Here is a 144179-nt window from a genome sequence, read left to right on the forward strand (position 1 = left end):
GCGGGGCAGATGAACAGACGGACGGCAGGCAGAGGCGTAGTCGTGGACGAAGCGGGAGTCGAAACCATGAAACAATCAGCGAAGCAAAAGTACAAAAACGGTAGGCAAGGACGAAGTCAAAAAACAAACGATGGTCACAAAACAGAAATCAATAAACAATGGTCGGTAAACAGGCGTGGATCGTAACGTGTAATCAAACAGTAAATAATGCTCAAGAGTTGCGTGGTAAACAGAGGCAGACAATTTCGCAGTGAACAGTTGCGCGACTGGGCTATAAATGCAGGTGTAGACAGGTGTAGACAATTAGTTAGAGCGTAGCAAGGAAATGGAAAACAGGTGCGATGGATGACAAGTTTAACAAGGAGATTAGTAATCGTTAGTAATAAACCTATCCTGCCCTAGCATTAGTAAATTAGTAAATCACATGCACGAGAAACGTAAGGTAACATGAACACATGATTAGTCTTGTTAGTTTCTACCCAATCCTGATCTAGCGTTAGTAGTTTTAGTAAATGGACAAATAGAAACATTAGGGGAGTGAAGGACAGAACGAGAGAGAGAGAGAGAGAGAGAGAGAGAGAAAAGGCGGAACGCAAGGTTTGCGGAAAAACATGTAAAAGTGTATGCATAACAACGACCAGTTAACGTAACAATAAACATAAATCGAAACATAACACAAAGCGAAACTAAGACGATAATCACTCAACATAACCAGGTAATATAATCGTAACGAAACATAACTAGACATGACGAGAAAATAAATCGTAACAAGAAATAAACTAAACAACATGACGAACCTAGACTAACATAATACATAAAACACTACGTAAATGGTAAATGGCAGGCATTTATATAGCGCCTTTATCCAAAGCGCTGTACAATTGATGCTTCTCCATCCACCCATTCACACACTGACGGCGATTGGCTGCCATGCAAGGCCCCGACCAGCTCATCAGGAGCATTTGGGGGTTAGGTGTCTTGCTCAGGGACACTTCGACACAGCCCGGGCGGGGGATCGAACCGACAACCCTCCGACTGCCAGACGACTGCTCTTACTGCCTGAGCCATGTCGCCCCCTACGTGACTAAGACAACATGAATAGACCTGAAACGTGACAAGAAAACTCTGATGTCCTTATTTCCTGAATGTGTATCTTGGCATATGAATCAGCCCTTCAGGCACCTGCATGTTTTTGGGCTCCATACTGGGCCTTTTGAGTTTCTCAATGTGTTAACTTCCTATGACGTCCTCCTGTCACGCATTTTTTAAACAACATTATAACTTGCTTAAAATCTATGGCCTGGTTTCTATCATTTGACTTCGTGTTATTTCTGTATTTGAAAAGTTTTTCATGTTCAGTTATTTGTAACTCAAAATTAAAGTCTCAAATCTGGGCCTTTTATATATATTTTTTTAATTTTTTTTTATTTTTATTTTTTATTTGACCTTTATTTATACAGGGAAGTCCCTTGAGAGCAAGCTCTCATTTTCAAGGGTGCCCTGTTTACAAAAAACGTATATAAAAGATACAGGTTGCAACAGACAAGATAAGAGCAGACAAAAAATAAGTTATAAACAAACAGATAATAAGTGATAAGACACTAAAAATCAGGTAAAACACGAGCAGTTCTCAATCATGGTACCCACGAGGAGCACTCTAAAAGAGTCTAGAGAAACAAAACGATCCAATTTTAGAGTGTCCTGGAGCCTATTCCACTTATCCGGAGCATAGTGAGAAAAAGCAGACTTTCCATATTCTGTCCTCACGCGCGGAATGCGCAATCTGATGTGTGACTGCGAGCGTGTTCGGCAACTCATAGAGTTGTGAATGAGGAGCGAGGATAAATATGATGGGAGTTTACCAATTAGAGCTTTATAGATGAATAGAAGCGAATGTAGCTCTCTTCGTGCAGTTAGGGACGACCAACCCAATTTTTCGTACAAAACACATCGGTGAGTAAGAAAACCATCACCCGTTACAAAGCGCAGAGCACTATGATACACAGCATCAAGCAGCTTCAAAATGGCTGGAGAAGCATGCATATACACAATATCACCATAATCAAAAACAGACATAATTTGGGACTGAACAATGGATTTCCTGGTTTGAAGAGAAAAACAGGATTTATTCCTGTAAAGAAAGCCTATTTTAACCCTCAGCTTCTTTATAAGATGTTCAATATGTGTGCGAAAAGAGAGCTTGGTATCCAGCGAAATACCCAGATATTTAAATGAGTCGACACAATCAATTAGTTCTCCCTGCAGAGAGTGGAGAGAAAGGCTATTGTTAACAATTGACGATCGAGAGAAAAACATCCATTTAGTTTTGTTTGAGTTTAAGACTAATTTGAGATCATGCAGAGATCGTTGGAATGTGTCGAAGGCTGACTGCAGGCTTGCAGCTGCCTGAGCTGGGGTGGGACCAAAGCAATAAATTATTGTATCGTCCGCATAATAATGGACATTAGTGTGTACAGAAGGGAAAAGAATATTATTTATATAAAGAGTGAATAAAATTGGACCAGTAATGGACCCTTGTGGGACACCCTTAACAACAGATAAAGAGCTGGATCTAAGATTGCCAGCAACAACTGACTGCTTTCTCCCAGACAAGTAGTTAGAGAACCAACTAAGAGAAAGGTCATCCAGGCCAATGGAAGCTAACATACTTAACAAAATACCATGATCAACAGTGTCGAAGGCCTTAGACAGGTCGACAAAGAGGGCAGCACAATGTTGGCGATTATCAAGACCATTCACAATATCATTAATGACGAGGGAAGTGGCAGTAACAGTGCTATGACCGGGTCTGAACCCTGATTGGTGTGAGTGTAGGATATTGTATGCGTCTAAAAAAGCCCGCAGCTGTTCAATTGCCAGGGTTTCTAAAACCTTAGCTAGGCAGCACAGTCTAGAGATGGGACGATAATTGTTTAGGTCACTGGTGTCACCCCCTTTAAGCAGGGGCACGACCTGCGCGGACTTCCAGACCGTTGGGATTTCACCGGAGATAAAAGTTAGATTAAAAATGTGAGCAAGCGGGGAGGCGACCAGGTGAGCACTGAGACGCAAAAGATAAGGGGCTATGTCATCCTCACCCTTAGACTTTTTAATATTCAGATGGGAGAGTGCCATGAAAACTTCATAGTCACTAACCGGTCTAAAAGAGAATCTATTAGCAGGAGGGGGGGGGGGACCGAGAGGTTTTCGGCCAATGACGGGTCATGGACGTGTCCCGGCGAGACCGTATTGGCTGATAGCCTATCGAATAGAAGGCCAGAAGCTACAAAATGTTGGTTAAATGCGTCGCACATGATTAATTTGTCTGAAATTACATCATTCTCATAGCTAATTTGAGGTGGGAGAGTAGAGGTGGATCCAGATTTAAGTGATTTTACAGTTTTCCTGACTATACTAGTACTTTTATTCCGCATTTTCCTGAAATGTAACCAGTCTGTCGGATTACCAGTAGATCTGGCAGTAGTCCAGGCGGAGTCTCTGAGTTGAAGGGTTTCGATGACTTCCTCAGAGATCCAGGGACTAGAGCGATTTTTTACTCTGAGATTTTTATAAGGAGCATGCTTATTAGTGATGGAATTAAAAATATGGGAGAAGTGGTCAGAAGCTAACTCGGGATCAGGGATTAAGCATAATTTATCTAAATCAGAGTGGGATAAATCATGTAGGAAGCCTTGTTCTATAAAATCTTTAAAATTACGCTTTGTGATGAGGTGACCATTGGATTTATTAGCTTTGACTAATCTAACACAAGCTATAGGGCAGTGGTCGCTAATGCCTGGTGCAAACACCCCGCACTGAGGATATTTAAATGGCCTATTAGTTAATATAATATCAATTAGATGGATCTAGATGGAGATTTGGCATTTGGTCTTGTGGGGTGTAAAGTAAGTTGAGATAGATCTAAATCTAAGCAGAGCTGTTTAAGACTAGTAGAGCTACCAGAGAGCCAGTCCATATTTAAATCGCCCAGCACCACCAATTCGGAAGAGGCATACATAGATAACACCTTCCCCAACTCATCTAATGCTGATGTTGGCGCAGAGGCTGGGCGATAAACACCAGCAACCACAATATGGACGTCACCACCCAAACAAACATCTAAAGCTAAACACTCAAAACATTTCGGAACGGTGGAGGACACAAGGACCCGTACGGCTAGGTGTTCCCTGACAAATATAGCCACTCCGCCTCCTTTAGCTCTCCTATCAGATCTAAACAAATTAAAACCGGCAATAGAAACATCCGAGTTGGAAATTTTCCCAGACAACCAAGATTCGGTAATAACAAGTATGTCGGGGGCGGCATCGACAATCATACAGTTAATGAAATCCAACTTGGGCAGCAAACTCCTCGAATTGATATGCAGAAGCTTCAAACCATTTATGGCCCGCAAATCCTGCAGTGACCCCAAATCATTAGATCCCAAAGTAGCAGAAGGAGCAGAGCCGGGCAATGCAATACCAGTAGAAACAACCACCAGGTTTCCCTGCACAGCCCTGCTTGGCCTGGAAGCACGACGAGGAAGACGAACTGGGAGGGGGCTGATAGTGGGGATGACACAAAGCCGTGGTATCCTTACCGGACCATTCAGGAAGCCAGCTGATGCTCCGCAACTCAGTTGCTGTACTCGAGGCAAACGTTGTTGACAAAAGTCCGCTGCCGCTCCGAAGCCCAACTGGGCCGTAGGGAAGCGCAGGCCGCCCTGCTACGGATCCGGGCTGAAGACGAGCCACCACCGCAGCAGGAGCGAAATCCTCCCGGGATGAACCAACGCCAGGATAGGCCGACAGTCCGGCGATCACCTCAACAGTCCCGCCGCAGCATACCGGAAGATACTGCAAATCAGCCAGCAGACCTCCACCGAAGCAGACCAGAGGAGCCAGCAACCCAGACACCAGGCCAATCGCCGCCAGTGCGGGACCGCCACGGCCCGCCGAAGAAAGCAGCGCAGGTGGAGGGAAGTCCAAGCTAGCTGCTGGGCTAGCTGGGCTAGCTGGGCCAGGGTTTAGCTCAACGTCACCGGCCAAGAGGAGTAGCAGCGTCAGCCAGATGAATCCAACAGAAGAGCTCGACGTAGGGACCCCATCCTTACTAGCTGATGATGGGGCTCTGGCACGGCCAATATCCAAGAACCCGGAGAACAGCAGATATTGGCTACCTGCAGTCGGGAAGTAGATTCCCTCCCCATCGTCAGGCAAGAAGTGACAGCGTGACGAGCAAGCGATCAGGCAAAAGATTAAAACAATGACAATCACGCATCTTTGTGGAAAAGTTAAAATAGGAGGCAATCCGCAGTTGAAACGCTGAAAAGTAGGGCGATTAAGACGTTTAAAACGTTTAAAAGTTTGACTCGCTTGAGCAGTGGACGCTGCGGTCGCCATCTTGATTACCCACAACGACGTGATTACCCACAACGAACCTGAACAGAAGGTCGCAGTGTATGAGAACACTTCCCTCAATCCCCTTATATGCAGCTGTGGGTGCACTGGGATGTTAATTGCTTAATTAACTCAGGAACCACACCTGTGTAGAAGCACCTGCTTTCAATATATCTTTTCGGTATCCCTCATTTACTCCCTAACTGACAGTTATCTGGGTCACATTCAGCCCCAACAAAGTGTAGCAAAACCTATATTTACACAAACGGTGGTGTGTTGAACATCCTGTTGCACACTGTGAGACTGGCATAGCTGCGGTTTGCTACTACAGCTTCTGCGAAGTACCTTCTCCAGGCATTGAAGCATAGGCCAACATAGAGATATTTTCATCACTAACTGCTATTGAGCGATATCAAGCTCATTCAGTTATCCTAATGCATGGCAGACTTTAGCATTCTAGCTGTGTGGTTCTATTCTCAGCTTCATAGGGATACTGGATGAAATAGAGAACATTTATTCATTAACATTTCCTTGAATAAACCCTCAGGCCTTCTCTGTTCGGTCCTGTAAGAAAACACTCAGAGACAGAGACAGTAAATAAAATCCAATCTTTACTATGCGCATAGGGTCCAAGTTACATGCAAAAACAAGGACAAAGGTTCCAGGATCTTTGTCTGGATATATGTAGGCACAGAGCGCAACAAATGTACACCCCTTCATTAGTATTCATTAATATTTCTGATAATCAATAATCAAAGACAATCCACCGCTCTTCTCCTTACTATAGATTGTTTATTCATATCTCCCCCTTCAATGTACGTCATGCAGATGCATGTTCTCAAAAACATTGAAGCATGACGTGTACGCAGGGGCCTGTGCAATTAACTGCGCGTCTGAGAATAATCTATTTTATCTTGTTTTAACTCCCTACTTCTAGGAAGATAATCTCCATAGTAGCTTCCGTCATGAGGTATTATGTTTTTGGTTCTGCAGGCTCTCAGGCACCAAGACAAGATAATTCAGTACACACAGTTAATGGCCGTGGCCTTGGAGGCCCCTGGTACAGACAGGGAGAGACATCTCCACTCACACAGTTACAGAAAATAATATTGAGTAGCACAAAGCAAGTTATGATACTTTAATAAGTGTGTATACTCTGGATCATTCCAGCATAAGCAACCAATAATAGTATAAGAAATTAGTAAAGGATAAGCAATTAATAATATGATAAGTAATTAATAATGAAATAATCACATGAATAAATAATTTCAACAACAAAAGCAAACAAATAAATGCAAACAAACTGATTGTATGACATTTTAGTTACCCACTGCAACAATAAAAAACAAGTGCTTATCAAGCTTTTTTCCAATGCTTTTTTTTTTTTTACTGGAAAAATGTTAAAAATTATCATTTAGATTTGAGTGCTTGTCACTGTTCGTGTCTTGATTTGCAAAGTTGTGGGAGGGCTGAGGGCATTTGGCATAAGTTTGTGGAGTGGGTATGTATGTCTGTGTGCTTGTGCGTGTGAGTGTGTGTGTGTGTGTGCGTGTGTGTGTGTGTGTGTGTGTGTATGTATTAAGACCATGGATGGGGGAGAACTTATAGAACCTTAACTTTACTGTTAACTTAAACTGAAGTATTAATTTGTAAAATGTTTAAAAACTTTAACGGAATCTAGGACATAGTATCTGTGCAATCATTGTCAGACACATAATATGCACACTGTACATAATTTTCACACTTTAATTGCAAAAAACAATGCAGACAGATTTTCAGGAACACATGGATAAACAATATAGGTGTGCTTGGTGTTCAGGAACACCCATAGGCATGTTTGATGCCAAGAACAGACCATTTCATCCATCTTGGCCCTGAGCCCTTAAATTATTCAATCTTTACAAAACCGTGTTTGACAGGTCAAACTTGTGTATATCGCTGATTCTAAAACATCAGCAGGGATCAGTGCCCCTGGTGGAGATTAATGGAATTACATCTCACAGAAGGCCAGAGTCAGACCAAAGTCCTCCTGGTAGATGTCCCAGGTTTTAGGTTTGTGCGGATTGTCCAACTCATCTCTAGGCAGGTGCAGTCTAAAGAGACATTAAAAAAAAGAAGCCCAAATCAGCATAATGGATAATAATGATGTACCAAATGCAGTTCACAATATTAAATCACAGGCTTGCCAGTGCCACCAGGAATGAGGACCTGGCATTCCTTGCAGTGGTTCTGGAGAGCCGCAGGATGTGCTGGTTTATGTTTTCACCTTAATATCAGCAACCAGTTCAGACCCAAGAAACCAGGTTGACTGCCTAAATAACTGCTTTATTTGATCAATTAAGTGCTGAGTAACAACAAAAACAACTCCAGGACCAAGAGTGAGGACCAATGCATTCTTGTGAATGTGTTAACTTGAACTTTGTAAAGCCAGTAGAGATGGATTTTCAAATTCTGCTTCATGAACGATGTGTGAAATAGGGCGTGTATTTAGTGACCTTCCTATAGTCATTCCTCACACAGGGACTTTGGAGAAGAGAAACTCTGTAGCAGAGAGGATAGAGGGGGAGAAGATCTACCTGTTGTTCTCCACGAATGAAGTGTTGAACCAGAAATAAAAGGGGCAGTTCTCGTATCCCTTTGGAAGACCCTGGGAAAAAGACAACAGTACAGGGGGTTCCTGCAGATACAACTGATTAAACAGTGAGAGATTTATTTGGACAGTAGTCAGTAGTATTTCTTTTCTCAGGACATCTGAGAAATTAAGACAGATTGGCAGATTCTGGTTCGTCAGTGGTGGAATGACTTGCCCACCACTGTCAGGACAGCAGAATCCCTCCCCCTATTTCGACGCAGACTCAAAACACACCTTTTCAAACTCTACCTTAGTCCTCCCTCCTGATTTCCCCCGCCCCCCCTTTCTGATATCCCTATCCTTGTCGAACCCAAAAAAAAAAATAGCATTTATGATGACGACTATATATTTAGAACAGCATTCAATGTGTATTTTCCTAGTTATGGATGTGATGCTTTGACTTGTGGTAGAACCTATGCACTTGTAAGTCGCTTTGGATTAAAAGTGTCTGCCAAATGACAAAAATGTAAAATGTAAAAACAAAAGACATCAGCAAACAAATGCAAATGTAATGTATAAATTAATACATTTAAAAAGTACAGCACAAGGACTGTACAAATGCAAAGGAATCCTGAAAAGGTACTTTTACTTAAAAGATTTTATGAAATATGCACTCAGTGAGGTACTTATTATCGCCCCGGTCTGTGATTCAGCCAGTACTGCTGTAGATTCTGCACAGTTAACAGCTCTGAGAGTGTGTTAATCATTCTCCTGTTGTTACAATGGCTGTTATAAACCCATTGAATGCATGGACTGTAGGTACTGCATTCAATGTAGGTACACAGTTTCTGCTGAGTGAATGTAATGTAATGTCCCAAAGGGAGCAGGAAACACCGGCATATCTCTGTTTAATAATATTATTCAAGCAATGTACGTGTGTTTACTCACTGCACTGGACGCAAACATGATCTTCACATCTCCACTGACGACGGGGCCCTCCTCAAAACTGATGACCACGGCGTTATTCTCAGTATCTGGAAGAACCTAGACCGGGGAAGAGGGTGGGGGGAAGGGAACGAGTATTCAAGAACTCAATTCAAGATTAGGGTGTGGGATCACAAATGTGTATGTGATTGGAATGTTCTTAACCAAACATTTTAATGTGAATGTAGCAATCACTACTGGTAATTGAAATCAGTGGAGTTCTAAAACACTCACTAACAATAAAAAAAAACCTATTATGCAAAGGGTTTAATTGGAGTGTGTTATTGAAACAGCATGAGAAATAGTGGAGAAATACCGGGTTTAGTGCGGTGCTGAATATAACAACTCAGAGTAAGATCTGTTCCTTACTGTGCAGTTCTCCTGTGTGCTGCACACACACTGAAACACTGTCTCCTTTTTCACCATCACCTTCAGCGACAGGTCTCTGCCATCCCCCTTCCCCACGCCTGGAGAGACACACCTGGAGTTAGCCACAACAAACCACAAACCCACTAACACACCAAATATTCCAATATCTTAAAGACCCATTTTTTTTACCAGTTTATCCATTTTGGTAGACATAACTTAGCCTCTATGGCTTCTGGGGAAAAAATATGATACAAACCATTTGTTCCTGCTTCTTTTAATAATTTGTAATCTAAAATGGTTCATATCTTTCACAAATTTGCAAGGAAAAGTTGAAAAAATTGAACTGAGGCTGAGAAATTGGGAGAGGGCGTAGAAAGATCCAGAGAGTCTCACCTTTGATTGAGTGAATCCGTATGCTTTGTATTTGTAGACTCTTCTCTGGAGGAAGCTGTCTGTCGTAGGTGTTCTTCATAATCTCATAGTATCCTACATACCTGCTCTGCAGGGTGACATAAACAACTATTACCTTGCTTACTCTGAGTGTTTTATAATGAATATTAATAAATATTTACTCTGATCTTCTAATTTCACTTGCAAGTAAAATAAAAAAATGACATGATAAGCCATATAGGCCATGTTGCTTCACAAATTTCAAATGGATAATATCTTCCAAGGGGACCAAGGGGAAACCAATCCAAACATTTCTTTAGTGTCCCCATTTTGGGCTGCTGGGTAGATCATGTTAAGGCACATTTCCAGCATGAGGGTGGGCACAATGATGTCGCATTAAATGCAGAATATACAGTACCAGTTATAACAAGCAGCAGCATTGCCCAGGGAGAAAGTGATTGAGTTGGTGAGAAGGATGACCATGTTTCATTGCTAAACGGCAACCCCTGCTGGTCAGTCAGGCATTCACAGTCTGCCTGCTCAAACTGCACAAACAGGGGTGTCAAACTCCAGGTTTAACTCCAGTCCTGGAGGGCCACAGTGTCTGCAGGTTTAACTCCAGTCGTGGTGGGCCACAGTGTCTGCAGGTTTAACTCCAGTCCTGGAGGGCCGCAGTGTCTGCAGGTTAAACTCCAGCCCTGGAGGACGCAGGTATCTGTGGTCAGCAGCCAATTAAAGCCTTGAGAACAAGGTGTGTGGACACTTAAGCCAATGAAAGACTTAAAAGACTGGCTGAAACACACCAAAAAACAGCAGACACTGCGGCCCTCCAGGAATGGAGTTTGACACCCCTGCTGTAAAGAGTCTTCCTGCAACTCATGTCTGTGAGACAGGAGAAAAAGTGCTCCTATTTTGGAACAGACCAGAGACCCTGGAGTCAGGTGAATTACCTGTGAGGGGGTCTCCACCCCCTGGAACTTTGAGCTCATGCTTTTGTCCGTCCGTCTTTCGCCAAAGTAATCCAAGCTTTCCTGAAAGAGGAATTAAGAATTGAACTGGCCCAAGTCAATCCCGGAAATAGAGCTCAGAGTGGCTTGTTTCTTATTTCAAGTTTTCATTCATTAGCCATGAAGAGAGTCTTAATATCAAACTGTGTGTGTATACACATCCACTCAGGTGAGAGATCTATGTACCTGTGCGCTTTCAAACTGGTCACTGTCGATCAGCCAGACACACACCATGGTTCCTGTGCGGCCTGCAAAACACACCGAAAAGCAACTGTAAGGCCATACATACTGTCACTAAGGCTAACTTTTTATGTCTTATTTCATCTTAATTTCTGGTGACTTTTGCAATTGATCAGGACAATGCTAGAAGATACAATATTATACAACTATTTCTAATGTGTATAATGGGTAGTCTATAGCATGTCAATGTTCAAAAGAGATATGAATTCAAGAATTTCTTCTCGAATTTACTCTGAAATGCCATCAGTCTTTCTGATATGTTGGTAACAAATTTATAACATGTAGTTGCAACTGCAGTTTCAGTCACTCTCCAGCGGGGGCAGTCTTGGGTCATGCTGTTGAAAATTCCTACTCTAAAAAAATCACAGAGCAACCTCTTGGCTAATACCCTTACTCAGGAGAAACTGCCAGACAGCAGGTGAAATGTATGATCACATTCCCCCACACCATGGAGCTGCAATCACTCTGGTTATAATATAATAGCATAATGTACTTTATGAGGGGATCAGGTTATTGTAAATGTAATTTAAAATGAAGGATTAGGGGATGGAAGGGCCTTGTCTGTGCACATTACAGAGGTGGAGATATTCTCATTCTCACCCTTTCCTCCTTTGCAGTGGATGACGATGACATTCTTAGGGTCAGCAGACATCCACTCTCTCACACTGGCTGTGTACTTCAGCATGTCTCTGTGAGTAATAATGATACATTACATGTTATTTAGCTGACGCTTTTATCCAAAGCGACTGACAGTTTAGACTAAGCAGGGGACAATCCCCCCTGGAGCAATGTGGGGTTAAGGGGCCGCTGTGTAGATCTTATTATGGCTACACCGGGGCTGAGTGTGTCAGCATGCAGCAAAAACAAATCAGGACAGGATGAACTGAGCTCCACAGGCCTCAGCAACACCCAGGTCCCTGACACAATTATGAAACTTCAATTATTATTTATCTATTTACCAGGGACAGTGCACATTAATCAACATTTTCAGTTTCCACATCAATGTAAATGTGCCAGAGTTAGCTAATGAGCTCATTTTTATCTGCAGTCCCTAACCTGCATGTCTTTGGACTTTTTAGAGAAAATGATTAAAAATAATTCACAGCTGCAGAGCCAGATGAACATGGAACCCATGCACACTAACAGAAATAAAATGACAGTGGAGGTACATTTTTGTTCATGGATCACAACTCCCAAATGTACCCTGAAAGCACAGAAATGTTCTCTTTGGGTACAAATGAGTATGTTTTCCAAGAAAAAAACAAATAAATTATACATTGCTGGCTAGGGGTGTAATTGTATGTCCCTATAGGGTAGTACTGTCCCAGCAATGAGCATTTGTACCTTTTTAGGCCCTTTCTGTACCTTTATTTCTGAGAGTGCACACACATTAGTGAGGACCACAATGGAAATGAGCCTTATACGCTATCCATCCATCCATTATCTGAACCCGCTTATCCTGATCAGGGTCGCAGGGGGGCTGGAGTCTATCCCAGCATACATTGGGCGAAAGGCAGGAATACACCCTGGACAGGTCGCCAGTCTATCTCAGGGCACACACACCATTCACTCACACACTCATACCTACGGGCAATTTAGACTCTCCAATCAGCCTAACGTGCTTGTCTTTGGACTGTGGGAGGAAACCGGAGTACCCGGAGGAAACCCACGCAGACACGGGGAGAACATGCAAACTCCGCACAGAGAGGCCCCGGCCGACGGGGATTCGAACCCAGGACCTCCTTGCTGTGAGGCGGCAGTGCTACCCACTGCACCATCCGTGCCGCCCCTTATACGCTATACACTACGTTATTGTGTTTAAATCCTTGAATGATTTTAAATGTACTGTATGTGATGGCTGCCCCAGTGCAGCATCATATGTATTTTAATAAATCATCATCATTAAAAATGTTTAAAAGGTTAGAATAAGCCTGTGGTGGCAGCTCTGACAAGGTCACAGTAAGTCACCCACACCAGAGAAGGTACGTTGTGGTCATCAATGAAGACCCGATGCACTCTGTAGTGGAAAAACAGTGGATCGTAGCCTTTCTCGCCTACAAAAGGAACAAAGCCAAGTCACTTATTATATTTTTATACATTTAAAACAACACATGGATTAAATTATACACTGTTTAAAAATAACCTAATGCTTATGTGTAGCTTATACCCATTTCCAATGCTAATCACAAACACAAGTTCTGATAGACAAGGAATGGAGCTTAACAATTCCATCAATCCAATTATTAATTGTATGCCGATAAATATTGTTTGCTTCAGCTTTAAAGGTACAATAGGTAAGATTTTTGTGTTAAAAAATTGTTGTGGGATAAACAGTGTTGTGGTTTGAATGTGTTTGTTTATTACCTTTTAATTACCTTTTGTACCTTTAAGCTTTGTACAGTTACACTCAAATTGAGAGTATAATGGAGATGCATTCAGACAGTTGCTGCATTTGATTTTGTGTTCACCTAGTGTAAGGCCACTGAATTGATCAGTATGACTTGGATCTTCATAAATACTGAAGAAGATCAGCTTTGAGTGTTTGCTATGCTAGTGACATCTAACACCATGTTGATGGTTATGTTTACATGAACCCAGACTTACTGCAGAGGTTGTAGACTTTGTAATGATCTTCATGTTTAGTGTCCAGAAACCTTGCCACTTCCTGTAAGCATAAATAAGCTCAGCAATTTGGAATATAAATCATATAGCAGCAGTACTGTGGGCAGAAGCGCCTTGTTAATGAGAGAGGTCAGAGGAGAAGGGCCAGAATGGTCGAAGCTGAGGTGACAGTAATGCAAATAACCACACATTACAACAGTGGTTTGCAGAAGAGCGTCTCTGAACACACAACGCATCATAACTCTAATAGGAGTTGATAGGAAACAGCAGCAGAAGACCAATACGTATAAAAAATAAGTATAATAAATACCTAATAAAGTGCTCTCTGAGAGTATGTGTTACATGTAAGATGTATGGCTTACTTTAATAGGATTCCTGTAGAACGACTGCTTCCCAGATGAAGGGAATGACATGGCAATGATCTGATCTGCCATAGTGGAGAGAAATATTTCTCAACGGTTTGAGTTTAGCACTTGTACAGTACAGTGGACAGTAGATTTAGAACTGCTCACCAAGAGGACAACAACTGAGCCATTCGATTTGAAACATTTATTTAATGCTCACCCGTAACGTAAGTCAAGTCCAGATCAAAGCCGTCTTTTTGGTAGCGTCTCTTGTTTTCTGACACCTGGCGTCAAAATAAAGAGAATGAAGGTGAAGAAAGTGCCCCAGAAGGTGCAGAGTTGGCTGCAGCAATTATTAAATTATTAAATTATTGAATGTAGAAACATTATTACAAATTATTTAGATAATTTATTAGGCTACATACTGGACTTGGTCATCTTCAAGACATTAGTTATCGTTTGAAATTAATTCCCTATAATAGGTACCATACATATTTGTGGGTTTTGCTGAGTGCAGTTATCTGGCTAACATAATAACCCTGCTTTGAGGAACAGGCCCCAGAATGTTGAGTAATACTGGCACCAGTTCACATACTCCATGCTGTTCCCATGAGAGGAAGAGTACTGTTATTACCTAATCATCCCCTAATGAAATCGGCAATAACACTGTTCTCTCCCCTCTCCACCTCAGCAGGTGTGTGGTGAGCGTTCTGGTGCAAAACGGCTACCATGCATCACCCAGGAGCATGGTTGAGGTGAGTTTCCCCCTCATCACTGTGAAAGTGCTTTGGACACCCATCTGCTAGCTGGAGCGAGATCTCACCATCCTCCTGGTGGCTTTCTCCAGCTCCTTCTTCTGCACGGCCAACCTGATGATCCGCACCAACATCACCACTCTCAGAGCCCGCAGGAAAGTCACCAACCTGGGCCGGCGTCAGGAGAGGGGCCAGGAGGACGAGAGGGAACCACACACACATCAGGCTTCAACCCAACAGTGCTGGTCACCTAACCTTAAAGGTTGTAGGTTCGATTGCCAGGTAGAACACTGCTGTTTTAGCAAGGTTCTTAACTTGAAACACTTTGTTCTCAGAAAAGAATTACAACCTATTTTCAACCAATGAGCTTGAATTATTGTACAGCTGTACAATGTTTTGGTACAGAGTGTTGGTCCATCAACTGTATATTTTGAAACCCAAATTTAAGAACTATAAACACAGGTAGAGGGTAAGTCAACATGTCAGTGATCCTTTTTCAATGAGATTTACAGTGGTACAATGTTTTAACACAGAAATCTTACATATTCTACAACTAGCAGAACTCATGGGATTAATTTAGGATTAAATTAAATACTATCGACTGAATTACATAGTAATCTGCACAGCCAACTGCTAACCCCCACCTCCACCTGCAATGGCTTGAGTGAGTGTGTCAAGAATAAATTGAGTAGCACAATGTTTTTCTGGTTCATACCGTATCCATGTTCTCTACCCATACCATGCCCAAACTCTGGCATTGTTTAGTTCCACTGCGGCTGTGTGCGAGCACTGGGTAAACGTGCTGCTGCTCTAACTCTAACACTCCTTGGACACTGTGAGACTGCCTTCCACACAGCAAAGCTATCCTGGAACCGTTAGTAAACACTAGCCTATTAATATGCTACGGCTAATAAGCAACCAAGTAACCAATTAATATGGTTGATTTAAGAAGTCTTCCCCCAATAATTCTAATATTGCGATTTCTAATAAATTTAATTTGGCTTCATATTTAAATACAACAGTGTGATGTATGAGACAATTTCCAATACTGGGTATTATATATAGCAAATATTTAGCGTTCTAACTATTCATATTATAACAGAAATGCCCTGAAATGTGACTACAATTTTACAGATTACTCCATAAGAATAAAAAGTACACGTAGACAGAAACATATTAAAACAGTAGATATTAAAAGCAGTTAGCATTAGCATGTTAGCATGCCCGTACCTGGGTATTAGACTTGACCCAGACAGCTGGGTGAAAGTGTAGAACATCGTGACGATGAGCGTGACGACCACAATGCAGGCGTCCATGATATTCAGCTTGGAACTGAAGTACACTTTGAACCTGGAACATGGACAAGATGTCAGCGAAATTCACCGTCTCAAATCATTCCCTTGCAGGGAGAACTGAAGACAAAGTACAAAGGATCTGCCTGTGAAAAATATTAAACTTCAGGTCCATTTTTACTTTTTCATCAGTTTAACATGTTACATAAATTTCATTCATTCATTCATTCATTCATTCATTCATTCATTATCCTAACCCGCTTATCCTGAACAGGGTCGCAGGGGGGCTGGAGCCTATCCCAGCATGCATTGGGTGAAAGGCAGGAATACACCCTGGACAGGTCGCCAGTCCATTGCAGGGCACACACACCATTCACTCACACACTCATACCGACGGGCAATTTAGACTCTCCAATCAGCCTAACCTGCATGTCTTTGGACTGTGGGAGGAAACCGGAGTACCCGGAGGAAACCCACGCAAACACGGGGAGAACATGCAAACTCCACACAGAGAGATCAGGATTCGAACCCAGGACCTCCTTGCTGTGAGGTGGCAGTGCTACATTAATTTAATCTTCATGTTAAATGGTAATTTTAAAATAACATGCTTACCAAACCATGTTGAGCATGGAGCTGGTCTGAACTGGTCAACCAGCTACCAGCTGTTTCAAAACATAGCTTGAGCTGTTTCTTATTTCAGCAGGGATGGGAATCAAACCCACAACCTCAGTTAAGGCTGTGACTCCTTAACTTTTATACAACACAGCAGAGTAGGCCGGTCTGGGCCCTGACCCACCCTTCCACGTAGACCCTGAGCAGGACGTCCAGCAGGAACATGACGGAGATGGCGAGGGACACGCCTTCCAGAGCGTTCCCAACCGGCCGGCTCTGCTCGGGGAGAGACAGGTCGGCGATCACCAGAGCGACGTCCACGAAAATGAGCACCACACCGAATATCCTGCGGAAGAAATACAGACCGATTTCTCCACACGAGGAGGAGCCAGCATAGCCAGGCTTTACCATGTTTCATTGAAGTCATGTAATTACCTTTCACCTGCCTAGGAACTACAGAGGGAAACTAGCTCTCAAGCTAACTGCCATTGCACCCATTGGTGGTTTTTGCAGATATGTTCATTAATATGTGCTGTCCCTTTTAAATTAATAAACAAATAAAAGTGTCAATCCTTCAATCCTTCTTTGCCCCAAGTGAAGGAGTTCAAGTATCTCGGGGTCTTGTTCACGAGTGAGGGTAGAAGGGAGCGTGAGATCGACAGGCGGATCGGTGCAGCGTCAGCAGTAATGCGGGCGTTGCACCGGACCGTTGTGGTGAAGAGGGAGCTGAGCCGGAAGGCGAAGCTCTCGATTTACTGGTCGATCTACGTCCCAACCCTCACTTATGGTCACGAGCTTTGGGTAGTGACCGAAAGAACGAGATCGCGTATACAAGCGGCCGAAATGAGCTTCCTCCGTAGGGTGGCCGGGCTCAGCCTTAGAGATAGGGTGAGGAGCTCGGACATCCGGAGGGGGCTCGGAGTAGAGCCGCTGCTCCTTCGCGTCGAAAGGAGCCAATTGAGGTGGTATGGGCATCTGATCAGGATGCCTCCCGGGCGCTTCCCTTTGGAGGTTTTCCGGGCTCGTCCAACTGGGCGGAGACCCCGAGGGAGACCCAGAGCCCGCTGGAGAGATTATATATCTCTCCTGGCCAGGGAACGCCTCGGGATCCCCCAGGAGGAGCTAGAATGCGTTGCTGGGGAGAGGGACGCCTGGAATACCCGGCTTTGCCTACTGCCCCCGCGACCCGACTCCGGATAAGCGGGTGATGATGGATGGATAGATGGATGGATGGATGGATCCTTCATTTTTTTCATAGGCTATTTAAAAAAGCCATATTTTATATCACACAATGGCACTTTTGTAGCAATATTGATTAAATATGTTTATGTGCTGTAATTTCTCCTTCATATGCTATTTTTCATCTTGATTACTGTAGATGCAGCTATGAAGTTGAGCTGAAGAAACGTCAAGTAGAAAACGTCTGCCATGTATTGTTCAAAAACTTACCGAAACGCAAATGACATGACAAATGGGGTGATCTTCTTTCGGATTTGACTATAAGACAAGCAAGAGAAATAGATATCAATTGAAAAAAACTAACATATTCTTTAAATTGTTGGCAGTTATAATGTTAAAACTGTTGTGTTAGTAACACCATGCTTTTCTCACAGCTCTACCCAGATAGCCACACTGGCCAAAACTGTCATGGAGGTAGCATGTGGGTCCAGTTCTAGCACAGATCCAGGAATATATTATCACCTTTGACCCACAATTTAGAATTTTGCACCTGACTCTGACCTGAAATTTCAGACCAACAACATTATTATGTTTGTTTCTCATTTTCCCAACCGAGTCTGCCTGCAACTCGCTCTGCGGATCTACCAGACATAAACTGGATCTCTATCACGGACCTGGATCAAATACATAATTGTTTTGGATTTAAATACTTTTCTGTTCTCGGTTGATCTTGCCTGGTGCAGTTGAGCCTAGCAAGAGGACCAGAAGATGGGGATTGCACTTTCTGAGAGTATTTCAGCTCAGTAAATCCTAAACAATTACGTATTTCACCTAGGTGTGCTCTGTATGGGTCTCTGCTCCCTGGTTAGTGCTATACAATGCAGTCCATAAGTATTTGGGCAGTGACACCTATTTTGTTGCAGCAAACGAACACAATTTTCCAGCCAATTGAGTAGTGAACAGCCAATTGTCCAATTACTTTTGGTCCCTTAAAATCAGGGGCATTATGTACAAAAAGGCCTCTAATTCCCTGACGGCTCACCCATTGTGGATATTAAATTATTTATATGGATATACCCTCAAATTAAAGCTGACAGTCAGCACTTTAGCCACATAATGATTGTTTTATTTAAACCATTAGTCTGCTGGAATACAAAGCGAAAACAAACCAAAAAAATATTGTCACTGTCCAAATATTATGAAATTATGGACTGCACTGTATTCTCTTTATCCATGGCTGTGATGGGCCACACTGCCTCAGTGCTAGACAATGACCGGAGGTAAGAAAATACATGACATTACATTATAACATTATTGTAATTTGGCAGACGCTCTTATCCAGAGTGATGCACAACAAAGTGCATACCCATAACCAGGGACGCTGAAAGACCTAAAAACACCCTAGAGGGAAGTACAGTTTCAAAAGCTAAGAATACAAAAAAGATAAGGACTTGTAGATTAATCTAACAATGGATTATATCTACAAAGCCGTTGTTATACAACACAAGGCGAAAGAAAAATACCAAACACGTACTGGTACAGGGTGTCTGGATCAAGGCTTTCCTCTTTCCCATCATCAACAGTCACATTCACCGACGCCTCTCTGTTCTCCTCACTGGCAGGGCTGGAAGGGGGGTCAGCAAGAGAATACCTTTCAATTCACCTTTTACCCCTGCATTAATCACAGGAGATCATTACTACACAAAGGGCCTTCCTATGTCAGAGTGAGTCCCAATGGAGAAGGAATATGCAGCAATATACTGCAATATATTCCACGTGTGGACTTAAATATAATACACAGGAAAATATAATGATACATATATTTCATAGCAGTGTACAATATTGCATTATTCTCAGTCTGAAATCATTTGGATTTTGCAATACATATACAATATATTTTTTCCTACATATTTTCAAATATATTCCGTTCCTGAAAGGAACAACATCATACAACCACAGGGTGTGTTTCCATCTTTGTTGTGACACACTGGGTTTACTGCTAGGAATGCAGTTCAAAGTGCACATAAAAATGATACATTTAAGAAAAGTTATGAGTCAAAAGTATGTCATGTTCTGTGTTTCTCTGTTTCATGATTTCTGTCTCACTTCCTAGCGTTTTTGCCTCATTTCCCTCTGACCACCATAGTCTGTTTTCAGCTCCATTCACCTTCATCTGTTTGTTTCAGCCATCTTGTGTCTCCACCTCTCCACGCCTTATATGGACTTCCTTCCTGCCATTTCTGCCATTCCTCTCACCTGTGTCTCATTGTCTATCAGTAGCCACTTTAAACCTGTCTGGTTTTTTAACTCAGTTTTTGGTTTTTGTTCTTGTACTTCTACTTTAGCTTTTTTGGACTTCAGTGGTTTTTGAACACTGCCTGTTTTCTGACTTCATTCTGCCTGCCCTTCATGCACTTGTCTGCTTGGATTTTTACCATTGCCTGTTTTTGGACTATGTTTTGGATCTGCCCCTTTGTTATCAAAGCCTGCCTGATTATGTTATCCCTGAGTCTGCGTTTGGTTCCTCTGTCCCAAATCCTGACAAAGTAGAAGTTCTTCTTTATTCAAGTGCAACTGGCAGCTCTCAATGTTTGTAACTTACCCATTAACCTCCTTGGATTCTGGGCTAAATGTCACAGAAGCCATTTTCCACCCAAGGATCAATCCACTCTTGTAATTTACTGTGTTTAGGAAAAAAATACAGTCATTTAACCTACAAAACCGAATCCACCAGCTGGGAATTCCACAGAATGCATAACAGGATAACAGTAATTGTCTCACACCAAGTACCCTACACTCTACAAAGGGCGAGAGGACATGCAGTTAGGATAGGTGTGTGTAAAGACTGCCTTTCTTGTGAAAATCGTACAAAACTAAAATCGCATGATTATTCAATAATCTTCATGCTGACAACAATTTTCTGCACAGTATAAAATGGTGTTTAAACCAACAATATACAGAGAGGATGCCATGCAGGACATGCCCCTTGGACACAGCTTTTGCAATGGTTCGTTCCCCCAATAGTATGCATGCATTAATATAGACAGTGCACGGTACTCAATACGCACCCCTGAAAAGAAGAAGCTGACCAAAACCTTTTCCTTAATTACTTCGAAACAAAGTAGCCCACTGGAAAAGGTTTTGGAAGTTCCAAAGCAATTTAGTTGATTAGACTATGCAGGGACAATCCCTCCTGGGTCAAGGGCCCAACAGCTCTTTGCAGATCCTGTTGTGGCTACACTGGGGCTTGAAACACCAACCTTCTGGGTCCCAGTCATGTAATGTGTATGACTAGGCTACAGACTGTAGGCAAAATCAACATCTGAGTGACACTTTCAGAGTTAATTATTGCTTCTGTTAAGCAAATGATTGGGAGGTCTGAGAATGAATGAAACAAGGCACATTATGCAGAACTAAAATTAAGTGAAACATTGTAAATATGACCTACATTTGAAAAGGTTTTTGGATCTGTCCATAAGTGTACTTACCAATTCAAGAAATGAGGAAATTCTTGTTCAAAAAATGTTAAATAAAGATGTCTCTTCAACGTCCAAGCTGCAGCATTTTATAAAAGATCCTCTGGTAAGTAGCCCTAAATTAACATTAACCCAGTCTCGTGACAGTCTTTCAAACCAAGGAGTTACATGGATCAAAGGTTGTGTGGGTGTCTTCCCCAAAGATAATTCTCAGCAGTTCTCAAACACTGTGTAACGTCAGCGGTGCTGAACCGCTTACAATATTATATTTAAAGATTTGAATCATATCAACTACGTTTGAACATACAATAGCCGAGCCTATTCGACCAGTAGTGTTATCAGACTGGGCTTAATATTAGCCACATTCATTCCATCGTTATAACATATTAGTTAATTGCACATGTATTTAGTGTAAAGAAACGCGTAGCGGTTTTGTGTAGCCTAGAGTCAAAGCAACTTTAGTGTTTAATTAAACGTTCGTAAAACAACACGTTCGTTTATTGATCAGTGCAGTGGTTGTAAAGACTTGCATTGCAACTATCCACTTTTCAATTACATGAGTTAGAGAGGTTTGTTGGCAGCAGCGAGACAATTCGGAAACGAAATGACTCCGAATTTTGTCATTAGGTTATTTGGCTGTTCATCAATGAATCTCGGATTTCTCACCGCTGGTGGTGACATTACATGAGACTCAACGCAGGACACATGATTTCAATGCTGTACTGTTAATACTCTATACTTGCATATTATTACGTTCCATATAAAATTCGTCATGCTGCGCACCTGGCTCCTGATTATGGGGTGGCCCAGTCAGAAGAATTACAAATAGGCTACCGGTATTCCAGGAATTTAAAGTTGTGAAGCAATTATTCTCTGGTCGTAATGTATCACATGTGGAACGAGCAGGTGCGATCAATCAAACGTTCTCGAAAACACCTTTGTTCAGGGCTGGTGTTGTGCCTCCGGGTATTATTATTATTTTTTATCTACTTTGTAATTCTATGTTGTATTTCTCACGAAATTACGATATGTTGATTTACTTATCAACGCTACTTAAGAATATTTACATGATTAATAATCCACGTATTTCTCTCGATTAATCAATGGACTGAAATGTCTGTCAGTTGGCGAAATAAAAAATGTGCTTGCGTAATGTGCAAGAATGGAATGCCATTAGATTTACCGTAGCCTATCCTGCGTATTTGTAACTAATGTGGCATAATTTTGGGGAACTTTTAAATATAGCGTATAGATTGTCTCCTTGTCTTTTCCCCCTTTCTCAAAGGCATGTAAAGTGTTGGTCATGCCACTGATACTTCTGCTTTTGGCGTGCTATACATCAGCGTCGTCAATATTATCAGTACGTACCGTCCTAAGGTATAGTATGGGCATAGTAGTTTGGAGACTTATGTGGTCGCATCGGCCGGAATTTGACTAGTTTTTATGAGTACGTTTTTATGACCAACCAACTAGTGAAATATCTAGCTAACTAATGGACCAATTCTATTCTAGCCAGAGCAGGAGTGCTTGCTGGAGGTGGCGGAGCTAAAGCACAGCATCCGCGGACTGGAGAACAAGCTACTGATCGGTGCTTGGAAGCTGAACAAATTGCGAGAACACAGCTACTTCCACCTGTCGCACAGACGGCCGCCCCCGAGACGCAATGACACCGCCGTGGAACCAACGCTGCTCCCCACCACGTCTGGGAATCTCATCGTACATGATCGCGGTGAGAAGAGAGAAACGAACAATTTTATGATAAGGTCTCTAAGTTGTCGACGTGGGCACTCGATATATTATGGAGACTCTTTGCCTAAAGGCTGATTATTGAGAAACCTGAAGTGACGTAAAGACATTTCCTAAATAAGCATTGGCTACTGAATGCTGGTGATTTACGTTTTCCAAAATGCCAATTATGTGGATTGAAAATGTGTATCTTTATCTGAGCGCCTTTCATCTCCAGACTGTTCGATGCTGTATGACAGACTGAAGCCAGCCAGTGGGTTCTCCCGAATTAAACTCAAATCGACACTGGAACCGTTTCTGGTCTTCTGCGACATGTCTGACGGGGGTGGCTGGACTGTCATGCAGCAGAGACGAAACGGAAAAGTGGATTTTAACCGGTGCGCTTAAAGTTGGTGCGACCGTGCTGCGCAGTTGTAACTGCGGAGATGGCTTTATTATTAATGATCGTATGCTATATGTGGGCTACTAATGTCTATCGGATGAATGGACAACGTTTTTATTCTTATTCTTAGAGACTGCAGTGCGTATAAAGATGGAGTTGGGAATTTTAAAAGAAACAATGACGAATTCTGGCTGGGGAATGAACTACTCCGAGAAGGTATTTGCAATACACTCATACCGTTGCAAGTTTAGATTTCACATTAAAGCACATTTTGTTTCAGGTGAAAACCTGATGAAGATTGATTTGATGGACTGGAAAGGAGAGAGGAACTATGCCATGTATGAACTTCAGAATTGCTGATGAGGAGGTCAGCGTTCACTGCCGATCTTAGCCTACTGAATGTTTAATTCTTTTGACATACTAAAAGGGTTGTGGATGACACAAACATTGTGCAGTGAAAATACTTCCAAATATATATTCTATTTAATTTTTATTCAATGTCCCTGTGAGAAATACAGTACTGTATAGAGCTGTGAAGCCACAATTGTCCTCAAAAGGAGGTTAGTGTTACAAAATATATGCAGACAGACAATGGGGATAATCTATGACATTTCCATGCAGTGTTTTCATGTGTGAATGAGTGAGTGAGTGTGGGAGTGACTGAGTGTGAGTGTGAGTGTGAGAGTGAGTGTGTGAACCTCTGAGTGAATGAATGAATGAGCGTGTGAGTGAGTGAATGCTAGGAGTGCGAGTGAGTGTGGGAGTGTGTGAGCCTCTGAGTGAATGAATGAATGAGTGAGTCAGTCAGTCAGTCAGACTCCCTGTTCTCACCCTGTCTTCCCCCTCCCTGTTGGGAGCGAGCAGGATAAGTATCGGCTGCAGTTCGGGATGTACAGCGGTCGAGCGGGAGATTCTCTCTCCGGGGGCACAAACATGGCCGAACAGTGGTCCTCCTGCCACAACAGCATGCAGTTCAGCACCAGGGACCAGGACCAGGACCGGTACCTGCAGGGCAGCTGTGCGCAGGAGAACCAAGGGGGCTGGTGGTATAACAGGTGTGCTGCTCTGCACCGCGCCCAAAATGGAGGGGCAGTGTGGACTCCCTCGTACACTACACGCTATAAAGTGTCATACCTGCACATCTGCTGTGAGAGGCGAATTAACATTGAGTACCTTGAAGGGGAAAGTCGTTAAGTAGGCGAAAAACGTTCTATGAAATGTGGTATTGATGATATAAGTAAATATTTCCAGCGTTTGCCCAAAACTACCATGTCCTCAAAATATGTAATGTCTGCTAAACATGCTGTAGACTGCACGACATGTCACCCATGCTATTTTCCAATGATACGGTGAAAGTGTCGTAAGATGTCCGCCCTCTTCCGCTATGATCTATTGGACTATGATTGGACCCAAATATTGGCCCCACCTCTTCCTCTGTCAGACCTCCTACACTCAGTGAAACCCTGGAAATATGCGTATTTATGTGTAAATGACATTGATAGAAAATTTCACCTAGTTAACTGTTCTTTCATCCAGTATACTCACGGTCTGTGAGGGTAATACTGCAGTGTGGCAAAGACCCACAGACGAAAGCAGAAAAGACCTACAGCAGGCATCTCCTGTCCTGTAGGGCACCAGTGTCTGGTGGTACCGTTCATTCAGAAAATAAATCTGTGCAGTGGAACAAAGGTGTATGGATGGCATTTCTTGACTTCAGTTAAACTCAGATATATCCATTCACACGGCAAACAAATATGACAAGCATTAACAAGCATTTTTCGTCTTGTAATTATAAATAGATGGGTTTTTTTGTCTCAAGTAGAAAATATTAGTTTTAAGTTGCTGAAATTAGTCAAACTTGCTCATCTCATTGGCAGTTTTTTGTCTCCTAAAAAAAAAGTAATAGAAATCTAAATATAAGACCAAGATATTTGTTAAGATGTACTTATTTTTTGTTTTGTTTTGCAGTGTATTGCAACATATATAGCTTATTTTCAGTGTCTCAATTTATTCAAGGGTCCACAGCAGTGCCCCACCAGGGCATCAAACCTGTAGCCACTCGCTCACTGCCTGCAGGTTTACAGTAGCAGGGGCTACATTTTGTATCATTTATTTTTTAATTATTATTATTATTTATTTTTCCACTGTTAGTGTTTTGATTTGCAAAGTTGTGGGAGGGCTGAGGGCATTTGGCATAAGTTTGTGGTGGGTATGTATGTCTGTGTGCGTGTGCGTGTGCGTGTGCGTGTGCGTGTGTGTGTGTGTGTGTGTGTGTGTGTGTGAGTGAATTTCTCCAACATTTCCCTGAGCACATCGTTGACAAGTGCTTGAAAAACTGCGGGGGCGTTGGTGAGGCCGAATGGCATGACCAAATATTCATAATGGCCTGTGTGTGTGTTAAAAGCAGTTTTCCACTCATCGCCCTTCCGTATGCGTACGAGGTTGTACGCGTTGCGGAGGTCCAGTTTGGTAAACACTGATGCCGTCTGCAGGCACTCAAATGCGGAGTTCATCAGCGGCAGGGGGTATCTATTTTTAATTGTAATAGTGTTCAGCCCCCTGTAATCGATACATGGCCTTAAACTCCCGTCCTTTTTCTTTACAAAAAAGAATCCCGCCCCCGCCGGTGACATAGACGGTCTGATGAACCCATTAGCCAATGCGTCATGAATGTATTCCTTCATGGCCCTGCCCTCTGGCGCGGACAACGAATAGAGCGCACCCCTGGGCGGAACTGTACCCGGATGAAGGTCGATAGCACAGTCATATGACCGGTGGGGAGGTAACGTGGTCGCCCGTTGCTTGCTGAATACCTCAGCTACCTCGCTATACACCCTCGGCACATTAGGTGGCAGCGGGAACGCAACAGCCCCCACCATCCTGTCCTCACCCCCACTGACTGAGTTCGGGAATAGGCTTTCTGTGTCCCAGTCTGTGACGTCACTACCCTCTCCCTCGTCAACAGGACGATTCCAGTCACAGACTGAATCCCACTCCAGACTCTCCTCCTGCTCCTCGTCTGGTAACCTAACCCTAGGACTGGAGAGCTCCCCAGCCTCCTCCTCGTCCAACTCGGACCGTATGTCAGTTTTTACGGGAGGGGTCGAAGGAGTGTGCATCTCATTAGAGTGACCAGCGCATTGCGGACCCCCCCGGGAGACCGGATTGCTCCGGTTCCCCCAATTTATTTGGGGCTGATGTCTAGCTAACCAGACATGGCCTAATATTATTGGGTAGGCCGGGGACAAAAAAAAAGAAATGCGCTCCTGGTGCCCCCGCATTATAACTCGCTCAGTTAGATGACGCACAACGCCGGACCTCAACGGGCGTTCGTCAAGCACCGTGATGGATTGAGGCTGTGGCATGGACCGGACCGGCAGTTTTGTGCGCTTGGCCCACTGGCGGTCAATAAAGTTATCCACCACCCCAGAGTCGATAAAAGCGTCAGCCCTCACAACCACCCCCTTCCACGGCAGTTTGACGGGGATAACAGTACGAAAGCTAGTAACTTTAATAGGTCCCACTTGTGACTTTCGCTCCACTAGTGGGACTGCTCTTTTGCTTTAAGGTCGGGACAGTTCTTAATCTGATGCCCCGGCCGCTTGCAAAAGAAACACAACCTCTCTCTCCAGGATTGTTTCTTAGGGCGCCCCATCATCGTACTGTCCAGCTGCATTGGCTCCTCTCCTTTATGTGCCCCATGTCTCCCCTCGGCACCTACAACCCTGCCTAGAGGGGATGGAGCCGACCAGTTGAATCCGCCCCTTCTGCCTGTTTTCTCTCTCTCCCGTTCCCGAACCCTGTTGTCAATGCGGATCACCGCAGAAATTAGCGACCCCAAACTCCCCGGTGGTTCCATAGTGGCCAGAGCGTCCCTGACAGGGTCTGATAACGCACTGGTAAACAGGGTCATCAGCGGATCGTCCGCCCACCCCGTCTCCCCTGCCAGAGCCTGAAATTCCACGAGAACTCGGAGACACTCCGAGTTCCCTGTTTCACCCAGGTTAACCTAGCCGCTGCCTCTTTGCCGGTGACGTCGTGGTCAAACACCCTTGCCATTTCTTGCATGAGACGCTGGGAATTACTCATTAGGGGAACCTGTGCCCGGATCAGCGGATACGCCCAGGTCAGAGCCGTCCTGGTTAACAATGATAAAATAAAGGCGACACGGGAATCCTCAGTGGAGAAACGTGAGGGTTGTGATTTTAAAAAAATGAGACACTGGGAAAGGAATCCCCTACATTTTCCCGACTCTCCCCCATACCGCAGCGGAAGCTGCAACTTAGGTTCCCTGACTGCAGATGTAATGGTTTGGTAAGGGGGTAAAACCGATGGGGAAAAAGTGGATGGTTGGGGGGTGTCAGTGGCTGGTGCCTGTGTCTGTGGTGAACGGAACTCGCTCGCTAATTGCCGAAAGCTCTCGGCGAGCCCCAGCATCACATCCTGCTGCTGACCTAACCTGGCCAGAATTTCCTCCTGGTGCTGAAATACCAGAGTCTGCTGCTCGGCAGTGGCAGTCTGCTGTGCATGTAACGCCTGCAGCCCCTGCTCCTGCCTAACCAGAACAGCCTGCTGAGTGGCTACTACCGCCTCAAGCGGAAAAATCCCCCACCGCGATCACCGCACTAGTCGCTGGTCTCTCCATGTTGGCTTTGGTGTCCTAGAAGGGTTGAGGAATGGCGGAGAGCCAGGAGCGACTAAGGGAAATCCCTTGTAAGCGGGCACGCGAACGTGTCCGCCACTAAACCCCGGAAGGTAGATGAAACCAAATAAAGGAAATAGCCCCAAAAAACAGCTAAGGAAAACAGCCCCAGACCGGGGACAAAATAAAATAACAACCTAGTAAAAAACACTAGGCACGAAAACAAAGAACCTTGAGGCACAGCTCAGGAAAAAACACAAACCAAAATATATGTACCTGGGACAACGTCCCTCACCCGCAAGCTCACACGAGCTGAAAATGAAATTAAAGAAAACCAAAGACCCTTACGGAAGGCGTCAGCTGTGCACATAGCACCAACAGGCTGAGCGTCTTCCTTACCTTTTCTATTGTTTTGTTTAGTTTAGTTTTTTAACTGACAGAAACCCGAACCTGCACGATACCTGACTCAATAAGGCTCAGAGTCTTACCGCGTGCATACCGGCTTGGTATTAGAGCGAACAGTAACACCAAAGCGTCGAGCGATTGTCTGCGAGTGCTTCATATACAGCCTCAGGAGGTAAGGTACCATTGGCACTAATGAGGGCCAGGTGAAAATAATAAAGACCCTAGTGGCCACGACCGGTACTACCTCCCAACCCTGACACGAGGAGGACGAGAGGGAACCACACACACATCAGGACTGTCCCCACTGCACTGCACATAGCTTGGGCTTCAACCCAACAGTGCTGGTAACCTAACCTTAAAGGTTGTAGGTTCGATTCCCAGGTAGAACACTGCTGTTTTAGCAAGGTTCTTAACTTGAAAGACTTTGCTCTCAGAAAACTGTATATTTTGAAACCCAAATTTAAGGACTACATTACATTACATTACATTACATGGCATTTAGCAGATGCTCTTATCCAGAGCGACGTACAACAAAGTGCAATTTAAACACAAGAACGAGTGCAAAGAGGACCTGAGAGGACAGTATAGTTCCGAGTCCTAGTGTAAACATGCAGAAAAAAAGAACCCTTTAAGAGTACAATCAACTTTCAAACTAGCAGACCACAATTGCAGCTAGAATACAAAAAATAACAATACCTAAACAAGTAATAATATCTATACAATCTATACATAAGTGCCATGTCAGTCTAACTGACTATAAACACAGATAGAGGGTAAGTCAACATGTCAGTGAGCCTTTTTCAATGGGATTTACAGTGGTACAATGTTTTAACACAGAAATCTTACGTATAACTAGCAGAACTCATGGGATTAATTTAGGATGAAATTAAATACTATCGACTGAATTACATAGTAATCTGCACAGCCAACTGCTAACCCCCACCTCCACCTGCAATGGCTTGAGTGAGTGTGTCAAGAATAATTTGAGTAGCACAATGTTTTTCTGGTTCATACCGTATCCATGTTCTCTACCCATACCATGACCAAACTCTGGCATTGTTTAGTTCCACTGCGGCTGTGTGCGAGCACTGGGTAAACGTGCTGCTGCTCTAACTCACACTCCTTGGACACTGTGAGACTGCCTTCCACACAGCAAAGCTATCCTGGAACCGTTAGTAAACACTAGCCTATTAATATGCTATGGCTAATAAGCAACCAAGTAACCAAGTAATATGGTTGATTTAAGAAGTCTTCCCCCAATAATTCTAATATTGCGATTTCTAATAAATTTAATTTGGCTTTATATTTAAATACAACAGTGTATGAGACAAAGACTTTTTCAATACTGGGTATTATATATAGCAGATATTTAGCGTTCTAACTATTCATATTATAACAGAAATGCCCTTAAATGTGACTACAATTTTACAGATTACTCCATAAGAATAAAAAGTACACGTAGACAGAAACATATTAAAACAGTAGATATTAAAAGCAGTTAGCATTAGCATGTTAGCATGCCCGTACCTGGGTATTAGACTTGACCCAGACAGCTGGGTGAAAGTGTAGAACATCGTGACGATGAGCGTGACGACCACAATGCAGGCGTCCATGATATTCAGCTTGGAACTGAAGTACACTTTGAACCTGGAACATGGACAAGATGTCAGCGAAATTCACCGTCTCAAATCATTCCCTTGCAGGGAGAACTGAAGACAAAGTACAAAGGATCTGCCTGTGAAAAATATTAAACTTCAGGTCCATTTTTACTTTTTCATAAGTTTAACATGTTACATAAATTTCATTCATTCATTCATTCATTCATTCATTCATTATCCTAACCCGCTTATCCTGAACAGGGTCGCAGGGGGGCTGGAGCCTATCCGAGCATACATTGGGCGAAAGGCAGGAATACACCCTGGACAGGTCGCCAGTCCATTGCAGGGCACACACACCATTCACTCACACACTCATACCTACGGGCAATTTAGACTCTCCAATCAGCCTAACCTACATGTCTTTGGACTGTGGGAGGAAACCGGAGTACCCGGAGGAAACCCACGCAGACACGGGGAGAACATGCAAACTCCACACAGAGAGGCCCCGGCCGATCGGCATTCGAACCCAGGACCTCCTTGCTGTGAGGTGGCAGTGCTACATGAATTTAATCTTCATGTTAAATGGTCATTTTAAAATAACATGCTTAAGCTGGTCAAACCATGTTGAGCATGGAGCTGGTCTGAACTGGTCAACCAGCTACCAGCTGTTTCAAAACATAGCTTGAGCTGTTTCTTATTTCAGCAGGGATGGGATCAAACCCGCAACCTCAGTTACGGCTGTGACTCCTTAACTTTTATATGACACTGCAGAGTAGGCCGGTCTGGGCCCTGACCCACCCTTCCACGTAAACCCTGAGCAGGACGTCCAGCAGGAACATGACGGAGATGGCGAGGGACACGCCTTCCAGAGCGTTCCCAACCGGCCGGCTCTGCTCCGGGAGAGACAGGTCGGCGATCACCAGGGCGACATCCACGAAAATGAGCACCACACCGAATATCCTGCGGAAGAAATACAGACCGATTTCTCCACACGAGGAGGAGCCAGCATAGCCAGGCTTTACCATGTTTCATTGAAGTCGTGTAATTACCTTTCACCTGCCTAGGGACTACAGAGGGAAACTAGCTCTCAAGCTAACTGCCATTGCACCCATTGGTGGTTTTTGCAGATATGTTCATTAATATGTGCTGTCCCTTTTAAATTAATAAACAAATAAAAGTGTCAATCCTTCATTTTATTCATAGGCTATTAAAAAAAGCCATATTTTATACCACACTGCCAATTTTGTAGCAATATTGATTAAATATGTTTGTGTGCTGTAATTTCTCCTTCATATGCTATTTTTCATCTTGATTACTGTAGATGCAGCTATGAAGTTGATCTGAAGAAACGTCAAGTAGAAAACGTCTGCCATGTATTGTTCAAAAACTTACCGAAACGCAAATGACATGACAAATGGGATGATCTTCTTTCGAATTTGACTACAAGACAAGCAAGATAAATAGATATCAATTGAAAAAAACAAACACATTCTTTAAATTGTTGGCAGTTATAATGTTAAAACTGTTGTGTTAGTAACACCATGCTTTTCTCACAGCTCTACTCAGATAGCCACACCAGCCAAAACTGTCATGGAGCTAGCATGTGGGTCCAGTTCTAGCACAGATCCAGGAATATATTATCACCTTTGACCCACAATTTAGAATTTTGCACCTGACTCTGACCTGAAATTTCAGACCAACAACATTATAATGTTTGTTTCTCATTTTTCTGACTGAGTCTGTCTGCAACTTGCTCTGCGGATCTACCGGACAGAAACTGGATCTCCATCACGGACCTGGATCAAATACATAATTGTTTTGGATTTGAATACTTTTCTGTTCTCGGTTGATCTTGCCTGGTGCAGTTGAGCCTAGCAAGAGGACCAGAAGATGGGGATTGCACTTTCTGAGAGTATTTCAGCCCAGTAAATCCTAAACAATTATGTATTTCACCTAGGTGTGCTCTGTATGGGTCTCTGCTCCCTGGTTATTGCTATACAATGCAGTCCATAAGTATTTGGGCAGTGACACCTATTTTGTTGCAGCAAACGAACACAATTTTCCAGCCAATTGAGTAGTGAGCAGCCAATTGTCCAATTACTTTTGGTCCCTTAAAATCGGGGGCATTATGTACAAAAAGGCCTCTAATTCCCTGACGGCTCACCCTTTGTGGATATTAAATTATTTATATGGATATACCCTCAAATTAAAGCTGACAGTCAGCACTTTAGCCACATAATGATTGTTTTATTTAAACCATTAGTCTACTGGAGTATAAAGCGAAAACAAACCAAAGAAATATTGTCACTGTCCAAATATTATGAAATTATGGACTGCACTGTATTTTCTTTATCCATGGCTGTGATGGGCCACACTGCCTCAGTGCTAGACAATGACCGGAGGTAAGAAAATACATGACATTACATTATTACATTATTGCAATTTGGCAGACGCTCTTATCCAGAGTGATGCACAACAAAGTGCATACCCATAACCAGGGACGCTGAAAGACCTAAAAACACCCTAGAGGGAAGTACAGTTTCAAGAGCTAAGAATACAACAAAGATAAGGACTTGTAGATTAATCTAACAATGGATTATATCTACAAAGCCGTTGTTATACAACACAAGGCGAAAGAAAAATACCAAACACGTACTGGTACAGGGTGTCTGGATCAAGGCTTTCCTCTTTCCCATCATCAATAGTCACATTCACAAACGCCTCTCTGTTCTCCTCACTGGCAGGGCTGTAGGGGGGGTCAGTAATTCACCTATACGGCGGACTTTTACTCCTGCAATAATCACAGGAGATCATTACTACACAAAGGGCCTTCCCATGTCAGAGTGAGTCCCAATGGAGAAGGAATATGCAGCAATATACTGCAATATATTCCACATGTGTGGACTTAAATATAATACACAAGAAAATATAATGATACATACAGTGGTGTGAAAAAGTGTTTGCCCCCTTCCCCTTTTGCATGTTTGTCACAAATGTTTCAGATCATCAAACAAATTTAAATATTAGTCAAAGACAACCAAGTAAACACAAAATGCAGTTTTTAAATGAAGGTTTTTATTATTAAGGGAGAAAAAAAATCCAAACCTACATGGCCCTGTGTGAAAAAGTGATTGCCCCCGCTGTTAAAACAACTGTGGTTTATCAAACCTGAGTTCAATTTCTCTAGCCACACCCAGGCCTGATTACTGCCACACCTGTTCTCAATCAAGAAATCACTTAAATAGGACCTGCTTGACAAAGTGAAGTAGACCAAATGATCCTCAAAAGCTAGACATCATGCCGAGATCTAAAGAAATTCAGGAACAAATGAGAAAGAAAGTAATTGAGATCTATCAGTCTGGAAAAGGTTATAAAGCCATTTCTAAAGCTTTGGGACTCCAGCGAACCACAGTGAGAGCCATTATCCACAAATGGCGAAAACATGGAACAGTGGTGAACCTTCCCAGGAGTGGCCGGCCGACCAAAATTACCCCAAGAGCGCAGCGACGACTCATCCAAGAGGTTACAAAAGACCCCACAACAACATCCAAAGAACTGCAGGCCTCACTTGCCTCAGTTAAGGTCAGTGTTCATGACTCCACCATAAGAAAAAGACTGGGCAAAAATGGCCTGCATGGCAGAGTTCCAAGACGAAAACCACTGCTGAGCAAAAAGAACATTAAGGCTTGGTTCAATTTTGCCAGAAAACATCTTGATGTTCCCCAAGACTTTTGCGAAAATACTCTGTGGTCTGACGAGACAAAAGTTGAACTTTTTGGAAGGTGTGTGTCCCATTACATCTGGCGGAAAAGTAACACCGCATTTCAGAAAAAGAACATCATACCAACCGAAAAATATGGTGGTGGTAGTGTGATGGTCTGGGGCTGTTTTGCTGCTTCAGGACCTGGAAGACTTGCTGTGATAAATGGAACCATGAATTCTGCTGTCTACCAAAAAATCCTGAGAATGTCCGGCCATCTGTTCGTGACCTCAAGCTGAAACGAACTTGGGTTCTGCAGCAGGACAATGATCCAAAACACACCAGCAACACCACCTCTGAATGGCTGAAGAAAAACAAAATGAAGACTTTGGAGTGTCCTAGTCAAAGTCCTGACCTGAATCCTATTGAGATGCTGTGGCATGACCTTAAAAAGGCGGTTCATGCTCGAAAACCCTCCAAATAAGAAATCAGGAAGGGGGCAAACACTTTTTCACACTACTGTACATTTCATGGCAGTGTACAATATTGCATTATTCTCAGTCTGAAATCATTTGGATTTCGCAATACATATACAATATATTTTTTCCTACGTATTTTCAAATATATTCCGTTCCAGAAAAGAACATAATAAAACCACAGGGTGTGTTTCCATCATTGCTGTGACACACTGGGTTTACTGCTAGGAATGCAGTTCAAAGTGCACATAAAAATTAAACATTCAAGAAAAGTTATGAGTCAAAAGTATGTCAGGTTCTGTGTTTCTCTGTTTCGCTCCATTCACCTTCATCCATTTGTTTCAGCTGTCCCATTTTGTGTCTCCGCCTCCCCACTCCTTATATGGACTTCCTTCCTGCCATTTCTGCCATTCCTCTCACCTGTGTCTCATTGTGTATCAGTCGTCGCTTTAAACCTGTCTGGTTTTTGAACTCAGTTTTGGGTTTTTGTTCTTGTACTTTCGCTTTTTTGGACTTCCTGGTTTTTGAACACTGCCTGTTTTCTGACTTCGTTCTGCCTGCCCTTCATGCACTTGTCTGCTTGGATTTTAACCATTGCCTGTTTTTGGACTATGTTTTGGATCTGCCCCTTTGTTATTAAAGCCTGCCTGATTGTTATCCCTGAGTCTGTGTTTGGTTCCTCTGTCCCAAATCCTGACAAAGTAGAAGTTCTTCTTTATTCAAGTGCAACTGGCAGCTCTCAATGTTTGTAACTTACCCATTAACCTCCTTGGATTCTGGGCTAAATGTCACAGAAGCCATTTTCCACCCAAGGATCAATCCACTCTTGTAATTTACTGTGTTTAGGAAAAAAATACAGTCATTTAACCTACAAAACCGAATCCACCAGCTGGGAATTCCACAGAATGCATAACAGGATAATAGTAATTGTCTCACACCAAGTACCCTACACTCTACAAAGGGCGAGAGGACATGCAGTTAGGATAGGTGTGTGTAAAGACTGCCTTTCTTGTGAAAATCGTACAAAACTAAAATCGCATGATTATTCAATCTTCATGCTGACAACAATTTTCTGCACAGTATAAAATGGTGTTTTAACCAACAATTTACAGAGAGGATGCCATGCAGGACATGCCCCTTGGACACAGCTTTTGCAATGGTTCGTTCCCCGATAGAATGCATGCATTAATATAGACAGTGCATGGTACTCAATACGCACCCCTGAAAAGAAGAAGCTGACCAAAACCTTTTCCTTAATTACTTCGAAACAAAGTAGCCCACTGGAAAAGGTTTTGGAAGTTCCAAAGCAATTTACAGTTGATTAGACTATGCAGGGGACAATCCCTCCTGGGTCAAGGGCCCAACAGCTCTTTGCAGATCCTGTTGTGGCTACACTGGGGCTTGAACCACCAACCTTCTGGGTCCCAGTCATGTAATGTGTATGACTCGGCTACAGACTGTAGGCAAAATCAACATCTGAGTGACACTTTCAGAGTTAATTATTGCAAATGAGTGGGAGGTCTGAGAATGAATGAAACAAGGCACATTATGCAGAACTAAAATGAAGTGAAACATTGTAAATATGGCCTACATTTGAAAAGGTTTTTGGATCTGTCCATAAGTGTACTTACCAATTCAAGAAATGAGGAAATTCTTGTTCTAAAAATGTTAAATAAAGATGTCTCTTCAACGTCCAAGCTGCAGCGTTTTATAAAATATCCTATGGTAAGTAGCCCTAAATTAACATTAACCCAGTCTCGTGACAGTCTTTCAAACCAAGGAGTTACATGGATCAAAGGTTGTGTGGGTGTCTTCCCCAAGAATCATTCTCAGCAGTTCTCAAACACTGTGTAACGTTAGCGGTGTTGAACTGCTTACAATATTACATTTAACCTCCTAAGACCCGCACTCTTTTTTGGTATGCATTTTTAATTTCTCTTTGCTATTTGGGCTTATTGGGACCTGATAAGTATAAAAACTAAGCATCATCTTTTGACATGATGTAGTTTTTGAGAAAAATGATGTCCACATATGTGGACTCTCGGTCTTAAGAATTAAGTATTATGGTTGTACAGCCCAAAATGTGGAGTCCACGCACGTGTACGCCAGGTCTTAGGAGGTTAAATATTTGAATCATATCAACTACGTTTGAACATACAATAGCCGAGGCCTATTCGACCAGTAGTGTTATCAGACTGGTCTTAATATTAATATGCAATGTTAGCCACATTCATTCCATCGTTATAACATATTAGTTAATTGCACATGCATTTAGTGTAAAGAAACGCGTAGCGGTTCTTGTAGCCTAGAGTCAAAGCAACTTTAGTGTTTCATTAAACGTTCGTGAAACAACACGTTCGTTTATTGATCGGTGCAGTGGTTGTAAAGACTTGCATTGCAACTATCCACTTTTCAATAACATGAGTTAGAGAGGTTTGTTGGCAGCAGCGAGACAATTCGGAAACGAAATGACTCCGAATTTTGTCATTAGGTTATTTGGCTGTTCATCAATGAATCTCGGATTTCTCACCGCTGGTGGTGATATTACATGAGACTCAACGCAGAACACATGATTTCAATGCTGTACTGTTAATACTCTATACTTGCATATTATTACGTTCCATATAAAATTCGTCATGCTGCGCACCTGGCTCCTGATTGTGGGGTGGCCCAGTCAGAAGAATTACAAATAGGCTACCGGTATTCCAGGAATTTAAAGTTGTGAAGCAATTCTTCTCTGGCCGTAATGTATCACATGTGGAACGGGTAGGTGCGATCAATCAAACGTTCTCGAAAACACCTTTGTTCGGGGCTGGTGGTGTTGTGCCTCCGGGTATTATTATTTTTTTTTATCTACTTTGTAATTCTATGTTGTATTTCTCGCGAAATTACCATATGTTGATTTACTTATCAACGCTACTTAAGAATATTTACATGATTAATAATCCACGTATTTCTCTCGATTAATCTCTGGACTGAAATGTCTGTCAGTTGGCGAAATAAAAAATGTGTTTGCGTAATGTGCAAGAATGGAATGCCATTAGATTTACCGTAGCCTATACTGCGTATTTGTAACTAATGTGGCATAATTTTGGGGAACTTTTAAATATAGCGTATAGATTGTCTCCTTGTCTTTTCCCCCTTTCTCAAAGGCATGTAAAGTGTTGGTCATGCCACTGATACTTCTGCTTTTGGCGTGTTATACATCAGCGTCGTCAATATTATCAGTACGTACCGTCCTAAGGTATAGTATGGGCATAGTAGTTTGGAGACTTATGTGGTCGCATCGGCCGGAGTTTGAATTTGACTAGTTTTTATGAGTAAGTTTTTATGACCAACCAACTAGTGAAATATCTAGCTAACTAATGGACCAATTCTACTGTCTAGCCAGAGCAGGAGTGCTTGCTGGAGGTGGCGGAGCTAAAGCACAGCATCCGCGGACTGGAGAACAAGCTACTGATCGGTGCTTGGAAGCTGAACAAATTGCGAGAACACAGCTACTTCCACCTGTCGCACAGACGGCCGCCCCCGAGACGCAATGACACCGCCGTGGAACCAACGCTGCTCCCCACCACGTCTGGGAATCTCATCGTACATGATCGCGGTGAGAAGAGAGAAACGAACAATTTTATGATAAGGTCTCTAAGTTGTCGACGTGGGCACTCGATATATTATGGAGACTCTTTGCCTAAAGGCGGATTATTGAGAAACCTGAAGTGACGTAAAGCAATAGACATTTTCTAAATAAGCATTGGCTACTAAATGCTAGTGATTTACTTTTTCCAAAATGCCAATTATGTGGATTGAAAATGTGTATCTTTATCTGAGCGCCTTTCATCTCCAGACTGTTCGATGCTGTATGACAGACTGAAGCCAGCCAGTGGGTTCTACCGAATTAAACCCAAAACGACACTGGAACCGTTTCTGGTCTTCTGCGACATGTCTGACGGGGGTGGCTGGACTGTCATGCAGCAGAGACGAAACGGAAAAGTGGATTTTAACCGGTGCGCTTAAAGTTGGTGCGACCGTGCTGCGCTGTTGTAACTGCGGAGGTGGCTTTATCATTAATGATCGTATGCTATATGTGAGCTACTAATGTCTATCGGATGAATGGACAACGTTTTTTTCTTATTCTTAGAGACTGGAGTGCGTATAAAGATGGATTTGGGAATTTTAAAAGAAACAATGACGAATTCTGGCTGGGGAATGAACACATTTATGAACTACTCCGAGAAGGTATTTGCAATACACTCATACCGTTGCAAGTTTAGATTTCACATTAAAGCAAGACACTAAATTGTCTTCTGTTGTGCTTTATTTTGTTTCAGGTGAAAACCTGATGAAGATTGATTTGATGGACTGGAAAGGAGAGAGGAACTATGCCATGTATGAAAACTTCAGAATTGCAGATGAGGAGGTCAGCGTTCACTGCCGATCTTAGCCTACTGAGTGTTTAATTTTTTTTGACATACTAAAAGGGTTGTGGATGACACAAACATTGTGCAGTGAAAATACTTCCAAATACATATTCTATTTCATTTTTATTCAATGTCCCTTATGTTGTGAGAAATACAGTACTGTATAGAGCTGTGAAGCCACAATTTACTGTCCTCAAAAGGAGGTTAGTGTTACAAAATATATGCAGACAGACAATGGGGATAATCTATGACATTTCCATGCAGTGTTTTCGTGTGTGTGTGAGTGAGTGAGTGACTGACTGACTGAGTGTGTGAGAGAGAGTGAGTGTGGGAGTGTGAGTGTGAGTGTGAGTGAGTGAGAGAGAGAGTGAGTGAGTGAGTGAGTGAACCTCTGAGTGAATGAATGAATGAGCGTGTGAGTGAGTGAATGCTAAGAGTGTGAGTGAGTGTGGGAGTGTGTGAGCCTCTGAGTGAATGAACGAATGAGCGAGCGAGTGAGTGAGTGTGGGAGTGTGTGAGCCTTTGAGTCAATGAATGAGTGAGTGAGTGAGTCAGACTCCCTGTTCTCACCCTGTCTCCCCCCTCCCTGTTGGGAGCGAGCAGGATAAGTATCGGCTGCAGTTCGGGATGTACAGCGGTCGAGCGGGAGATTCTCTCTCCGGGGGCACAAACATGGCCGAACAGTGGTCCTCCTGCCACAACAGCATGCAGTTCAGCACCAGGGACCAGGACCAGGACCGGTACCTGCAGGGCAGCTGTGCGCAGGAGAACCAAGGGGGCTGGTGGTATAACAGGTGTGCTGCTCTGCACCGCGCCCAAAATGGAGGGGCAGTGTGGACTCCCTCATACACTACACGCTATAAAGTGTCATACATACACATCTGCTGTGAGAGGCGAATTAACATTGAGTACCTTGAAGGGGAAACTCGTTAAGTAGGCGAAAAACGTTCTATGAAATGTGGTATTGATTATATAAGTAAATATTTCCAGCGTTTGCCCAAAACTATCATGTCCTCAAAATATGAAATGTCTGCTAAATATGCTGTAGACTGCACGACATGTCACCCATGCTATTTTCCAATGGTACGGTGAAAGTGTCATAAGACGTCCGCCCTCTTCCGCTATGATCTATTGGACTATGATTGGACCCAAATATTGGCCCTACCTCTTCCTCTGTCAGACCTCCTACACTCAGAGAAACCCTGGAAATATGCGTATTTATGTGTAAATTACAGCGATAGAAAATTTCACCTCGTTAAGTGTTCTCTTATCCAGTATACTCACAGTCTGTGAGGGTAATACTGCAGTGTGGCAAAGACCCACAGACGAAAGCAGAAAAGACCTACAGCAGGCATCTCCTGTCCTGTAGGGCACCAGTGTCTAGTGGTACCGTTCATTCAGAAAATAAATCTGTGCAGTGGAACAAAGGTGTATGGATGGCATAGTGGATGGCATGGATTGACTTCAGTTAAACTCAGATATATCCATTCACACGGCAAACAAATATGACAAGCATTAACAAGCATTTTTCGTCTTGTAATTATAAATAGATGGGTTTTTTTGTCTCAAGTAGAAAATATTAGTTTTAAGTTGCTGAAATTAGTCAAACTTCCTCATCTCATTGGCAGTTTTCTGTCTCCTAAAAAAAAAGTAATAGAAATCTAAATATAAGACCTAGATATTTGTTAAGATGTACTTATTTTTTGTTTTGTTTTGCAGTGTATTGCAACATATATAGCTTATTTTCAGTGTCTCAATTTATTCAAGGGTCCACAGCAGTGCATCAGGGCATCAAACCTGTAGCCGCTCGCTCACTGCCTGCAGGTTTACAGTAGCAGGGGCTACATTTTTTATAATTTATTTTTTTACAGACCAGCGTGTGCTTCTCTCTACCAGGTGTCACGCGGCCAATCTGAACGGGCGGTTCCACAGGGGAGGGGAGTACAAGGCCACGCACGATGACGGCATCGTGTGGCTGACGTGGCGGGGCCTCTGGTACTCTCTGAGACACACCACCATGAAGGTGCGTCCACTCCGCTTCATGGACAGCCTGGGCAGCGGGGCGGGGCCTGATGAGTAGCCTTCTGACATCACCATGAGTGACAGCGGGTCTCACGGGCCTGGCTACAGGGCTGAGTTTCGAGTCGAGTACAGATCCTCAGTGTACCACTCTAGGGGGATCCCCGGAAGAATTATTAAAAAAACATTAAAAAAAACAAAACAGTTAAACGGTAGTTACTGGAGAATTCTAATGGGAACATACTTCAGACTACTCATCAGTATATCCCAGTTGTAACATGAAATCCCCATTTTTATTATTTGAAATAGTTTTTGTCATCATTTGTTAATTGTTGTTCATTTTTGAGGGAGTTGTAACCAACCTATCCCTTCCATAAATTATGCCCTTGGCATGTCTGTCACCATGGCGATGATCCATGGCTGGGTTTTGTAACCTGCGTCACATTCCACATAATGGTGAGTCAAATTATGTGGTAAAAAATAAATACATTTGTCCTAGATTAATTTGATATACTGACACATAAGTTGCAACATGTCTCTGTGAAAGGGTTTGTGTGCAGATTTTTTTTTTTTTTTTTTTTGCCCACATGGCACAATCTGATGAAGAAATGCAACCCTTATTGTCCAGCTAAAATCAATGTTTTTCTGACAGTTTCATTTATGTTTCATTTATTTTACCGAATATACCCTTGGCATTTGAGTTGACTTGTATGACTGCTCTGTATATTTTTAACAGCTTAGCATTTTTTGGGACAGTTAATATATGGATTTTGTATCGTTTGCGTAGCGTCGTATATGAGCGAAAGGCTAACAGCCAGACTGTTACCTTTATACCCTACCCTTATTCACTGTTGTATACTCTGTACTGCCAATAAACAGCATACTAACAGACTTGAGACCTCTTGGTACATAATCAAAACATTGTGAATTTGAATGATGGTAAAACACAGGTAACTGCCAAACTAATTTAAACATGAACCATTGCATCTATCTCAGTGAAGACTGGCAATCTTGTTCTGATTAAGATGGCTGCTCGTGGCCTAGCTGCTCATTGACTGATTCAGAGTTGCTTATCAGCTTTGCCTTGCATCTATAACCAATGCAGGCATCACAGTATGTGCTGTCTGCATTGAAGTATGTGCATCTGACCATAGTTGTCCCAAGATGATGTTTGATTCCCTGACAAAATCACTTTAGCCACTTTAGCCAACATCTAGTGTAGATGTTGTGAAACATCAGCAAGTTCAGCAGTCTTAGTTATCGAAGCGCCTACCAAACATTCCCCAACAACAGATCTGTTCTTCTAGCCACAGTAGTGCAAATAATGTTCAGTGGGCCTATTAAAAAATTCATACAAAGCTGTGAACATGCTACACCTGCTTAAAATATGTGGCCTGGCTTCAATCCTATTACTGTCTCCACATTTCAGAATGTTTTGCATGTTCAGTCACATGTCAAAGTCAAAGACTCAAAACCGGGCCTGACCAGCACTTTATACACAGCTGTGAGGGCACTGGGATGTTAATTGCTTAATTAACACAGGACCCACACATTACATTACATACATTACATTATTGGCATTTGGCAGACGCTCTTATCCAGAGCGATGTACATTTGATTAGACCAGTGGTTCTTAACCTGGGTTCGATCGAACCCCAGGGGTTCGTTGAGACAGTCTCAGGGGTTCGGCAGGGGTCAAGACACACACAGTATAGCCATTGTGCACTCATAAAATATATACCTATGTTTTGAAGAAATAATATTTTATTTTTCCAATTACGAAGGGTTCGGTGAATGCACTGATGAAGCTTGCAGGGTTCAGTACCTACAATAAGGTTAAGAACCACTGGATTAGACTAAGCAGGAGACAGTCCTCCCCTGGAGCAATGCAGGGTTAAGGGCCTTGCTCAAGGGCCCAACAGCTGTGCGGAAATTTTTGTGGCTACACCGGGATTAAAACCACCAACCTTGCATGTCCCAGTCATTTACCTTAACCACTACACTACAGGCCACCCTGTGTGGAAGCACTAGTTTTCAATATACCCTTTCAGTATCCATTTACTCAAGTGTTTCTGTTATACTGGCAGTTATATATACTGTACAATATTATGACAAGGTTTGTATTCAAATGTATATCTCATTGAATTAAATTATTTGATTTAAATTAACAGTAGTCTGACCATGTTCAGCCAGGTTATGATGTAGTGAACTGAACTGCACTGAACAACATATGATTAAAAACTTCCCTGGGCCATTTACCTGGGGTTCAGAACGAATACAACAAATACAAAATAAAACAAATACGATTATTATTAGATGGTGCAAAAGAATCCTAAACATGGTGTGCTCACTGAGATTCTGTCGATGAAACCTGCCAGAAAGAATGTTTGATATTTTTAGACCTTCTCTTGCACATTACGATCTTCAATCTGCGTTTGTCAGAGCACATCCAATCAACTGTGTCACCGTGTTCTTTATGCTGGAAGTAAAGTTTTCGAGTGAACACGCTGCTTTTGTGCTGCTAATGTTTGCTAATGAATTTTCGTATTGGAAATTTCTAATCTGGTTTAACTAGACGTATTCTGATTCGAATTAGATGGAAAATCAGAATCAAGACCAGCCTGACCACTCCTTTAAAGAAAGGAACATCAACTAACAGCGATATCAAAGAACATTCTGCTTCCCGAAACACAGCTGGTTATGATATCTTATGAACACACCGTTCAACCGCACTGTCTGTGCCAGAGATACTTCGAGGCTGAGAGAATCCTGGGTTGCGTCCCGAAAGTGGAAAAATATTCCTAATTTCCTCCACAATCACCAGTTTGGGGAAGGAGTATTGGTACACACGCCTCTTCCTGATTGGCTAGTTTTTGAGACGTTAGTCTCATGAAACAACAGCTCTCGAATCGTCCAGCGATACGGTTGTTTTTATAACTCACAGTGCAAATACAGCTACACCACTCTCAACAGATATCAAAAACACATTACATTACATTACATTATTGGCATTTGGCAGACGCTCTTATCCAGAGCGACGTACAACAAAGTGCATACCCATAACCAGGGATAAATTCGCTGAAAGACCCTAGAGGGAAGTACAATTTCAATTGCTACATGTACAACAAAGATAAGGACGAGGGCCCTTTTTTTTTTTTTTTTTTTGAGAACAAAGAAACAAAGAAACAGAGCCAAAGTGACCAAAGTTAACTATCCAAACACTGCTTACCTAGCCAACTAAAATACCGATACACAAAGCAAGTCACAGAGACAACAATTAAGGTTCACAGGGAGGGATGGGGAGAGGTGCTGCTTGAAGAGGTGTGTCTTCAGCTTGCGCTTGAAGGTGGGGAGAGATTCTACATTCTACATCACCGGGAAAAGTATCTCCGCAAATTGTAATTAATGAGGATATCTAGTCACTGTGCAGTACAGTTTTCAGAATTGTGGAGTGTAAGGTTCATAGTGTGATAAAAAAGCACACATTTTCTAATCTGTCAAAAATGTTTTTGAACAATATTTTACAATATTTTAGCAGAAGCAGCAGTGGTAACGACATTAGTGCCACCCTGTGTTCATTCAGAGCATAACATAACATATAATGCTAAATTTACCATTTACCATTTTAACATATCAGTATGAGTACAATGAACAACTCATCTCAACATAGGACAGATGGTAGAAGAAAAAAACAAAAACAAAATAGAAGTGATCTTTGACTACTCCCAACCTCTCTAGATTATAAACAGCCCTGCTGGAAAAAACAGCTCAAGCTAGGTTTTGAAACAGCTGGTAGCTGGTCGACTAGTTAGTCCAGCTCCATACATAACATGATGTGACCAGCTCAAGCTATGTTTTGAAACCGTTGGTAGTTGGTCATTTCAATCCAGTCATAGCTGGATTTCACAGCAGGGAGGTCACCATTAAGACAGTGGCCACTGGAGCCCACCTCTGATTGGCTGTTGGTGCCGTGGCAACAATGCCCCAAGTGGCACTAATGAAGCAGTGACTGCCGCAAACTGGCTCCTGACTGTCTCACAAGGAAATGCCCTCAGGGGGCTGCCCAGGGGGGCACACCTGGCAGGGAGTCAGGTGGCACAGCGTGTGATATGCCCGAGCGTAAATGGTAATGGTAAATATATATATCGCTTTTATCCAAAGCACTTTACAATTGATGCTTCTTCTTCACCCATTCACTCACACACCAGTAGCAAAAGGTTGCCATGAAAGGCACCAACCAGCTCGTTGGAAGAAATTAGGGGTTAGGTGTCTTGCTCAGGGACACTTCAACACACCCAAGGCAGGAGATTGAACCGGCAACCCCCCGACTGCCAGATGACCGCTCTTTCCTCCTGAACTACTGTCACCCCGTAGAGCGACCAGATTCCCTTGATGACCATGTACAGTACACAAAGAAATAAGGACCTAAGATAATGGCAAATAGAATGGCAGAAAACCCCCATTAAAATATGCTATGTCTGAAATACAGGGAAATCCGTACTTTCTCAGAGTAAATCGGATATGTGAAAAGGGGATGAAATATGGGGCTGTCCCAGGAAAAACGGGATGTCTGGTCACTCTCCCCAAGTGCCCTGCTATGTGCTACCCACAGGCCTGCTCCCTGGAGAAATAACACCCACCGTGCAGGTGAACAGACAGCAGGAATATGATAGCAATGCGCTTCCCTGCTGTAAAATCCAGCTATGACCAGCCATTTCCCCAGTGCCCAGTACAGTCATGTGCGCATTCACTGTGTTTCTCACACTGAAGTACCACCCTACTGTAGATTTACCAAGCTCATTGCAGACATAAAAGGCTTCAGGCAGACAAAGACAAAGTCCACCAGTTACAAAACACTGCAAAATACATAACCTAGTTCTTACACACACTTTTTTTTCCATCATTTATTTGTGTGGCAAACGTTCATCCAGGCAGGCGTATCAGACACAAGCTGCAGCACACAGTAGCAGAAAATCCAGTGCTACTGTACCAGCATTATCGCATTCCATAATTTATAAAGAGCACCTGGCTCTGCACACTTCCTGCTCGGTCACAAGGCTCCTGATTGGCTGCGTGGGAGATGATATCAATCTCTTAGACTGCAGCCTGCTCGGAGGGAAGGAGCCTGGCCACGCCCATGGGGGCTCTCTGCTCCTACAGTACCTCCCCTCCCTCAGAGCTGAACCGCTAATCTCGCTCCTCACTGTCCACGACCGCTAGCACAGAGACATGACCAATAACGCCAAGGTCCACGACAGCAGCCGGGAAAACTTAGTGGGTAAGTGGAAACTGACTTGTGTGTGCGTGTGTGTGTGTGTGTGTATGTGTGTATGTGTTTGTTGTGACAAGCCTATAGATTGTCATGGGATCCCCCTCTCCCAGCAAACATCCTCCAAGGAGTTGCAGGCTTTTCTTTGTGTGTGTGTGTGTGTGTGTGTGTGTGAGCGTGTGTCCGTCTATGTGTGTGGAGAACTAACATCTGAGATGTAAAGTAATATCCGACAACAGACCGCACCAGGAAGAGGAGCATCGAATAGCCGGGCTACAGTGTCCATAGCAATCAGGCATACAGGACTTTGTTTTGCTTAAGGCTTTCAGTGCTCAAATGTAGCGTCGGGGGAGGGGGCAGAGCTGAGTTGCTATGGGGACAACAGTTACACAGCAGAATGAGTCGGAGGTGGAGACTCGTGACTGCAATCCGCTGCATCAGCGAGCATCCTGGGAAACAGTGCAGGTTCTGTGATGTCACAGCAGGCTGCTGGTTCCGTCTGACGGGGAATTTGCAACCATCAGCATCGGAAAACCGCCAGGCTAGGCTACACACCGCCCCCACTACCAAGTCCCTTATCTAACAGAGTGCCCTGAGCACATCCTGACACATCAGTGCTGTGTCACAGGCTAATGAATCTGTGTCTGTTAATTAGCTTGGTTAATCACTCTGTGAATAGACTTATTAACTAATTGTCCTAGCTCATCACTAATGACTGCAACGCAAACAAAACATTTATTTCTATCACCTGTATTCTACTGTCATTATATAGTCGTACTGCCTCCAGTCTCACTCTATTAAGATAGTGGTATACTGTTCTTTTTTTGTTCTTTTTTTTCTTACTTTTTCTTCTTTTCATGTTACACCAGGTCTGTTTTCTCAGCAGACTCAGTGACAGTTCCTGTCTGTTCTCTTCCAGATGTCCAGCCGGGAAGCCTTGGAGGGTGGGGTTTGCTTTTGGTCACCCTGTCCTTCTTCGTGACAATCCTGACCTTCCCTGTCTCCATATTCATGTGTATAAAGGTACATTATTTAATCAGCAGGGACTTTATTGCAAGATGAATGATTTGATGTACAGCTCTGAAAAAAAAATGAAGAGACCACCCCACCACATTTTTTTAAGAATTGGAGTCACTCTGCAAAAATATTGACTGTTGAATTTCTTTGAAGAGAATGTATTGCTTTGTATTGAGAATTTATTACTTATCTATGGGTATAAATCTGTTCACTTTGCATTATTCAATGGATGACAAATGCCAAATTTGGCCAGAAGCTAATGAAAGAATCTCAAGCATTAGATATTAGACAGATACATGCCCATAAACTGTGAAACTCAAAATTTGATGAGGTCTCTACAGTTTCTTTTAGAAGTTGGATGTCTTCAGATGGTTTGTGTTCTGATTTTCCATTTTGCTATTTATAGAACACCATATGAACATGTATGTAAATAAGGTGGACTCTTCTGTCTGTAATTGGGAGGTATATTACACTCTGAATATGCTGAATGTTTTTTAATATATAAATGTTTTTTCCATCTTGAGGATCAAAGGTCTGAGAATAGGTCCATGGCAGGCTGCATTTGGCCGCCATTTTGAGTAACCTGCATCCCTGTATCTCCGTCCTTGTCCAGATAGTGCAGCAATATGAACGCGCGGTTGTATTCAGACTGGGACGCCTAACCAGCAATAAGCCCAGAGGACCAGGTCAGATGCTGCCTCTTAGCAACATCCATATCCCATTAGCAACATCCATATTCCATTAGCAACATTCATATCCCATTACCAACATTCATATCCCATTAGCAACATTCATATCCCATTTGCAACATTCATATCCCATTCGCAACATCCATATCCCAGCAGCCTTTTACTAGAGTGACATTTTACCCTCCTGAAAAAAACAGCTTAAGCTAGGTTTTGAAACAGCTGGTAGCTTGTTGACCTGTTCAGACCAGTTCCCAGCTTGACAGCTTTGGGTACTTAACGGTTTGACCAGCTCAAGTTAGGTTTTTAAACAGTTGGCAGACAAGCTACCAGCACTAGCTGGTTGACCAGCTCATACCCAGCTATGACCAGCTTGACCAGCTCAATTTTAAAGATGGCACAGCTGGATTTTACAGCAGGGTAGTTTAATGGTTTGCAAATTGAGCTTTTGTCACTGAAGGGATGCGGGTTAGACTCCCAGCTGGGTGCTGTTGTTATACCCCTTCAGCAAACTGCTTAATCTGAACTGCTTCAGTCAAAATATCCAACTTTATAAATGCATAGTAGATGAATATGTAAGCTGGATAAGAGTGTCTGCAGATCGCTGAGAAGTTATCGTGGCTTGCCGATACGCAGCTCACCTGTGAAACACCTGTAAATCAGACACACCTGAGCTCTGACGCCCGATCTCTCCTGCGCAGGGATCATCTTCGTGCTGCCCTGCACCGACACCTTCGTCAAGGTGGACATGCGAACCGTGTCCTTCGGCATCCCCCACCAAGAGGTGCGCTGTTCATTCTGTACCACGTTCTCTCCACAGTACAGCAGATTTCATACACCGTATCACTCATATACTGCAAAAAAGGCCTGTCTTAACAAAACATTTTTGTCTTGTAATAAGACTTAAGATATTCTTTTTTTCTCAAGTTGTAAATATTAGCTTGTTTCAAGTTACTGTTTGCTTGAAAAGTAAAATTTTCTCACCCCATAGGCAAATCTTGAATTTAGTCAAACTTCCTCACCTCATTGGCGTTTTTTTGTCCCATTTTGCAAAAAAGTAATATAAATAGGTTTTTCAGCCTTTGACTTAAATTAAAGCTTGTTATAATTCCTTATTTCACAATAGTTTGTTTTGAGTGTGGTGATACAATCCAATCCATTAATTACGGTAATTGAACTGCACTGGCACAGTTGCGCAAGGGATATAACAGGTGATATAATCAGTTCTGACCAATGAGCCACTGAAACACTGGGGTATAGATATAGACAAGAGCTTGGAGACAGGTGGAGACAGTGCTCCATAGAATTTATTATAAAATAGATCATATAAAAAGGCCGTAAATATTTTTTGCAATTATTGTTTCACAAACTACAATGCATAATTAAATTTATCGCCAAAAAAAAAAAATGACCAATTAGCTTTTCACACACTTGTAAAAATGCACAGTTTTCACTTACCCACTGTTCTCTCGTTTTTTATCTCTCTCTTTTAACTTTAATCCCTGTGTGTTTTTTTTCTCTGGGGCAGATCCTGACCAAGGACTCGGTGACGGTGTCGGTGGACGGCGTGGTGTACTTCCGGGTCAGCTGCCCCATCTCGTCGGTGGTGAACGTGTCCAGCGCCAGCTACTCCACCCACCTGCTGGCGCAGACCACCCTCCGGAACGTTCTGGGCACCAAGAACCTGTCGGAGCTGCTCTCAGACAGGGAAGGCATGTCACGTAGCATGCAGGTAGGGATCCGGCACGGCACCGCTGAGACCAGTAGTTACTAAATGACATTACTTGACATTTTATGTGGCTGGCGCCTTTATCCAAAGCGATTTGCAGTTGATTAGACTAAGCAGGAGATAATCCCCCCAGGAGCAATGTGGGGTTAAGGGCCTTGCTCAAGGGCCCAACAGCTGTGTAGATCTTATTTCGGCTACACTGGGGCTGAGTGTGTCTGTATGCAGCAAAAACAAAGCAGGATAGGATTAACTGAGCACTATAAGCTACAGCAACACCCAGGTCCCTGACACAATTATGAAAGCCCAACAGCTGTGGAGATGTTATTGCGGCAACCCTGGGGATTAAACCACCAACCTTGCAGGTCCCAGTAACGGCAGTAACGTACCTGCCCAAAATAAATTGTATTGCACTCATACAGGGGAATCAACACTGCACACAAGTCTTGTAATGAGGCGTATGGCCTTATTTCTTTTCTTTCAATTATAAAAATGAGGTTTTTCAAGTTACTGATAATTACTGATAACAGTTCAGTAAAATAGCAGTTAAACCGTAAAGTATGCAAGCTTCTACCAAAATTGCAGTTGTTTAACTTGGATCAGTATGGAACATAAATGAAAAGCTCCAGGATGATATGAAAAGCTCAAAAACACAAAATAAAATATGTGTGTGGGCCAATATGCGTGTATGCATGCTTTAGGGTTTAACTGCTATTACAAAACATAATTGTTTTGGATTCAAATACTTTTCTGAGGTTTGCACTTTTTGAGAGTATTCTGTAGGTTCCCACACACCAGATGGAGAAAAGTATTTGAATCCATAACAATAATGTATTTTTCCGTGTTCAGTGATAAGCTGAGCTTACACCAAACGGGGGTGGGGAGGTAGAGACATTACAAAAAAAATGTTTTGTTTTTTTTCAACAAATGGGTGTGCTTCAATCCTTCCACCACAGTGCTTTTGCTGTTGTTTGGTCCGAGAACAGAAGCCAGCTTATCAGTAACGGGCCCATTAGCCACGCTGACCTCGTTAGCTCGACTGCTCCTCATTCCCTGTCTGTCACAAAGCCTAGTTTCATGTCTTCTGACATTCCTGCATTCACTGCGTACGGGGCGATGTGTGTTTACGGGACCGTGGGTAACCCAGTGGAGTTTGTTTCTCCTCCTGCAGGTGTGTCTGGACGAGGCCACGAACCCCTGGGGCATTAAGGTGGAGAGGGTGGAGATCAAGGACGTGACCCTACCAAAGCAGCTCCAGAGGGCCATGGCCGTGGAGGCGGAGGCTGTGAGGGAGGCCCGGGCTAAGGTACGGACAGACAGACGGTCCGATAGAGGGTCTAATGCACACACAGGGGATTACAAGACTACAAATCCCACCAAAGTCCGTGCATGATCTGTTTCCCTTGAACGATAAACAGAGGCGGTAGCTCTGCAACACAGTGGGTACTGGACTCTTGTTCCCCTGCCTCTCTCTCTCTCTGTCTGTCCTCCTTTCTCTCTCCCCTCTCTCTCACTTTCCCTCTCCCTCTGTGGTATACAGTAAGTTATGATCAACCCGCGGACCCACCTCTCCCGGTCTGTAACTGACTGACGTTCAGAGGAGCAAGGACATTCCATTTGCCGAATTCACATTTTCTTGTGTTCCCCTTCTCATTTCATGTACTTGCCACTTTTCCCAGCCTCGACCGGGTGGGGCTAGGAGTAGAAAAAAGTAAAAGGAAAAAGAAGCGATTGGACTGAGCCCTCCCTCCCTCTCTCTCTCTCTCTCTCTCTCTCTCTAGGTAATCGCGGCTGAAGGGGAGATGAACGCGTCGCGTGCGTTGAAAGAGGCCTCGTCAGTGATCGCGGAGGCTCCCTCGGCCCTGCAGCTGCGCTACCTGCAGACACTGGGCACCATCGCGGGTGAGAACAACTCCACCATCGTCTTCCCCCTGCCCCTCAACCTCCTGCAGCACTTCACCCGCGGGAACTGACACTGCAGGGATCAGCCAATCACATCCCTCCCTTCTGTCACTCGTTTAAAAACGCACGTCGCCATGACAACTAGATACACGCGGTAAAGCCCACACCAGGCCAGATATATATATATATTTCTCTATAGCTAATATACCTACAGGTGATAGGGGAGTATAGGCCTAACAATATGATATGGCAATACATTGTTTTTTCCCTAAGATATCATTTTAGGAAACACTGTACCATATTTCAAGTGTCCTCGATCCCTTGCTATTTATACATTAAAAAAAATATATATACAGTATATATGTAATATGTAAAAATGTAGAGAAATATACGTAAAAGGCAAATTTGGTAAATTCTCTGGAATGAATACATTGAAAACAGAAAAATGAAAATGTGAACTGTTCCTGCTCAATCAACAGCAATATGCTTTGCAATGTAAAACAGAAAATTGCAGATTGCAGATTGCAGATCATGGAATAACCTTCATTGAGAGTTATACATACTGTATGAAGCATATGTATTGTAAATAAAATTATTATTTTTACTTTTTATTTGATTTGTGTATTTTTATTAATCATATTATTGACATAAACATGCTCCTTAAATCCTTTAATATAGTCATATTTTAATACTCTACCCCAGAGCGCAATAAAGGGGTCGACATACTGTATACATACAATGTGTTTTATTCATTCCACATAATTTCTGTTCGATTATCTATGCTATTATTACACCTTTACCAGAATGAAACACTTTAAAAACAACAACAACAACAACAACAACAAAGCAAAACACTGAAACGGCTAAACGGACATGCATTTATACTAATGTTTGTTGAAACGTGGGTTACAGAATAAATATACTACAATCTGTACAATCAAGTCAGGAAAGCAACAACAAAAATGTAGAAACTGGTCTGATGAACCCCCGCCCTCACCCCCCACCCACCCCAAAAATACTTAAATACGACAACCCAGACTTTCTATTCTACAGAAGAGCAAACATTCAGTTGGGCGAATGCTCATGTCCACAGGACACAGACACAGTGCACTTTCAGTACCTGATTCTGAGGTTATTTCATGTACATATGTGTAAATACATACTATTATAGCCTTCATTTAACAACAGTAGACAGACCCTGTGCAAGAACGTACTTATATTTAGGGGACAAAATGGTGGTTTCAGGATGACATTATCAGAGAAAGCAGGACATGACACCATCTAAGGGATTAGCCTATTCATTGTTGCTGTTGCTGTTATGTATTGATGTATACGTATTGGAAATACATTCATTGTTCCCTGCCACCATTGTTGTAGCTTTTAAGAGCTCCTTGACCAGAATTGTATATTCAGTTATATATTTGAAAATATATTGATCGAGCATGGTTGGTGAGCACTTCAAAATAAAGGTCAGTACCAGATGTTGCTATTTTGTGGCAAGGATCAATGTTATGGATGCTTGGGAAACACATACAGTGCATATGATAAATGAATAACCAAATAAAAAGTATAATATAATATAACCGGATGTATGATAGTCCGAAATCAACATGTATCTTCTGAAGGGAGTCAGAACTCCGTTCCAGACCTGAGAACATCCTGTGATTGAGGATATGGTTTACTGAAAAGAAAGTACAAACTTTTTTAAAAATTCATCCATTTGACACAATATGAATATAATTTATTTATAATCACCATCCCACTTTCTTTGTTAAAAACATATTTTTTTTTGTTGTGGTTGTACGTGTCAAATCTCACAGAAACTGTATTTTTGAAGTGACACAAAATCTACAGACTCTCCAGTGAAGGTACAGTAATCTGTGAATACTTTGTATGAACGTTAGGAAACCCTAGAAAACCATCGCATTTTGGTTCCGAGCTGCAAACTGAATAATTTGTTGCATATCTGCAGCAATTTGTGGATTAGCATAAGATTCAAAAACACAGTGATCTTTCTGCCAATGAGTCGTCACAGCGACCACCCACACCTGACCACTGTCAGAAAGAACCTAACCAACTGCAAATATATAAAATATTAAATGTGGAGAGCTGAGTATCTGGATATCTATAACAATGCTTTCCACTAGTATTCCCGCAACAGCTAATTATGGATTCTACACTCTCAGAAATAAATGTATGAAAAGTGCCAAAAAAGGTACAATATATAATTAATTTGTACCTTTTCTGCTCTGAAAACATACTCATTTATACCAAAAGAGAACATTACTGTACTTTCAGGGCACAATTTGATCCTTGAAGAAATGTTTTTTACCTCCACTGTCACTTTATTTTTGAGAGGTTATGAAGGGATTGGTCCTGAATTTAACACAAAACTGAAACACTGCATAATGTTCAAAAATAAACCAGCTGGAATTGCTGTAACATATGGAAATACATTGAAGGTGAAACTTAAATAGTCATTTCAAATAAATAGAAATAAATACATAAATAAATAGATTAAAAATATACAGTACAGCTGCACATTTTGATACATTCAGTTCAGTTGCCTGGTAGAGTTCCTGGATTCCGTATGTACTGCAGTGATGTATATTGCATACACCTGTGTGACTATCATGCACATTTAATCATTTAATTTAATTTAATTGTGTGTTTGTTTGTATGAAACCTAAATATATCTGTTCATGCTGCCCTGTTGGCCAGGTTTCTGGTTAAATAAAGGTTTAATAAATCAAAAAATCTAATAATAAACACTTTTCTCAATTAGGTTCCACAGGAGCGACAGCTAACAAATGAATAATGAGCGACAATTACACTTTGAACAAAAAGGTGTTGTGTCTACTAGAGATTTGATTAACCGATTATATTGGTATTGCATTGATTGTTCTATTTTATTGATTGTAGCAAACAAATACGGTTTTCATCAAAACTGGCCAAAACTACTTTTTATGTTGCAGCAGAATACTGAATAGGTCTGCATCACTGGGGGTCTGTTCATGGCTTGTTAATCTCCACAGCAATGTCCAACACTCAGGCTATGACCAAACAAAATGGACGCCTTAATGTCTTTCCTTTCCCGAGGTTCTTGCACTGTGTGTTGGATGACAGCGCTGTATGGAGGGGTCCTGTTTTTTTCTTCGCTTAATCATGAGTAATGTGTGAGTTTCGAGTGTAACGTATTGCACAGGAGACTCTACATGTTAGCGTAGGGCTAACACAAGGCAACCATCCCTATTCAGGAAACTTCCTTCTTAACTGTCTTACCTAAGCCATTTCACAGACTGACTCAAAATACTTTCAAATCGATAACCTAACCAGCATTCTGCCATAATGATAATGTCCACCTACTTCCCTCAATGGGACAGACTCAGCTTTCCCCCCTCCTCCTAAAACAGGGGTGTGAAACTCCCGTCCTGTAGAGCATCCCAATCAAACAAGAACCTTCTGAAAAAGACAGCTCAAGCTAGGTTTAGCTGGTTCACCAGTTAAGACCAGTTCCCAGCTTGACATAGTTTGACCAGCTCAAGCTATGTCTTGAATCAGCTGCTACCAGCCCAGGCAAGCTACCAGCACTAGCTGATTGACCAGCTCATAGGCAGCGAGACCAGTTTTATGACCAGTTTGGCCACACTGGTTGACCAGCTCCTACCTAGTGAGACCAGCTTATGACCAGCTTGACCAGCTCAATTTTCAAGCTGGTCAAGCTGGTCAAGCTGTGATGCTGGATTTTACAGCAGGAGAGCCAATATAGGCTTTGGAAATTAGGTGTCTGGGCTTTTCAGCCAATCAATAACTCAAATAATTAATGATTAATTACCTAAGTGCTGAGACGCACCAACAGAAAAGCAGATAACACAGCCTTTCAGGACCCCCCTGATGTAGAAAAAAATCTCCCCATTACACGGCAACCTCTTCCTGCGAAAGTACATAAAACTGAGTCCCTCGGGCAAAACTGTGTAAGACAATAAAAGTAAAAAAAAAACTGGAAGACTTACAGTACTGTACATGCTTTAAGAAGCAAGATATTTTACCTAGTAAATGTCATAACAACTGTAGTTGGCAACGTCAAATATTCTTCAATGGTGCCCCCTGTTGATTGGCTGACCTTATTGGTGGCCCCTGTTGATTGGCTGACTGTAATAGTGAGCCCTGTTCATTGGCTAATTCGTCTGAACCACAGAGGCTGGGCGGGAATAGTAAAGGTGTATTTCCATCCAAGAGAAACAGAAGAGCAGGTACGGCAGACAGCTCAAGGCAGAGGTGAACCCGAGATGGTCAAGGGTTTGAGATCTCCGGTTGAGACAGCCTCGATGAATCCCCACATTCAGCGGTCCTGTTACAGAGTAATTGCACGTAATGGTTCTGTAACTGATGTGAGCTTTTCGTCATCCCCATGAGCAAATGAAACAAATGTCTAAAAGATAATGCCCCGTTTAAAAAAAGACTAGAGTAGTTTTTTCCAAAATGGCCACCAATATTTTAAACCCTTCTCTCGCAAGGTAGCGCCAAACAGACCAAGCCCTCAGGGTGACCTACGGATGCAAACTCATTAGCACCAGAGGTCTACGAGTTTTTTATATCACTGTTAATCACAGACAATCCCACACATCCCATTAGTGGCAACAAGACATTCTAACTTCAGAAGTAAAAAAGTAAAACTAGACATCTGGGCATGGTTATCAGGTTTTCAAGTCAGATGTCACTATACAGCAACGTGATACTGGGCTCTTGTACATGAGAGTGAAAGCAGAGCCTAGAGCAGTATTTTTCAGACAATCAGACAATTTGAGCTACTGATAGATCATCCTGAGGAGGTTGATATACTTGTTGGAACAGAACCGGAAGAAATCATTCAATTAATGCCTTGGGTTAATGCTGATACAATATGATCCAGTCATTGTACTGGAAATCTTAAGGCTATGACATTATTGAAAGGTCCACTATTAATTCTAGTATCAAAGTGAAAATTTGTGCCGACACATTCAAAAAGTAAGAGATATCCTCCGAGAACAACTGGCTTTTAAGATGGTCGCCATTAGAGTTATTGCAGAAAAATTTAATAACTCAAAATGGGAAAAGAATAAGGCATAACTAAATATTGCAAAGTATCACTATCTTCTACATAATGCCTCGTATTTTTGTCAGTCACCAATGGGGACATGTAGAAAGAAATTCAAACTTCCAATGTCCTCTGCTGTATGTAAAACAAGCTAAATTAACCAGGTAGTCCAGCATTCTGAGTAAAAAAAAAGAAAAAAGTTAACTAACAATTAGATTAACCTGCTAGTCAACAGCTGGGCTAAACAAGGTAACCAGGTAGCAAAAGTAAAAACACTGATTAAAAAACACTCTCCCTGGTCTGTAATTTTGATAAAAGAACCAGCTAATTAGCAAAATACAGTCAGTCCTGCCAGAGTTAACAACCAGAAAGGCCACTGATTTTCTAGTCTCAAGGGCCATTTTAAAAACAAACAAGTATTTATTTATTTTTGGCATGTCTGTCAAGACACACACTGGGGATGAGGAAAAGTGTGTGTGTATAATGGCTGTAGGCGAACACGTTTGAGTTTAACCGCATGTCTGTGAGACACACACTGGAGATGAGGAAAAGTGTGTGTGTATAATGGCTGTATGCGAACACGTTTGAGTTTAACCGCATGTCTGTGAGACACACACTGGAGATGAGGAAAAGTGTGTGTGTATAATGGCTGTATGCGAACACGTTTGAGTTTAACCGCATGTCTGTGAGACACACACTGGAGATGAGGAAAAGTGTGTGTGTATAATGGCTGTATGCGAACACGTTTGAGTTTAACCGCATGTCTGTGAGACACACACTGGAGATGAGGAAAAGTGTGTGTGTATAATGGCTGTATGCGAACACGTTTGAGTTTAACCGCATGTCTGTGAGAGATCGCTGGTGAGAGGACCTGAACGTTCCTTGATGTGGGAGGCAAGCAGCAAGGCATTTCTCGCCGGTTTTCGTTTTCTGCGTTTGTGAAATAGCTGTGCCGGTTTCAAACATCTGTAATCCTGGTGGGGGGGGGGGGCACACTGAGGCAGGCAGCGTGTGCTTACGGTCCAGCTCCAGGGTAAACCTGTGCCTCTGCAGTCCACCTGTCAATCATTCCTGACATCCTCCACATTCATTTCCTTTGCTATATCCAATAGGTGAGGAGAACATTCCAGATTTGAAAGCTGCCCACGGTTACGTTTCCAAGGCCCGCGACGCCTTCAGACACTGTCAGAAGTTTGGCGGGAAAGCCTCCGGGTTTCATACATTGGAAACACACTGCAAGTCTTTCTGTGTCCAGAGGGAAAACAGATTGATCACTGAAGGAGAGTTGGGGGTAGGGGAGTCTGTATCCATCCGAATACTCTACAGCTCCTGACTCGATTAGACAACAGTAGATCAGAGAGGACAGGTGAAAAAAGAAGGCTTTTAAAGTGTCTTTTTTTGTGTGTACCTTAAACAAAGTTCCATACGTGCGACAAAGACAGTGACATGGGTGACCCCCCACCCCACCACCATCACACATAGAGGGCTTTCCCTAACAGACAGACAAGACACACAGACTGAGACAGACAGAGCACAAAATGGCTGAATCACCCGTTCTCCTTTGTTGTCATTGCGTCCTTCTAACGTTCTTACGAGTGGCGGTATGGCGGGGCGTGGGGAGAGGGCAGGGGCTGGGGCGGGCTGCTCATCTGGGGAAAGGCTGCAGCCGGGATGGGGATGCTGGCCCGGGCGAGGCCCGGTGGATGGGGGAGGCGGAGGGGGACATTCGGGGGCTCAGATCCCCCGTCTGCAGCCTCCACAGCAGCTCCTCGTTGTTGCGGCTCAGGCGCTTCTTCTCGTTGCTCTCCTTCTCCACGTACTCCTGCAGGTTGGCGTTCTCTTCCGAAAGCTGCCTGCAAGGTGGAGACCGGTCGCCATAGCAACCGTGTTTAACTGATACTGGAGCACAGAACATAAACTGTGTGCAACTGACACTGGAGCACGGAACATGAACTGTGTGTAACTGACACTGGAGCACGGAACATAAACTGTGTGTAACTGACAGTGGAGCACGGAACATAAACTGTGTGCAACTGACACTGGAGCACGGAACATAAACTGTGTGTAACTGACACTGGAGCACGGAACATAAACTGTGTGCAACTGACACTGGGGCACAGAGCTACAATCATTCAACATATTTTATCACTATACGCCAAAAAGCTGTTCTTCTGTGGGCAAAATACTACTCAGAAGAGGTGCGTGACAGAGCTAGTGTATGTGTGTTTGCAAGTAGCGTTCTGCTAGGAAAGATCTCACATTTGATATCAATTCCTGTAATTCTGAGACTGTTTACAGTGTTACAGTGTAATTTCCTTTGATTCAATAACAACAAGGAGAGATAAGCAGAACAAGCCCAAAATACCCCAAACACTCAGTTCAGAGGTTGGGACAGTTCCAACTTACTGCTTACTCACTTACTCACTCCAAATTTCATACGTGCTTAAACATATACATCCTTGCTAAACTTTAGCAAGTTGGGCTATAGTAAGTCAATTTAGTAGTGCCATTGCATCAAGTTGTTAATAGTTTACAGAAAGTAATCCACACTTGGAAATGGAAAATCTAAGGAATGAGAATTGGTATATAATAGGTTTTTAAATAGCGGGTAGCTGGTTGACCAGTTCAGACTCCTACTCCTACTCCCTACTCGACATGGTCTGACCAGCTTAAGCTATGTTTTGAAAAAGCTGGTAGCTGGTTATTTCAAGCTTGTCATACGGAGCTGGATTTTACACCAGGGTGAAGAAAAGAAAGACACTTTTTCCCTCACAGACAAACAGACAGACAGACCTGGACATGGCGAGGTTGCGGTCTATCCTGGCTTTGAGGTCCTCGTTCTGCTGCTGTAAGATCTGAACCCGCTCCTCCAGCACCACGTTCTTCTGAGCCTGTAAATCAAATCAATAGATCAGAATATTAACACACCCTGTATTTTGACCCAGCCAGTAAAAACATAAAGTACAGGGCTCGTAGCAATCGCTCATTTTATCCTTCCCTTTCTCCTCCATCCTTGCCTGACTGGGAAATTAATCGAGGTCTGCCATCTTTGAGGAAATTCCATCCTGTTAAATGTTACTTCATAGGGCTCAGAGTCAGGACCTTGGAGGCGCCCAAAAAGTGCTTGAGGAAGGAAACACGAACGCATCGCAGAAGTATTTTTTTCGGAAAGCGTGACGTATAACTGATCGACCTGTGGGCCCACCTCATGCCATCCCCGCATCGAATTCGAACTGATGTTTGAAGGAGTAAGGACATTCCATTTGCCTAATTCATGTTTTATTGATTTCTTGATGCAAGGAAAGGAAGAAGGAAGTGAAGAATAAGGGATCAGAAAGAGCCCACAGTCTATAATAGCAGCTGGCTGTCAGCACAGCTGTCCATCTGAAAAAACTGGCACGACGGTGGCACACTAGAGACAGTTGGGATGAGGCAGTTGAGATGAGGATCAGTTGTTCACAAAATGCTAAGTGGCTGTTGAACGGTTTTGTCAGCAGTGGAGCGCTGCAGTGCTAACAGACTAATGCTGTTTGAGGGTTTTTCTCCGCACTAGGGAGTTTTCACCTCACGTGCTTGCGATTTTGGGGCTCTGACATGGTGTTTCTCCTTTTTGCCCTTCCGTTCCTCTGTAAAGCATCTCTGTGACAGTCTCTGTAAAAAGCGCTATACAAATAAAGCTGAATTGGATTGATGCTGGTAGACTGATGATGGATTGATGCTGGTAGGCTGGTAGTTGTATTTGATAGGCACTTCCTTACTGAGAATCCAGCAGCCTTGTGAAAGAAACTGTACTGGAGATAACAGGGAACTGGTTCCCGGAAACTGGCATGATAGCTGGAAACTTGGAAGTCCATGCAATTCATGAGTCAGACACAACAGCGAGGAAACATCTGAGTATGTAAGTGGATCAGCGGACTTAACCCAGCTAACACAACATTATCACAATGTTGCTGCAATGTAGTGGCAATGTTATAGCATTGACAAACCATTCCAGTAACACTGAGAGAGCATATTGTGTTTATTACCACGTACCATTTTCTCCAGCTCTTCGATCTTGAGCTCCTGCTCGTGGATCTGCTGGTTCTTCATCTCCACAACCTCCTTCAGGCTCTTCAGATCCTCCTCAACGTGCTGATAGGGAGCCAGAGCGTCCTGCATGGAGACGTCACACACACACGCACACACGCACATAGACACAAACACACACAAACATACAAGTGACTCACAGCCCACAAATATGATGCGTTGTTGGGCCAGTTTATAGTCCAGCGATGCAGTGCAACCGATAATGTGCAATTGATGTGGCTGGTCGCAGCAACATTAGGTTTATTCTCTGGGCGACAACAACAGTCAACAGTCTACTGCAGGTAACAGTAGCACTAACAACTTTCATGAACGTTGTACAAGTTCGGTTGAGCGACACCCTGATGCTGGACTATAAACTGGCCTTTTTTCCCTGGATATGATCTCCCAGCCACTCTAGTTATAGCTTTTCTCTGTGTCCTTAGCCGTCCACTTCAGAGACTATAAAAATGACTTACTGTCGGCTGTAAATGAATCTCCTGTTTTTAGAGTCCTGCTGAGGTCACTGTCTGTACTGTGTGCTGGTTACATTTACAGCTGGGCTCTCAGTGAATCATATTTAATGGAGTTGTACAATTAATGCTGCTATGGGTTTAACATCATGTGACAGGAATATGCTGTAAGGTCTGTGGTATAGACATAATATTAAACCTAATTATAGAGTAACCCGGAAACTGGGTGCATGTGTGTCTGTGCATGGGTATGTCTGCATGTGTGCATGAGAGTGTGTGTGTGTGTATGTCTGTGTGTGTATGTATGTGCACAGTATTTCTGAGTGTGTGTATAGTGTGTGTGTGTGTGTGGGTGTGAGTGTATGTGTGGGTACAGGGTGTGTTCAGTATGTGTGTGAACAGGGTGTATTCAGTATGTGTGTACAGGATATGTACAGGGTGTGTGTGTGTGTGTAAAGGGTGTGTGTGTATAGTGTATGTGTCTGTACAGGGAGTGTGTGTGTGTACAGGGTGTGTTCAGTGTTTGTGCGTGCATGCGGGGTGTGTACAGGGTGTGTTCAGTGTTTGTGTGAGTACAGGGCGTGTTCAGTATGTGTGTGTGTATAGTGTATGTAAAGGGTGTGTGTGTATAGTGTATGTGTGTGTACAGGGTGTGTGTGTGTACAGGGTGTGTTCAGTGTTTGTGTGTGCATACAGGGTGTGTACAGGGTGTGTTCAGCGTTTGTGTGAGTACAGGGTGTGTTCAGCGTGTGTGTGTGTGTATGTGTGTGTACAGGGTGTGTGTATATAGTGTACGTGTGTACAGGGTGTGTGTGTGTGTACAGGGTGTGTTCACTGTTTGTGTGTGCATACAGGGTGTGTTCAGCATTTGTGTGAGTACAGAGTGTGTTCAGTGTGTGTGTGTATGTGTGTGTACAGGGTGTGTGTGTTTGTGTCAAGGGTGTGTCCAGCATCTGTGTGAGTAAAGGGTGTGTTCAGTATGTGTGTGTGTGTGTGTGTGTGAGTAAAGGGTGTGTTCAGTATGTGTGTGTGTGTGTGTACAGGGTGTGTTCAGTATGTGTGTGTGTGTGTGTGTGTGTGTGTGTGTGAGTAAAGGGTGTGTTCAGTATGTGTGTGTGTGTGTGTACAGGGTGTGTTCAGTATGTGTGTATAGTGTATGTGTGAGTAAAGGGTGTGTTCAGTGTGTGTGTGTGTGTGTGTGTGTGTGAGTAAAGGGTGTGTTCAGTATGTGTGTGTGTGTGTGTACAGGGTGTGTTCAGTATGTGTGTATAGTGTATGTGTGAGTAAAGGGTGTGTTCAGTATGTGTGTGTGTGTGTGTGTACAGGGTGTGTTCAGTATGTGTGTATAGTATATGTGTGAGTAAAGGGTGTGTTCAGTGTGTGTGTGTGTGTGTGTTTGTATGTGTGAGTAAAGGGTGTGTTCAGTATGTGTGTATAGTGTATGTGTGAGTAAAGGGTGTGTTCAGTATGTGTGTGTGTGTGTGTGTGTGTGTGTTTACAGGTTGTGTTCAGTACCACTATCTGCTCATCGGTGCTCCTCCGCAGGGCTTCCTCAAAGCGCTTGGCTCGGTCTCTCAGGCTGCGGTTCTGAAACGTCAGTGTGTCCACCTGGTCCTGGAGAGAAACCACGCACACACACACACATCAAAACACATGCACACACACATCAGAACACACACACATACATCATCAACACACACACACACACACACACACAGAATCTAAATCTAGGGTTTGCACCAGCGCATGAATCCTGCCCTTCCTCTCTGCTTCTGCAGTTACGGCGCAGGAGAACTGCATAAAGCAAGTGACCGATTGAACAGAGGCTATGAGGTGGGAAATAACTTGAAGACTGACTCCATGCTCCTCCCCCCACCAGGTGGCGCCAGAGCCAATTATACAATGCTGTGTGGCCTGAACACCTGTACTGGCCTGTTTGGTACCTGCAGAGAGAGCCTGAGCTTCTGAAAATCCTCCTCCAGCACCTTCCTCTGCTGCTCTTGGGCCGCGATCAGGTCTGAGACAGGAAGAGAGAACAGAGAGGCTGTGTTAATGTATTTAAAGGTACAATAGTTAATTTCGGACTCCTAGCAGTCAAGAGAGGAATTGCAACAACAGACAACCTCAAACTACAACACTGTTTATGCTTCCCACAGTTTATGAATTAGCGCATAATATAAATCGTTATTATACAGTTCAGTGTTCTCGTGCACTGTTTTGGAAAGCTGACGGTGACAAATGCAACAGAGCCTGCCATCTTTCCTTAGTGTTCTAGTAAGAAAATGTTTGCTGAACAGGTGACTTTATGAGATCTTGACTTAGGTGTGTTACACAACACTATTCATAGTTTTCACTTTAGCTAACCAACTATATTGTGAAACAAAAGAAACATGTAGCTGCCCAAATTGCACTCCAGACAAGCGATCACTGAAACTCTATATTATTGCTTATTTAGTTAGAAAACAATACCAGTTCGCTATAACAAGCAAATTACCAATTACTAGTTAACTTCCTGAATGTACAAATATCCACCTGAAGCGCAATACTTGTGCAATCACTACTATGTTCGTGTTGCCTGTATTTTATCGTAAGTGGATATTCGTAAATTCTTCAAGCTAACTATAGGTAATTTTCTTGTTGCTACCGATAACAAACTGGTATTGTTTAACTAGATATGTAGTCTTCGTTTGGATAATAAGCAATAGGACACAGATTTTCAGTGATTGCTTGTCTGGAGTGCAATTTCGTAAGCTACCCGAACAATCAGAATAAGCCCTACACCATTGGCTGTGGCAGTAATGTTTTGCAACCAATGAGCATTAATTGTTGTACAGCTGTACAATGTTTTGATACATTTGAAGGCCAGACAAATGTACACTTTGTCGGGCTTTGTCTTACCTACTGTACCTTTAAATCCAGTCAGCCAGTCCAAATGAACAGACTACACTTCAATTAACCACTGTATGTATTGTAAAGTATTTTTGTACAGTTAAGGCCAGTTTATTGTCCAGCGACAGAGTGTCGCTCGACTGAAATCGCAGAAAGTTAATGAACATTCCGTTGTAACCTGACATGGACTGTGGTCGTTGGCCGTCGCAAAAAAAGTATAAACACACTCCAGTTACGTAGAGTATAAACCTAATTTTGCTGCGACCATTAACATCCACTACACATTTTCCGTCACAAAAACGCTCTGTTGCTGGACTATAAACTGGTCTTTATGCTCTTGTCAGGGTTTTGTGTCCCACCTGATGCCCTCTCCTGATCCATAGTTTGGGAGTTTTGCCTCCCTTACCCCCCCCCCCCCCCCACACACACACACACATACCTCTCACGGTCTTGGCATGGTCCTCCTGCAGCGTTGCTATGGTGACACTGTGGTTGGTCTCCATCTCCACCATGGCTGTGTCATGCTTTTGGTTCATCTCCTCCATCTGGGTGGGGTCAAAGGGCAAAGGTCAAAGAGACACAAACAGAGCAGGACTGAATCAGACCATGTGGGCTGTTCCCTCGGCCCTGTACTGGACTAACTCAGGCCGCCGATAGCCACTAATGCACACTAGCACAAGCTACAGTAATACACGCTAACAAAGGGCTAAAGCATGCTAGCACAAGCTACAGTAATGCACGCTAACACAAGCTAGTGCATGCTAAAACAGAGCTAATGCACACTAACACTGCGCTAATGCACACTAACACTGCGCTAATTCATGCTAACACAGGGCTAATACACACGAACACAGGGCTACTACATGCTAACATGGGGCTAATGCACACTAACACAAGTGAATGTGCGCCAACACAGGGCTAGCACAGATAAATCTCTTCACTTTTAACTGAGAGCTCTGGGGAGACAAATAATGGATCCACTTTTTAGAGTGGCTGAGAGAAAGCACATTACACTCCCATATTCATCACACATAATGCTCACAGACAGGCAGGGTGAGGCAGGGAGAGATTGGACTGAAATCAAACCGGATGAACAGTGTCAGCATTACAGGACTGAACAGTGGGAGCAAAGGAAAACACACTCTCCAGACTCCTGTACAGGATGAGTGCACTACAAACCTGCTGTCACTCATATCAGACTGACCCCAGATCAGTGTAAGAGAAACCTGACTCCAGTACAGTATAAAAGCAGTATCAGTATCAGACTGACCCCAGATCGCTATAAGAGCAACCTGACTCCAGCAGAGTATAAAAACAGTATATGTATCAGACTGACTCCAGTACTGGATGAGTGCAGTATAAACCTTCTGTCACTCATATCAGACTGACCCCAGATCAGTGTAAGAGCAAGAGCAAGTTTGATAACCAGCCTGACTCTAGATCAGTGAAAAAACAGACTGACTCCATGTCAGTAAGAACACAGTATGATAACTAGCCTGACTCTAGATCTGTGAGAAAACAGACTGACTCCAGATCAGTAAGAGCACAGTATCATAACCAGCCCGACTTGAGATCAGTGAGAAAGTAGACTGACTCCAGGTCGGTTAGAGCACAGTTTGACAATCAGCCTGACTCTAGATCAGTGAGAAAGCAGACTGACTCCAGGTCAGTAAGAGCACAGTTTGATAACCAGCCTGACTCTTGTAAGGATCATTTTCTTAATTGATTGATAATTGAGGGGCGGCCTGTAGCGTAGTGGTTAAGGTAAATGACTAGGACATGGTTTGAATCCCGGTGTAGCCACAATAAGATCCGCACAGCCGTTGGGCCCTTGAGCAAGGCCCTTAACCCTGCATTGCTCCAGGGGAGGATTGTCTCCTGCTTAGTCTAATCAACTGTACGTCACTCTGGATAAGAGCGTCTGCCAAATGCCAATAATGTAATGTAATGTAATTCTTAATTGACAATGCATGTTAACATAAAGATAAACACGTAATTAAAGATAACCTTTTATTATAATCCTTATTCCTATTAGACTACTTTCTGTATTAAGTGTTTAAAAGGGAGTCTCTCTCCCAGCAGGCAGACAGCCTTTCACCTAGGTGTCTCTGCTTCACCCAGAAGGGGGTAGCTAGCACATTCAGGTCTTACAGAAGGCCAACAAGGGGTAACAGTGAAGACAAAATACTGATAAAAGTTAGCAGCCAGCTGCCTGTCTTTTTGTTTATGTTACACCCCCCCCCCCCCCCCCCCCCTTCTGGGGCAGTATACTGAAAACTGTATTTAAGTCATACTGTGTGTGTGTGCTAATTGAAGAATGATCAGAAAGCTGGTTGGCCTTCCACTCTCTTATTCAGTTTGATCAAATAAATGACTAAGTTGAACTGAAGAATAGCTATTGTTGTTTTTACTGAGATCTGTTTCATCAGACGATGCTCACCTATGATATGTTATTTGTCCATTTTTCCCTGCACACTCTAGATCGGTGAGAAAACAGACTGACTCCAGGTCAGTGAGAGCACAGTTTGATAACCAGCCTGACTCTAGATCAGTGAAAAAACAGACTGACTCCATGTCAGTAAGAACACAGTATGATAACTAGCCTGACTCTAGATCAGTGAGAAAGCAGACTGACTCCAGGTCAATAAGAACACAGTTTGATAACCAGCCTGACTCTAGATCAGTGAGAAAGTAGACTGACTCCAGGTCAGTAAGAACACAGTTTGATAACCAGCCTCACTCTAGATCAGTGAGAAAACAGACTAACTCCAGGTCAGTTAGAGAACAGTTTGATAACCAGCCTCACTCTAGATCAGTGAGAAAACAGACTAACTCCAGGTCAGTTAGAGAACAGTTCTAGATCAGTGAGAAAACAGACTGACTCCAAATCAGTAAGAGCACAGTATCATAACCAGCCTAACTCTAGATCAGTGAGAAAACAGACTGTCTCTGGGTCAGTTAGAGCACAGTCTCATAACCAGCCTGACTCTAGATCAGTGAGAAAACAGACTGACTCCAGGTCAGTGAGAGCACAGTTTGATAACCAGCCTGACTCTAGATCAGTGAAAAAACAGACTGACTCCATGTCAGTAAGAACACAGTATGATAACTAGCCTGACTCTAGATCAGTGAGAAAGCAGACTGACTCCAGGTCAATAAGAACACAGTTTGATAACCAGCCTGACTCTAGATCAGTGAGAAAGTAGACTGACTCCAGGTCAGTAAGAACACAGTTTGATAACCAGCCTCACTCTAGATCAGTGAGAAAACAGACTAACTCCAGGTCAGTTAGAGAACAGTTTGATAACCAGCCTCACTCTAGATCAGTGAGAAAACAGACTAACTCCAGGTCAGTTAGAGAACAGTTCTAGATCAGTGAGAAAACAGACTGACTCCAAATCAGTAAGAGCACAGTATCATAACCAGCCTAACTCTAGATCAGTGAGAAAACAGACTGTCTCTGGGTCAGTTAGAGCACAGTCTCATAACCAGCCTGACTCTAGATCAGTGAGAAAACAGACTGACTCCAGGTCAGTGAGAGCACAGTTTGATAACCAGCCTGACTCTAGATCAATGAAAAGCAGACTGACTCCAGGTCAGTAAGAACACAGTTTGATAACCAGCCTGACTCTAGATCAGTGAGAAAACAGACTGACTCCAGATCAGTTAGAACACAGTTTGCTAACCAGCCTGACTCTAGATCAGTGAGAAAACAGACTGACTCCAGGTCAGTTAGAGAACAGTATCATAACCAGCCTGACTCTATATCAATGAGAAAGCAGACTGACCCCAGGTCAGTAACACAGCGGAGCTGACCTGCTCGTGCTGCTGGGTGCGCAGCGTCTCCATCTCGGCGCGTTGCTGGACGACCAGCTGCTCTCTCTTGGCGAGGTGTTGGGCGCTCAGGCGCTCCTGCAGATCTCCCAGCTCCTCCTCCTGCCGCTCCTGCAGCCTGCACACCTCCTGCTCGAAGCGCCGCTCCAGAGCGTCCTTATCCTGCTGCACACGCTGCCAGAGCGACACGCTGACGGCTGGGGGGGGGAACAGAGGAAATGGTGAGGAGGCAGCAGGAACAAGAGGGCCAGGGTAGAGCAGGAGGAGGGGCAGGGAGAGACAGGGTGGGGCTGTAGGGAGTCAGGAAGGGCAGTAAGGCATCAGGGAGGGGCAGAAAGGGGCAGTAAGGGGCACTAAAGGGAAGTAGGGGGGCAGTAAGGGGCAGAAGCAGTCTCATATCCTCCCATCCGGACCCAGACTCACCCACTTCATCCCTGAGTGTGGCCAGCTCCAAAGACAGCTCTCTCTCCTTCACCACTGCAGCTTCACTCTGTAACACACACACACACACACACAGATACATACACACACACACACACACACACACAGATACATACACACACACACACACACACGCACACACACGCACACACACACAGATACATACACACACACGCACAAACACATACACACAGAAAAAAATATAGAAATTAAATATTTATAATGGCCGCTATTATGCAGCTGCAACAGAAGCGTTTTACCAGGCCTCCTTTGTTAAATCCACCACACTTCTGCATGTACTCCAGACCTGGTAACGTGAACTTCAGCAGAACAACCATCCTACACCCCACCTGCATGGAGTCATAATCCCCGTCAGGATGTGCTTTACTAGAACAAACACACAGGTCCTAGTCCTAAATTTCATTTCAAATGGGAGATTACATTAGTTACTTAGTTGATGCTTTCATCCAAAGCAATTTACAGTTGATTAGACTAAGCAAGGACCAATCCCCCCTGGAGCCATGTGGGGTTAAGGGCCCCATTCAAGGGCCCCAACAGCAGACTGGGGCTTGAACCACCAACCTTCCAGGTCCTGTACCTTAGCCACAAGGCTATAGTCTGCCCCAGAGATAGAGAAGATTGTCCATACAAAACAAAATTTAGTCCAGGACTAAATTTAATCTAGTGTTTAATAAAACGGCCTCTCTAGTTCACTTCTCACCTAGTCACAGGAAGTTACACTGGTTATTATGCAGATGATAGTTCTTGCGTTTTATGAGCTGTGCGGTGTGGTATTTTATTACACCAGATTCATCCTGCAGGAAGCCCTGTAGGTTCCAGCCCCCATTCCCAGAGAATCGATGTCACAGTGAAACAGACACCTGAGACCTGTCAGATCACACAAGCGTTAGAATCAATAGCTATTCATTTCCCCTCCCCTCCCTGCACAAAGGGCGTTAACGCCTCAACAACGACCCTCTGTATTTCACAAACCAGCTCGTCACTGTAAATCTGCAAAACGTCAATGCCGTTTGATTGGTGGACTCAAACCATCTTCTAAGACTGCTGTTTGATTGCTGGACTCAAACCCCTTACCCAGCTGCTGTTTGATTGGTTGACTCAAACCCTCTTCTCAAACTGCCATTTAATTGCTGGATTATAACCCATTCTAATTTTATCGGTTGATTGTATCGCTTGATTCTTTCTAGCTATCTATCTATATAAATTAATTTGATTTATCTATACAAATTATATACAAAACATGGAGATAGCTAACTAGCAAACGTTACTTGACACCGGTGAGACGCTGAAGTGATTTGACGTAACGTCAGTGTCCCGCCAGACTTGGTGCACATGGAGACTGGCGCAGGTGTCCAACAAAGGTCTCGTTCTTAAAAACTACCCATCGTAAAAATGTCAACTTGGTATGGAAATGCTCAAAATACTTTCAGCTTGTCAGACATATAATTAAAAAAAACATTAGATGTACTTCAAAGTACCTCAAAGTACCCGGATTCGCCGGTCTGGTCTATTTAATTGGTGGATTATAACCCATTGTCCAGCTGCCGTTTGATTGGTGGACTCAAACCCCTTATCCAGCTGCCGTTTGATTGGCGGACTCAAACCCCTAATCCAGCTGCCGTTTGATTGGCGGACACAAACCCCTTATCCAGCTGCTGTTTGATTGGTGGACTCAAACCCCTTATCCAGCTGCCGTTTGATTGGTGGACTCAAACCCCTCCTCGTGCTGCAGTTCTGGGGGCTGTGAAACCTGCAGGTTCTTTGGTCATTTCCCTTCCTTCAGCAGCCAACACTAGTGCTGGAACTAGGGCTGCAAGATGCCAAATTATTTGTACAGGTCTGGTTTGTGGTCCCGACCACACAATATAACGTCTGGTCAAAAGTAATCCATTCAGATAATTCCCCCGCATCAGCCAAAAAGAACCAATAGCCAAAGAACACACTCCAGTCTGCCTTCAGTCTTGACAGAAGGCCAAGCTTCGAGCCATGTGCGTTAGCTGGTTTTAACTCATCCTCAATCCGGCGACCCTGGCAGCAGTATGGTGGTCCTCCAGGCCTGGAGTGAGATAAGACATCCCTGCCCTAAAGGGACTCCACTGGCCCAGGGGTGGGCCAGACCATCCTCCCTAAATCAGCTGTCACTCCTGCACTGCGGGCCAATCACCAAGCAGCCAGGTCACAACCCCTGAGGGGGGGGGGGGGGGGGGGGTCTGGTGATTTGATTGGTGCTTTGCCCGACTGAGATACCTATGGCTCCTCCTGGTAAATCTAATTTCCTGACATGATTCAGAATGGGGGGGGCGATGGCCCCCCAGGGAGGTGGTTGCCATTAATTTTAATCCACCCGACCTGGTAGACATTCCCTCACCATGGCAACCCAACCCGCTTTTATTTACAGGAACGTTTTCCACAAGGTTATTTACAGGCACAACCCCTGTCTCCCAAGCATGACATCAGAGAAGTCCAACGCCTCCTATCAGTTCAGGGCGACTACACACGGCTCCCATTACTACAGACAAATAAAACGAACAGGAAACCGACCCGAGATCCAGATGAATGAATCAAAGTGCATTTATAAAAGCCAGGCCAATTAACTGATACATTATCTGCTTCATTTCTACTACAGTGTTTTGTACAGTTCTTACATTTAGTGTACATTCAACCCTACTGCTGTTATTCTGCCAGCTGTCAATGAGGTTAGCCTGATGAATGAAGGTGCACAAACAAACAAACTTACTAACTCACCAACTAAATTATTGACTAAATAAATAAATAGCATTTCAACAGCAGAACAACCGATCACAGAAACTGGAACAGCTGAACTGTGGAAGTGAATAGCAGGTAAAAAAGGAGGTACTGAAACAGAAGAGGAGAGGGGTTTGCAGGCAGGGAAGCCCTCCCTGCAGCTAGCTAACAGAATTAAACGCTGGCTCTCTCTGAAGCCTACTCACAGTGTCCGAGTGCAGCTGCAACACAGAGGCAGGGCTCCCTTAAGACACACACTCCCCTCCCCGACTCCGACAGCGACATCTCTCTCCGCTCCACCTCTTACACCATGTCATTCCACCTCTCTCTCTCTCTCCCTCCAGATGTTAAACCACAGCCCGCATCTCTCGCTCTTTCGCTTCCTCGGTGCCTCTCTGGCTGTGACGAGCGCACGCATACACACGTACACACATACACACACACACACACAGGAACAATGCCGCGCCACTCCGGGCACTAGATGCGGGGGCAGGAAGACGGATGGCTGAGCAGGGATCCGCAGGACCCGGCACCCAGGGAGTGGCCCTCTCTCATTGGCCGGGGCTGCAGGATGCGCTCCTTTCTCATTGGTCCAGAGGCTGAGGACTGAGCCAGGCTAAGGAGGGAGAGGGGGTGTGCAACCCCCCCACCCACCAAAAAAAAGGAAATGAGTACAGAGATAGAGGGAGGGAGAGAGATAAAAGAGAGAAAGACATACATGACAGACAATAGAGGGGAGGAGGGGAAGAATAAGAATAAATAGAGATATGTCTCTGTATCTCTCTCCCTCTCTGATATATGGAGGGACAGGGAGAGAGAGAGGGAGAGAGGGGGGAAGGATGGAGGGAGAGAGAGAGGGGAAGGAGGGAAGGAGAGGGAGAGAGAGAGGGCAGAGAGAGCGAGAGAGGGAGAGAGAGAGAGAGAGAGGGAATTCCCCTCTCCACCCTCAACAGTCTCAACTCTTGAGGTGGTGCATCTTGTTTGCCTCCCTGCTAAAATGATTTCTACCAACCTCAGCTCTCATCCTCCCTCATTACACATGCACGCACGCACGCATGCACACGCACGCGTGCACGCACACACACACACACACACACACACACACGGTGTTATTCCATGCCATCCAAAAGGCAGAGAGAGAGAGAGAGGGAGGAGGGAACTGATCAATATGGAGCAGTGTGTTACCAGCATGTCCTGCCCTTCCCACACACGCACACATGCATGCACACACACACACGTACACACACATGCCCTTTGTCCTCTCAATTGCTTCTTCAAAGGGCACATTAGAGAGAGAGAGAGAGAGAGAGAGAGAGAGAGAAAGCCTCCCTCTACAATGTAAAATAAAAGCCATCAGTCTAGCCTGATACCCTCCTCTCCTCCACACCAGTAGCTGTGACCTCATCACAATGTTCTGCTATAATCCCCACAGGGGACTGACCCAAACACAGGGGAGAGACCCCAATACAGTGTACTGACCCCAACCCAGGGGACCGACCCTAACACAGGGGACCGACCCCAATACAGAAAACTGACCCAAACGCAGAGGAAAGACCCCAAACCAGGAGGGCTGGGCTGTTCCCCGTTTTCATTTTCATTTTTTAGTGACTCTCCCCCTCTCCCATCCCTCCTCACAGTGGCCATATCTCCCCATACAGGTTACTGACAGCCCATCCTTTCACCAAGGTTCCAGTTGCTGGTCCTGCTACACACAGTAACAATCGATAAAAAGCATTCTGCCTGTTTTTTGGGGAGGACCCCGTCTCCACGGGAAACAGAAGTCTAGCGTATTGTGCTGGCAGTGCCAGTAACGTGATTCATTAGCTCATAATCTCCCGCTATCGGAGCCGCAGTGAGAGAGCAGGGACGGACAGCACTCGAGCAGAAAATGCCAGGCTGCCTGTAGCGTCGCGGCTAACGCAACCAGGCCTGCAGCTCAAGAGGTTTCAGGTTCAAACCACAGGTTGAAGCACTATTACACCCATGAGCACGCTACAGATCATAAAATACTCTATTAAATATTCAGCTGTAAACGTTAATAGTACCCTCTAACCTATGGAGGCATATATCAAATATATATAATTATCTACAGTGTGAAAGGGAACTGCGTGCACAGCACAGGAATGTGGCATTAATGTGAACAGGTCTCTGGCTCTATGGGGCATCATTTTGGCTGTTTAGATCATAAAAAATACCAGGAGTTGGAACCAGAGTACAAACCTGTGTGTGTGCGTCTGCGTGTGTATGTGTGTGTGCATATATGTAGGTGTGTGCGTATGTGTGTGTGAGTGCGAGTGAGAGAGGTGCATGCATGTGTGTGTGTACCTGCATGTGTATGTGTGTGTGTGTGCACATATATGTGTGTGTATGTGTATGTGTGTGTGTGTGAGTGAGAGAGGAGTGCGTATGTGAGTGTGTACTTGCGTGTGTATACCTGTGTGTGCCTGCATGTGTATGTGTGTGCAAGAATGTGTGTTTGTGCATGTGTGTGCATGTGCGTGTGCATGTGTGTGTGTGTTTGTTTGTGTGTACCTGTGTGTGTGTGTGTGTGTGTGTATATGTGTGTGTGCTGCCCTTTAAGAGAGACAAAAGAGACAACTCACAGATCTGAACCTCTGAGCTGATAGGTCAGAGGTTCTAATTGGATGCTAACCAATGACAGCAAAATCAACAATATGTGAATTCTGGAGAGAGCAAACATCTCTTCATACAAACTAGGGACGTTAATGACATAACCATGTCCTTTAAATCACTTCTAAAAACACTTTTATAGACTGCCGTTTTATTAAGACTCTAATCTATATCAATGCTACTGGCTCGAGCTACTGTCATAAAATAGACATTTTACATGCATTTTTTTACTCACGCTTTAAGTTATTTTGTCACCTTATTTAATTTCTTCTACATGTTCAACCATTTGTTTTACTCTTGGTGCTGAACTTGTTCTTTATTCTTATATTGATCTTAATTGCGATATTTTATGGTCTTTTTTAATATGCATAAAGCACGTGAATTCTGTTTCAAATGTGTGTCAGTTCTATTACTGGAATAAAAAATAGCTTATTAAGCAACAGTGAATACATTTCTCTGCATTGCGAATTAATTAAATAATGAAACGGTCCAAAACTTAGTTATTTAGACACGTATGCCCTCTACTGGTACAATGTAGTTACTGATACTATCTGCTAAATGAGATGCACTCGGGAGAAAAGTGCTGAGAAAAGACGCACGTTGCTTCGTTAGCGGGGGGTTTACTGAAAGTAGTTAACGAGCACAGCTGCTGTAAACATGTTTCAATATTGTGACTGCCATTAAACGCGTTGTGCACGTAGTGACAACATTTACCAGCTGACATAAAAAATAAAAAATATATCGAGATCGAGCTCCATTCTAAACTTTCCGGCTAGAACTCGAATACGAGGACAGGCAGCATTGAGAGATAATTTCCTTCTGTAGAGATGGCGACAGTGCGATTGCATGATTCCATATTTAATCTCTGTGTCTCTGATTTTGCTGGAATTAGGAGTGGCCATGTTGACTTCTCAAGGCTTGTTAAAGTCAGCATACCTCCCCTCCCTCCTTTCGTCTTTCACATTAAAATCTAATAAATAAATAACAATACAGGAGTTTGCATTGAGGGTTAGCCACACTTATTGATAATGGCTTGTTGGTAATTACGAACTGGCACTACACTATCTTATGATATTTCTGCATGCATTCTGATTATAAATACATATTTTGCACTTATCCTTGTAATTAGTTTTAGACAAATACATCTAAAAATGTATTTACACATTACTTATTTGTACAGACAAAGCTTGATGCGTGTCTTTTTTATTTATTTTTATTATTATTATTTTTTTTGACGCCATTATACACCAAAAACCTCCTTACATACAGAGGTTAGACAGACTGAATTTCCCATTGGTAAACATTAGAGGGAGCTCGTTCCAAAATCTTCTGTTAAAAGGACCCCATCCTCCCCTCCCCCTCCCTTTCACATCTTCCCCAACAGAGAAAAAGACTGATTCAATATGCACCAAATTCTGTTTACCTACTCCATTCAATCGTTCAATCAATCTTTCATCCAATAAATCTAAAAGAAGACGAACGATGCTAAACCCGCATTTAAATATCCACACAGTGGAAACGTCAGACAAGACGACATTACCTCCTTTAAAAACCAGCGGCTGTGTTCACTCAGCTGTCACTGATAATGACAGACAGGCACGGCCCGGCCTCGTAAAAAAACGCACTGCTGTCAGACACATCTGAATAGGGACATCTGAGTAAGTTCTGATAGAGCTGTACTCAAACACATGTGGGTATATCCCTAAGGGTGGATAGAACATCAGGGAATCATACCTACTAAAGACCTGAGCGAGTCCCAGACGGCTAAAAGTTCAAATCTTGGCTGGCTTAACCGGCTTCAATCCCGTTCCCACAACGCGAATGCTCCCAAATTTCCTGCTTTTTGGATTCGGGGAAAAGTGGCTAAAATCGCACCTATAAATAGATCGGCACAATCAGCCGGTTTCGCTGCAGTAGCAAGAAGGCCAATTAGCTGAGAAACCCACACTGCGTAGAAGGTGATTCCTGCTCTATTGATAGTGACGCGTGTGGTAGATTAGGTTTTTTATTCACATCCTGGTACATGTTTTAAATGAGAGGTCACACTCCAATTGTGTAAATTCCGACTGTAAAATCAGCTATGCTAGCGTGACCAGCTCAGTTCTCAATGGTCATAAGCTGGTCTGAGCTGGTATGAATTGTTAAAAACATAGTTTGAGCTGTTTTTTTTCAGCAGGGATCTTCCCACTGGGTTTTATTTTATTTTTAATGAGCTCGATATTTGGGGGTTCAACCACCTACCAGCTGTCAAGCTGGTCAACCAGCTACCAGCTGGTTCAAAACATAAAGTAACTTGAGCTGGTATGAATGATCAACCAGTTAAACCATGTGAAGCTGGGAGCTGGCCTGAACTGGTCGACCAGCTATCGTTTTTTCAAAAACCTAGATTAAGCCATTTCCGTTTCAGCAGGGGAATGAATTTAAGCAAAGATACACAAGACTCTGCTGAGAAAGGAAGGTTAGGACCAACCGGTATGGGATTTTCAGTGAATAAATCGTTCAGTTTTTAATGAAGCAAAGCGAATGAAATGAGGTTGAGAGAACGGAAGTGTCTGACAGTGTGATTGCTGGCTGTGTGTATAAGCTCACCAGCCTTCACTGAAATAGATCGGGTTGCCAGATTCAGCATTATCCATCTCCTGGCCGTCTGAAACATCTCTCCATGCAGTACTGCACTCATATCTACTGGGGGAGCATCGAGATGTGTTCCACATTTTCACCAGTCCGTGCCCTGGTGAAGACAACGGCTCAAGCTAGGTTTTGAAACAGCTGTTAGCTGGCTGACCAGTCCAGACTAGCCCTATACTCAACATGGTTTGACCATGCTCACGCAATGTTTTGAAGCAGTTGGTAGCTGGTAATGTCAAGCTGGTATAGTGGGATTTTACACCCGGGTGTCCACCTTACAGGGTGTTAAATCGTGCGGAGCATCTTGTTGCAGTGCGGACAGCTCCAGAAACAGCCCTGTGCTACGCTACAGAGCCGCAGCTGTTCTGATGGGAGAGTATGCTGCTGTTTGCCTGTCAGCTCCTGATAAATGGATTCAGCCGTTAACAGTGTGACCCCTCCATACCCCCCTGCTCCGACAGTGCCCTACTTCTCCACGTGAAGATCCAGAATGTTCTCTGAAGCACACAGAGCTGTGATTTAACTGGTGAATACACTCCACAGGACTGTCAGCTGTGGCTGTGGTAGGGGGCGGGCCATGCTCTACCTTGTGGCAGAAGTCCTGCGTGGTGATTGGTAGATTGGCAGTAATAATGACTCTGATTGGTGCTCTCGTACCTTGTAGCAGAAGTGCTGGGTGGTGATGGCGAAGACCTCCAGGCCCAGGGTGGCTTTCCTCAGCTCGGCCTGCAGGCTCTGGAGCTGCCTGGCCTGGTCCTCACACCTCTCCCTCAGCCTCTGCACCTGGAGCCGCTCCGAATCCGACCCCCCATCCCGCCGGGGGGACCCCCCTGCCCCGCCCCGTACCACCACTCCTGCGGCCGCCGGCTTCTGCCGCGTGTGCACTGAGGGGAGAGAGAGACGGGTCACACAGGGACAAAGCCAGGCAGCCATCTTACATTACAGAACAGTCATTTAGCTGACACTTTTATCCAAAATGACTTACAATTGATTAGACTAAGCAGGGGGCAATTCCCCCTGGAGCAATGTGGGGTTAAGGGCCTTGCTCAAGGGCCCAACAGCTGCACTGACTGTATTGTGGCTACACCGGGACTTGGACCACCAACCTTCCGGGTCCCAGTCAAGCACCTTAGCCACGAGACTGTAGGCTGCCCCCTCCAAAACAAGGCAGAACATTTTTTGTGTGACATGGAGAATGGGAAAGAAAGAGATGAGAGATAGAGAAGCAGCCATGACGTGTGATGGGTAACAGTTATAATTTTCTGAAAGCTTTGCTTTCAACCACTCTGACAATTTTCTCGTCCAGACTCCGGACTGTCAGATCATTCACCCCGTCTCTGAAGCTGTAACGGCTGTGAGATACTCATAACCGAGGCGCCTCTTTCACTCCAACCACAGTCTGAAGGAGAGAGGAGAGAGGGGCTGGTAGTGCACGACTCAGCAGAGACCTTTTGAGGGGCATGTGAGTGAGAAAAGGCCACACCAACCTAGAAGAACTGCTTTACCACAACCACTTTTGTACAGCATATATGTACATATACCAAAAGGAATTTTTTCAACGAATCAAAAGGGCACATGGCTTCTCTGCATGTGCCTGTGGCAGTGTAACAGTGAGTCTAAGATGAAGGAGAGCAGGAAAATTAGCTGAAGAAAAAATGTGATTAAAGGCCAAAACTGTGAGAAGAAAGAACCCATTATATCTGTCCCTGGTTTTCAGAGCTGGATAACTGAGTATGGGTTACACTAGGGGTCTCAAACTCCAGCCCTGGGGCACCACTGTCTGCTAGGTTTTGAGATTTACTTTCAATTAACAGCCAATGTACAGTAAGCCTTGGAACCAAGGTGTGCAGATCCTTTAGCCAATCAACAACCGACACTGCGGCCCCTCAGGATGTGAGTCTGAGATCCCATAAATTGACTTGGATTTATTTCTTTATTCTAAGTGTCTGTGGTTAGGGTTAGACTGAAAATAACCCCCACGCCATTTTGTGATGATTCAGGTGAGCAGCGGTCGTTTATTTAGGTTGGGTCGGGGACAGGGTGCACTAGACTTCACCCCTGTCAGATATGGAGAGAGCATGCTTGGTGTGTAATAAGCATACCGAGTGTAGCATTAATGGACGAGTCTCATTCCTGTTTAGTCTCATCCCCATTTCTGAGAAGCCCCACTCAGGCAAATGACAGTCTCAATTAGCTCAGACAGCAGGGAAGAGAAGACACGTTTTCCATATTGCAGGAACAAGCATTAAACATGAACTGGCGTGCAGGACATTCGACCAGCCTGTCTCTAGCTCTCATTGGTATTCAGCTGGGTTATACTGGAATAGATGACACAATGCAGCGATATGCCACATATTTTCTCTCCTCTCACTCTGTGTTATTATTTCTCTCCTTTGACTATCCTCTGAAATGGCTGGAGGCAGGGATGCAGGGCTTTGATGACGTTGTTCTACGCCCAGATGGGCTGCCCTTATTGACCCCACTCCTGAAAGCCCATTAGCAGTGAGACAGAGCAATAAGTGCTGCATTTTACAGCTCAACCTGCCCTGCAACACCTGAGAAATAGCGTATGTGCGTGTGTCTCAGAGTATGTGTGTGTGAGTGAGAGACACAGAGAGAGAGGAATTGAGCAAGAGAGAAAGAGTGAGATGGAGGGAGCGAAAGAAAGAAGAGTGTGTGTGTGTTTGTGCATGCATGTGCATGTGTGTATTTGTAGTGGGTGTGAGTGTGAGTGTATGTGTGTGAGCATGTTTGGGCATGTGCCTGTATGTGTAGTGTCTGTGTGTGTGTATGCATGTGTATGTGTGTGTATGTGTAGTGTGTGTGTTCGTGTGCGCATGCATGTGCATGTGTGTATGTGTAGTGTGTGTATGTGCAGTGTTTGTGTGTTGTGTGTATGTCTGTGTGTGTGTATGTGTAGTGTGTGTGCGTGTTTGTGCGCATGCGTGTGTGTGTGTGTGTGTGCATGCATGTGCGTGTGTGTGTGTGTGTGTGTGTGTGTGTAATGAGTAAAGGTCTGGGGATACCAGGTGTACATGTCTACATTCCCCTTCATGCATAAATAACCAACAAATAACAATACATCACATTGGCTTCACAAGTCCTTGCACACAATGAAGAGGCTGTACGCCTCTGTGTCTATATTTTTTATACTGTATAATCCAGCATGCAGAGGTGAGCAGTCAGGCCAGAACGTCTCCATGACAACGGCTGCTGGCTGAGCCTCAGGCAATGAGGAGAGGGGGAGGAGCCAGGGGAGGGAGGAGGAGCTATTGGGAGTGGGGAGGGACCCGGAGGAGGAGAGTGATTGGAGGACGGAGAGGCAGGACTGGCAGGAGAGGAATGTGTGAGCTCCAGTAGGATTTATCACATCACCTCATCATGAGCTTGTTTTGCCAGTTTATCCACAGAGATTTAGGGAAGAGTGTCTATAACAGGAGCTGGCGAGCAGCAGGGCCATAAACACAGAGCCTGCCCGCCGCGGTAAAGACAGCCATTCACCAACGCCCGGGCGACAGGGATATACTGCTGTTACATCACAGGCAGCAGTGCGGGCCAGGGCTGGCTGACGATCGATACCTCTCTGAGAGCCGAGCGCTGGGACAGAGAGCAGCACTGGGGCAGAGAGCAGTGCTGGGGCAGAGAGCAGAGAGCAGTGCTGGGGCAGAGAGCAGAGAGCAGTGCTGGGGCAGAGAGCAGAGAGCAGTGCTGGGGCAGAGAGCAGAGAGCAGCATTGGGGCAGAGAGAACCTTTATTTCTGAGAGTGAAGGCAAGGGTTCTGGGGAAGGGTCTGGCTGGCATATGGAATGAATAGCACTGGGTTTTTGGGTTTTTATTTTCACCTTAGAAAACCAGCAGCCAGCTCACGCCTGGAAGACCAGCTGGTGTGAGTAATATGTGTAATAAACTGCTTTAATCGATCAATTATGGTTAATAGTACACAGCAACACAAGCTGTGCGTCCGGACTCCTCAGTGCCTGAGAGGACATAGCACGGTAATAGAGTGTTTATCACCTCAGGTCCACAACTCTGCACTACCAGTGAAGGCCAGCCTATTGCCTAGAGTCACACTGAGGTTTGTGGTTGTCCTCTTTTTGAAAAAGCAAAGGATAAATTCTGCACAGACATTAGGGAGTATTTTTTATCACACAGAGAGCGGTCCCTGTGTGGAATGGCTTGTCAGGTCATGTGGTGGAGGCAGAGACTCTCGGGACCAGGATGAAATCGAGACCAAAATTGTAAGAAAAAAGGTCTTATCGTCACTACTCGCTAGGCGTGAGATACCGTTCCAGGCCATCCGACTGGTTTACGAGCTCCGAACATAACAAAAGATCAGACGCAATCGGCTTGAATTTGTCAGATGTGAGAGGTTTGTATCTATTTTTATCTATATCTATATATATCTATGTGGTCATGCTAGGACTCGGAACCGTACTGTCCTCTAGAGTCCTTATCACTTGTCCCTGTGATCGATCTGCACTTGGTTGTACGTCGCTCTGGATAAGAGTGTCGGCTAAATGCCTGTAATGTAATGTAACGTAAAGGAGGCGTTTCCCTTTATGACGTTTTTCTGATCTGGTCGGGAGTTTGTGTAGTCTATGTCCTTAGGGGACACACTGAGCACCAGGCCCTGGGAAGCAGGGCTCAGGACACTCACCAGGGGACTGCGGTTTGGGGGAGACCATGGCGAACCTCTTCGGGGAGGAGGATGCAGGCCGAGGAGGTTCAGCGTCTCTCTGGATCTCCTTCCTCGCGGCTGTAAATCAACAGAAGAAACATATGACATGCAATCAATCAATCAATCAATCACACAGCTACTGTTTGCATGGAGTGAAGTCACCCAGTAAAATGCAGAAACACAGTGCACCCCCCACCCCCACCCCCTGGCCCACTGCATTGTGGGTGCTCCCAGGAGTAAATGAGCACTGGCTGAAGTGGAAGCAGGCTGCATTAAAGGCAGTCTCACAGTAGGAGCTGCGGGCTGCCCAGCCCATACCAGTGCAATGAAACCAGAGCTCTGAGCACAAAGACATAAATAAATAATAAACAGGAAACTACCAGTGACACAGTTTGTGAAGCTGTAGTTTTATCTGTTAACCACATCCACATAAAAGAGCTATTTGAAGAAAACAAAGCCACTACAGAGTGTATCTACAAACCTGCTGCTCCACAGAGTGCAGAGGGGAATCACACACATACACCTCTCTCACTCACACACATTCACACACACACACCTCTCTCACTCACACACACACAGTCACTCACACACATTCACACACACACACCTCTCTCACTCTCACACACACAGTCACTCACACATATTCACACACACACACACACACCTCACTCACACACACACAGTCACTCACACACATTCACACACACACACCTCTCTCACTCACACACATTCACACACACACACACACACCTCTCTCACTCACACACACACATTCACACACACACACCTCTCTCACTCACACACACACAGTCACACAGTCACTCACACACATTCACACAAACACAACCACAAGAGCTCTCTCTCTCATTCGCCGGAACTAATGATCCTGTCCTGCTGTCCCATGATGCACTGGGCGTGTGATAGCCTGTGGAGGAGCGTTCCTATCCAAGCGCAGCGTGAGCTCGAGTTTCAGCCGCCGCCAGGCCTCCCAAATACCCAGCATTCCCTGCAAGGCCAGGCTGCCTGCTGCACAGTACATCAGGACATAACGAGGAAGAGCGTCACAGCGGCCAGCTTTGCATTCTCTCTCTCCCCCACCTTCTCTCTCTCTTTCTCTCTCTCTCTCGCTCCCCCCTTCTCTCTCTCTCTTTATCTCTCTCTCGCTCTCTCTCTCCCCCCTTCTCCCTCTCTCTTTCTCTCTCTCACTCTTTCTCTCTCGCTCTCTCTCCCCATTCTCTCTCTCTTTCTCTCTCCCTCGCTCTCTCTCTCCCCCTTCTCCCTCTCTCTTTCTCTCTCACTCGCTCACTCTCTCTCTCTCTTTCTCTCTCTCGCTCTCTTTCTCTCCCCCTCCCCCGCTTTCTCTCCCCCTTTCTCTTTCTCTCTTTCTCTCTCTCTGTGAATGGCAAGTTTTCATGTCTGCCATGACGACAGCAATTTGTGACAGTACTACTTATGCTACAGTGCTATTATGGGCAGGTGAATCCCTGGGGGTCTCTTTTAAATTGAGTGGAATAAGTCCAGGTCTCTGCAGTCAGCTCAAGTACGTGCTACTCCATCTTCCACAAATGACTGAGCTCAAGTTCCTAATAGGCTAATAGCTTTAAAGGTCCCATATTGTAGAAAATGTCACTTCCCTTGCGATGTAGATTATAAATGAGTTGTAGGTGCTATAAAAACACTGTGACAGTACCAAAACGCACAGGTCCCTGTCATGGCGGGGAGGACAGAGGAACCAGAAGCAGACACAGGGGTGTGGAAAATTACAGGTTTACTAGCAGGTGGAGGGGCAGACAGAGAGTAGTAAAAATCAGGCAAAAGATTAAAAAAACCGGGAGGTCAGTCCACAGGCAAAAGTACATAGGTTGATCCAACAGAATAGTCCAAAAAGCAGGCAGGGGTCAAACACAGGAAATCCAAACAGAAACACGGCAAGGGCAAACAAACAAGGCATGGGAAACAAGGCTTGGGAATAAGGGGGCTAGAAAAGGGGGAAGGAATGAAGGGCTCAGGACTCAAAAACAGGACAAGACAAGCAAGGTGCAACTGAAAAGGACAGGTATAAATACAGGGGAATGAGACAAACTAGGCGGGGCATGGGAGTGAGGGCGGTCTAACAAATAAACATCAGGTGAGACACATGAAAGGGTAATAGCACAATAACGATGGGGAAACGACAATTCCGCGACGTCCACCCCGCATGACGTCTCGCTTGGTTCAGCCAATCCCGTAATGGCGGGAGCAATAAACTTTCCCGTATAAGAGCAGGACACGTTCTTGGGATCTTTCTTCTGCTTCTGTCTCTTCTCTTCCCTTTCTTCATTCCCTTCCTCGATGCACCCTTTTTGGCCATTCGCTTCGGCTCATCTGCTCCGAGACTCGGACAGAGGCTGAATGCTGCACGGCGCACTACCAGGCCTACGGACACACCTAGTTACCTCGCGGTAACTCCGTGGCCTATAGCGAGTGGAAACTGGTGTACGCGGAACGCTACATCAGTTTACTCCTGCAAAGCTAACCAACGAACAACGAATGCCCCAGCTTTGACCCCCCCCGACACGCATTCACAGCACCATCGCGGCTCCTATAAGGACAGCGCGTCTTTTGGATCCAGCAATGCGTATGGACTCAGTAAGACTAAACAAGCATTTGCAGGCATAGCCAGTGTTAGCTTAGTCTTAACTGTTATTTTGAATCTGTGTTTCTATATTTGCTTTGTCTTATCATTTGAATGTATTCTGTTAGCCGTGTATGTACGTGAATTGATTCGTCGTCTTTCGCGCATATATAGAGTGAACTCCACAAGTAGTCGCTCTTCTCACAGCTAACACTGACACTCATTAACACACCCAGAACTCTAGCTTACCTAGCTACACACACACCCTAACTTCCCCTACTAATTCCCGTTAGTTTATCTGTTCTGTGTTTGTACGTTGTTTAATAAATATATTTTATTAAACCCCGGTGTCCGTTTTGGAATCGCACAGACATGAGAGCCAAGTTAAAGCAGTCTTTCGAAGAACTTCCAACCTTCAGGTTATCGGTGTGTTCAATCATTAATATCGGTTATTTTAATTATTAATTGAAATACTAAATTTGTGGTTGGATATGTCTGATAACAGTAATTTTATGAGACTGATTACTTTTTGCAGTTATACTGCTACAAACATTGACGGGCGCCCCGGTTTCGTAGAGAGTAAAATCCCTACGTTATTTGGCGGCCCTTGCGAGGACCCTACATAATTTGGAGCCCCGTGCAAGGACCCCTGCATATTTTGGAGCCCGTGCGAGGACCCCTACATTAGTATAATTAGTACTGTACAACTTCTATGTTAGTTGGGATTAGTATATTAGTGCTATGTACCAACATGAAATGGAGAGAAAGCAGGAAGTAAGGAATGCAAGATTGGAAGGAAGGTTGAACCCCGGAACTACCGTACACACCCGAAGAGTGGGGCATGCAGACAGGGGAGTGACTGGGCTAGTAAACATTCAGACTGAGACATCACAGGGGAAGACAAGTGCAAAGACTAATGAATATAAACAGAACACCAGACATGAATATGAAAAATAATAAATTACAAGAATAATCATAATCAGCTACACTGGTTACCAGTTCAACAGCGCATTGATTTCAAGATCCTCCTACTCACATACAAGGCTTTGAACACCCTTGCACCCCCCTATCTCTCTGACCTTCTTCACGACTACACCCCAACTCGCACTCTCCGCTCCTCCTCAGCTGGCCTCCTGTCTATCCCCACCACCCGACTCTCTACTATGGGTGCTCAAGCATTCAGCTCTATAGCACCCAGGCTCTGGAACTCTCTACCCATACACATCCGCCATACAGAGTCACTGTCATCTTTCAAAAAACTTCTCAAAACTCATCTGTTTACTCTTTGGATACCCCTGACTGCTTCCTTCCCTCTACATGTTGTTGTGTCTATCTCTGTCTGCTGTCTGTTTGTTTGATATTAACTGTACGTTCATTGTAAATTATTTTTAATTGGATATATTGTATCATGTTTTTACCATGTTTATTTTGTATTTTTGCACAAATGTAAGGTGACCTTGAGTGTCCAGAAAGGCGCCACTTCAAATAAAATGTATTATTATTATTATTATTATTATTATTATTATTATAATAAACAATAATAAACTAACACAGGACAGAACACAGGAACATAACAGTCCCCAAAGAAACCCACACAATCCGTATTAAGAAGCTGTCCATTTAAACAAGCCTTTTGGACTTCTGTGATTTTATGACGTCACAACTATACACTCATTTGCATAAGCCCGCCTTCAAAGGTTCATTGATATTAATGAGCCTCAAAGACACAGTCACTAAAACAGCCTGTTCTTGGTAAAGCTCATGAGAGGCGCTGGAGAAAAAAAGAAAGTAAATCTGGTTGGAGATTGTGTTTGGTACCACACATGATATCTTCGCATGGATATCAGGACCAAAACTAAAACACTAAAAAGGTGCAGAATATGGCACTTTTACCATGAAAAAACATCAGCTGTGTGTAGAGTCGGTTCTGGGATGGTGGAGGGATTGGGGGCTACTTACCGACAGGGGACCCTCTGGGAGGGGGCAGCAGGGAGCGGCGGGAGGGGGCCGGGGTGCTGGGGCCCCGGAGCCCTTCATTTGGTGGGGCAGGGGCCTTTTGGAGGGGGACATCCTCACTGCCACTGCTCGGACCTGGGCACAGATAACAGACGCATACAGGTCACTCCCGGGTCATACCCAGGTTATATAATGACATGACATACTCTAACCAGTTAGTCCAATGCAGATTATGGGCAAATGTTAAAAGAGGCATCGAGAAGTTTCGTACAACTGCATGTTTTTAATTTTGCGTTTTGTTGAAAACTCTCAGGTATATTCTTGAGTGTTTTTCCAATTTCACTAGTGTAAAATCTAGCTATGACCAGCTTTATCCAAATTACCAGCTACCAGCTGTAAAAGCAAGCTTGAGCTGGTCAAACTATGTTGAGTATGGAGCTGGTCTGAACTGGTCAACCAGCTATCTGCTGTTTCAAACCGTAGCTTGAGCTGTTTTTTTCAGCAGGGCTGGGTTTTAAATGCTTCAAATGTGAACGTAACCGGAGTCTGGGATGCTTTACCTCAAGCCAAAAAAAAATCTAACTTAATGCAGTACCCCTTAACTGACATATCAAAACGATGCAATCTTCAAGCAACACACAGTAAATACCACCCCTTAATTTGTATTCACTTACACAGATAAAGACAACACTAACCAGAGCATCCGTCTTATACGGGATCGGGGTTATTGCAGCAAAGGTAATGAGAGTAATTTCTGCGTTTGGTTTGTCAGTTAATAATAAATGGCGGCTATGGCAGAGTCATAATTACCAACTCAATCTTCCCAGAGCTTGTTGGCTTTCCGTGATGAAGAATTCCAGGTTGGCCTCACGCCCCTCAAACAACTGTCTTTTCAATTATCATCTACATCCAACGGCTCATTAGAGGCGACCCGGGCATCTGACTTTGCATATTAATTGTAACTCTCTTGTTACTCAATGATTTACATTTAAACTGCTGCATTTATTGGGCAAAAAAAGCTCTGTATGCATCTGTATGTATTCAAATGTTCAACACAAAGAGTCCACACTACAGGAGCGATGAAAATGGCAACAATGGTAAATAGTTGGCATTTATATAGTGCTGTACAAGTGATACTTCTCATTCACCCATTCATACATGCACTCACACCAACGGCCATTGGCTGCCATGCGAGGCACCAACCAGCTCGTCAGGAGCATTTCGGGGTTAGGTGCCTTACTCAGGGATACTTCAACACACCCAGGGTGTGATCAAACCGGCAACCATCCACCAACCCTCACTACCTGAGCCAATGTTGCCCCCCCAATGGAAACACAGGCAATTGGAATTTGGGAAAGGAGCATGCCAAGCTGAAAGTGTAATCGTGAACATAGCTGGAAATTACAGCTGGGGCAGCCTAGGGGCTAAGGCGCACTGTGTTTGGTGGTTCAAGCCCCATTGCAGCCACACAGCTGTTAGGACCTTGAGCAAGGCCCTTAACCCCACATTGTTCTGGGGGGGGGATTGTCCCCTGCTTAGTCTAATCAATTGTAAGTTGCTTTGGATAAAAGCCTCAGCTGAAAAGCTGCAATGTAATGGGTGGTAGGCCCTGGGTCTAGGTTATTGCTGCTCTCAAAATTTGATTTCTCCGCTTGGCTTGTCAGTGTGTGATGATGATTCCCCTGGCTGATGGCATGTGACAGGCTTCCCCGCTCATGTGTGGTACTGAGCTCAGAGAGGAAACGGCTTCACGTGAGACGCCACTCGATCTGTCGCCTCCAGCGTGGGAGTAATCCGCTCACGAGCAGCAGGATGAGAAATGGCGGTTATTAGAACTGGGGGTTTGGGTACAGGGTACATTACATTACAATCATCTTAGCTAAGGCTTTCACCTAAAGCCACTTACAGTTGATTTCACTAAGCAGGGGCCCCCACAGAGATCACAGTGCTACTGTGTGCCAGGTGTATCACAGGGGTATCACAGGGGTATCACTGGGGTATCACAGAGGGGTATCACAGGGGTATCACTGGGGTATCACAGGGGTATCAAAGAGGGGTATTACACAGGGGTATCACAGAAGAGTATCAGTCAGGGGTATCACAGAGGGGTATCAGTCAGGGGTATCACAGAGGGGTATCAGTCAGGGGTATCACAGAGGGGTAACACAGGGGCTCGGGGAGCCTTTGTTAGTGGGATATCGACAGGTTCTTCACCGCCAGACGTTCCAGTTCCTGAGTACCATCGTATCCCAAAATAGTGGCTCATAACAAGCCCCCGAGCCCTTCAGGCAGGGGCGTGAGCACTCTCCAGCAGCCTGATTTCACATGCTGAGCTCAGCACCTGACTGGCTCTGAGTGTCAGAGCTGGAAGCAATACAATTAGCCCTCTTCCTACCAATAAATAAAACATTAACTGAAACTGATTAAGCCACAGTAAACCTCGGCCAAGTATTTGAGTTTTTGTCCTTTTTTCAACACCAGTAAGCTTTGTACAGAATACTGAAGAATTAAATTGAGCCAATATTCAGAACTATATTCAAATACATATTTGATCCAGGTTTGTAACATACAACTTTGATACCAGTAAACTTCCAGCAAGGAGTTTAGATAAACATTTATTTTCGCAAATGTTCTGAGCAGTCTCGAAAGTTATATAACTGCCATCACAAGAATCAAAGTATTTTGAATGTGTATTTGACCCAAATCTGTGATATACAGTAGGACATAGCACTCTTCACACAGATACTGTATCAAGCTGCGTATAATGTACTGTAGTATAATAGCCAAGGAACTGGGTTTGTAACCTAAAGGTTGACCTGATTCCCAGGTAGGACACTCAGAAATAAAGATACTGGTTTCTGAGAGTGTGCGGTTGTATCCTTGAGGAAGGAACTTAACCTCAATTGCTTTAGTAATACAACCAGCTGTATACAATGCATGGATACAATGCAAAAAAGGCACGTAAGTCACGTAAGCTAAATGTTAACGGTACCATACGGCAGTGTGCTATCTGCTACCTCCAGCTCTACTGCAGAGAAAGTGGCCAAGGCGTCTCCAGCTCTACGGCAGAGAAAGTGGCCAAGGCATCTCCAGCTGTACTGCAGAGAGAGTGACCAAGGCATCTCCAGTTCTACTGCAGAGAGAGAGGCCCAAGGCGTCTCCAGCTCTACTGCAGAGAGGGTGACCCAAGGCATCTCCAGTTCTACTGCAGAGAGAGAGGCCCAAGGCGTCTCCAGCTCTACTGCAGAGAGGGTGACCCAAGGCATCTCCAGTTCTACTGCAGAGAGAGTGGCCAAGGCTTCTCCAGCTCTACTGCAGAGAAAGTGGCTCAAGGCATCTCCTGCAGCACACTGAGACAGGATGACACAGTGAGCAGCAAGGATCAGGTGGTCTTAGCGCTGAGATCCAGCTGAAGCAGGCACGCTGAGCAGAATAAACAGTTCATTAAGGCTGGGCGCAGGACCCAGATGAAGTGACTGTGAGCCCTCCACTCCACCCCCCCAAATAATAACTGCCCCTGGGCGAGACTACGGTGGATACCTCAGTGCCTGGTTTTATTAAAACTGCAGATGGGCTCTGTTCTGTTTTTCCATTTTAAAATCACACTTCAATAATTCAGATAAATCAGATTTAGAAAAAAAGAGAGTGAGAGAGAGGGGGGGGAGAGAAAATATAATGAAATACATTGAGTGAGTACTATATTAGGTATTTATTACGGATGTTTTTGAATTATTAAGTATTCTGCTGCTGTAGCACTTGGAGTTATGATGCATTGTGTGTTCAGAGATGCTCTTCTGCACACCACTGCTGTAATTGCGTGGTTATTTGCCTTACTGTAACCTGCAGACTGTCAGCTTCGACCAGTCTGGCCCTTCTCCACTGACCTCTCTCATTAACAACGCATTTCTGCCCACAGAACTGCTGCTCACTGTTTTTTGTTTTTTGTATCATTCTCTACAAACTCTAGAGACTGTTGTGCGTGAAAATCCCAGGAATATCAGCAGTTTCTGAGATACTCAAACCACCCTGTCTGGCGCCAACAATCATTCCATGGTCAATGTCACTAAGACTACACTTCTTCCCCATTCTGACATGTGTTCTGAAAAACCAATATGTTGCATTCAGTTGTTGCCACATGACTGGCTGATGACATATTTGCACTAACAAGCTGGTGTACAGGTCTACCCAATTAAGTGATCACTGAGTGCAGAAGAGAGGGAGTGAGAGAGAAAGTGAGATGCGTAAATAAATATGAGAATTATGACTGGTAAACACACATTTCTTCATCCGCTACCATTTTCAGTTCATTAACTCAATATTAAAAAAGCCCATGGAATGACCTCAATCATGTACAGTTACAGAGGGAAGATGATTACACTTTCCTATAACAGTGCATGTGCCTGCAATCGAAGACAGTACAGTTAGGTCCGGAAATATTTGGACAGTGACACAATTTTCATAATTTCGGCCCTGTAATCTACCACAATGGATTTGAAATGAAATAATCGAGATGCAATTGAAGTAGACTTTCAGTTTTAATTTGAGGGTATTTACATCAAAATTGTAGGAAGGGTTTAGGAATTGCAGCAATTTTCATACATAGTCCCTTCATTTCAAGGGACCTAAAGTAATTGGACAATTGACTCAAAAGCTGTTTCATGAGCAGGTGTGGGCTATTCCCTTGTTATTTCATCATCAATTAAGCAGGTAAAAGGTCTGGAGTTGATTTCAGGTGTGGCATTTTCATTTGGAAGCTGTTGCTGTGAATCCACAACATGCGGTCAAAGGAGCTCTCAATGCAAGTGAAACAGGCCATCCTTAGGCTGCGAAAAAAGAAAAAATCCATCAGAGAGATAGCAGAAACATCAGGAGTGGCCAAATCAACAGTTTGGTACATTCTGAGAAAAAAGGAACGCACTGGTGAACTCGGCGACACAAAAAGGCCCGGACGTCCACGGAAGACAACAGCGGTTGATGATCGCAGGATCCTTTCCATGGTAAAGAAGAACCCTTTCACAACATCTAGTGAAGTGAAGACTCCCAGGAAGTAGGCGTATCATTATCCAAGTCTACCATAAAGAGAAGACTTCACGAGAGCAAATACAGAGGGTTCACCACAAGGTGCAAACCATTCATAAGCCACAAGAATAGAAAGGCCAGATTAGAGTTTGCCAGAACACATCTAAAAAAGCCAGCCCAGTTCTGGAACAGCATTCTTTGGACAGATGAAACTAAGATCAACCTGTACCAGAATGATGGGAAGAGAAAAGTATGGAGAAGGCTTGGAACGGCTCATGATCCGAAGCACACCACATCATCTGTAAAACATGGTGGAGGCAGTGTGATGGCATGGGCATGCATGGCTTCTAATGGCACTGGGTCACTAGTGTTTATTGATGATATGACAGAAGACGGAAGCAGCCGCATGAATTCTGAAGTCTATAGGAACATTCTGTCTGCTCACATTCAGCCAAATCCAGCAAAGTTGATTGGACGGCGCTTCACAGTACAGATGGACAATGACCCAAAACATACTGCGAAAGCAACCCAGGAGTTTTTCAAGGTAAAGAAGTGGAATATTCTACAATGGCCGAGTCAATCACCTGATCTCAATCCGATTGAGCATGCATTCCACTTGCTTAAGACAAAACTTAAGGCAGAAAGACCTGCAAACAAACAACAACTGAAGACAGCTGCAGTCAAGGCCTGGCAAAGCATCACAAAGGAGGAAACCCAACGTTTGGTGATGTCCATGGGTTCCAGACTTCAGGCAGTCATCGCCTGCAAAGGATTCTCAACAAAGTATTAAGAATGAACATTTTATTTATGATTATATTCATTTGTCCAATTACTTTAGGTCCCTTGAAATGAGGGGACTATGTATGAAAATTGTTGCAATTCCTAAACCCTTCCTTCAATTTTGATGTAAATACCCTCAAATTAAAGCTGAAATCTGCACTTCAATTGCATTTCGATTATTTATTTCAAATCCATTGTGGTAGCGTACAGGGCCAAAATTATGAAAATTGTGTCACTGTCCAAATATTTCCGGACCTAACTGTATGTAAGGCAAATGATGAGGCACTCTATGGTACAGTTCATATTCTGGGATATTATTTGTATGTTTATGTTTATATTTTCAGCTGGCCCAGACAATTTTTGTGTGCGATGACGGATGTTTTATATATTTCAGACAAATATAGCGGCTTTGAAATGGCTGAGTCAGAAGCACTGAGACTGTCTGAAAATTGTGGCTGTATTACTGCATGGCAGACAGTCCCAAAATCAACACGCTACAGAGGTAAAATCAGGACTGTGAAGATCAGTTCAACAATTCAAGCATCATTATTTATTTACAAGGCCGTCTTGCTCTACAAAAAAATGAACATCACTGTATTTCACAAGTAGCCCTTCACAAACGACCTGCCAGGTTTGTAATGAGAAAAATAAAATTCTCTGCTTCACGCTATGACTCTACACCCCATGTGGGTTTTTTTTTTAGGTACCTGGCAGTCCCATAGACCCTACCCCTGGCAGGGGAGAGCTGATGAATATTCATGAACTCCTAATGCGTGCTAATTATTTCAGCATGAGCGGACAGACACGTCTTTTTATTGTTCTGTCACCGTGAGCAGCCCATTACCACAGAAACCTCTCTCTCATAATGGGGCTACCTCAACCTGCTGGGGTCCCGGGACGTTAGCGTGTGTGTGTGTGTGCGGGTGTGTGTGTGAGTGTGTGTGTTTGTGCGTATGTGTGTTAGTGTGTGTGTGTGTGTGCAAGTGTGCATTAGTGTGTGCATGTGTGTTTGTGTGTGTGTGTGTGCGTGCGTGTGTGTGTTAGTGTGGATGTGTGCGTTTGCGTGTGTGTGTGCGTGTGCGTGTGTATGTGTTTGTGTGTGTGTGCTGTGTGTGTGTGTTTGGGTGTGTGTGCATGCGTGTGTGTGTGTCTGTGTGTGCGTGTGCGTGTGTGCATGCGCGTGTGTCGTCTTTACGGCACGGAGACCGCGTGACACTGATAGGCGTCCCGGCGTGCCGGAGAGACAGATGAAAGCCGATCGCAGGCGGGGTTCTCCTCTCCGCTGTCGCACGTCAGCTCACTGTCACTTTGCCACGCAACACAGGCACTCAGAGGGAGACAGACCGGGCATTTTCTGGCAGCAGAAGGAATATGTAAAAAATTTCAAAAGAAAAGCAGAACATGGGAGTACAGGGGGCAGCCTCTGTGCATGACTGGGACCTGGAAGGTTGGGGGTTCAAGCCCAAGGGTAGCCACGCTAAGATCTGCACAGCTGTTGGGCCCTTGAGCAAGGCCCTTAACCCCACATTGCTCCTAACAGTCTAATCAACTGTAAGCCACTTTGGATACAAGTATCAGCTAAATAACAAATCATTTTCATTATTATTATTATTTCAGCTATGGGGTGGGGTGGGGGTTATGGATATTTCCGGCATTGCATTCTCCTGCCAGGATGTGTCAGCCAATAGGACGGGTCGACAGCAGCCTCGAATGGCGCATGCATTATTCATACCGCCCAATCAGCACATTTGCTTGCTGCGGAGTGTTTCTGTGCTGAGAAAAATCCAATACTGATGTCTTCATTATACAAAACTGCGGCCATTTTAAGTTCATCGCATTGTATGGCGGTATGATAAGCTGAATGCCGTAAATGAGATTACGTTTTGATTTATATAGACATTTTAAATAAAAAAGACCCTCGTTGTCACAATCCGATTTCTCCTTTACTGGCTCTACTGTGAGGGCAAAAGCAACCTCACACAATGCAGTAAAACTGCCTGGGTGTGACCCTCTGACCAGGAGGTCAAAGATGCTAGTCCCCAATCAGCATTCATAGCCAGTTAGCAAGAAAGGTGAAGGGAAATGCTGGTGTAAACATAGGGTGCTCAACAGTGCATACTAGTATACTACTCATACTACATTTCAGGCTTGTTTCATTGAAACGCAGTAGTTGTATGCTAAGTGTGCGGTTTCCAACACAGCCACAACCTCTGTAATGGCTGGACCGACCCTCCGTCCAGAAATTGTGAGTGACACAGGTATTATTGGATGTTACCTACCCACAGGCACGCTCTCCTGCATCCCCGTTATTCCTCCTAAATGACCTTTTTCTCTCATCCTTTCCTCACAACAACACACCCTTTGGCATTTCTACCAAAGTGAGAAGAGCAATCATCGTGATAAAGTTTTCCCAAGATGTGAGGCAACTATACTATACTATACTATACTATACTATACATCTTGAAGAACAAAGTGTACCTGCACCATCACTTTATTTCTGAGAGTGCAACTGTACAGTACCCTACTGTCTGGACGAATAAAGTACCCTGAGAACAGACACTCACATGGGTGAAGATCCTCCCTCGCATTGCTGGACACTCTCTGGTAGACCAAAGAGATGAGAGGCACGAAATATCCCAGCAGTGTGTACATGGAAGCTTCCGGAGAGTGTCGCTGTATTTCAGAGGGAGATTAAGCTTGCCAGACGCTGGGACCATTGACCATTATCCACTCGGACGAGCATAGCTGCCCTGCTCCTTATAAATGCACAACAGGCCAAGCAGGTACTGAACTAGCTGGCCGATCCCCCCTCCTCTACCTCCCGCTGAGAGCCGCTAGGGACCATGGCAACAACCGCCAATAGCAACGGCAAAGAACCTTTGTGTCTGTAGACACAAGTTTGCCAGCAGAACAGACAACAGGAACGGCATCGTATCCCACAAAGCACTGGGCTCGTTCTTCCACCCACATCGTGGCTGTGGAGGGTTAAAGTTTCACCAGCCTGGGCTTTATAAATAGAGTGGAGCGGAGAGAAGATGTGGACTCAGAGACTGCCGGTCAGGGAACGCATTCGAGGATAGCAGCTGTTTTTTCTGGAGGGTGCGACGTCGAGTAGGGGTGACTGGGCACAGCGTGTCGGCAGCACAGAGGCCGGTCGTGGTGTGTGAATAAGATCTGGGCCGGCGAACGTAGGCCCTGCTCCAGACCTCCCAGCTGTCAGAGCTCGGTCACAAACGTGCAGGCACTCGAGCACAGCTCCCAGTTAACCCCTCATTACCGTGGCCTGTCCAACCGGCCGTTACCGCCGCCATGGTGACAGGTTGCTAAGCACCTTCAAAGCCAACGTTCCAGGCAAGACAAGGCCGAAGCCTTGTCACCGGCAGTGAGTGATAGGACTCTCTCAGGGGCGTGACAGATGACAGATCTAGCACATCATATGTCCGTCTTTTTTAACACGTCCTGAGTGTTGTTATGAGATGGCTGTTTATATCATATATCATATAGATCATATTTTGTTATTTTAGATATTTTTTATGCTTGTGCCATTGCTCATCGTGTCTCCTCATGCAACACAGATTATTCTTAATATAAAAGTCAATATCAATATTGATTTAGTTTTCTCTGAGTATTTGAAAAAATAGATGTTTCTTTTAAAACTATGTAGTCTGTGGGGATATTAATGGTGTCTGAAGGGTTTCAAATCATAATCAGACCCTTGTATGATAGAAATGCAATTTCTCCTCTTTACAGAAAAACAACATCCCTACAAGTTATTTCATTATGAAAGTTGCATAGGAGCCATAGATTAAAATGGCAGAGTCAGTGTTTCTTTATTGGGTCCTAGAACACAAAGTCATCAAAACTCATGGCAACAACTGCCTCGTAAGCGGATCAGCTGGTTAGGGGGTAATTAATCTCATGCGACAAAGTCATTCCACAGCCAATGACTTTAGGACATTCTAACGAGTGTGTGTGTGTGTGTGTGTGTGTGTGCGTGCGTGTGTGTGTGTGTGTGCATTTGTGTGTGTGTATGTGTGTGCATGTGTGTGTGTGTGCGTGTGCCTGTGTGTGTGTGCATTTGTGTGTGTGTATGTGTGCGTGTGTGTGTGTGTGTCAGGACAAAGAGAAAGGAGAGTGTAAAGAACAAATGAGGAGAGTATCCGTTTGTTTAAATGACAAGCTTGGCTGATAATGGCCTTGTCAGCACTTACCTGGCCACTGTAGGGCCATGGAGAGACTAATTGAAGGTTTAGGAGAGGCTAATGAAGACCTCGGCCGCTTGCCAGGTCGGTACAGGAGGACGAGGTGAGATCACACCCTGTCTGAAACCACCGTGAGCGCACGCCAGACTGACAGCTCAGCAATTAACGGAGGAGTCTGCAGGTCTGCCGCCACGATGATGCAACCCACTTTATCTTCCGGAATGTTCCGGCAAACACCCATTACCCAGCTGCGGGGACCCAGTGGGGCTCTCAAAGAGGGGGGGGTTCTGTCTGAATCTGGCGGCCCCCCACGGAACAAATAATCAGCTCCAGGAAATGTGTCCCTGGGAGGGAGATGTACGGATTGTGATGTGTCCCTGCACTTGCTGTGCATGGGGTGGACTGACACAATGCTCATCTCCAAATTGTGCATGATGCAATAGTTACGCTGGTTTACAAATACACTTTCCGAAACACAGCTAAACATAAACAGTTATATTCTGGCTCGTATATTTCTCCTGTCTGCAAACGTGAAAAGGAAATGCAGTAATACAAACACATACACACACACCGGCGGTGTTGTTATGGGTCTAATTAAGTACAGACTAATCAGAGTGGAGCCCTGTAGCATGTACTGTTGTAGGACACAGTAGAGATTGTGTGATCAGTGCCTTTAGAAACACGTGTCGTTCAGCAGCCATCTGTGCACAGCGACTCAGCGTCCTCAGGCCTGAGACAGACAGCTGCTGCAGCTCCACCATCACAGTGTCCCCACAGAGCTCTCCCTCAACACGCCTTTCCACATCTCTCACACTCTATTTCTCATTCTTCCCTCTCTCACTCCCTCATCTCTCCCTCTATCCTCTCTATCACTCCTAATCTCTCTCCTCTCTATCACTCCTCATCTCTCTCTCTCCTCTCTATCACTCCTCATCTCTCTCTCCTCTCTCTATCACTCCTCATCTCTCTCCTCTCTATCACTCCTCATCTCTCTCTCTCCTCTCTATCACTCCTCATCTCTCTCTCCTCTCTCTATCACTCCTCATCTCTCTCCTCTCTATCACTCCTCATCTCTCTCTCTCCTCTCTCTATCACTCCTCATCTCTCTCTCTCCTCTATCACTCCTCATCTCTCTCTCTCCTCTATCACTCCTCATCTCTCTCTCCTATCTATCACTCCTCATCTCTCTCTCTCCTCTCTCTATCACTCCTCATCTCTCTCCTCTATCACTCCTCATCTCTCTCTCTCCTCTCTCTATCACTCCTCATCTCTCTCTCTCCTCTCTATCACTCCTCCTCTCTCTCCTCTCTCTCTCCTCTCTCTATCACTCCTCATCTCTCTCTCTCCTCTCTCTATCACTCCTTATCTTTCTCCTCTCTCTATCACTCCTCATCTCTCTCCTCTCTATCACTCCTCATCTCTCTCTCTCCTCTCTCTATCACTCCTCATCTCTCTCTCCTCTCTATCACTCCTCATCTTTCTCCTCTCTATCACTCCTCATTTCTCTGTCTCTTTCTCATTCTTCCTTCTCTATCACTCCCTTATCACTCTCCCTCTCTCCTCATCTCTTTCCCTCTCTTTTTCTTATTCTTCCCTCTCTCTGACTCCCTCATCTCTCTGACTCCCTCATTCTTCCCTCTTTATCTCACTCTCTACCTGTTTCTCTCTCTCTCAATAACTGCACTGAGGGAACCCACTGCGTTGAGTAAATCCTCATTTACCCAGAATGAGGTCTGTGTGGTGTTGATGTTTTAACAGATATCCTGAGTGCAAATAAACAGACGTTTAGAAGCGATCATGAGCAGCGCTATGAGACAGCAGGACTCAAACTGCACAGGGACAGAAGCACGGCAGCAAATCTGTTTCAAAATCTGCCACAATATTACCCACACTGTTCCACAATGCACTCAGCGCTAAATCAAATCTAACTTCATACCCACTGCCTCTCTTCATTACCATACCCTTTCTTTACTCCAAAAATACTTTAAATCACCTCTGAGCTGAAAGCAGAGGTGCACTGGCGAAGATAATGTTATTGCAAAATATTATAAATATTTTCAAAGAGTCGATGATATAACCCATGACTAGGGTAATTCAATTTTGAATGGCCGGAGCCATTTCAATTTCAGGTGTAAAATACAATCTTGAGTTAGACAGTAACTGAAAATTAATTATTGAGAAATGAATGCAATTAAAAAAGTATTTTCAGTGAAACAAAAGAAAGGCAATCATTTTGAATAATTCAGTTGATGAAAATACTTATAACACTACTTTTAAAAGGTTTGATGATAGTGTATCTCCCGGGTCAGAGTATTTCAGATGCAGTAGTTGACCCGCGTCCAACACACATGCACGTGTATTTGGGCCGTATTTTAAAAGCTTAAGAGAGGACACTCCACAAAGACATAGCCTGAATCTGGTGTGGCATTTTGGGCACATTTCGGCACAGGGGAAAACATGACTGATCACCAGGGGGATTATAAGGAAGCAGGAAATTTGGGAGGGTGAGTCTTTGAAGTAACTGCCCAATTAGCAGCCAGCGGGAGTGTCCCCAGCTGCAGTGGAGGACACACATTCTCTGAGCTGTCTCACGTTGTGTTTTGGGGGCGCAGCATGGAGAAAACGGGGGTAAAAATAGGTATTCTAAAATTCCTCTTTATGTATGGCTGCCCGGGGGTAAGAGAATTTGAATAGCGTCCCAGAGAGGCATCACGTCCACCAGCATCTGAGCAAGGAGCTTTGATATGGAGATGCACACTGCAAATATGTGCACACACACACACTCACACACAGAGATACGCACACAGAAACAAACATACACACTCGCTCTTACACACACAGACACAAATTTACACACACTCTCTCTCTCACATATACTCACACACATACACACACACGCACAGGCACAAACATACACACACACTCTGTCTCTCTGTCACACACACTCTGTTGCTCTCTCTCACACACATGCACACACACACTATCTCTCTCACACACACACACAAACACACACATATGCACACATGTACAGACACACATGCACACACACACACACACACACAGACAGACACACAGTTCTGATGCAATGGGCTACAATCTAGACCATCATGAACCAATCAGCTCACGACTTTGCCCAGACATCACCCCTGTTGGGTATTCCAGGCAGTAGAACATCACACGGCATAGCAGAGCTGATTCTACGAGCCTTTAGCAGAAACTAACAAAAGCTCCTAAATCAATCAGCATTTCTCACAGGCACTCATTGACACAAAGCCTCCGTCTGCTGAATTACACAGATATTGGTTTGCCAAACCGCCTGCATCTGCTATTGAAAAGCAAGACTTTTCAGAAAAAAATTATATTATTTTAAAAGCACCTGTCATCAAAACAGATACAAACACTGTCGCTTTGAAGAATGACAATACAGTGCATCAGAATTTCATTTGAAGCAAAGTTCAGGTAAACTTCACAGTGAATTCCTATTGCTCCGGACAAGCTGGTTGGTGCCTTGCCAGTCGCCATTGTTGTGTGCGTGAGTGGGTGAATGAGAGGCATTCCCTGTAAAGCTGTACATATATGAATGCAGTCCATTTATTTACCAATAATGCATTTACTATTTCCACATTTTATGCCAAACTATCTTGATCTCTTAAACGTTGAACCCTGCAATATTGTACCATGTTGTCCAGGACAGTGGACCAGAGTGTTACATGGGTGTGTGTGTTGTGAGAGTATAACAGGATTGTGTAACAGGGAAGTGTGTTGTGTGTGAGTGTTATAGGAGTGTGTAACAGGGGTGTGTGTTGTATGCGGGTGTTACAGGAGTGTGTAACAGGGGTGTGTGTTGTGTGTATGTTACAGGATTGTGTAACAGGGGGGGTGTGTGTTTTGTGGTGTACTTACGCTGTGCAGGCCTGCAGGGGTCACTGTGGGTGCTGTCGCTGGATTGGTTGCTGGACACGGATGAGACGCTCGCACTGCGGACAAACCCAAAAGCGGCCAATCGAGCGGCGGGGAGCCGGGAGTACCCGGAGGGGCGGAGCCCAGACTGAGCCGGTTTGGGAAGGAGCGACCGAGGGCCCGTCTCTGAGCCTGTCCTGCCCTGGTCTGTGAGGAGAAACAGGGCACTGAGCAGGGCTGTCTGCACCCAGGGACACAGACAACAGCAACAACATCAACAACAACAACAACAACAACAGCAACAATAACAACAAGAACAGCAACAGTAATAACAACAACAACAAGAACAAGAACAGCAACAGTAATAACAACAATAACAGCAACAGCAACAGCAACAGCAACAGCAACAACAACAGCAATAGTAACAGTAATAATAATTATAGTTCTTAACAATTAATGAAAAATTACTGTTGTTATATGGGGCAACCTGTAGCCTAGAGGTTAAGGTGCATGACTGGAACCTGGAAGGTTGGTGGTTCAAGCTCTGGTGTAGTCACGATACAATCAGCACAGCTGTTGGGCCCTTGAGCAAGGCCCTTAACCCTGCATTACTCCAGGGGGGATTGTCCCCTGCTTAGTCTAATTCAGTCAACTGTCACTTTGGATAAAAGTGTCAGCTAAAAAACGTATTATTATTACGACTACTATTATAATAATAATAATAATAATAATAATAATAATAACAATAATAATAATAATAATAATAATAATAATAATAATTATTATTATTATTATTATACAAATAAGAACTATTCCTCACACTGAAATAAATGCCCTGTGTGTCCTTTAAAGGTACAATAGGTAATTTCGGACTTCTAATGGTCAAGAGAGAAATTACAGCAACAAACATCCTCAAACCACAACACTGTTTACCCCCCCCCCCCCCCCCGATATGATAGGAAGGGATTTGCAATGTTCTTGGAACAATGATTTAACACAAACATCTTACCTGTTGTAGCTTTAAACTTTTCTGACACATACATGTGCTAATACATGTCCAATATCACAGTCACAATGTGAATATGCTCCCAACAGATTGACTATTGCCCCAAGGAATTGCTATAATCTACAGTTCCATGGAAAATACCTCCCTCTTTTGGTTCTTTTAGTTCTCTGGCTGTTACACAAATTATATAACCGATCTGTCGGAGTATGACATGGAGCACAATTATAAATGTCTGAGAAACACAACCCACCCCTGGCAGGCATAGCAACAGCCGGCAAATCTCAACAGTAGCGCTCACTCACTAAAACAGACACATATATATGTAAATAAACAAATACACAAACAAATAAACAAATAAACAAATTTGGGCTAGCAATAAACAATAAAACTTGGTGAATGGTGAATTTATTCCTCAGCCACAGATCTATGTGTAACACAGGTCTATGTATCACACAGTTTTGTGTCTAACACAGGTCTATGTATCACACGGGTCTATGTCTCACATAGACATCCCACCCCCCCCACCCCCCAATTACACCAAAAGGCGTAAGTACCTGAGAGGTGAAGGAAATGCATGTCGTCTGACCAATGCTACTGGAACAGGGTTAATTTAATTTTGTTCTTTTTTATCTGACTCCAAAAGATAAGTTCAACTGCTCCTCTGTTCTAACAGTTCAACAAAAGGAACTGCAAATGTCCGCCAATAGTGTGGCTCTATATGATTGCTATCTATTTGTATAGACGCGGACGTGTCTGTGGCTCTCTATATACCCAGGGTTTACAGGAAAACAACAAATCATCAAATAAAGAGTCACAGGACTGTGGTAACGACAATGGTCCTGCTGATGTTATCTCTGTATGTCTAACAAACCTGGTTAACCTTTGTATCACAGCGGGATGCTGACTCACAGGTAACTTGCATTACCTGTGGTTTATTCTTTATTCAGCAACCAGTGTACTACACCACCAATGACAACAAATGATTTCCCTATCTAAAGACACCAAACACTGTGGAAAACCCATGGTTTATACGGTGCAATTTCAACTGATCAGTTCTGGGAGTATTCCACTGAGGTGGCAGAATTGCGCAGAGGCAGCACAATGATGGGAGCAATAGTCCTGTATTGACGAGCACTGTCTTTTCATCAAACCTTGCTGACCCTGCGTCAACACAGTCTGTTTCCTTTTGGGGGTCTGCAGAGAGGCGCACTCATGTAAAATGCCCTACAGCATGTAGGTTTTTAATGCATGATGGTGCTGAAAGGGACAGCTCCCTATGTAACACACTCAAGCGCCGATACCACCATCTCAGCATAAAATTCAACACTGACAGAGTACATTTCTGTTACATATTGGTCTCCCAACAATCTTTAACATACATAATTCTATTCATAATTCTAGTGCTGATAAAACAAGTTCACTTGTTTTGTGTTCCAGAATTCTGAAGAAAAGATTCCAAATTCCAAAGAAACTCTGCTCTACACTACCAGAGAGTGCCTGCTGAAAAGCTATGTGGCTTTATTTCAAAACTGGAATTCTGCCGGGAGAAACCCAGCATTTCTTTGTAGCACACAAAGGCAGTTGCTGGCTACATTTTGCATCCACGTTAGGATGCAAGTTTGTTGCTGTCAATATTGGCTTATTAGGCACATAACTGATGTGTAACAGAGCACATATACAAATAGAATACATATTTCCAGATATATTCTTGAAATACCTTTTATTCAGCATTCAGAACACATTGTAAATCAAGCCGACAGAAATGGCAGACAATCTGTCTGCTTACATCATTTCCTCTTTGCTGTTCTGAAAAGGCCTAACGGCTAAACTATGAGACATCTCAGACCTGGAGGCAGCTGAAACAAGAAACCAACCAATATGATCTTCACCCTGCCTCCAAACAGGCTCTGTTCTTAGCCTCTGCTTGTGCTACAAGATCCCTGGAAAGGTTGAATCTGTGGTACCTTTTAAAGCAATGGGAAAAATTGAACAACAGCATCATTCAGAACAGGCAATCTGAGGATTTAGGGGTGTCTGTCGACATAAAAATGTGGTTCTCGCTTGGCTGCTCAACTCAAAATAGGAGGTATGTAACAGCCTCACCATTACCCATGGTGTGTCTCTTTATAGCCCTCATTGTCCCCGGACCCCATAAACACCGTCTGATGCACAACATTAACCATATCCTAAACTATTAAACTAGCGTGTCTATTGTCACAGGAGTGTGTTTCACATTAAAATAGCCTGAAAACAGTACTGTACATTTCTACTCCCTTTGTGCAGCATCATCAGCACCAATCAATGCAGTCTGAAAGCATCCCGTGGTGTGGGCAGGATCCTGCACAATCGCTTTCAGATCACCCCACACAATCTCTCCACCTCTCCCCCACCCAATCTCTCCACCTCTCCCCGCCCAATCTCTCCACCTCTCCCCACCCAATCTCTCCACCTCTCCCCCATCTAATCTCTCCACCTCTCCCCCACCCAATCTCTCCACCTCCCCCCACCCAATCTCTCCACCTCTCCCCCACCCAATCTCTCCACCTCTCCCCCCACCTCTCCCCACCCAATCTCTCCACCTCTCCCCACCCAATCTCTCCACCTCTCCCCCACCCAATCTCTCCACCTCCCCCCCACTCAATCTCTCCACCTCTCTCCACCCAATCTCTCCACCTCTCCTCCACCCAATCTCTCCACCTCCCCCCCACCTAATCTCTCCACCTCTCCCCACCACCACCCGTCACCACCTGAGTCTCTGCTCACATTACACTCCAGTGGAAAAAAATTCAGCACAGATATGGTTACAGCCATTACAAATCAATTTTTTTCCTGATGAAATAACAGGTTGGTAACATTACACGGTGTGCGGAGGGTTTTTGGCTCGCGTTTTAAGAAATAGATTTTTGCTCCCCAACATGAGCTGAATACGTTATCTGTTTACTGAGAGGGGACTGAGATTTCAAAGTGTGAACTGGGCTTTTAGTCTGTAAACAATATCACCCTGTTTTTTTATCAATCAGTGTTAAAAAAATCTTAATGAGATAATTAGCCCAATTAATTGATATTTTATCAACATTTCATGATTGACAGCTGAAGGCAGTTCCTGTGTCTCAACACAAGGCATGTTCTGACAACGGCGACACCAGCCTAACTGTATTCAGCTCATTAGTTAATTTGGCCAGTGTAACCAATTTGGACAGTGAAAGTCTGCATACACATCGGCCTGTCAGGAATCAAATTTGCCACCCCTGGACGACAGGCAATCTTCTGTCCACAAGGACAACTGGGCCCTGTATTTCGCTAGTCATATCTGAAACAAGACCCATAGGATCAAATTACACTCTCTCTGCCACTTCTGTGGACAGAGAAAAGGGAATTGGGTATACAGCAGGCAGACTGTGTGAAATAGGTATTCCCTCCAAAACATTTTAATTAAAAATTATTCAAACACTGGACACAAGATGACACATACATATTCATGCTGTGTTGACCCAGTGGATGCATTCATAAAACAGTTCTGTCCGGCAAGAGACAAGTACAAGAGAAAATGAGTGCTGGAATTGAGTCCAGTGTAAAGCACTTTGCTTTTAACCATTAAAGTAAAGTTTTGGATTACAAATGTGTGATTAGAATGCTCTTAACTGAACATTCTAATGCTAATGTGACAATGACTACTGTGTAACTGAAATAGAATGAAAAACATGTTCCACCAAACCTACTCATCAAAGGGTTAAAAAGGCCACAGGTGCCCATAGCCCAGTGTAATAAGCATGTAAACATGCATTCGCTGGAATGATGGTGGTGTAGGAACAGGCATGCACTGTAGTTACCTCTGGGGGTCTGACGACAGGAAAATGGGGGATAAGGGTGATGAATAATGAATAATGATCACCTCTAAGTCCCCCCTGAACCCTCCATTACTGAGTATCCCCATCTCCGCCAATGAATATCAATCATACAGGGTGGACTGGCCCAGTTGGCCTCCTTTTAAAACTCATTGAGTGTGAAGATGGAATTAGATCCTCTCTGAGCTCGACTGCTTGGCAGATTAGTTTGGGAACATGAGTTTCCTGGCGGTCTTGGTAAATCAAAGGGACACTGCAGATTGTTGGCAAACGTGTTAAACAGGCCAGACGCTGGAATGGAGCAATGCGCTCAGAGCATGTTAGAGAGGTTTCTCTCGGCTTTCTGGAGCCGATGAAGCCCCTGCCACACAAGAAGCCCCTGCCTTTCCACGAGCCCAGATTCAATTCACACTGTTTTAATTGGGTTCTCTCATCTCGGTCAAATTAGCAGTGGAGAGATTGGTAGAGAGGCTGAGGGGAAATGCGGTCAGGGAGAAGACTTGTTGTTTTTCCATCTTAATCTGACGTTACTATAGAAACACAATTGCAGTCTCTCATGAAAGCAAAAACAACATTAAACATGGAGGAAGTGTAGCGCAATCGCCAAGTAACTGGATGTTGCAGATCCAAATGCCAGGAGAGATTCTGTTGTTGTACCAATGAACAATAAGATAATTCAGTTTAAATACCCTCCTGTATGAAACTTTCAAAATGTAAGCCATGGCCCTCTGGATAAGGGTACGAATGAGTAAAGCAATGCAAAAATACTGGAAGTCTATATCAAGTCTATGGGGCCTAGGCTTGTCACTGTGTTCAGTTTAACAGGTGAAAATATGGTGCACCTGTGCGTTTACCAGTGGATTATTCAGGCTGGAAAATTTCAAAACAGAGTACCTAAGTTCGGTACCAACAAAAATACCAGGGTTAAGATAGTAACACCATGACAAGCCTAATGGAGCCTATAGCTTATGTCCATACCTGGCTGTACCTTTTAACCTTTTTGGATTTGTTTTTCTAAATTTCAAGTCAGTGTTGTAGACCTCACACCTTAATTAACTGGTTAAGTGACCTGGTTGCTGCATTGATTCACATACCTGTGGGGTCCTGGTAGCACTGGGGAGCTGGGTGGCTGAAGGTCATGGCTGACCTTTGACCTGTTAGGATCATCCTGTTTTTGGACGAGGGCAGCCTGGTGACCGCACCCAGCCCAAGCTGGGGTCTCAGAGCCCGGGGGGAGCGGAACACTCCCGCGACCTCGTGGGGGGCAAGCGGGGGCACCATGGGGTCGTCCCGTACAGGTACTGCACCTCCTCTACCCATCTGAATGAGGGAAAAGGCCAAAAATTCAGTCAACAGCAACGCTAGAACTACAAAAGCTAACATTCACACAAAGTGTGTGCTTAAACCCCTGGAGTTTTAAGTACAAAATCAATTATATGGGCTCACTGGGAGTAAAAAGTTTTTGTATTCTGAACAAACTTTCAAACCCAGAAACATAGCTGTGTGCTTGGGGGAATATGAAGTTATAGATTTCTATAAGAAATGGCTCAGATGTATTTCTACTAATATATACAGATATAGACAGGAGGATACCTGCAAAAGAGGGAAGCTGAATTACATGGGAGATGTTCACACTTTCTTCCCTCGCAACACTAGGCCTACTCGTACATCATGACTTCAGGACCGTAACACACACACACTCCTCACCTCCTGCAGGTACTTGTCGGCGAGGTCCCCATAAAAGCCCTCAGACTTCCCACTCAGACTGTGAGCATGGGGTACGGTTTGGCCGGGGGCTCTGATTCCGGACACCACCAGGGCTGGGCCGTAGTAGCAAGCCTTCTGCATCTCCTGCCGGTACTTATCGTAGAGCAGGTTAGCTGCGCTGAGCACAGGGGGAGCGGCTTTCGGATGGTGCCCCGCAGATTTGGGGTCCTTGCCGGGGTAGGGCGAGAGTCTGGAGGGGAGGGTGGAGACTTCGTAAGGGGCGTCGGGGACGTGGGGCTTCACCTGAGGGCTTTTGCGTATGTAGGTGATGATTTTGGGGCGCACGTTTTTGGGCTTGGGTGGGTAGTGAGGCGGGGGCGATCGCGTGCTCCTGTTGTCAGGCTCAATTTTGTCCGTGGGTTTTGGGGGGTGCTGGAGGATGGGTTTTGGGATGCCGCTACTGGGACACCCCTTCCCAGGGGGTTTGGAGGCACCGCTGCCCCCTTGAGGAGCGTCAGGGCACTCTGGATGGGGGGCTCTAGCGGTCTTAGCGGGGGACGAAGGGAGTCTCCTCCTTGGCGACCCCCCAGGTTTCGGGGATGGCGGAGTGACCGAGCGCGTGGGACTGCCCCAGGGCTTCCTGCACAGCTGGTTCTTCCGCTCCAGACTGGAAGGGCTGGAGCTGCGGGTGATCTCAAAGGAGCCCTGTTTCCTCAGGGGCCTGGGCTCCCCGGGACCTCCCCTGGGGTCCGCCTTTGCAGGGTTACTGTTCACGTCGGCCATCTCCATGCCCTGTGAGGGCCTCCCACTGGTCTTGGGGCCAGACTTCCTTGAACCCGTTCCTGGAGTCGGGGAAGCTCTCGAGCCCCGAGTCTCCAGGTTTGACCTACCACCCTCCGAGGACACCGCTGGCCTTGCAGTTTCCTCTGGGCGGGGTTGGGGCTTGTCTCCCAGGTCTTCCTGCGTTTCCTCCCCCTGTTTGTAGACCTTGTGGTCTCCCACACTTGTCTGAGGGTATCCTTTGTGGTCACTCTGCTCGGTCACATGGTTCTGGCATTTCCCTGCTCCGTTAGTGAGTGATCCCATCCCGTCCAGCGATGGGCTTCTTCTCACTCTCACCTCCACCTGCTCTGACTGTGCTTCCAGGCCTCCCAGTTCCCCCGGTAACACAGCTGAGTTCAGATTCACATCAATGCTGGTGGACTGAGAGGCGCTTCTTCCAGAATTACCTAGGGTGCCTTCCATCTCCTGGACAATGCCGCACCTCACAGAAATGGTGGGGATGGACTGGGAGGCCAGGGTAAGGTCCTCAGAGATGGTCCGGGATGGGGCGGACGGGGCGAGGTGGATGTTATCGGCTGTTTTGGCTCGGCCGGTGCTGTCGAGAGCACTAGCAAGGCTCCCACCCAGGCTGGACAAGGTGGAGAGGCAGGAGACGAAGACGTCGTTCTCCGAGCTGTATTCAGCCTTGGTCAGTCGGGCCCTCTCCCGACTCTCCACCGACAGCGAGACGGTGGACTCTGGGTCCTGCCCTCCTTGTCTCACTTCCCTCCCCACCTCCTCATAGCTCTTGTTCTTCTCGGTCGATGTTGCCAGAGTTGGGGCAGAGCTATAAGGCGGTTCCCGCTCATCCAGGAATCGTCCATCTCCCGTCCTTGACCCTGACCCTCTCCTATAGTCCTCCTCCTCCTCCTCCTCCTCCTCCTCCTCCACCAGGTAGGCCTCCAGCTCCTGGCACTCCAGCATCTCAAACTCCTCCAGCTCCGGGTCGTCGCACTGGGAGTCCGTCCCCCAGATTATCACCTTGTCCTGCTCCTCACTCTGGGACACCAACGGGGGCGGGGCTCCCGCATCCCCCGTCCCGCCCAGGTCCTGGATCTCGTTGGCGTTATTGTCGGCGTCGACCTCGGGCACGCACAGCGCCTGCTTGTTGTTGTTCTTGATCTCGCCCTGGTTGTCATGGCAGCTGGGGTGGACCTGGCCACCAGGCTGGCCCTGGGAGCTCATGTCCTCGAGTTCACAGGCTCTCAATGGACCTCCCTCGCTCTTGAACCCATGAAAAAAAACCTTTCTCCTTAGACGGGTGGTGGGGTGGTGGGTGGGTCTTCCACTTTTTCAGCCTTGAAATGTGCTCCCAGAATCTAATTTCACATTGTTCCCTTGGGAATTTTCACAAGGAAGTCGCCTTTAATCACATGACATCACAGGGTTATAAAGGAATGTGGAATAACAGCAAGACAGTCTGTAGCTGTAAGGAAAAAGAGCAAATCTTAATATTAATAATATAAAACGGTATTTCTCCATGTCATTCACCATTTCTCATAAGTAACATTTTTTTTTTTTCATGGATACTCAAATCTGCCACTCAAATCCTTTTCTCCCAGGTAACAAGCTGAAATTAATGCTACTGTCTTCAAGTCTGACCTCCAGGTAAAGGGAGGGTAAAAAACAATTTATCAGCCCTTGAGGACTATAACAAGGGTCATGGTAAAAGGTACATAAGAAAAGCATCACTTTGTGTCGGCAGTATATCTCTCCTTCAAACAGTCTAAAAAGACAAATCCATCTTTTCATTACATTTGATACTTATTGTCCAAACTGAAACCTAAAAATTAGCTATGTATGTACCTCAAAGCAGTGTTAAACTCTTCTTTTGTATCTGCGACCCATCAGTCTACAAATCTAGGTTACTACTGCTGGAAAACTGGATAAAAGGATGATTGATCGTGTTCACAGCATTCCTTCCTGCCGCTTTGACTCCACTTTCCAAGGAAAAGGAAGCAAAATGAAAGGTTCTCTTCATCTCAAATCAAAAGAGTGCAATTTTTAACCACAGGGACCCATGAGGAATCACATGCATCCCAACACCCCCCTCCCCCTGCCCCCCTACCCCCCCTACCCCCCCCCCCCCGGGAGAGAAACCAATAGCTCAGTCAAGACACATTGCCACAAGGAAAATAAAGAATCTCTAACACTAGGAAACACCATATATTTTCAGCCTTTCTCCTGATTAGTGATCTGCCCAGAGGTGCTTCATAATGGATGGTTGTGTTAGTTAGGCCTGGAGGTCCATGGGCACAGCCTATCTGTCTCCTCAGACAGAGATGTTCTGATGTTGGGGAAGAACTGCCAATAACTGGGGCACACCAATCTTCTGTGGTTCTCTTTAGCTGTGCACTAGCCCTTTATTTACTCCTGACTGGCTCAAACGTGTTATGCAGATTGTTCTCATTTATGTGATTTGATGCCAAATACCAAAATACAGTTGTAGGGGAATTAAAATCTAGTTTTAATGGTTTTCAATTTCTACTCTCTTCAATAAAAAATGTAAAAAAGATTAGGGAAAGCATCATTATAAAAAAATTGTGCTTATTATATTGGATGAATACAAACTGCTGCCGAGAGAGAGAGAGAGAGAGAGAGAGAGAGAGAGGGAGAGAGAGCGAGAATGAATAACAGAGGGTGAAGGATGAAGAGAGAATGATAGAGATATGAACAGAATAAGTTAATATCCGTTTCTACAACATGAAATGATTGTGAGCTTTTTGAGTTGTCTGCACGTTGGCCTCATTTCCCCCGTGTGAAATGTGAAGAGACTCCCTGAGCCAGCGCTCTTATGCAGAGTGTCACTTCGCCCCAGGAAGCCATCATCTTCCAGAATCTCGCAGCGTGAATGATAAAATGGGCCTGCATGCCTTCTGCCTGCACACATCGATCTCAGCTGCCAAGGGTTAGTTCGTTTGTCAGCTAGAGCCATATCATTTACACACCGAATGGCACGTCAATACCTGATTCTACAGCCCACAGAATTAATGCTGTAAACTACAATAGATTAGAGCTAATTAATTTCAATAATACAAACTAAAATCCAAGCTTTCTTAAAGACAAGCTGAAGTGGGAGATAGAGCAGCACTAGATCCGAGTAAAAATTAGCAAAACAATGATGCAAGTTATACTCATTCTTCTGAAACCGGTCCTGCAGCATGAACGTACATATTTCATTTTTAACCAAGTTTACTAGAGGTGCTTATCTGAGCCCCTCTATGCCAAACACCATCCATAAAATATGCTCCAGGTAAAACAGAGAAACACAGCAACCCAAAATTTATCCCATAATGCATCATCCACAGTACGTGCACAGCCTCATACCATAGATACAATACTGATCCACACTGTGGCTGGGAAGAACAGCCCTCACTGTTTATGTGACAAACATGTAATTTCTGTATACATACAAACATGTTTTGTTATTTTCTTGTTTCAATATGAACTTTTTACATACAAACATGTTTCATATTTTTTTTCAAGATATTTTTTAGGCCTTTTTTCAGCTTTATTGGACAGTATACAGTATAGAGAGACAGGAAGAATGGGAGTGAGAGAGAGGGGAAGACATGCGACAAATGTCAGACGGTTGGATTTGAACCGCTGATGTCACGGCTCGCAATGAGCATGCGGTCAGTGCTCTACAGGCTGTGCCACCGAGACACCCCTAAACATGTTTCATATATGTCAGCCTGTTTAATTTCAAATGCCATTAAAATAAAAAATAGATTTTAACTGATTATCTGTCTTTGTGTTTTTATTTATGTATAAGGCAATGGTCAGATATGTAGACAGTGCTGTCACCTTTTTCAGACTGAAAGCAGCTAAGGCATGCTCAAAAATATGCTAGAACTTGCAAGATGATGTCATGTTAATGTAAGTACTGCCATATGTGTATCTGTTTTTTAGCTGAAGGTTTTTTATCTAAAGCTACTTACAGTTGATTAGACTAAGCAGGGGACAATCCCCCCTGGAGCAATGTGGGGTTAAGGGCCTTGCTCAAGGACCCAACAGCTGTGTAGATCGTATCGTGGCTACACCGAGGCTTGAACCAGCAACCTTCTAGGTGCCAGTCATGTACATTAGCCATTAGGCTACAGGCTGCCCAATTTGAATCACTGCACTTATTTGAATATTAAAACATATGTTACCTGAAGGAGGGTGATCTTCTGAAAAGACAACCATAAACTGTATTATCTAATTTTGTATATTACAGGGTGTATTATATTATTTTGTATATCACAGGGTGTATTATTTTATTTTGTATATTACATGGTGTATTATTTTTAGTCAATGAGCTGCAGCCTATCAGCCGATTAGCAGGCTATATTGTCTGGACTGCATCCTTTAGTGTTCATGAGCCAAAAGATATAGTATATAAAATACAGTATTTACACATTCATAAGATGGCCTAGAATCTACATCCACACAATAATATGGTGTTATCATAGTATGGTTATGTGATATGTCCATGAATAAGTAATTCATTCATTCAAAGGAAACTGCTTAAGGCAGATAAGAAAGAATTCCGTTAGAAGCGTAGTGTTAATAGGAGGGTAATTAATAAGAGAGGGAAAGAGTGAGAATGAACAGGATTAGGCCACTTGTAATGATATGTTGCTTTGTCTGCAGGGTTTTTCATAGCATTGATGGTCCAGGGTGATTTACTAAAGTAATGCGCTCACTGAAAAGCCTTTGTTATGTGAGCTGTAGAGTGCTACTGACTGCAGGAAGGAGTGCAGACCCACCGAACATTGTCGTTGAATTTTCCATGGAAAGTAGTTGATGTCTGCTCAAAAAGTTGCTAGATTTGTCCTTTATTTGTCCAAGTTCCTTTATTTAAAATGCAGTCACTGAATGAGTTTGAAAAGTTGCTAAATATATGTATACAGTACAGTGGCCAAGTTGGCAGCACTGTTTGTATTATCACGGCCAGAATGTATAGATCTGGTACATGGAAAAATCGTAATTAACTGGTAAAAGCTGGTGTAGGCAGGAATACATGAGCTTTAGCTGATGTATAGATTGCTGGCTTTCAAAATCTATTGCTACAGTATACTCTGAAGTAACTTTCTTTAATTGAATACAATCTTTGCTAAATTAAGCTGTTTTTAAAGATAGATTAACTGTGCCTATCGGGAGAAATGTAAGTATATTTTAACTTGTCAGGAAAAAGGCTGCACACATCTCTACCACAGTGGAAAATAAATGATTTACAATGGAAACTAGATGTTAATGTTCGCATGTCAAAAGCTTTACATAAATAGCTGTTAAGATTAATTGCCCACATCTCCAACATCTCCAAGAGGAGCAACCAGGTATTGTCATTTAAAATAAATATACTACAGCCCTAACTTATTTTAATCCCAGGGAACTGCTGAATCGGGACTACAAACCTGACATGTACACTCTCAGAAATTAAGGTAGGAAAAGTGCCTAAAAAGGTACAAATGTGGCACCTTACAGGTGCATAAAACTGCACCCATCGGCAGCAATACACCATTAATTTGTAGCTTTTGTAGATCTGTACAAATTTATACCCAAAGAGAACATGACTGTACTTTCAGGGTACATTTGGGAAATTTGATCCTTTAAGAACAATGAATCATCCCCAACAAAGAAATGCATCCCCACTGTCACTTTATTTCTAAGTGTACAAATCATTTGAAAACCGGTGAAAAAGCAGACGTCTAGCAGCTCTAGCACACACCAGAGCCAAGGACTCTAACCACGCTAACCTTGACCTGTCAGAAAGCCTGCCGAGCAGGCCTGATTTCCCCTGCCAGGCTCCAGTGCTGGTGGACTCAGCCCCGGTCAGCCTTATGAACCTTCTACGGACCTCCAGGGAAACGCAGCCCGTTAGCCTGGTTCCCCGTTAGCCAGAGTGTGACAGCGCGGTCGATTGAGATGGGCTTCATGGTCTACAGACAAGCCGCCTCACAGACCGGCTCAGTCTGGCCTTCTTTACCTGTAACTGCTCACTGCGCCACTAAACACCAACACACCGGAATTCTCTTTACTTTGGGGACAGGGGGGAACAGGTGGACGAAGAACAAAACTTTTTTTCTTTATCAGTCAGGTGTGGAATTAGCACTCTAAAACACTTGCTGAGCACAAAGAAGTTAAAATAGACAGGTGGGCCACAGCACTGATGACTAATATTTCTTGTTCCTGGTGGTTTTTTCCTGCTTTTCTTTGTTACTCAGCATCTATTAGATCTACTTAAGCATCATTGACTCACTTCACGTTCGCCTTTGGATGTGAAATGCTGTTTTACGGTAATTTTAACAAAAACACCTATACACTCTCGGAAATAAAGTGACAGTGGAGGTACTTTTTTGTTCTACAAAGATCAAATTTCCCAAATGTACCCTGAAAGTACAGTAATGTTCTCTTTGGATACAAATTAGTACATTTCTCCAGCGAAAAAGGTACAAATAAATTATATTGCTGACTCGGGGTACAGTTTTATGCCCCAACGACAAGCATTTGTAGCTTTTTAGACACTTTTTGTAACTTTTTGTAAATTCCTGAAAGCGTACTTGCACATTGAGGGTTGGGTGGGACCGTCAGGATATTTTTGCCTGGTGGTTTATTTTTGGAAGTATTTAGGAATGAACAAAGCATCCCGTCTATTTTACTGCAAAATGATCTGCATCACAGAAATGGTTTTATCTGAAATGGTTTTCTTTCTATGGTTATTTTATGCTTATACATTATTGAGAGCTTCTGTTGATTACCGCACTGTTAGTATAACACAAAGCAGCAACCATCTGGCAATGAGGATGCACAGTAACTAAATAATGCAGGAGATTGTTAGTCAAGCTGAAGACAAGCGTGAAAAGGCGATTAAAGACGCAAAGATGGGAGATTATTAGGAGAGATTAATTAAGACAAGCAGCATTTATCTCACAGTACGTTCAAGACTTACTCCAAAATGACAAGCTGTGACTTGGGTCTTTCATCATGGTGTATGCATACATTCAACACGTTGTCAGTGTCAGTAGAGTTGTCAGTGCTTGTCTTCTCTATCTTATCCACACATGCTGCTTCTGACAAATCCATCCTAGGCTCCATGTTGGCGACCACATCACTTTCACTAAAAACATACCAGCAGTCATTGAAGCTTTACCTGATTGGGTAGACTGTGTTTCATTGTTTTTTTGGGGAATAATAATAATATGGCAGTCCGTTGATAAACCTTCTCTTATTCCTCCTAAATAGTCCAATAAAATATGTTTCTGAAAACATTTCAGATATTTTAATAAACAATGTAGGTGCTGAATTTCAAATTTGATCTGCAATGCCTAGTTTGAAAGTTTGATGTGAGGTTCTGCACTGCAAGCCTCTCCATATGAAATACATGATGTGCATTGTTCACCTGACCCATACGACAGGTCGGGACCACTCTTAAATGTTGTTTCTACCTCAGAAAAAAATATATAAATACGAGACAATTGGTGAATGGGCCAAGTCTGTTTTTACGAAGAATTTACGAACAAGGCAAAGCCCGGGAAAATATAGGCTACCGAACACTTCCTCTTTGAAGTTTGAGAAATTTTTGAAACCGTATTTTAGGAGCAGGCATAGGGAAGTTTCATTATTTCATATCTGGAAATGATCAAATATGAGGAGGTAATCATAGTAGGTTTAATCCAAATCAAAATATGATGTAAAAAAGTACATTTGAATTCAAACAAAGGGAAGAAACAAGTCAGCTAAAATCTGCTCCAAATATTTAAAGGCTGTTGCCTGGGAATTTCTTTTGCACAGTAATGAGGGTCTCTGTGACTGTGTCAGAAACAGTGATAAGTGGATGGACAGGTTTCAAGGGGCAAGCTATATTTAGTGTGGAGTGGAGAAGAGAGGAGAGGTAGGCTGAGGAGAACTGCTCTGCTATCTCAAAATATTCAGTCAGGGTTAGGGCACACCACAGATACCTTTTCGGCTCACTGGGACTAATTAACCTCCCTGTCCAAAATATTATAGAGGCTGAAAAAAGAGGAAGAACACTGTCCTCTTTCTTTCATCCTTCATCATCCTCTTTTCTTTCATTCGTTTTGCTAGTTTCTCTCCGCTCAATCTCCCTTTATCTCAGGGGGCCTGACTTGTATCCGTACTGTAGTAGACTTCCAGAGATAGTTTATAAAGAGAGAGATTATCTTGTATAATATGCACAGACAGTAGTGTGAAGTACTAGGCAGGAACTGCAGGTAGCAGGTCTGGTTTCCTCCATGGCGTGCCGCTGTGTTCCACAGCTCTGTTGTAATGGAAAAACTACTGTCATCCTAATGTATGTACAGTACGTGTATTATAAGAAACTGTGAGATTGTTCTTAATTAGAGAATGTGTTGAAGGATGTTTTAGCCTCTTAAAGCCACAGTTTGGTCAGAAATAGCAGAATGAATGTCCCTTGTTCACATCCTGAGACATTTAATCAGTCCGATTGTTCTCTGACTGATTGCGCTCATTTTTCATGTTTTATGCCATATGATTTCTTTAGTAAGGGGTCATATTCAATGAATGCACTCATTAATGGAATAGCAGGGCTAACTGCTGTAAGTTCAGACTCACAGTCATTAAAATGCTAAGGCACAAACATTTGCAGATATCACTTTATTTAATCAAAAGCCCTCTCATTTTTTTTCTGGATCTGTGATCTTTCTTTCCCCAGACAATAGTTTCCTTTGCATTATATTGGAAGAATTACGTTTCCACCTCTAATAAAATAAACAACAATAATCATCTCATTCGTGACGTGTTATTGATGTTGCCCCTGGCCTTAAACCCAGGAGGTCCCTGGGGCAGGCTCAATTTTGCTTGTTCTACTGAGTGAGCAAGTGTTTGAAAATTGCACAGTTCCACAAGGGAGGAGACTGTCGAGTCAGCTCTGGCTCACTTGCTGGCTCACTCTGTGGAATAGCCAACTAAGAGTTCTCATTGGTGCAATGTTGCTCAACGCATTAAAAAAAAAAGAAACAAGCTAAAAAAAGAACAGAAAAGTAACACCTTCCTCTCTTCCGTGCCCGAGGCTGGGAGAGCCTGGTTCTGGCTGCCTTCTGAAGGTCCAAGCAGGGATGAGACGATGCAATCCTCAGGCAAGGACAGGAGTTTCCCCATGGGCTGTTTACTGCCTCGTACTGGTGATGACTCAACAATCCGACTGTTTTCAAACTCTCAACTGCTGTCTTTAAAGGGCCCATCTTGAGGAAAATGTAATTTCCCTTGCTATGTGGATTATAAAGGAGTTGAAGGTGTTTCAAGTAGCAAAATGCTCAGTCCCCAAATAAACACAACCTAATGTGTATTTAAACAAGCTGTTTGGACTTCCATGAAGCAGTGACCTTGCACCGATACGCTCATTTGCTTCAGCCCGGCCATTGGCCCACCTTGCCGGCACAAATCCAAGCGCTCAGCACAGACGACATTCAGTTTGATGGATGTAGCCAGCCTTAAAGACATAGTCACTAAAATAGCCTGATCTTGGTAAAGCTCATGAGAGGCGCTGGAGAATTGACATTCAAAACTGAACAGAAATCATTTTTGGTGCTGAAAAACCATACAAACACAAAATAAAACAATACAATACTTTAAATGTTCCGTTAACGCTCCCTGTTACTCTGATGGAATAGAGCTAGGGAGCTGAACACATCACACTCGGCCATAATTTGGCAAAACACAAAGTTAATTAAACACAAAGTTAATTAAACTACCTTGCCTGGCTGTCAGGGACAAGATGCTGCTGAATCACAATTATTCCCTCTGACAGGTGGCCAATCACGGGTCACGGATCTGTTCAGGGGCGTGACTAACACACTGTAACAGGACCTGTCAGTCATATACAACATTCCACAGGCCTTCCGAGCCAATACTTCAGAGCTTTTCTTTTTATTAATTAATACACGTAATTAGATGCCTTAGTGTCCTGTCTATACAATTAAACAAAACTGGTTGCTAGCAAAGACTGGTTACTTGTAAAGTGGCAATCTCCAATTAGGCTGCTAAAAACAACCCCCAAATATCTTTGGCGACAGTAATGCGTTTAATTAGTAGTGATGTACTGTTGATTATTATTAACTTGAGGAGGTGGGATGCTTGTGCCCAACAATCTTATATAGCTATCCTGTTGGATAACAACTGTAAAAGGCAGCAAGAATAGTATTTCTTTCATTTTGATAACAAAATTAAAATCGTTATCAATAATTGCCTCTGAAACACTGTCAATGCAGGATGTCACTATACATTGCATTTAATGGTGTAATTCCTTTTCTTACTTATGTTTATCTTCAAAGAAGCATATGATGCATCATGTGGAATGAATTTTAATATGTGTACCTTAAAGGTATAAAACCTCAAATGCTGTATTTTATATCCTGTATAAACTGTGTATGCAAGATCTGTATATGTCTATAAATAGTGCATATCTCAAATGCTTGTACTCAATCAGAAAAGAGCTCCAACAGCAGGTTAATACAGCACAGCTAAACTATGTCAAGAGAATATGATGCAACCAACTGCACACATGCTGTCAGAAAGCTCACTGGTGACTCTGACGACAGTATGCCAAACCTTCAGCCTGCTTGGGAACTTTCAAGCTGACACCATGGTTTTTGAAAAATGTAACCTAAGACTGTTCACTGTAAAATTATACAGAAGCATAGTTTCTCAGAGAGGGAATTTCTGACTGGAACTTTGTGGGGATATTTACATTTTCAGGAAGAGGCCAATAGAGCTTATTATGAAGTAAACTCTGAGAAAAAGATTTATCTGGACATAAATAGCACGCGCATCAGTGAAATTGGTCAGACAAGACTGATTTGCAGATTCTCGATACAGTATATTCACCCAAATCATCTGCCGTCCTGTAGGAACATGCTTTTTAATGCCATCTCTTCCAGTTCCTTGTGCTTCCCCAGAGCTCATCTTGTATTCACAGGAGAGCTAACAACCCGACCTACTTCCAGACACAGCTCCCTGGTTTAAAATGTACGCCGGTACAGCAGACCCCATCAGCGGAACAACTGTCCCCTCCGTTTCACTGCGTGCTTTGCCTGATCTGATCCTTTAAATACAACAGCTTTCATAATCAAAATGCAACATGCAAACAATATCACATTATGTGGTATATATATTTTTTTTACAGTATTTCAGTGACCATTCATGAAGATAATATTTCTAGTTTGCAATGTCAGCTGTCCCATTTGAATAACTGCAGTCAGAGCAGAACAAAACAGAACAGCAGAAACCCTGTCCATCTTCCACTGCAGTCAGAACAGCAGAAACCCTGCCCATCTCCCCACTGCAGTCAGAACAGCAGAAACCCTGCCCATCTCCCCACTGCAGTCAGAACAGCAGAAACCCTGACCATCTCCCCACTGCAGTCAGAAAGCTGGTCTAGCTGGGTATGAGCTGGTCAACCAACTAGTGCTGGTAGCTTGTCTCTCTAATAGTGCCTGTTTCAAAACCTAGCTTGAGCTTTTTCACCAGAGTAAGGTTGCCTCTACAATCTAACCTTGTTGCAATACAAATCTGTGTCTGTTAGTAATGGCATCGTTATAGTGTATGCTGTGTAAGCTAGGTGGTCTCTCTAATAAAACCTTCTAGTTGCAATATAAACATTACGTTAATATTACACTTAGTGATTATAAATGGCCATCTCTGCCTCTCTTCAATAGCAAATTCTTGTGTTCCTGAGAGTAACACTGATGTTTGTTTCTTCAGATAAGAGTGTCTGCCAAACTGCCGTCTGTAATGCGATTATGCAGCGAGAGGACGTGGCACTCGCGTCTGAAATAAGCTCGACCCAAACCTCTCCATTACCAACCCCATTCATTTCCACATCTACTGCGCAGCGCACAGGAAAATCAATACCGTCAGTCACAGGAGAACATTCTCCCTTGAATGGGGATTGTGTTAGATCCCCCTGCACCACAGTTACACAATCTCAGACACAAAGTACAAAGAGGAAAGGCGGAGAAGAGAAAAGAGAGAGGTGCTGATTTTCCATCTCTCTTTCAGAGATATCGCTCATCCCTCTTTTCCTTCTGATTTTTGAGTTGTTTATTATACTGACTTTAGTGAATTAGTGCCACCGTGGTGAATAAGAAGTGTCTTTGGTTCTGGAACCCGACTCAGTGCTCAATTTTGACCTAGCAGATAATTTCTCCTCAGCATTATTTCACTACATTTCAGAGAATGAGGGAGAGAAGTAAATTTTTCTCATTCACAATGTTTGTCTTTGGAGGGAAAATTGGGCTTTGATTAAACAGAACACCCACATCCAGCTCTCACATCGCGTCTTCAGAAACGGCCTTTTGCCAGCGCCTCGGCCTCGTGAATTATTCCTTCGCTAAAGAGCCAGCATTTTGTTTTTGCGGTCAGTCGCTAAAAGAAATCATTTGCATTTGATGTTAGATAATTGCTTTGCTTAACGGGCATGTACTAATTATAATTTTTCCCTCAAGCTATGCAAGCGATGTTGCTTAAAACCTCAAATGTCACCGGTTAATTTCTGTAAAAACACAACAGGATCCACTTCAATGGTACTAGATGGTGGCTGCCAAGCAGGAGCACATAATATTTACTTAGCGGTATAGATTTGTAGAGCCTAACCGAGACAAAAGAACTCAAACTTATGAGGTAATGCAATAACCAAGTGTATTACAATGGAGATCTCTGGAAACATTTCTTGTCATGCAGAATAATGCTGGGTTCTGCATAGAGAAAGGCCAGAACTATAGCAAGGTCTGCTGTGACATTACACTTTCAGTATTGCACACGTGCGACAGTGCTTGTACACGAGTAAGCACAAAAGCCACAGGGACGTTTATTTGTTGTTGCAGATTCATAGTCACGCCCCCGGTGGGATTCAGAATGATTTGTGAAGCATTGTCCTGTTGTCAGCACAACAGCCCACTTCCTCTTGAGCACCAGCAGACATGGCACTTTTGTTTGTGAGTTAATTTAATGAATACATTTTCATATGCAGTATAATGGTGAACACATGACAGTGTGTGACAATGTGGCTGTTTCCATGGCGATACATGTTGGGTTTTTTTTTTTTGCCTTGTCCTGTGACGTTCCTAATTTTCTGATAAGGTCAATTCAGTAAATGGCTGCACTGTGTTATGCCTATAAATCACTACCAGTATATTTAGGTTTTTTTTTTATTTTGCCAGTATTGGATAAATTATTTTTTGTGGGTAAAGATGAATTTCTGCTCTGAAAGCACACAGCAATAAAGAAGGCCAGTGAGAGAGGAAAATCATGAAAGTCACTGCTGACAGAGTGCACGATATTTATGAAATATTTAGCTTTCCCCCACTGAAAGCATATTATTCATGCCATTTTGCAGGTTCCTCAAAGAGATGTGCCCTTTTTGCGTTAGTAATAAGTAGTAAGCCATCCTGCAGATAATCAAGCTTTATTTTCAGACTACCGAAACATCATCAACAACACACGTATGACTCATATGCCTAAATTAGTCTACGTTTCTTTCTTTTTTTAAACGCAATTGAAGGAATACACTTTTCCCAACTCCAGACACATACACACACTTGCACTGCATCCAAATTGTGCAGTTACATGCTTCTAATGAGATGTGTAGCCACTGAACATTGTTTATATTATTTTATATTCAAGCTTGGGGGGGGGGGGGCGGTTATTTATTGCACAATAAGAAATATGTTGTTCAATCAGATAAATATAATCAAGTAATTATACTCGGGGAACAGTGTATTATTGTTGAAAAGTTGAATGCATAAATTTGCATTGCTGCAAATACAGAACATTCTGTGTGCAAAAATCAATTAATGATGTGTCTCAGTCTCAAAGCTTAATGAACCCAAACTTGCCTGTTAAGTCTGTGAAAATGCCTGCCTTCACTGAATTTTAATGTTTTTTGCCATTAATATCAGGACGTTTGTATGCCTAATATTTGAGCCTTAGGGGTGTCTTAAGGACAGGATTTTGCAGGGTTTCGCAGCTCAAAGACAGAAAGATCTTCAGATAGTATGCAGCAACCGTCATTTCGAGCCTCATGAAATTCAAACTGTTCACACTCTGCTCACTTCATTTATCCTACGTGTGTGCAAACACACTGCAGCCCACAAACTCCCTGCCTGCCAAAGGCTGCCATTACTAAAATTCGAGTAACCGGTTGCGTGTGGATAGACTACGAAATAAAAATTTTATTTAAAATGGCAAAGGTTCAAGAACTGTGTTATCTAATGTCAAAAGTTTAGCTTAAAAAAATAAAAAATCCCAAGGTGAAGAGCTGTTCTCTTTCTTTTGATTTTCCTCCACTATCACTCAACACCTTTGTGTATCTTAGAATCACCTTTCAAGTTACACCTTTGTTTCATTTTAATTCCTTGTAGGGCACTAAAAGCCTTGTTAAATAGTATGTGTTCTGTATCCAGGGGGAAAGTAACACTAGCAGGGTAAGGATAAGTGGAATAGGATGGCTAGCTCTAAAAACCAGGCTCTCTCCCTCCCTCCCTCTCTCCCTCCCTTGATTCCATGTGTAGCAGAGCAGAAGCAAGCCTCATGCTTTTGATCTGAAGACAGAAGCACAGAGAAGCGTCCCTGATTAGCGGCCATTTCCCATCCTGCCCCTGTAGTCGAGTTCAAAGCTGCTCTTATTGCCCTCCAGTGCTTCCTTCCCTCAAATCCTGAAGGGAGAAGAGACGCAACTGAAATCCAAAAAACCTCCTGCTTCACATTTCCCCCCCAAAACCCTCTAACGAAGCACTCCCCAGCCTGTCTGCTCCTCCTGAGATTGAGCTGCAGTAATCCGTATCAATTGTATTTAAGATCTTAGAGTTTCTCCACATTTGGTTCATTTTAATAAAAATGTATAATGGCATTCTCACCCATAGATTTTATTATCTACTAATGAGAGACTATTCCAACATCAATTTTATTCATGAAACTGTATTTGTGTACAGATATGGTCAATATGCTGCCTCATTTACTATAAAATGAGTCCATTTTATAGTTTGACCCTACAAACTGCACACTGATTTATTTATTTATTTATTTTTAATCACTCTGTAAAGCTGAAACTCCTAAGAGTTTAATGGCACTGGAAGTGCTAATTTGTGAGAAATGTCGAGACCAGGGATGGGCAAATCCGGTTTGTTTCCCTGGCTCAATCAGCTAATTAGCCATATGCCCCATGACCAATTCACTCGTAAATTAGACCACAATGAAATGCTACAAAACTACAACATTTATCAGCTGCTGTTTTTATATCACAGAATGTGGCTCTAAATGACAGATTGCGGAAATGATTGTGCTAATGAGATAATTAAGAGCAAAGGCTCTGCAGGTCTGAAATCCATAAACAGGCACGGCCCGCGTTGCCCATCCCTGATCAACACATTCCTCTCCACACTTGGCTGAGTGGGGTCAACCGGAATCTGAAGTTGAGGCTTCAATACGCCCTCCGAATATGTGGGAAGGTTGCTATGGAAAGGAGGATAGTGCAGTTACTGCCCTAATATGTTCAGTAGATGTTAGCCAAGGTTTTGCCTCCAAGCTGAAGTCTTTGTGACATAACCAAGCTGTGCTATGTCTCCAGGATGAGAGCGGCTACTTATGACTCCATTCATTGGTGTATATGCACTGGTCAATCGGTGCACACATGCATGCTACACCGTACATATACACACACAGTACACAAGCATTCCTACACATGTGTGTGTGCACAAACAGAGATGAAGAGGCATCTTCAGTGCTCAATACAGCAGTTTCACCTCTGTACACATCTTATCGTGGCTACACCTTATCCACATGCTGCAGAATGTATTAGTCAGCAGTCTGGACTGGATCTAAGGCTCAGGGCAGATATTAATGCTGGGATGTGATGAGAGAAGCTTATTATGATCCTTGGAGCTCAGCTGTGCAGTGATCCTCAGACAGCTGGGCTTGTGTTCTTCTCTAGAGTCTGGGGTCTTTCTCTTACCTGCCACACCTGTACACACAGGTAAAATGTCAGGTGTACAGCAAACTGTCATGGTAGAGTCATGGATGGACTGCATTTCTATACTTTAGAGCATTTATTCTTGTTACCTCAAAGCACTTTACAATGAAGAAGGGAAATGTTGCTCAACCACCAATGTGCATGGCAGCCATTTTGTGCCAGAACACACTCCAACCACAAGTTTAGCTGGGAGAAGGTAGAAACGGATGATTATGTGGTCGAGTGGACATTTTGGGAATTTTTCCATGGAACCCCTTGCTCTGTGGTTATCGCTGTAAGATCTTTAATCACCTTTGAGTCATCACCTTTCATGTCTCCTCTCAAAGAATACTCAATAGGAGGCAAGTGTACTGATTCAGACATGGCTGTGTCTCCTGTAGCCCAGTATGTCCAACATAAAAAATTACACTTTCCACCAGGTGCGTAGAAGCTGCTGAAGGCTGTCTGACTAGAGAGTAGGACTACTGGATTCTAATGTTACTTAGTGCACCAGTATTAGACATTAAGGAAACTCAACTGTTGCTAGTTTTGTTAGTTGCCGTGTTGTTCATTAGACCAGCTGTTCAGTGTCTCTTATTAGCTACGGAATCTTGTAGTTTCACCCAGCCGTCTCCAGTTCCTTGGTTTACTGTTATTCCGATCAGCCAATCAGAATCATTTAGACACTTTGGACATTTTTCTGTGTTTTCTTGCAACTCTGATTAGCAATTGTTAGAGACTTGGCGATCTAAGAATGATCCTATTTGGTTCTATTCTATTAGCAGGTTGTATTTGTGTGCTCAGAGTGACGCTATATAACAGTGGATTATTTGTGACTTACAGTTGATTTGACTGAACAGGGGACGATTCCCCCTGGAGCAATGTGGGGTTAAGAGCCCAACAGCTGTGTGCATCTTATCATGGCTACACCGGGGCTTGAACCACCAACCTTCCGGGTCCCAGTCATGTACATTAGCCGCTAGGCTGCAGGCTGCCCCCTACACAAACAATCCTATGAATGTCTTCAGTGCACTCTCCAGTGGAGCCGGTTTCATGAGAGATATATTGGGAGACCTAGTAAATTTGGCCACCCTAAAATACAGTGCGCAATATGCACAAATGGCACTTCTGTGGATTAGAACAGCCTCCTACATTCAAAAGCAATAATGCTTCAATCACAAGACCGAGATTAATCAAGCCCATTCTCTGAATCAAGAGATTTAAGGTAACACAAGCATACTAGTGCCTCCAGTTTTAAGTGAAGCCCAGCCCACTGTTCAATAACACACAACAGTAGCTAAATTAATTGATTAAATGACCATTAATCTCACACTACAATGACTGTCATAATGTAAAATTTACTTCCGAAATGGGGCATGCTAATTGGGTGATTTCATCTTAACCATAACTCTCCCTGTTCTCCCCACTGATGGAGTTCCCAGGAGTTAAAGGTCACTATTCTTGGCAGGTGTAAGAGCCTTGCCTTATATGAATGTCAAGTTTCTGTGATTCATTTTATCATACAGTAATTTAAATGCATTACTGCTGTTGCGTATTATAGCATTTTATTCATGAACTAGTCCTGGTATACACCTACCGGCATTTGACAATCCCTTGGGGATCCCTTAATAGAAGTTTCCAGAGACTTTAAAAGCAGAAGTCGACCACAGCAGATGAAGTCTGGGTCTCCCCATAGCTCATAGTCACACTGGGAATGGTGAGACACGGAAGAGTCGGTGCTGAATAACAGAAACAAACAACGACAGGAACACTTTGCACTTTACCTCACCTCCCACTGTGGCGATGTGGACTACATACACTCAGTGAGCACTTTATTAGGCATTCCTTGCACTTCTGCTGCTGTATCCTATCCACTAAGAGGTTTGACGCATTGTGTGTTTAGAGATGCTCTCCTGCATCCCACTGTTGTAATTTGTGGTTATTTTGCGTTACTGTCACCTTCCTGTCAGCTTTGACCTGTCAGGCCCTTCTCCGACCTCTCTCATTAACGTGTTTTTGCCTGCAGAACTGTTTTTTTTTTGCACAGTTCTCTGCAAACTAGACTGCTGTGCGTGAAAATCCCAGGACATCAGCAGTTTCTGAGATACTCAAACCACCCTGTCTGGCACCAATAATTATTCCACGGTCAAAGTCACTTAGATCACATTTCTTCCTCATTCTAACATTTGGTCTGAAAAACAGCTGACCATGTCTGCATGCTTTTATGCATTCAGTTGCTGCCACGTGATTGGCTGATTAAATATTTGCATTTATAAGATAAGTTAAGATATCCTTTATTGAACCCTGTGGGTTAATTTGTCTTCTGCATTTGACCCATCGTAGTTACCTAGGAGCAGCATTTACAAGCCGGTGTACTTTTAGGTGTACCTAATAAAGTGCACAGTGAGCGTATGTTCATCCCTCTAAGCCCCTGGGCTTACTGTAACTGCCACACTGACAGTGAGAGTAAATCCTCCAGCGCTGCATTCATAGAAAAGGTAATCCCTCTCACGCCTACTCTATACTCACGGGTGTACATACAGTCACATTCTATCACACTCAAGGGCTTGTTCTGTCGGCCCACATACCTGCTGTAGTCATGTGAATAACCCCCCTCCCACCCCAGAGTCTCCCAGCTCTGCAGTGCCCTCCCAGACTAACACACAGGCTGCAACTCTGCCAGAGGGGGCATAATGTCACCGCTATAGTTAATATCTGCAAATGAATTGAGCCACTTTGGTTTAGCGGGCCTATAGTACAACAAATTAGGGGATCATCAAACCACGCCCCCGAATCCAGCCCTGGTTTTCTTTTCTCCCAGCTAATTAACTGAACAATTAGTGCTGCTGATTTGGCCAGACTGTCTTCACACCTGACTCCCAGGTGAAAGGAGGGTGGAAAGCCAGCAGTTCTTGGCCCTCGAGGCCCGTGATTTGATCGCTGGTTTAGACGGTTGCTGCCATTTTATTTTGCTTTGTTGGGGGAGGAGATTTACTGTGTAGATGCTCAGATCTGGCCATCAGGACTGATTTAACCCTGACACCAGGGGAGTGTAATATCTGGCCAGTCGATGACATTTCCGGAACTATGGACCATGAGATCTAATGACCATCAAGTCCAGATTTGTGGATCAGTGATCTACTTTCTGGACCCCTTTAGGGGTTTTCCAAAAATGTGTTGCTTAACTGAAATCGTAGAGCATTCTATTGTCCCCCGATGTTGACTGTGGTCATTGTCCTTAGCAAAAAGTATAAAAGCACTCCAAGCAAAGAGCCATTTAAAACACAGTAAACATTTGGGTATTTTCTGGGGACAAAACCTGCTTAGTCACTGCTTTAGAAGAGGAAAATGCAAACTGAGAGCACTGCTGGTGCCTGCTGTTGTCTTGCGAGCTGTGAAATTGCTTATCGGCGATGGATTAAAAGAACCACACAGCTTTGTCTGACTCTGCGAAAGAAAAGATCAAACTAGTAACAGCTGTGAAGGGAGTTTGGCAGCTGGGTAACTTATTGCTTAAAATGCCAACTCCTTTCCAGTCTCAACTACTGTAATTACCAGCAGAACTGCTCACTGGTATTGCTGAGATATTGAGTTAATTTCTTCGTCAGCAAAGCCTTCTGAAACTAACTAACTCACAATTTATCTAAAACTCAAATGGAAGTCATTTACTGACTGTGCCATAATGTTACTTTTTTTTTGGAAATGGGGGCATGCTGACAAAGATTTCATCCTCCTTGAGCCCACACGGGCCTGGCTCAATGGCCACAAGTAGCCACAAGGCTACAGGCTGACCCACTCTTGCCTTGAAGCTGCCCATTTGTTTCCTCTTAAAAATAAGCAACCAGCTTATGCCCAAGGAACCATGACATGAGGTGTGGGCCTGCATATCTATCAATTCAGCTGAGAAACCACAAAAAAAGGCACAACACTAACATGTGCTCCTAAGTAGGAAAATTTAGAAACATCCAAATTTGATGTGCTCCCAAAATAGGAGCACTATTGAGCCCTGAGTGCAGTCAATTTCCACCAGACAATGCAAAACATACAGTTTAACAGTCTCCACTGCATTGCAGGGAACCCACAGCTGAACTGGGTGAAGCCTCATTTTGGATGACGGAGCCATGGCAACCATTTTCTTTTCTGGTTTAAAGGTACAATAGGTAAGATTTGTGTTAAAGCATTGTTACAAGACCATTGTAAATCTCTTCCTATCATTGAAAAAGGCTCACTGCCATGTTGACTCACCCTCTGCCTGTGTTTATAGTCCATAAATTAGGGTTTCAAAATAGTTCACAAACCAACGTCAGCATGTTCACAGAGAAGGGGGGGATAAACAGTGTTTGTAGCTGCACTTCCTCTCCTGACTGTTAGGAGTCAGAAATGACTGATTGTACCTTTAAAAAAGGAAGGAATAAATGCCCTGTTCTCTCACTTCCTCTTGCTATTTTGAGCAGCGGATTACAGCGCCAAGAACATCACCCTATCCTTGGCTAAAACTGTGTGCCAACCACCCCTGGCCAACATTGGGCAGCTTGTAGCCTCTTGGCTAAGGTGCATGACTGAGACCTGAAAGGTTGGTGGTTCAAGCCCAGGTGTAGCCACAATAATATCAGTGCAGCTGTTAAGCCCTTAACCCCACATTGCTCCAGGGGGGATTGTCTGCTGCTTACTATAATCAACAGTAATGTGATATAACATGGTGTGTAAATTGTAAGTACGCCGGCCTTGGCTAAAGCACTGCATAAAATGACCATGCCATCTTTTCCTGACATGGTGCCTAAACCACTGGGGGCAGTTAGTGCCAAGTGAGCAGCAGATAAGGGATGCCTGTTATTACTGTAACCAGCATGTCTTTTACACTCCAAATCATTTCATGTACCCAAAATATTTGTGGACATTGCAGAATTTACTATCGGACCAAAGTACTTTTAACTAAATCTGCTGGTGAGCGATTCTAAGTCTTAATTGGCGAGCCTGATGATTACAGAAAATGAGCAGAAACACTGGGAATGATTGGTCCATTTTACAGTTCTCTGCCTCTCCAATCTTGCACATACACTCACAGCCGGGACATAAAAATGATACAAATCTGCATGAAGTGCCTGTTCCTGGCTACAGAAACACACACACACACACACAGTACAGTATCAGTGAGAAATGCACTCACCCAGCCTGCAGTGTCAGGCCTGCCTTTGCGACACGATCATCTCCATCCCCTCGGTTTCTATGGCGATTTGTCTGCCTCATTCGATCTGCTGCGACTGCCAAGAGCAGCACTCGAGCACCATGACATGACAAGCCATAAATTCAGAGAATGAGAGACTAAGTCACACCCACCCACCCCCCAAAACCAACATCTAAGCATGACATACCCCGCCCCCTCATCAGTTAACAGTGCCCTGCATGTGTGTAGTCTCTGGTGAGTTCACCCCTGCCCCCCCCCACCCCCACTGCAGCTCTGACCAGGCCACCAGCAACCGCTGCACTTCAGTCCGGCTCCACACCCCTGCTGGGATACTCATGCATAATTAAACAGTTCAGGCTCAGGCTCAGCCCTCTCATTGGCTGCTTTGTTTCAGATGGAACTCTGGGGTGCTTTCCCTCCTAGAGGCGGTGACCACAGACTGAGTTATTCAACCCCTTTCTGATCTAGCTCTGTCTGTCTTTGTCCCAGTCATACATGGATGGATAGATGGATCATTACATTTATATTTAGCACTTCACTAGACACGCAAAGCGCTTACAGCGAGGAGGGGAAACTCTCCTCAATAACCACCAATGTGTTGTACCCACCTGGGTGAGGCACGGCTGCCATTTTGTGGCAGAATGCTCACCATACATCAGCTGAGGTGGAGAGGGAGGGAACAATGTTTTTGCCAATTGAATCAGGGGGTGATTAGGTGGCAGGTTGAAAGAGCCAGGGTAGGAAATTTAGTCAGGGCACCGGGGAACCCCCTAGTCTCTGCGAAGAGTGTCACGGGATCTTTAATGATCCCATGAATGAGTCAGGACCTTGGTTTAATGTCTCATCTGAAAGATGCCATCTCCCATCGCTGCACTGGGGCATTGGGTGTGTGTGCACTGTATAGATGCAGGTGCTTTTAAGGGTCACAACAATACTCTACTTAAATCCAATTTACAGCCTCAGACAGAATGACTAAAATGTGAATTACACACAAAATTACACACTTTAAGGACAAAGTAAAATGGCACAAATGTACACCACAGCTTTATTCATATAGGCTACCTGGACAAAATTTCAAAATTCATATTTTACATTGTGGCTTATATTTGTGTGCTATACCTTGGTAATTCCACGTAATTCTCATTGACCGCCATATCAATGGTCTTTCAGACTATTTTCACGTTGAGTATGGTGTGATTCGGTTGATTATGGCATTTTCCTCAAATGTACCTGTATCACATACTTTATTTTCCTCGATTGGTTCAGTTTCCTGTATTATCTTCCAATAAAACACTTCACAAATCGAACCTCCGCTGTCAGTATATATAACGTTGTCCTGAAAGGACTAAGATTCAGGAGACGAGGTACGTGTCTGTACCTCTGTTCTCTCATCCAGAGCACTGATGCCAGAAGCTAAACCAAACATGTCATCCATTAGACGTCTGCTAATTGGATGGCTGAAAATAGCGGCTGATTAGAATTTGGATGACTTTTCTAGTTTCGGATGCAAGGTGACTAATTGTCTTTACAGCTACAACACTGTGCACGTGACCGGTAATCAGAGACGGAAAAGAGGGTACATAATGTGTGTACATGTCTGTGTGAGGAAACTGATGGCTAGAGAATACTCCTCCTAATCCAAACTCGCTGTCCTAAAAATAGACCCGCGTGCTGCGTCGTGGTATTTTTACACTCAACATTCTTCTACTCTCGGGAATCTCTTAACATTCTTCCCTCTTCACTTATCTTGTGCCGGCACGTTAAGATACTGCCCACTTCACCCGGTCTGCATCGTGCTCTGCGCTTATTTTCCACCTGAAAGGAAAGGGTTAACGAGCTGCTGTGTTTGAGGGTGGGAAACCCTCAGCCAATAGCGTTGTAGTATTTACCCCTCTGCTTTTCCTTGTCTGTGATTGGCCACGCCAGAAGACCTATAGCAGCCGAGCCCTGAAGGCTGTATCCCATTTCACACAACCTCATTCTCTCTCTCCACAAACCCACGGGCACAGTTTCAATTCTGTATGGGAACATCACTCTATTTTTATTATTTTATTAAATGCTTTGAAAATATATTTATCATATAAACGGCTTCACAAGTATAACAGACACATACATCTAAGCAAAAAAGAGAAAATAAATTACTACACTTGATTCCATATTGCGAAAGGAGAGTTTTTGGGCTTGTTTTCTCAAATTCTATGAAGGGAACATCATTCCTCTCCAGGGGTGGATATAGAGAAATATTCTTTGGGTGGCATGTTCATAAGGCAACATGAAAACGTACTTCTCTGCATGTGTGTACACATCATACAATACCAAGCAATTGAGAAATTGGTATTCATCATGTTAAAATACCTAAAGCTTTACAATAACACCGCTATATCTGTTGGCTTTGGTGGTTGTTGGTGGTTTTAAATTTGAGGAGATGTCCACAAGACCAATGTTGGTGCAACAATCATTAGTTTATTAAACCAATACAGTATTATCCATATACAGTATTACCATATCCTTAAACTAATGCCACTAGTAGATCTGCCCTCTCGACAGCCACTTGCAGAACTTGCATTTTGACATTTCTACATCTTCGTACAGATGGAATGTTCCTGCAGCAAATCAGATACAGCACCACGCAGGGTTTAACTGTTTCTTAGTGTGGGTTCTGAGGTCCATTTCCTGCTCAATGGTCCACACTGCTGTCTCTGTATAAGAGCTGAAACTGTGCCCCTCCTGTGTGTATGGGCATTGCGTAGCCGCTTCCCAATCCCAGCATGCACCACTGGAGTAAGGTTGGTAAGCTCATGCTGTGCTGAAGCCGCTTCGCTCCTGGTGAAGATGTCGTTCCAGCCTGAGAGACACGCCCGCACCATCTGACACCCAGCAGGAGCTGTGTGGAGCAGTATAAAAGGAGCACTGCAGCCTCCGCTGGACGGATGACACACACACACACACACACACACACACACAGACACACACACACACACACACACACGCACACATACGGACCTGCCAGTCCAAAATCCTCACCACCCTCTTCAGTCCTAAAACATGAAATGGAAGGCACATCTTCCCCCTGCACAGCAGAGCCAATCCCTGGTGTAAAATCAAGCTATGACCACCTTCAAATACCAGCGAAAACGTAGCTTGAGCTGGTCAAACCATGTTGAGTGTCAAGCTTTTATATAGCGCCTTTATCCAAAGCGCTGTACAATTGATGCTTCTCATTCACCCATTCACACTCACTCACACACCAAAGGTGATTGGCTGCCATGCAAGGCACCAACCAGCTCGTCAGGAGTAATTGGGATCGGCAACCCTCCGACTGCCAGACGACTGCTATTACCTCCTGAGCCAATGTCGCCCCACAGGGATAGATTCAATTTTGTATGCAGGACATACACCTAGATTATAAAAGCATGCCCTCAATCATGAGACTATGTACATTTAACAGGATGAAATTACCATTCCAAGCCCATGGTAATTAATTCAGATTTAGGATCAGCACCCTAGGCCCTTGTGGATGGCAGTTGACAGGTTTCTGATGTCATTATGTTCCTGAGTTGAGAATGACATTCATCCTTTCAGTACAGGGATGTCTGTCTCCAGTGAGACATGCATTCCTACACCAATCTCCTCCATTTAAACACACCCGCTGTTGAATGCAACTGACATTTGTTAAAACAGGTGAGAGGAGTGGCTGAAAAGGCTATTTTGTAGGAAGCAATGTTTAGGACTGAACTCTGTGAGAGACAGTGAGAAACATGCAATTTCCCTTGGTATTTAAAAACAACACTTTTAGTAGTACTCCCACTCTGTTTTTGAATTGTTCTGTTGAGTCAGCTTTGTCAAAGCTCCTGAAATATCAGTGCGATCTGATTTTACGATAATCGCTTTGGATCGCACCTTGTGCATGAATTGTGCAGTATAAATACAGTGCAGTCCATAAGTATTTGGACAAAGAAACATTTTTTTGTTTTCGCTCTGTACTCCAGCAAACAGTTGAAATAAAAATCATTACATTAGTTATTTAGCTGATGCTTTTATCCAAAGCTAGTTGAATAGACCAAGCAGGGGACAATCCCCCCTGGAGTAACGTTGGGTAAAGGGCTTTTCTCAAGAACTGCATAGATATTAGTATAGCAACACCAGGGCTTGAACCACCAACAGTCAGAGAACAAGGCATGCACCTTAACCACTAGGCTACATGCAATCAATATGTGGTTAAAGTCCAGACTTTTTAATTTGAGGGTTTTTATATCCATATTGGGTGAACTGTGTAGGAATTACAGCCCTTGTTAGAACCGTTTTTGCCATGGTGTTTCGTACAACTACTCACCCACGTCACTCCTGCCTCCCAGCTGGTCTGGGTACAGGCCTCTCACCCGCATCAGCCCGAATCTTGATTAAAATTAATTTAATGAAATACCTCCAGATGATGACAATAGCAGTTTAGAGAAGCCAACAAGTACACCCCCCAACATACACACACACACACACACAGAGCAGGCTAGCAGCCAGGGCTGTATGTAGATTAATTTGATGTACAAAAACTCCCAAGAAAATAATATTCAAATCTAAACCCCCCTTCTTTCTTGTCCACTGTATGAATTCCTTGTTCTGCATAAATTACTTGCTGCAAATGGATTGGCATCCAATATCTCTTTCCAGGAGGATGATGAATAATGTACATGATTTATGTACTGGCTCTCCTTCATACATACTGATGAAAGAATAAAACGCTGTATTTATGATTTCTTCATTTACATGAACGTGAAGACTGGTGCCTGTAATCACTTGATGCCATGGTTGAACTGTTATTTGATATGACCCCCCTATTAGGTGGCACACGTACAACCGTAAATCAAACTCTAGGCTTGGATGTCAAGGCCCAACCCCTTCTGAAGAACGTCCTACTCTGCTAATACAGGGCTCAGTTCAATTACTTTTTTTTTCTCTACTTTTTTCCTTTCCTTGCTCCTGGCCCAAAAATCTATCGGTCCACCATCTTTAAGGATATTCCAACCCCTCTGCCACGTCTAACTGATGTGGCTTTGAACTGATGTTTGAAGGAGCAAGGACAATCTATTTGCCTAATTCACCTTCTCTCGATTTCCCCATCTTTACTTATTCTTTCATATTTTACTATTAGAGGCAAGAAAAGGAGAAAAAAGAAAAGGAGGAGAAAAAGAATGGATTGAGCCCACAGCTCATCTCAGCTTTCTGTCAAGCAAACTTCCCTGAGAATGGTTGCAATGAAGGACACTGGACATGGGGGAAGACATCATACTCAGTTAAATAAAAAAATAAAAACCAAACAGTGGTCCAAAAAAACAGCCTTGAGGAGCTTCTGTGTATTTTCCTACGTATCTAAAATATATTTTCTCTTCCCACACCAGATTAAATTGGTTTCTCTTCCACAGCACTTGAAATTATCATAAATTAGCTTGCTTTAATAAACTAAAGACATAGCCACAGGCATTTCAGGTGGCAGGTTGAGGGGAAAGTGTGTGTGCCAGTTGGTCTGAGCTGCTTCACAGAAGGTGTCTCTGTGTCTGAGCCACTCTGAATTACACTCTGCGGACCCGATCTGACGGATCACTGTGACTGGCGTTAACTAGGCGGTTCTGTCACACGGTGAGGGCTTGAGAAGGAATGCCAGCGGACGAGAGCAGTAGGGATGTTAGGACTGGCCAGACACAGACTGATGATGGGAAACTGATGCGCGGGGGCAGGGGAAGGCAGCGCTGACTCCCGTCAGACGGCAGACGGACGTTTGTTCGCGCTGGAATGTATACGCTTGCGTTTGCCGTTTGGACCGTGGGGCTGTACTACAAAGCGAGATTATCATACCACATTTGTGCATATCAGCTGTGTAGCCTAGTGGTTAAGGTACATGACTGGGACCCAGAAGGTTGGTGGTTCAAGCCCCAGTGTAGCCACAATAAGATCCACACAGCTGTTGGGCCCTTGAGCAAGGCATTTAACACCGAATTGTCCCGGGCGAGATTGACCCCTGCTTAGTCTAATCAACTAAGTTGCTTCGGATAAAAATATTTTTTTTATTATTATTAGTATTAATTATTAAAGATCAGAAGAGGAAAATGCAGGCTATGCCCCCTACACTTCATACCTGTGACTGAGCCACTTGCATATTTGGTGTAAATGACGGAAATCTGAAATGCAAGGCATGACACCATCTGCTGCAGGCAGTGATGCCAGGAAGGAACCCTCATTCTCCTCTCCTGTTTCTGATGGGGCAGATCAGAATGACGCGACCCTCGTTTGCAGTGAGATGGGCCAGGCTCAAGTGCAGAACTGGGGATCAACCAATCCCCAAGTAGCAGGCAGCATAAGAACAGCTATACAAGGTTTGAGTGAGTGTGGTATCACTGCGAGATAATTATCATAAACTATTCTGTTGAGCACCTTTCATACAAGGCATGAAACTCAAAGTGCTTCACAAAGCAATAAAATAATATAAACAGTAAAAGGCAAACGGTAATACTGATAAAATATGGGACGCAATAAAAACAATAGAGTAATTAAGAACAATTAAAAAGTCAAATGAATAATGTGGCTAATTAAAAGCAGATTTAAATCTGTGTGTTATAAGGCACTTCTTAAAAATGTTAACTGAATCAGCCTCTTTGTTGTGAGGGGGGGTTCCTAAACTGTGGAACATACAGGTAAACACTGAAAGCCCATTTCCACAGATCTTCAGAGAATGCAACGCCAACTGTATGTCAGGGAATCGGCACAGAATGGTGCTTGGTCCCCCTTGCTCTTCAATGCAGCCAAAGCAATGGGCTTCACAACAAAAGGTCACGCAGGCTTTCACCTTAGTGAGCAGAACAGTGGGGAAAACCGTCGAGAAAACGGTGTCGGTTTGATCAATTCTATGTGCTACGTAACCTATAGCTATTCGTTATTTATTGCGGTGACATTGCCCCGCTTCCGTTTCTGGGATTCCTTGACCACTCAGTATTATATCTTTATTTATAAATCGATATTGGGTGATCTGCTTTCCTTTTTGTAATGTTCCTGAGGTATACAGCTCTTAGAAACACCATGCTCTTATTGCAATGTGTAGGGAACATCTCAAAATATTGAATATACTGGAGGCAATAGAATAGGCACCGGTCACTTTAAATCTCTGGTTAACGGTACTCTGGAGTGTCCTTGTTTTTGATTGGGCGGGGGCCGCTGTTTTGTCCAGGTGCATTAATTTGCGTTGCACAAGTGTTTTGTTACTGTAGTGCTGTGTGTCTTTGGCATTGAACCAATTTTGTACTACATTTTACGACTGCATTTCTGGCCAGGTCTCCCTTAACCAGGATATCATCCAAGGTAAAAAAAAATAAAAAAATACCGTTAAGTAAAGGCTAATGAACTGATGAGTAAAGCCTTGTGGTGTAATTAAAACATACATTTTTATGTTGACCATTTTCAGTTCTTCTGATGGTACACCAGAGACTCAATGGTACTTGTAGGACAAATAGATTTGCACAGATATTGCTCTTTTGCACGCTATGCTACGTAAATTGGGAGTCCCTTGAAGCCAGTTTGCGCAAACTACTTCCTTAGGTTTGTAGCCTGTGGAGCCATTTCAGCTATTCATTGAAACCAATCCAATTTACCCCTATGGTAGTTTCATGAACAAGGTTTTTTACATTGGAAAGAACTCGCTAGCCTGTAGCCTACCATTCATGTTTTTGTTTGCATATAATATCCAACTATGGACCAGTGCTCTTGCAAAAAGGTGTGCGCACTGGAATTGACAGTTCGACAAAACAAGATTCACTCATACGGCATCCACGTTTTAAGTTATTCTGTACTTGAAGTCGCCGTCAGGAATATTTTACTTTTTGGTTCCTCATTATTTGCTAAAAACAAATGCAGAAAAGTGAACCGTCTTAGAAACTGAAATAAAGGAAGTCTGGAAATGTCGCATGGAGGCGCTCAGAACACATTTTGATTTAGTTATGCCTGGAAAGGACCACGTTTTTGTTTTTTCAGTTTTTTTGGTATATCATTTTCAATAGATGTGACGTAGTCTACTGTAGTTCGATATCATTCGCTTGAACTAATTTGACCGATATTACCAAAACGATGGCTGTTCATGATCATGGTCTAAAACCCATATCGAATTGACACGGTCGGTTGCTCCTTGCACGAAGCATAATGACAGTGAATCCCCACGTTCGCTATTACACAACACCAACACACCCTGCAACTGGCGCAACGAGATGGGAGCGTTTTTCCATCCACACTCAGAAGCCGTGTGTGCCTATGGGGAAATGACTTGAACTGGCAGCTTGCGATGTCAGGGGTTGGAAACAGTCACGGCTGGTATTTCGTGTAGCTTATCCATACGACGTGTACGGGCTAAACTGCGTCGTACCACAAGAAACGGGTCGTATATTTGTGCAAAAAGACAATTTGCCCATATTTACCGATACAGCAATGCACGTAATCATTCGTGGAAACGCACATACCATATGCGCGCGCGCGTCTCAATATTCAACAGCTCATGTAAAAAATATAATGAAAGATTTATTTTCATTATTACTATTATTACTATTATTATTATTATTATTATTATTATTATTATTATTATTATTATTCATATCTAGATAACTCCGAGACCAAACTGAAAACGAATTTAAAATCATTATGGATATTCGAGGACTAACCGAGAAATTGGACAATTTTCCGAGGCTACACAGACCATAACATGCCAATCTCCAACAGAGAAACTAAATGACATTGTAAGGGTGTCCGACGTTGCATTAACATTAATTAAATGTAACGTGAAGTTTAGTTTAATTCTCGAAACACTGCTAGAATTCCCGGTTCCAATTGTTTTCGAAACGAACATAATGCGTAATTGTACACGTCCTGACAACAAACAGAACGTGCGGTTTTATTGTCGCCCGTCCAATCCCAGCTCCCTTCGAATCCAGCCATTCGCCAATATGCGTAGCTAATGTATGCGCGCATAATCACGCCAGTAAGATAGGGAATGTTTTTAGCTGGTACCTTCATCCATACACCCGTCTAGCGCCAAAAACACATTTAATTCGCCAATGCAACCGTTATTCCGCATTGTCCAAAGTCAAACGCGTTGCTTACCTTGTTTATGGATTCCGCGTGATGGTGTGGGGTCCGAGGAAAAAATATCTGCACGTCTTATTTCCCACCTTGTACGCTGAAAGGTACCAAACACTCCGCAGCATCATGAGGAAGGGGGAGGGTTGGAGTGGGGGGGGAAACGAACCCTTCGCACGGTATGGAAAGCTCTCGTCGTTCCTTTTTCGTTTGGAGTCTTCGCTTTCTCTCCAGTGAAGGCCATTTTAAAATCAGGACTGCCCCCTATTGGTCGCCCGTTGAACTCTACCTGTGCGTACAGGTAGCACCAGCGCACGTGGCCTTGCAGTAGGAACGTAAACAGCCTCCGCAGAACAATCATTTGACCCAAAAATATTTTGTTTTTTATTTTCTGGTTAGTTTTTCCCCTAAAGCAACATTGCCCAATCTCAGGCTCAAAAACGTAAAGCCGATTGTTTCCAAACTCAAGTTCTCCCGTAGTTTGTAATCACGTAGCACATGCCAACTTACACGAGAAGACCCATCTCAAAATAATGTAAAGGATAAATATTATAATTCATTGGTGTATTAGTGTTCAGGTATTTGTCATCTGTGTAACGGAATGTTATGCAGGCTTTGTCCAGCAGGGTCAGTTGGGATATCTTTTTTTGTTTCAGCAGTTGCAGGTAATTATGTAAACTTGAAACCTTTATTTTAAATCTTTAAAGCATTTATTAACAGCAGCACATTTGTAACAGTACATATCTTGGGTTAAATAAAGAAATAAAATAACTTAAAGGGAAAATGTCCACACAGTCAAACATACATGATACCTTTTGCGTGGTTCAGGGGAAAGAAACATGCACTTACAGGGAAGACTATATGTACTGTACATGTGACCCTTCCAATAATGTGTATGTAGACATACACGAACATGCTCGTGTACCCCTATAAGCTTGTGGGCCGAACACACACAGCAGACATTACAGTTGTCCATACACACATTGTGTGAGGAGCTATGAGGTTCTACGAGGAAAGCAGACCCCAAAGGTTGGGGAGCCCCAGTACAATTATTTCAATCTACAATTTCCATCAAACGCAAATGTAATTTACAGTGAATGCAGGACAGACTCTCCTACTGGCACGGTTTTAATGGTCCTGTAAGGTGTTCATACGGATTCAGCTGCAGAAAGTAACATTCATCCCTTGATTATGTACTTGCAATTGCAAGTGTTATGCAAAAGACTTTTTGCAATTCTACCCCAACCCCATTCAAGGACAGAAAGCAGTTGTAGTCGTAAAAAGTTACCAAAAAAGAAAAACACACACACAAATCCCATGGACAAAGACAAGTACCTGTTAACATCCTCCGCCACAAAAAATGTGATTGGTAAATTCAAGGCACAGCTAAAATTATATACAAAAAGATCCTGACAAGCACACTTGTCTAACCTGACCCTGGTGAATGTGGGAATATTGCATATGAGGAACAGACCTCTTTAGAAAAAGCCCAAGCTTAGTCGGCGAAACTAACTTCAATGAGCAAGCCGTTGGGAACCCCAGTGGGAACAGGGAAGACAATTTCTCACACGATTCGTAGCAAGAAATACTTTGCACAGCAGTTAACAGACACCAGCACTCATGAGACAGAGTACTCTAGCTACCCACTGGCCAGTGGTCTGAGATCATAAAGTACACGCACAGACCACCGCTTTTCATAATGCTATCTGCCATTCAAATAATTTATCATAAGAAAATAGATTCATATTTACAAGATGACTGTACAAAGCATTGTACATTTATACAGAGGATAACTCAGTATTTCATGGCACATAAAATGGCATTGAATCCTAGCGCAAGCCTCACAAGCACACAGCCATATAAATTTCAGTAAAACTTCAGCTCATACCATTGTGGATTTTTTTTTAAGATAGCACGGATGGACAAAACATGAATCAACACTTAATTTCTGGATTCAGGAGTACTGTTATTTTACCCTTTTCCCCACAACTCCCAAACTTGTATCTCTTGCCAAAAACTGCTCCTGCCAAGCCTCGCCAATGCGTTACTGGCCATGGCGGGATTGGGACTCGAACGCCCGTATCCTTCACTGGGAGGCTACGGAGAGCAGAGTTTGAAGCCCCTTCACTTCTCCAATACTGCAACACTGGAGGGAGGAAGGGAGGGAGGACACTGATCGGTTTTCTGGGCTGTGGAGGAAAGGAGGATACAAGAACTACAGAGCTTTCCCTGGCCACTGACTAAATGAAAACTAAACTGTGCCACCAGGGGGCCCTGTTTAGACCATAAGGCACACTGGCATCTCAGGCCCTCACCTGGCAGGGAGAGTTGTGTGATGTCACACTCATAGCTCTGGTTTCTGTGTGCGTCTGAACACCAAGGTCCCACACATTTAGAGAAACCTAAAATGTGTCAACACTTTTGGGTCAAAGAACTGATGGAAACTCCTTTTTAAAATGAAAAGACATTATAATGCTTTATAGGGACATGGACTGAAGTTCATGATTCAATTTCATAATGCAGGAAAGGTCTTCTAACCTTATGACCCAGGCAGCTAAAGAAGTCTCTAGTACATTGTGCCTTTCTGTAATGGATGTGTCAAACATCTGAAGCGGACATCGAACTGTCTGACCACTTCATCATCGCTGTATTACATTTAAAAATAATAAAATGAATCAGATGAGGCAGCACAAGTACTTTAGCACTTTCCACTGACTGGATCAGCCATGTTCAGAGGTGGGACCTCCATGGGTCAAAATGCCATCCCTGTCTCACGTTTCTTCCATCTGTGAACTCAGCCAGCTGATTTCACTCAACACTTCTACCTCCTGGCAGAAGAATTGTGCTAATTTGATGAGAACCTGCTTTCTGAACCTAGACTTTCCGCCACTGACCTGACCTGACCTGACCCGATATTGACCTGACGCCCAAGACAGTTTGAACGGTTGTTCCCGGTAAGTGTTTTTGTTCAAATGATGAACGCACAGCTGTGGTACCGTGGTAGCATCGACTACAAAAGCTGAAGGCGATCGGTTTCATGGGTGGAACACCCAAAACCGGAAAAGCAATAACGTTACATACTTTACATAACTCACATAACCTAGTGTTTGGGAAGCACTTCAAAGATATCAACTTGGACGGATACAGTTTACACTGCAGAAGTTTAGCACGGCTAATGCAGAACACTTTTGTTTTTGCAGTTGTATGTGGCCTCCTTCGATAACTTGTTTTTGTCATTCTCTAAAATAGTTGAATTAAGGAAGGCTTTGATGGTGAGAGAGCGTTCAGGCAATGTAGCGGCCACAAGTTCCTGAAAAACCCGCTTTGGCAGGTTGGTTGAAGGGCTATTTGGCCCGTAGTTCAAGTTCACATGGGGGAGGTCCCTGTGGATGTGCACTATATTTTAAACAGTCTTGTCAGCAAAAATTTTGAAAGGCCAGACATCAGGGGTGCAACACCTAAAAATACGAAGGGTCGCGACCCTCCTCTTCAGGCCTCCTGCCCCTCCTCCAGGAAGGGGGCTTTCTCGGGTGTGGGTTCCTCGGGGGGCTTCAGTTCCCCCAGTTCGGAGTCGGAGTCGCACTCCGTGCTGTGCCACATGCCGTAAGCGAAGTAGATGCCGAACCCTGTGGAGGAGGAGGAGGAGGAGGATGAGACGATGACGCATTGCAGACGTAGTTGCGTAATGGCGGTTAAACCACCAGGGCAGACACGTACATACCTGTCTCTGCCCAGACAAAGCCCTTTCCCCCAGGTGTTAACCCGGGAAGCCAACCGCTCTAAAGTGCATTTTAAAGGGTAACTGCACAGTAGATCTATTTTTTTTTTTTTTTTTTGCCGTAAACACGTTTGTATGCTTCCTTCTTAACTTTAACATTTTAAGCGCACTTACCCCTGGTTATGGGTATGCACTTTGTTGTACGTCGCTCTGGATAAGAGCGTCTGCCAAATGCCAATAATGTAATGTAATGTAATCCATGCGGGTATTTCCACTGGTAGAAACACGTCTTTAGCTGCCCTCTAATGTTTGAGAGATACTTGCTGCTATCCAGTCTTGCCCTGATGTCAGTGTGCCTCTCTGGAAGTGTCTACATCATAAATGTCAGTGAAGATATAAAGTGGGGAAAACTTATGCCCACACATTTCAGCTTACCTTTTAATGCTTGTTTACAAAAGTTACGGATCAATACTACACCGAACACTACTGGCAGTTGATTCATTAGAATACGCTATTTAAATTAGACACACCCAAACCACAACATGCTCTTCTAAACTGTGTAGTAGATGGTGCTCAGCAGAGACGGTGAGCGTACCCTTTAAACCCAGAGCCGCACTCATGTTAAAAGCAGATGAAACACCATTGACCCTCCACATTTCCAGGGTCCTTGCTTGTTACTCGGGTTTAATTTTAGCTGCACTGGATAAGATCTGCTAAATGTCAACATAAATCACAAAACCGTTTCAGTCAGTCTTTCAGAAGACAAGACTAAATCCAATGAGGTCCGCGATGGCGAACCGTTTCTTGTGATTGCTGGGCTTGGGCCGGGCAGTTGGAAACTCGGGGCTAATGGTGAATGTTTGCCAGGCTGTGAAACGCACAGCTTACCTATAGCCATCCAGATGGCGAAGCGGATCCAGGTTCCTCGGCCCAGCTGCATCATCAGGTACACGTTAATGAACATGCTGAGCACCGGCAGCAAGGGCACCAAGGGGACCTGCAAGAGAAATCAACATTATTATTATTAATAATAATAATAATAATAATTGTAATAACACCAATGGAACTTGTGGTGGACAGAGATCATCAACACTGCTGTGTGTCTGTCTTTGTGTTTGTCTCTGTGTACGCTTTAGGCTGAGGTAAATCGATTGATATGGGAGGGGAAGGATTCCACAAGGCAGTGTGTTTAAATAATATAATAAAAATGTAATTGAAGGGATGTTCTGTCTTAATAATGGCCTAATGATTTTCATATTTTATTCAGAATTATATTTTCTCATTTCTTCAGCTGCGGAAATATGCCCGTGAAGGCACAACGAGTCTCTCTCCCACAATGATAACAGCCACAGGACATTGTGCTTAATATCTACTCAACGGCCCTGAGACCAACACAAGAGCTTTTAAGCCAAGGTTCAGCTGAACCTTGGGCAGTTCATTCTTGTAATTCTAGTGCTGGTGAGATTAGATATATGAAGCAGTAGAGGGGACTTGAGCCTTGGCCGGGTTTGTGTATGTAAACCTACAGAGAAATAAGGCTGACAGTGTTCGGCACCTGACTAAACATTCAAAGCAAATTAAATGCTTCAACCTCTTAAAACATGTTAAACATTGACCATAAAATAACCTTTATTCACCAATTTGTAACATCGGACAAACCAACTGGAAAAACCCATTGTTTTAATCTTTGAAGCCCTTTGAGTGATGCCTTGATACTGGGATTTATAAATAAACTTTACAAGTTTAGTTCAATTCACAGGGATGCACAGGGCTTGTGCTGTTTGGGGAAACATCCTTATTTATATAGCAATTTTTCAGCATAAAATATAGCCATGTATTGCAGCATGTGTACTGCATTTTAGATGAGTAATACCATAACTGCAATGAACTGCATTAAATGTTTTACGAGATCTTGCGTCATCATGTACCAGTGTCACTCAGATGTCTGTCAATTTTCCATTCCCTTCCAATCAATATCCTTTTCACACAGCGGTGCATCCTCATTTGACATTCCCCTCACTTGATATCGGTCAAACTCCCCGCCCTTCAAGAATTCCCCGGAAAGATCCGTTTCACTCATGAGTGTCACCCCTTCTGTTTCAGCTTGTCTTTAAAATGAGAATGTAGGAGGAGCCACAGACCTTGAATGACAGCTTGGCTTGGCTCTGAGGCTGCCTCCAGATCACCACGGTGATGAGCAGACAGAGCACCGCCAGGAGCCCGAGCACGACCAGCGACCCACGCGCCGTGCCCCCCTGGACCGCCACCACGCAGAACACGAAGATCAGGAACCCTGCGGAGGGGACAGGGAGAGGGAGAGTTGGTTGAGGGTAACAACAAAATGCTCCACGCTGGAATGGGAATTGGCAACACGGCACATTGTGCTTGGTTTCTTTTAATTTTTTTATTTTTTTTACCAGAAATTTCCGCAAACGACAAACTGTACACATATTCATAGGGGGGAATGGATACAAATTAAATTAAACCAGAATTTAAAAAATAATTCTCAGAATAAAGAGAAAAGGAAAGGATGGGGCTTAACACCCTTAACACCCCAAGCCAGATATGAAGTGGCTCCACACAAATCCCCAGGGGGTTTGCTTTGGTTGAGAAAAGTGAGAAAATGTAGTATTATTTTAATAGTGGCTCAGAGCAATTGTACAGCAGTGATTCTGACTGGTAGAAAAGGCCTCTTGGGACGGAAGGGGTAAAACGGCGCTGTGATGCAGCAGGAATGGCGGGTCTTACCCAGCACGCTGGTGCAGCCGTTGGCGATGGAGCCGGACTGGGGAGAAGGGGAGTGGGTGAGGGGGCAGAACAGGGTTCTCGGGGTGACCCTGGCCTCCACTTCGGGCAGGATGCGCATGTTGTTGTCACTCGCAGAGCTGTTCATCTCCCCCTCGTCCTGCGTGCTGGCCCTCAGGTACGCTGTTGGGACGTTGGACTGTTCCGGCTGGTACCTGGAAGAGACGGGGGTCAGAAAATGTTCCGTTAGCTAATGTTCGGCAACATAGTCAAACTTTTTTTTTTTTTTTTTTTTTTGGACCTTCATTTAGGACCGTTCAAAATTTTCTTGTATGAGGCCCAATGCTTGGAAAAACAACTGTGAAAGAACTTATACATTTATTTACAATTAGCAGATGCTCTTTTGCAGTGTCTAGTGTGAATTGGTTAATTATTATTCTTTTTTTTGAGCTGTATATGTACTTAAGAAACCCCAGAACGGAATCGAACCCACCAATTGTATTTGGATTCAAATACATTTCTGTGCTCGGCTGATCTTGCCTGGTGCGATTAAGCCAACCAAGAGGACTAGAAGGCCGGGCTTACACTTTCTGACAGCATATCACAGATTCCCAATACACCAGATAAGCTCAGTAAAGCATAGAACAATTATGTAATTGACTCAAGTCCAGTTCCTTGAGCAGTATCCAACCGACTTTCATTCAAGATGGATTTACATGAACGCCACATTTCCCTAAATGAAAATTCAGGTACGGTGGCATTACAGATGCTCACCTGAGGACCAGGACACAGGCCGCAACCAGAGTGTAGGCCAGCAGAGTGCCGAGGGACATCAGGTCCACCAGATCCTTCAGGTCAAACAGGAAGGCCATGATCGCTGTGGAGAGCAAGGGAAGGACTCC

At 43.8% G+C, this 144179-nt stretch overlaps 5 protein-coding genes and 1 pseudogene across 8 annotated transcripts in view; 3 read left to right on the forward strand and 3 right to left on the reverse strand.

Moving 5' to 3' along the window:
• Positions 1–7286: 7286 nt before the first annotated feature.
• On the reverse strand, positions 7287–21786 carry LOC133108422 (phosphatidylinositol 3,4,5-trisphosphate 3-phosphatase TPTE2-like). Of its 2 annotated transcripts, none has more exons than XM_061217936.1 (19): positions 21254–21786; positions 20368–20446; positions 19300–19389; positions 18036–18083; positions 16771–16932; positions 15913–16032; positions 14751–14850; positions 14148–14211; positions 13946–14010; positions 13566–13626; positions 12934–13015; positions 11562–11650; positions 10908–10969; positions 10665–10745; positions 9718–9823; positions 9325–9422; positions 8920–9015; positions 7976–8046; positions 7287–7492 (listed from the first exon to the last, which is right to left on the reverse strand). In XM_061217936.1, the coding sequence occupies exons 2-19, from the start codon at positions 20409–20411 to the stop codon at positions 7390–7392; spliced, it is 1542 nt and encodes a 513-aa protein (XP_061073920.1). In that variant the 5' UTR covers positions 20412–20446; positions 21254–21786; the 3' UTR covers positions 7287–7389. The 2 variants fall into 2 exon arrangements, with proteins under 2 accessions (XP_061073920.1, XP_061073919.1); XM_061217935.1 differs by having other exon boundaries at positions 7976–8076.
• A 297-nt stretch (positions 21787–22083) lies between these two features.
• On the forward strand, positions 22084–31083 carry LOC133108574 (fibrinogen-like protein 1; annotated as a pseudogene).
• Positions 31084–36857: 5774 nt separating this feature from the next.
• LOC133108507 (fibrinogen-like protein 1) lies at positions 36858–41518 on the forward strand. 2 transcript variants are annotated; one of them, XM_061218077.1, is made up of 8 exons: positions 36858–36956; positions 37343–37417; positions 37578–37794; positions 38035–38194; positions 38329–38426; positions 38519–38607; positions 39212–39402; positions 40505–41518. In XM_061218077.1, the coding sequence occupies exons 2-8, from the start codon at positions 37361–37363 to the stop codon at positions 40686–40688; spliced, it is 996 nt and encodes a 331-aa protein (XP_061074061.1). In that variant the 5' UTR covers positions 36858–36956; positions 37343–37360; the 3' UTR covers positions 40689–41518. The 2 variants fall into 2 exon arrangements, with proteins under 2 accessions (XP_061074061.1, XP_061074060.1); XM_061218076.1 differs by lacking the exon at positions 36858–36956 and adding an exon at positions 37015–37023.
• A 4234-nt stretch (positions 41519–45752) lies between these two features.
• LOC133107201 (stomatin-like) lies at positions 45753–51836 on the forward strand. Its single transcript, XM_061216136.1, has 7 exons — positions 45753–45905; positions 46816–46919; positions 47527–47599; positions 48301–48383; positions 49128–49331; positions 50497–50631; positions 51107–51836. Exons 1-7 carry the CDS (start codon positions 45857–45859, stop codon positions 51296–51298), a joined length of 840 nt encoding a protein of 279 aa, XP_061072120.1. The 5' UTR covers positions 45753–45856; the 3' UTR covers positions 51299–51836.
• A 6113-nt stretch (positions 51837–57949) lies between these two features.
• mtus2b (microtubule associated tumor suppressor candidate 2b) lies at positions 57950–107742 on the reverse strand. The gene is made up of 14 exons (XM_061216357.1): positions 105736–107742; positions 105123–105348; positions 99181–99384; positions 85280–85411; positions 80686–80784; positions 76686–76912; positions 67986–68052; positions 67545–67759; positions 64168–64273; positions 62783–62856; positions 62355–62453; positions 60337–60456; positions 59098–59195; positions 57950–58157 (listed from the first exon to the last, which is right to left on the reverse strand). Exons 1-14 carry the CDS (start codon positions 107740–107742, stop codon positions 57950–57952), a joined length of 3882 nt encoding a protein of 1293 aa, XP_061072341.1.
• A 29759-nt stretch (positions 107743–137501) lies between these two features.
• The window catches only part of LOC133107743 (high affinity cationic amino acid transporter 1-like), a 19220-nt gene continuing 12542 nt past the window's right edge, over positions 137502–144179 (reverse strand). For both annotated transcript variants that reach the window (XM_061216885.1, XM_061216884.1), the window contains exons 8-12: positions 144052–144154; positions 143281–143492; positions 142674–142825; positions 141421–141529; positions 137502–140440 (exon numbers count right to left, since the gene is read on the reverse strand). In XM_061216885.1, the coding sequence (XP_061072869.1) occupies positions 140304–140440; positions 141421–141529; positions 142674–142825; positions 143281–143492; positions 144052–144154 (713 nt within the window). In that variant the 3' untranslated portion in view covers positions 137502–140303. The remainder of the gene's footprint in view (positions 140441–141420; positions 141530–142673; positions 142826–143280; positions 143493–144051; positions 144155–144179) is intronic.

This window comes from Conger conger, chromosome 13 (assembly GCF_963514075.1).
Source record: "Conger conger chromosome 13, fConCon1.1, whole genome shotgun sequence".
NCBI lineage: Eukaryota > Metazoa > Chordata > Actinopteri > Anguilliformes > Congridae > Conger > Conger conger.

Coding starts and splice junctions, on each gene's coding strand:
- LOC133108422 (XM_061217935.1), bottom strand. CDS start 20,411: ATGGCTTCTGTGACATTTAGCCCAGAATCCAAGGAGGTTAATGG. Junction 18,084..19,299: donor GATCCAGACACCCTGTACCA/GTACGTGTTTGG, acceptor CTTGTCTTATAG/TCAAATCCGAAAGAAGATCA. Junction 7,493..7,975: donor TCATTCGTGGAGAACAACAG/GTAGATCTTCTC, acceptor ATGTCTCTTTAG/ACTGCACCTGCCTAGAGATG.
- LOC133108507 (XM_061218077.1), top strand. CDS start 37,361: ATGCCACTGATACTTCTGCTTTTGGCGTGTTATACATCAGCGTCGTCA. Junction 37,418..37,577: donor CAGCGTCGTCAATATTATCA/GTACGTACCGTC, acceptor TCTACTGTCTAG/CCAGAGCAGGAGTGCTTGCT. Junction 39,403..40,504: donor GGGGGCTGGTGGTATAACAG/GTGTGCTGCTCT, acceptor TCTCTCTACCAG/GTGTCACGCGGCCAATCTGA.
- LOC133107201 (XM_061216136.1), top strand. CDS start 45,857: ATGACCAATAACGCCAAGGTCCACGACAGCAGCCGGGAAAACTTAGTG. Junction 45,906..46,815: donor CAGCCGGGAAAACTTAGTGG/GTAAGTGGAAAC, acceptor GTTCTCTTCCAG/ATGTCCAGCCGGGAAGCCTT. Junction 49,332..50,496: donor GCATGTCACGTAGCATGCAG/GTAGGGATCCGG, acceptor CTCCTCCTGCAG/GTGTGTCTGGACGAGGCCAC.
- mtus2b (XM_061216357.1), bottom strand. CDS start 107,742: ATGAGCTCCCAGGGCCAGCCTGGTGGCCAGGTCCACCCCAGCTGCCAT. Junction 105,349..105,735: donor CCGACAAGTACCTGCAGGAG/GTGAGGAGTGTG, acceptor TCCCTCATTCAG/ATGGGTAGAGGAGGTGCAGT. Junction 59,196..60,336: donor TCGAAGAGCTGGAGAAAATG/GTACGTGGTAAT, acceptor TTTGATTTACAG/GCTCAGAAGAACGTGGTGCT.